Raw genomic sequence first — 132,156 nt, 5'->3', positions numbered from 1 at the left:
AAACAAATGTATTAGATTTCGGTGAGCCGAATATTGTTCATATTCTGGTTTAATTCTGTACATCATACACATAGAAGCTTTATCCCATCGTAGGTATCGTTATGATTTCAAACAGGATTGGTATCGTGTTAGCATCGTGCTAACATTGTTGTTTTTTTGTTTCTGTGAACTATTTAATGAACTTAGAGTAAGTACAACCGAGGTAAAAGTGTTTATTTAGTTATAACCAATAAAAGTTAATAGCTAATGACCTAGATGTCGAAGAATAATAATTTTATAAATAAAAGAAAAAGGTTAGATTTCATTAAAATTTTCTATTTAACTTAAAATAAATTTTTGATTGTAAAAAAAGGTATTTTATAAAAATTAAACAAATAAGTACTTATTATAATATTTTTTTTATAACTGTTAAAATAAAGTTTTATCATAAAAAATGACCCTTTTCCGCATTTTTTGTCTATTTTATAAAAGAATGAAAAAAAATGTATAAATGTTTTCTATATATTTATATAATATATAACACGGTAAGTCTCGTGCAAACGTACGCTAACATAATGCGGTACTGCAGACTTTGACCGGTAATCATACTTACAAATAGATGTTTACAATTTAATTTTTTTTGGTATTTTGATTTTACATTATATTGATAAGAGGTAGTTTTAAAACAATCTATTATCATATGAACAAGTGGCTCCTAATTTAAGTTAAATGTTAGCGAAACGCTAACATCAATACCAACGACGGGTTTATAGAGGAGGATGACATAATTACAAAACCTTAATTGTTTTATGTAGTTTAAAAAAATGGTAATAAAATCGCCTTACTCATAAGTATTGTCGCCTACATTCTTTACCAAATACTCCTTTGTTGTAGAAACTCCATTGTTTATGAACTGTACATCTAACGGTTGAGGTTCAATGACATCCGTTTCAACGTTTTCATGTTTAATTTTCAACATATTATACCGCTTCAAAACTCTATAATTGAAATTTAACATTAGTTGAATTTCTGTATCAAATATGCATGCATGGTTTAATAAGACGACTTAATTACACAATTTTAACTATTTATTTTAGTAACAAATAGAGTAATATAATATTATAAAAAAGCAGACAGCTAATGTCCTAAGTTTCCGAAGCATTGACCGAAAAATAAAAACCGACAAAATTTAAGTGGTATACTTTGTTTTTTTTAAGCATTTAAAACTAAATTTTAATTTACTTAAATTAGATGAATAACACAAAACTACAACTATGACTTGTAGGTAAGAAGTTAAGACGATACGATTTGCCATTTTGCAGACTAGATTAATTTAAAGTGGCGTTGATCCCGTATAACTCGACTCAACACAAACCGGTGTACAAAGCATAGTACCTATATTTTAGGATATATTAGATTTTATACTTCAATAGCTAAATAAGTGAAAGGTTTTTTTTTAATATTAATAAATAAATTAGATGTACATGATCAGTTTCCAACAGTTATAATATATTTTGGTTTTAAACAGTGTTTCATTCACTAGTTCGTCAGTTTCGTGTTTATTGTTGGGTACGTTATTATGCTCATCAACTCAGTAATTAACAAAGCCCAAATTATTATTTTCCTGTACGTTCAGACTTTTATCTATAAACAGATCAATAACTTTGCCTGTTTTGTAAGCATAAAAGGTCTATTAGCTAAAAGGAGAGTCAATATATATAAATACGCTTTAAATTTTTGATTTCTTTATAACTCACTATTATAAAATAAACAGTTTCATTTTTATAGAGATAAAAATAAAAATCACTGATGTATTATATATATAACTTATAAAATAGTATTTACCAAACAATTATTTTTAAAAGAGTATATATTTTATTGAAAAATTTGACTGATCGATAACAAGTTTTAAATAAAGTCTAATGTTTTATATAATATAAACCTTAATCATTTATAATACTTCAAAAAAAGCTAAGTATAGAACAAGGTAAAGATAAGTGGATTAAGTTACTCAAGAAAAGTTAATATTTCTCTTTACTTCTTATAGCGCCAAAGATAATTGTTTAAATAATACCATTAATACTATTTTGAAAATGAATTAGGACATCATTAATTACATTTATTGTTAAAATTACAGAGGACGACATAACAACAAAAGCTAAATAGTTTTATTAAGGATAAAAAAAATGGTTATAAAAATCGCCTTACTTATAAGTATTGTCGACTTCATTCTTTACCAAATACTCTTCTATTGTAGAAATTTCATTCTTTATGAACTGTACATCTAACGGTTTAGGTTCAAACGAATTTTCAAAAAAATGTTCTTTTGTTTCATCATTTTCTTCTTTAATTTTCAACATATTGTACAGCTTCCAAACTATATAATTGACATTTAACATTAGTTGACAGTTATATTTCTGTGCCATATATTCATTGAGGTTTAATAGGACGACTTAATTACATAATTTTAACTATTTTGTTTAGTCATAATAATGATATGATAAAGAAAAATTTAGTTTACATGGTTTGAAAAATAAAAATCCAACAAAGTTTTGAGTGGTATATTTTGTATTTTATAAACATTTAAAACTAAATTTTAATTCAATAAAATTAGACGAATGACGCAATGTTACAAGTATGACTTGTAGGTAAGAAGTTTTGACAATAAAGATTAAAGCTAGACGATAGCCCACTTGACCGAATAGATTAATTTAAAGTGGCGTTGATCCCATGTCATTCAACCAGATTCCAAGTAAATAATAAGTAATTAACAAACACACATAGATTATGATTCTATTTATTAACATTTATTTCCAAAATCAATGGAAACACGGCAATAATGTAAATAATATAGAAATACAAAGCTGTAGGTACTCACACACACAGAAGAACCGTAAACCGCTGCCCAGGGCAGCTACTAAAACCTTATAATAAATTATTAACAGGCAAGACAAAACTCGATTGTAACGCAAATCGAAACCAAATAACGAAACACGACCCAACACGTTAGGTATTTATCACAGAAATCGACAAAGATATTATGATTAAAATCTAAAGATTCTCACGAATCGGACCCGTAGCAACAATGCTGAAAACAAATTGTTACTATAGCGCTAAATCTAATTTAACTAGTAATAATTCACAGAAATTCAGTGTAGGTACAAAAGGAAATCTCAATTATTAACAAAAAGTCAAAACAAAACTTGAATTTAATGATAATTGTGATTTTAACGCAAACTGCGCAACAAAAGAAATTTTTCTAGACAGATTTGTGATAGTGTATGTGTGATAACGAGTGATTGCCACAGGTTGAGGTACACCATAGCGCGGAGGTAAACTGTCGCGCGTTTTAGGAGGCAAACTGTTCAAATTCTCAACTCCGGTTTAAAAGCTTGTTGTAAACTTACCTTCATCGACGTCCTATAAAATGTATCAATGCGTTTACCTAAGTCTATCGGTTTTGGAAACACCTTTCGCTGATTCTGTTAGAATACAAAGGCCCACGCTTGTAAAATTAATATTTAATACAATAATAACAAAAAAAAAATAGGTGTAAAAGAAAGCCAGTACAGTTGGCTTAGGACATAGTGGCGACGGTAAGATCACAGGTCTACGAGAATTATTAAATACAAATATCGATAAAAGCATTGCACCTATTGACAATTATGCTCTTTATCTGGAAACCTCGGTCAAAGCTAAGATTTCCTCTTTTTTTTTTGGAGTTTTTCCTTGATAGAAAAAAGTTTCACTGTAGATTTTTGAGTAAATTGTATATGTTATAGTTTCGTTCTAGATCTTCCTCCGGTCTAATTTTCAAACTTAAATCCCTAAAACTTTGCTTGAAAAAGAGAAAAAAAGAAGAAATGTCTATCTCTTTTAGTGGAAAGGGTTTATGATATGTTTTGGTTATGTCAGTATTTATCGGTATAGTAGGTACTATGTTTAAAGAATATTCTAAATTTGTGAATAAATATTAAGATGTTCTAGCTACACAACTATTAAAGTTTCATGTATTCATATTTTTATTTTGTGGCCTCACTATACACATAGTTTTGTACAACTTTGAACATTCCTTCTATCCCAAATTGCACATCATTTTAACTTTTGCAATTAGTATTTTGCTGAATTATATTTTTTACACTTGCAATAATTGGTAAATTAAGGGCACCTAAAAATGTCTGCATCAGGTCATGAATAATTTTACTATTTTATTTTTATATTTATTTAAACCATTTTGAAAACAATATATGGTTTTATTATTGTTATTACTTTTCCAAAAAATTGTATATATAGTTTCTTACACGAAAACACACTTTAAGTGTTATTCATTGAAATAAGAAGAAAACATATTATTTTGATGTGATGTTTTGTAGGCTTGTTCAAACAGTTACCTGATAGTCATACACCATTTGCACTAAATGGAATATACCTATAATATTTTTTTTTATTCTATCTAGAACGATTTTTTTCCAACGTGTGTAGAACTCTTCACCGCAGAGACCCAAATTTAGGTTTCCAATTGAAGTATTGGGTGCAAAAACACAATTATTTATCATTGTTTTTGGCGTTTTATTTTTCTCGGATTCGTATCGAAGTGAACAACATATGAGTAATAGCCCACACAAAAACACTTTTTTAAATCAATACACAGCCACAATAACAATTTTACAAACTTGGAATTTAGCTCACGATAACGTGTTGAAAAATAATATGAAATCAAAGTACTTTTCAAATTAAACTATGTAGGGTTAATTTTCGTACACTGAATTGTTCTTACATAAACTTTATTTAAGCCAACCCAATACCAATGTGATTGTGACCAGCCAGAATATGTTTTTCCACAACTCTCGCTCTCTCACTACATATACAATATATTATATATACCTGGACTCACTAGAAACCATGCTAATACATTGTAAAATAAAATTAAACGAAATAAAATTAGCTCGCGCCACACTGTGTCCTTAAATGAAACTCCCATTCCCCGATGCTCTCAAATAAAATATTTAGGCTTAATATTGAACAAGATCCTAACCGGTCACCACATTTAAAAGAAAAACGCAAAGCACTCAACTATCGACTAGATATGCTTCGACCTCTTTTACACTCAAAAATATCAATAACAAACAAGCCCCTTTTTTACACTACCCTTTTGAACCCAATATGAACTTATGATATTATTATCTGGTGATCAGCAAAACCTTCAAACACCAAAACAATTCGGACGACTTAAAAGAAACTAGCCCAGAAGCCAGAACTGGCTCATGAACTTCTAAAATTAATGTTTTTTTTTTTTAAATAGTATTTGGCGTCTCAACTTTGAGATTACTTATTCATGTTATTCACTGACTGTTTTGCATATTTTTATTTCTCTAAATAGTTAACTAATTTACTTTAGTTAAGTTTTTAATGGGCCAATGGAAATGGAGATGTTTCTATCGCTTGCTTACAAGCATTAAACGTTTAATTTTTAACTTGGCAAAAAAAATAATAACTTTTAGTTATTTCAGAAACTAGCACAGTTTATTAAGTGATTGATGAAAGAAGTATTTTTTTAGTATTCTTAAATAGTAACTGATAGGCCGAAAGGGTTTGATGAAGATCAAAACACACTTTATAAAATATAACAGGCGTAGCTAGTATTGAATTCAGAAAAGCGGTTTACAGCAGTTTTTTGGAGAAGTTCCTTAAATATAAAAAAACCAGTACTGTGAGGTCGGGGCATAGTGGGGATGGGGAGGTCACAGGTTTACAGGAATTTTTAAATCTGAAAGTGATACAATCACTTTTGAAAAAACGCTTCGATGCAAATCGGTAGTTAGTATTTTCAAGCCAGTACAGTCCAAACCAGCAAAGTTAGGAAATATTAAATTGAGGTGCTGTATTTACAAATAAGCATCAAAGCGTCAGTTTGAAAAAGATTTTATACAAGACGACTAGTACAGTAGAGTAAAGGCATAATGGAATCAAAGCATAGAGGGGACTGAGAGGTCACAGATCTACAGGAACCATTACAAATAAAAGTAATAAAATCACTTTTAAATAAACGTATTGATGCTTATTTTGTAAACACAACACCTCAATTTAATACTTTTTAACTTTGCTGGTTTACACTGTGTTGGCTTTTAAAATACAACTTGGAATTGTTATATTTTGGTTTTGTTGCTTTGATTTTTATGGACTACATTAATGTTATTAATGACTACAGCACAGAAAATAATAACCGGGTCCTACTAATTTTAAATCACTGCTTGAGGAAATACATATTTCCTAAACCAGTAAACATTTTGTTTGTAATTATTTGTTTATTATTTCAAGGTGGTTAATAAAAAGTGGTAGTATTATGTTATAGTAAGTACTAAACATATTTTTTTTTTGTAGCTAACATGCATAGCTTTTGTAAGTAGTATATGCGTTTTATCATGTTTTTTGTTTCGTTATATTTTATTCTTGAACTGCGTAGATAATAGTAATACGTTAAAAAAACATAAATACTAAAAAATACCTTAACATACGTGGGTTATTGTAAATTTTGTCAACTTCTATATTATTATGACCCGCAATAGCATTACAAGAAAAACATGACTAAACTTTTTATAGATAATATCTTTATTATGTTACTATCGAAAATTATAGGCTTTAAATGTTTAGATAATAGCGGATACACTAACTGACGTTTGAAATAATTAAATAGTTCCAATTACTGTGATCTTTAATGGATTATAATATAATTAATAGTACAAAATGTTTACTGACTCAAGGTCAAAGTTTTAACTAACAGACAATTACAAATATTTAAAAGTCCATGTAATGGATAGAACGAACTGTTAAAAGATTATTGTATAAAGCCACCTGACAACGAATTTCAAATAATCATATTTTATCTTCGCATACAATGTATGAATTTAGAAAATCCACTTGCACAATATTTTCTATTGAGTATAGTTAGTAAATAAGCAAAATTAATTATATGTTAACATTTGTGAATTTGTTGTAAAAAATAAATTAAAACAATTGACTCGACTTAACGCATCTCCATAGGCATTTTACAATAAAGAAATAAAACAAAATAAAGGAATCAGAAGTAAAAGCAAATAGTTTGAATAATTTTTCACTGAATAATAAAATACAACTTTACTTATTCAGTGAATATTATTTTTATTGGGAGAAAGGTATTTGTAATGAACATAATATATAATTGATAGGTAACAAATTGTGTCATTTGGAATATATTGTTATTAGAAAAATCTGAAGATGCAAACACAATTATGATAAACAAATAAAGATGAAAATTGTATAATAATCATCTAAATATACACAAAGTATGCAAAATTGTTTTCAGAATGTGAAACGGATCTTAGTGCATAATTATAAAATAGACTTATATTATTAAACATTATGTTAAAATAACACGGCAACATAAAAAATGTAATTATTTTGGCCATTTTGGCGTCTTAAATAATTAACTTAACATTACTCATAATATGTTATTCATTTTGATAGAACACTTAAATAAATAAGTTACTAAAAAAAAGGTATAGGTTGTTACTAAACTGTTCTAGAACTAAAGTATGTTCTAGAACCAAAGACAATATTTTTTTATTATTTTTATACGTTTTTTATTTGTAACAATAGTACACAAAATGTACTTTTTTGGCCAAACATTTTCACGAATAACGAACACATATACTGCATACAGAATAATAATACATTAATAATGAACAATGTACACTCCCTTCCCCAACCAAATGAGACAAATAATTTTGTGCAACACTTATCTTTGTATATAATAGGTAAGCAATTGTATTGTTTCTCTAGTATAGTATTCACTCTCCTTGGTGATTTACTTTTATTTGATTTTTTTAAACCGAAAATTTATATTTCAACAATATGAATGTTAAAAGCGTATTTCTGATAATAACAGCCGTGTTATGTATTACCATATCTATGTCTAAAGGTAGGTACATAAAAAATAATAAGTATACAAATGTAACAATAATGAGGTTATGTTAAAATAAAATGCTTTTCCATATGAGTAAAATATTTTTAGTATGACATCTGATGATTTTTTTAGAAAAATAAATTCATAACTATATATACTTATTAAGATATATATATATTATACAAATCTATTTTTAATAATCAAGTGTTAATGGAATATTTTAAAATAAAATTGTTCTTATTTATTCGATGGTCTGATTTCAATGACTGATATAACTTTTTTTTTTCGATTAAGTATAATAGCAGTTTTAAAATATTTCATTTATCTTTATAATAATATTTAAATAGACATTTGTTAACTCATATTAAATAGGAAATTGAAAACCACAAATTTAGGCATGTTCCTTTAACGTTACTAATGCTATGTAATATAAAATGTCAACAAAAAAAAATATTGTAAATTTATTTTGTACAGATCGTTTTTTTCTAAAAAAAAAAGTAATAATATTTTTTTTCAATATTTCAGGTGACGAGGGTCAAAGTAAGTTAATGGATAATATCAGTTTATGTGTTTTACAAATATACTATTAGTTTTAAAATTATTTTCGATAAAGCTTAAAATGTGTACAATGCATAAATTGTCGAAAATAAGAATACGTTTGATATTTTCATGAAACTATTGTATAATTTTGCTTATCCAGTTGTAATATTATTTAAAGAATATTACACGTGGCTATAATAAAATTAAATGGTTTTAGATTAAAATTAATATATATAATTTAGACAAGATGCACTAGGAAAATAAAAAAAATATTTAAGTAATTTTTTTTCGATTTTTCAGCCCCACCACTACCATTAACACCACTAACAGATGAAACACCACTAACAGATGAAACACCACTAACAGATGAAACACCACTAACAGATGAAACACCACTACCACCACCAGAACCTCCACTACCACCACAAACTGATCAAGGACCACAACCAGCGGATACAGGAACACCACCACCAGGACATGGACAAATACCACCACCATGACATAGAGGACAACACCTAATACCAATACCACCACTAACAATATAACCTAAACACCTGCTAAGTTTTTAAATAGTTTTGAAACGATTTTTTTACACAATATTTAAAAACATTTTTTTGTTTTATCTAAAAACTAACCTCTACTAACGACAGTTAAGTTTACAAACAAAACTGCAGTATCCAAGATCCGTGTCACATTCTGAAATTTCATATGCTTACTAATATTTGTATATTGTAAAATGTTCAACTTTGTCTATCAAAATTGTGTTTCAACCTTCAGATTTTTCTAATAACAATGTATTCCAAATAACATATTTTGTTACCTATCATATCTATTACATATACCTATCTACCAATAAAAATAATATTCACCGAATAAGTAAATTTGTATTTTATTGTCTTACCTATCCCAACAATTTGTTTTTACTTCTGCTTCCTTCTCTTATTTTGAATTCGTTATTATAAATTGTCTAAGATAATGTGGTAAATAGTGTCAATTGTTAAACTTTATAAGTTATAACAAATATAAATATACAATTTATAATTAATTTTGATTATTTACTGTTTATACTCATTATATTCTTGATTTAACCTTGCAATCTTTAAACGTCTGTAACTCCCAAACTAAGTTCATCCGGCAAAACAATTTTGCAGATTCGTGATCAGCATTAAAAGTACTATCGATTAAAAAAAAAAATTTTAAAAAAAGCGTAGCACGGTAAACTAGAATTACACCTTTTATTATTTGTGTTTCTGATCGTTTGAATTTGTGCCATATTTTTTTACAAAAATATAGCGAATACAACTTTTGTATAAAAACCAATAGCAATACTTAAAAAGGTTAGATGTGACGTATATGTTGTTTTATAGTTAACACATTTTTTTTATTGTGTTCATATTCCAATATTCAAATTTGTAATGTTAGCTTTTGTGTAAACAGTAGATTTATTTAAATTTAAAAGAATTCGAATGACTATTTGAATACCTTGTTTCACCCCTTACGACAAACAGATAAGAACGAAGGTGCTTAAGTTTCAATAATTACAATTTTTAGTACATATAGTAGATTACTACAACTTGTATTACAAAATGTAGCTAAAATTGTATAAACTATAAAGGTTGTTTTAAAATATTTGTCATTTGTGTACATCGCAGCAGTCGTTGTAAAATGTATTGTATTTAGTGCAAAAAAAAAAACGAAATATGAAAACAACTTGTTTCAGCTAAAGAGCAATACGAATTTGAAATTTAAGATACCAACAGATTTATCATTTGTTTGCATTACAACAGTCGTTGTAAATATATATTACGTTTTCCTAAATCGGAAATGTTTTATAATTATAATTTGTTACAAGGAGTTTTTGTAAAATTATTTATATTGTAAATTTTTTTATTTATTTTTTTTTATTTAAATATGGCTTCGACAACTAGGTCATTAGCCTTTAGTTTACATTTACATTTACATATTTTTAGTACAATATTGAATTTTACAGTTTATTTATTGTAAATTGCAATCCAATATTGTATTATTGTTTTTTTTATCTAAACCAAGCTGGTTTTGCCCAGCGGCTGTTGTAATATAAACAAATGGTAAGTTCCTATAGGTATCACAAACTTTGAACATTTTAAGAATCATCGTATTTTACAAAAACAATTTGTACGGTTTTATTTTATTTTATTTTTTTATCGAAAACGAGGTGTTTTTCTTAACATAAGAAAGAGAGTAATTTTTTGGGTATCCAATAGAAGAAATAATATCACGGAAAGTAGTAATATAATAGTAGCTGTTAACGAAAATTTTAATTTGTTTTATATAAATATCATATTTTAATTGTTTTATAAATTTAATGAGTCAATGTATACTTTGTTCTTGCAAAATAGAGACATTATGCATGCATCGGCAAGTCTGAACTTTATTTACTTATAATATTTTTTATTACTATTAAAATTGTAATTTTTTATTATATATTAGGTATAAATTAAAAGAGAACTGTAAAGGTAGGTATTGATTTTACAATACCTAGTAAATTTTTTTAAGCTTAGATGAGGATCTGCGAGGGATTTTCACTATCAAACATATCTAATAATTTATTAACTTTTTATATTGTTACTAACAAAGTTGTAAATAGTACTGCTATAATACATTTAAGTACGTTGTCGAATCCTTTTCGAATTTAGTAGTATAAATACATTTCTGAGTTGACCCCATTGTTCTGTTTTTTTATATCAAATATCCAGTTTTGTACTTTAACTTAACATTACATAAATATACTTATCTAAACAAATAATTAAATATCAATAAAAAGTGACTCTAATGGATTGACACAAACTGTTACACCTACATTATAGAATGTTAATTCTAAATTTTTTAAGTAAAATTAATTGATACTAATATGCTACCATTTTTTTTATGTAAGCCGTTAGGTATGTTGTATACTACTTTATCTACTGACTACTTAAGTTATTTTTTATTAAAATGTAATTAAACTCATTCAGTTGTTCAATTATTCTTTAGTATTTAATTATTGGTTTTAAAATTTCACATAGACATAAAGATTGTATTGTAAATTGTAAACTGCTATGATGATGATTATTATTTAATTTTCATTGAATCATTAAATTAATTCTATAGCTTTGTGTACGATGAACGTATAATCGATGTTTGATTAAATAATTATAATTTAGTTGAAGGATTGTACGTCGACACCCAACAAATTTGCGGATATGGCGACCTAATAGCGCCTTCCAACTTTGCTGATAGGCAACCTAATGGACCCTGGTATGGCACAGCATTAGGAAAATAACTGTGACATGATAATGAAAAAGGTCTTCGGTTAGGTTTAGTTAAATCCAGGCAAACTCGTGGCCGGTCACGTTTTGTATACATCAAGAAACTTTCTTATCAGTAACCATTAGTTTTGAATGAACGAAAATATTATTCTGTAGAAACAGCTCAAACAGCTTTATCATCGTTATTATTGTGTTCAGTAACTGTGTATTTATTTTCTAGCACTGGAACGTTCTCAAAACATATTGTAAGTCGTGCCATTTATTTGTCTAAAACTATCTATTGAAATAAGAAAAAACGTACTTTGTTGTTGTTTTAGAGTACTTGTTCAAACAGTCACCCGTTGTATACACAATCTCATAAAAAAAAATATGCATCCAAAAACCATAGCAACATTTAATTCGATTTTAACACTATAATCAGTGGCTACGTGCGATGGTCGGCCGCACCTCTTACAGAAATAACAAAATAGTAGAAATAATATAATTGATTTGATATTTTTTGTTAAGGAATACTTTGTTATTATTTTTCGTAGTATCTTTATCCTATAAATATAATATCATATTATCGACGGCGGCGGCCGTATAAACTATAATGTGCGATGTTGTTGATAAGCGTCTTCATTTTATCATAAAATACGTTTGCGTACGGACAACAGAGGAAAACGGTAACTATATTATTTAGTATTTTAATTTTAATTATAATTACTTAACTTATTATTAACGTTTAGTTTTTTTTATAAGTAGTATTTTACTATAATATAATACAAATTCCGTGCAAGTTATTTTATAGTTAAAATTTTAATTTCTTTCATTAGAAAAAAAAGTAGAAATAAACAATTTAGGTAGACCTGTACCAAGTTTACCCAATTTAACTAAAAAAGGACAAAATGAATACACTCGTCATTTTAATACTGGGCTTTATCAAAAGTTCAAATGTGGTAGTTTCACAACCACAAAGCCAATATTAACGTTATTTTGTTTCCCTTGTGTTAGTTTTGGAGTAAGACTGGTGTTAAAGATTTAATACATCTTTTAGCCAAAATAAATAAACATGACAATTCGTTTAAACATCTACAGAATGAGACAAATTTCAAAGTGTTGGGAACTATTGACAAAAGACATAAAGGTTTAATATTATTATTTTTCAACTTAAAAAAATATATATATATGCCTTGCAAAAACAGCTTGATGGATCAAACCTTTTGGTTTTGAGTTTTTTTTTAAAAAAGTTGAATTAAATGTAAAAAATAATGTTTAACGTGTTACAACTGACATTTTACCATTTTCGTCTACACATAGTATATGAAATTGTATAATTAGTACACTTTAAGTCTTTTACCTATGTCTAACAATAGAAATTTAAGAAAAGATGCTTATATCTTCTGAATGAAACGTTTTATGATGTTATCTTATGCCCTATCACTGTACTTCAGTGGTATTATATTTAAGGGTATTTTTTTAGGATCAAAGGGAAGGAGGTGATCATTTAAAACTTCTGAATCAATAAAGTACCTTTTTTTATTCTAATTTACTGTTTCTTTTTCCTTATCCACAAGTTGATTGTTTTGCACGAATTTAAATTAAACGGTACACTCAATAGGAATAGATATCACATTGAGAGTTGCTAGGGCTGGGTATTTATCACCGTTGTTGTTTGTAAATGATTTAGGACTTTTTTTTGGAAATTTGAAAGCGATTTCGGAACAACAATTATTACCAGCTGATTAGGTATATTATGTCCTGAATTGTCGTTTTTTACCTTGTACTGTACTTATTAACATTGATGAACGTTATATTCAAATAAATAAATACATTAAAATAACTGTATGTTTTAAACACATTTAATTTAGTTGAAAATTAACATTTTTCAGTTTTACAAAGTTTTTATTTCTTCAATCGTCTAAGCTCAGCGAGTTTTGCAGCTATTGCTTGCCTTATAAGACCTACGTAATCGTTTATTTTCTTTCCTAATGAACGACTAACAGCTGTTACAAGTCCCTCAAATTCATCTATTTCTATCATTTCTGAAACAAAAAAAACTCTATTAACTTAAAACGAAATATCAAGTTATATAAATTGTTAGCATACAAACAGCAGTCATACACTGCACAACTGACTAAAAAATGTTAAATGCGAGGAATTTTTACAACAACAATACCGTTTATAATATACGTCAACTCCATATAAAACGTTTCTAAAAAATTATTATTAAATGAAGTAAAATTAATGTTTACGGTTATATAGCACTGACTGGTCCGGTCTGGGACTAAAATATTGCGCTACCGCCGTCATCACATTAGCTCTAGTATTTGTTAAACTACCCACAAATTCCAAAAACTGATAAACTGTTATGGCATTTTGTTGGGTTGTATCAGTATGGTCAGCATTGATACAATCTAAAACCTCTCGAAAAGCGACACCTAGAGCCTGAAATTTAATTACACTAATATCATTACACATCGTTACTGGTTACATAAAAAACTGATAATACTATTTAAATTCGCTTAAACTAGAGACCAACATAAATCGAACAATCATTAACGTGATACAAGCCAGAGAACTGCATAATTCCAATAAATGTATAATTAGATAAATTCACGAAAAAAATAAAGTTTTTCCATTATTCAGTTAATCAAGATGAACTTTACTCTTTACCCGTGAACTAATTTTAATATTATACACAATTAAATTAGCTATTTACTTTAAAACAACATTTGTATGACTAAAACTCATTTATGATTGAGGTTTACGAACATGGGTCGGATAAAATTCCATATAAATATCGTTTTTTATTCGCCAACTAAAAAAAAATTGTATCTCCAAAATGAAACATATTATATTTTTTCAGAATTTAACCAATTGATTTAAATGAAATACATACTCAATAAAAATAATTGTTAAATTATAATTATCAAAAATCTAAATTAGGATTTAATGTCAAGTAGAAAAAATTAATTGGTAACTAAAAAAAAATAAATTATAAATAAAAGTATAATTTTTGTACATTAAGAAAAACGGAAAGCATCAATTTTTTTTACAAATAAAGACTAAAACGCGGAGTCACTTTCTGAAGTGTCTACCGAACCGATTTCAATAATTTTTTTATTGTTTTATAGTTTAACATCTTTTCTATGGGGGCTAAGAGACACGGATTTTTTATTTTTGTTTTCAACAAATATTTATGAGCATTTTTATTTTTACTTTCTTAACAATCTGCACGTTTACTGTGAATGCATTTATTAATGAGATAAATTCTAATAATATTTTTTCATTAGGTTATTATTTTGTGGTTTTAAGACGTATTTGTAAGTTAGTTAAAAAAATCAAAGTTTGCATTAATTTATTTATGTTTAATACGGAAAGTCGAAAGACTAAACCAATTATTATTAGGGTTTTTAACTGGCAATCTAAAAACCTTTAGAAACTATGATGAAGTAAAAAATAATTTAAGCGCCCATGCAGGCTGAAACAAGCGCCCACATAAGAGCAGCCAATACGGCCTGGTTACTTTTAATATCTAAATACACTTAAGCGATTTGACAATAGTGGAATACCATACATGTTAAACGTTTAATTTACTGTACGTAATTTAATACAAATGATCTACAAAATATGTATAAGTAATTGTTGGAAAAAACTATGTATACCTGTTTTTCCTGTGATGTTATCTTCACAACAGAGTTGACTGATTGAGTAAAAAATGTTAGACACAATACAATAAAAATCTTCATATTCATAATTATTGAATTAATATTTTTCCGTTTTCAATAAGGCTACAAACTTTATCTGAAATCTACTACACAATGATTCTTATGCTCAGTAACAGGCAGTTTTATAGTAAATAGTTGTGGGTCAAAAATGTTTTTAATATTTACATATGTCAAAGAAATTCACACTACAGTTCACTTCACAAAAAAATTCTACCGATAAGTGGACTATTTGTTTAACATGACATGACCGTGTTGTTGAATCAATAGAAAAACTCTAAGAACAACAAATTTTCTACACGTTTCTGAGGGACTATTTTTTAGTGTTATAAAGTTTGAATTGCAATTTAACGGAAAAGCCAAAATGAATATATGTAGGATAGAGTCTTTGAAATCAGTTGACAACTACTATATTTTTATTTGTGTAAACATTGGGGACAAAACCGCACAACGCACAAAAACTTGATTTTCTCATAATTTGATGGGATCAATGTATCTCAGTTTAAACATGGGCAACATTTTTTTTTTAAAGCCCTAATTTTTTAGTTTCGGATACGTCCAGTAAAACATCAAAATTCAATAAAATCGTATTTATTATCTGATAAACGCTATTCCTAATATATATAATTTGATTAATAGCAGATATCAATAAACAGGTTTGGGAAATAAGTTTTAGAATACGGCGTGTACTAAGTTATTTGTTTTACAACGATTTGTTATTTGGTTTCTTCAACGGTGCACAAATGTAATAATGATAAAAACTCATTGGCGTGTTCGCTATAATATTATATTCGAAGCGTTAACTTGACTCGCACAATAAACTAGAAAACCATAGGCAACTTGTTTTCTTCTTTATTTTTTTATCATGTCCCTTACGCCTGTAACACATGTGTTTTTTATCCATACAACGACTTGTTATTCGGGCTTTTTTCATCGGTGCAGAGTAAATAGCAATACTGTATTTTGTATCAATCTAACGGAAGGCATTTGTTTTGCGATGAGCTGTTTTTCATTTGTATGTTTACCACCGAGCGAAAATCTTAACGACTCAAGTGTTTGTATACCTACTTGTGTGCTCTTAAATCAAACCTCGACTACAAAATTTACAGTTTTTACAACTCTATATGTAGGTCAAAGCAAACCTAGGGATTATTTAAAAACAAATTATTCAACACAATTTTAAATAATTATTGTAAAAAGATTAAGATAATAATATAATTTTAACGAATATCCAAGTAGTAATTTCATACAAATATCTATTCAAACACATTTAAAATAGGTAAAATTATTTTAAAAAAGCCGTTTAAATTAATTTATACAAGTTAACTTAAAATAATTTGTATTATTATTGTTATTCGAATGTTGAAATTATAGCCAGATTTGTTTGCTTTATTCTTGTTTTATGTAAAATAATCGGATTTTAATATTGAAAAAATTGCAAATTTAATTGATTTAATTACAAGAAACTGAAATTTTTAAATGAAATCGGGCTTCTTGCATAACATAGTAAACTAACCAAAGAACTCGAATCTCTTTACAGAATTGAAATTGGACCATTCTATGTAGTCGAAATGGACGGGGACCCGTTAGGCGGATCGCACGTCAAATTAAAAAAAAAGAGAGAGTGAAGGGGAAATAATAAAAACAAATATATAAATTAACAACAAAACATGTTATCGCGATGGGATATATTAACCATGATGTAGATGTTCTACTTAATAATAGTATACCTGTTGTAATTTTGTAGAAATTTGTCCCTTTTTAAATCACTACACAAGTTATAGTCATTTTTGTTTTTTTTTACAAATAAAAATAATATTATACAAAATGTAAACAATTAGTCTTTATTTAAAAAGAAACCGTGATTTTTCAATTATAAAAGCCGTTAAGACGTATTGTATTTTGAAAAAAACGTTTTTAATAACATTTAAAGAGATTTAATGTTATAATATTATTTACTAATCATCACTTTCGGTTTTAATTTGTCTAAGGACAGTCCAAGGAAACAATTCGTTTCCATCTAATTCCTTATTATCCGTTAAATTATATAAAACGTGTGAAAATAATTTTTACAATATGTTCTCATATGTTCTGTTATATATTCCTCTAAGTACGGTTTTATTAAATTCCAATCTTCTGCATTGTCACCCATGTACGAGTAATAATTCCATATTGAAAGATTTCCTTCAGTCAATTCTTACTTGTAGCCTACCCATTTTATAGCATTATTGTACACCTCATCAATAATCTGAAAATTGAAAATCAACACAAAGTTTAATTCCATAAAATATCTGATTATAAAATTTAAACAGGCCATGACTGAAATAAATACGTGCTATTAATTAAGAATCATTAAACAATTTATATACATTTTTTTTTATAAATTTAATATAAATAAAAGTGTAAGTTTGATTTATGTATTATTATTTTTTGAGGGAAAGGAGGAATGTGAGTTTTTAATTTATGTATTTTCTGGCTAATAAAATAGAATATATTTTACTCGGATTTCAAAAAAAAATTAACCTAACAATTAGTTCTTTTTTTTTTAATGAATATAGAAAATGTTGTAATTTTAGTAGCTGGTATTCCGAGTATTAACATTATTGTATTGACTGATGTTGTAATCATGTTATAATAATGATATAGATAAGTATATACAAGAATATAAACATAATATCAATAAAACGTGTGTAACATAATATAGCATTCATATTTAAAATAAAAAATAATAACTATTATACATTTGTTAAAGACTTAAAATAAATATACTTTAGCTGTTGAAAAAAAATTATTATTAGGTATATGCTTTAATGTTTTAATTACCAAATAAAAAAATTACATAAAATTTAATATAGACATTATTTCATTGTTTTTTATAGTACACAAAATGTACCAAAGAGTGATAATAGAACTTAATATTTTATAGTATTAAACAAAGTAGTAAAATGTATAAATTTGTATGGTTAAACATTTATTATATTTAATGCATTTTACTTGAATGATTAAGTTACAATTCTAACTTTAATCTAATATTTCAGAAAAAATGTTTAAGAAAAAATATTCAAAACTTATTTTGATTATATTTATGACAATAATTATATTTGTGAGTCTTTAAGTTAAAATGATAATAGTTCACTAGATAAGAATGGCTATTTAGGGAAACTTTTTCCTTTATATTATAAGTGATTCGGAAAAATATTGAAAAAAACCTAATAGTTTTAAAATAATAGTATATATTACCGTAAAATCCTCCTGTTCGCCTTTCTGTTCAGGTTCAGTTTTCCATTCAGCTGCAGATAAATCTCTTGCTCTTGGCGGGTCCGTATTCGTACAGTTAACCGTATCATCCTTTTCCAGTTCGGCTTGAGTTTTCTCTTCGAGTTCAGCTGAACCTGATGCTTTAAGTGGGTCTGTATTCAGCTAACCACTATGATAAAAAACAGAAACTAAAGAGAGAACTTTAAAAACATTGTGTTAGTCTATAGTGTATCTGAAGTTAAACCGTGATACAAAACGAATGAATTTTACGGTCTTTGAATGCCGGTTTTACATAGAATTTAAAAAAAAAACCAAAATTCTACGAGTATCTAAGTATATAAAATACCTAGGATATCTACTGAATTTCTTAGACTTTACGTAATTATTTAAATTGTATATTTGCAGAAATATGTAAAGAAGTCCACGAGTATATTTGTTGTAAAAAAACCATACCAATGTTTTTAACGAAAAAGTGTATTTTTTTAAAATTTTACAGAAAATAGGTCAGATACTGTGTATTGCAACACATACTACATACATATATTTAACAAACTTTCATGCCATCAAATATCAAGACTATGAATCTCTGGGTTCCAATATTTTTTCTAAAACATGTAGCAGATTCTCAGTTATTTATAAATTGGGAAAACCCCGCCTAAACTTTTTTCCTGGGAACTTGGTCCTTTTTTCTGCTTGTCATAGCAGCATAGACTCCAGTCATTTTTATGGTGTTACACGGGGGTGGAGGAGGGAGGTCCGGTTTTCGCAGTCCTGAATGCCCGGTTGGGTTGGGTTTTGTTAGGAGGACTGGAAGTGACCTAAACAGGTAAGGTTGCGATTTTATGACTAACCATTAACCAATTAAATTACAGTTACTTAATATTCATTGTCTACCTTAATAATACAATCTGACTTATAAGGCGTTCAGGTATACATATACGGCTGTGTTTGCTGCAATAGCAGCATAGGTAAAAATTATTGACTCTACTGTGTTTGCTATAAAAGCAGTATGGGCAAGAGTCCGCATACACTGATTGGTAAGCACCAATTAAATGTTTTAACTATGAAAAAAAAATAGCAATTTAGTTTTTTCAGTATAAGAATAATCTATAATCGAATCCCATCAGAAATAGAGAAATAATAGAGAGGCCTGTTTCAATTGAGCGCACCTTTTCGGCTATTGTGTATATCTGGAATGGAATGTGTGTGTATGATGTCTTTGACGATGAGATTCAATATACGATCGTGCGTTGTTTAAATGAGCATAATATTTAAGATTAGTGTTATCTAATAATTATTAACAAACATGCGAATGCATAGTACATGAAAATGATACATATCACTAAACAATATGCAAAAAGGGTTCGAAAAGGGTTACATAATTATCATATATCATTTATAGATATTACAGGGCAACAAATGTGAAAAAATGTTAATTCTATTTTATAATATATAAACCACTTTATTAATAAAGCGACATAAAGCGATCTGCCCATTAACTCATGTTGCCAATACAATACAGCATACTAATCAATCAAATGACAAATTATTTGAAGACAAGAAAAAAAAATTACATAATAGTAATAAAACAATTAAATATTGATATTTTTAAGTTAAACAAATGAAAACACATTAGATCCTAGTAAACAATGAATCAACTGCTTAAATCACAAACATTAAAGTAAAAAGTAGATATAATATTATAGAAATATTAGTGTATAATTGGAAACAATAGCACACAACTTTTGTTTACAGTTATATTATTCCATTTTGTTGTTATGATTATCTTAATATTGTATTATAGGTCTCAAATATATATATTTTAATATTAATAAATATACAAATAGCAAAAGTATAATTTTTATAAAGTTTAAAAAATTTAAATGGTCATTTGAAAAAGTAGTTTTTCGTGCGAATTATGGCTGGTCATCAACAAATAAAATCAATAACCACTAAAAAATGATTTAGACTTGAGTGGGGTATTGTATTTACTCCATTTATATAATTTGACAGACCAGTCAATCTGTACAAGTGAGAGAAACCGCAAAAAATGTAAATAGTATCAATAACTATCCACTAATTATTATTTATAAGTCAAACCAAATTTTTAGGGTTTTTTTACTCATTATTAGGGAATTGTATTCTTGCCAATCCAACGTCAAGCGCATAATGTACGTATATCTGTTACTTTTTTTCATTACTGCTTTTACATTATTTTCAACTTCTACCATTATTTCGCTCGAACTTGTTTTTGTGTTTTTGCTAGGGCTTGTTAAAATATCTTAGAAAGGTTATTATAAAATAGCAATAAAAATATAACACTCTTAAAGAGGTATCTAAATGATTAAAAACGTGTCCCAGCCTTTACGTTATGCGATGTATTAATTATAACTATACAGGGTGATTTTTTTTTATCATGAACCACTCAATATTTCAAAGGGTATAATAAGAAATTAACATTTATTTTTTCATATTGTTTTTGTACAATGTGATCTCAGTTTTTCACAATTTTTTTTGTTCCCCTCCCCCTCCAAAATAAGTCTTTTTGATAGCAACTTTTAAAACTTAAACGGTAACGTATATATTTTATTAACTTTTTAAGTTGAGAATAATGTACTAAAAATGTTGACTGATCGGTAACCAGTTTCGGATAACTATTATTGAAGTTATTGAAGTTTCATGTTTGGGGCAGGAGGAAAGGTATTATTTTTATCTGCGCGCATTTCCCAACCGCAATTCCCCTCCGGTCCTAACTCTAAAACTCTTATTACTTTAAAAAATGTTTAGTACATTATTCTCAATTTAAAAAGATAATAAAATATATACGTTACCATTTAAGTTTCAAAAGTTGCTGTCAAAAAAAAAACTAAGTTGGGAGGGGGGTAAAAACAAAAAAAATTGAGATCACATTGTATAAAAACAAAATGAAAAAAAACATTTTAATTTCTTGTTAAACCCTATGAGATATCGAGTGGTTCATGATAAAAAAAATCACCCTGTATTAGTTTTTGGTTTAATAATGAAGTTTTTTTTTTTTTTTGTTTCTGTAGATCCGATAACTTTTTTCCTATGGGCCGATTTACTTGAGTAGCGCCTCTTTAGATCCAAAATCGTATGCAATTGGTATTTTGGTGGGTCAAAAGTAGAAAAAGTCAACTTCTCAAAACCGGGAAAATTTGACCGATTTCTTAGTGTAGCAACTCTATAGTTCAGAAATTGTACCCAGAAGGTACTTTATTGGGCCGAAAATTACAAAAATTAACCCCTTCCCATGCTAAACATACAGATATAGAATGGGACTATAACATATAAAATTTTCTTGAAAAATCTATGGTCAAACTTGTTTTTATCAAGGACAAACCAAAATAATAAAGTTGGAAATTACACTTTGACCGTAGTCAATTTCTAGATTGCTATGCGTGAGTGAATCAACAGTCAACGGGTAATGATAGTATTTTCATTTTATTGTTAATGACGGTATATAGTGGACTGACTATCAACCCTAATATCGTATCCACCCTAATACTGAAAATTAATTTTCAAGCACATAATTTTCATTAGGTACAATGCTTTAATCGATATTTGTATTTTTATCTGCGAACACCGGAAACCCCCCTTACTTACTACTACTCATTCTCTTACATATAATACTTTCATACTGTGCTTGGCTTGGACTGTATTGGTTTGACCCTACTGTCCACCAAATGGCGTTGAAGTACCTATTTATTTAACTGTGATTTAACCCGTGCCCCCCCCCTGTCCCCCCTATGCCTCGACCTAACTATACTGGCTTTTCTTTTCTAACGTCTACAGATTTCTTTATCCAGAGGCCCACATTTGGGTTTCCAATTGTATAATGTGTTAGGTTTTATTTTATACTCTGAATTGTCGTTGTGCTAGTGTATCGTAAAAAACGATAAAGTATGTATACAACACACGGTCGGTTATATTTGTTTGCGCCTATTTACCTTAAATTCGCATAACAGTTTTTTACAAAATAAAAATGAGTACCGCCATGCCCCGACCCCACTGTGCTGGCTTTTTACACTCAATATTGTAATTGCACATAGAAAAAATCAAACCGAACGACTCCTAGCTGACTTTGTCCTTGAAATTGTTTATGCTTTAATCGACGAAAAATACTTAAATATAAAAAAAAAAATGTTTACCATTATCTACCAAATCAAAACTTTTCGAACGCAATGATATATTATGACCTTGAGACACCTTGAGGCAACTGATAAAAAAAAACCAAAGCGACTGGAGTGTAATACAACTTTTGACTGGAAATACACTTTTAATAGTCCAAAATAATTAAAACAAAACACTGTAATCAGAATTATTATTTTTTTTTTTTTTATAAAATAACACTTATATGAGAATATTTACAATCTGTAACAAAATAAAATAAGCACATGTTTTGACAAAGATAAAAAAAAAACTAGACAGTGACATTTCTTGAGGGGAAATTCCTACAGTTTAACCTTTCTTTGTCTTTGAATTACTTAAGCAGGTTCCTTGGCCAATTTCGGAGGAGACCAAAATGTTCGGTAGAGACTATAGATCTAGTACGGAGGTTGTAAACAAGTTGGTTTGGATGACCATTGAGTTTAGAGTAGAACCTTGCATAGTAGATTATGGCAGTTTAGTGAACTGTTTTGGCGTTAATTACTTCGATTAATGCAAACGCTACTACTATTTATGTATTATAAAAATAAAAATAATAATAATCCGACTTATTAAAATACAACGGCTCTTTGAAATTATATTATAAACTTCAAAGTCCAATCAAATTCTATTTTACTAAAAACAAAAAATAGATTAACATAAATGTCTAAATTGAGAGTTGCTATAAGATGTTGCAAAATCACCCCTCCGTAAAATCTTCTTACCGAAGAGGGGAAAAATTGCAATGACCTTGAAATAACATTGTATTACAAAAAAAACCAAAAACAATTCAAGTAAATTGTTGAAAATCGTCAATAAGTCGGGATTGTCTTGAATCTCTTAAGACCTTGAATTTGTCGATTCGTATATTTCCATTTATATGTAAACAGTGGAAATTGGAACGCACATCGAACAACTCAAGTGTTTTTCTATGGTAAAAAAATTGTGTTTTCGAGTTAACGCTTACGCGAGAATTCGATAAATAATACTTCCATAGAAAACCGTACATATAAATCTTTATTTACTTTTGAACTCGGTGTAACTTTTGAAACACATGCGCCAATGTGCGAAATTATACAAAATCCTCACTTTCCAACAATTACCAAAATAATTTATACACCTATGCAATGGTCTTATCATTAATGACTTATTGGTTCGCATTGGCCTAAAACGAGACCCCTAATTTGTTGACAATTTTCCACCATCTCCTATGGTCACCACCGTTTTAAATATTTTCAAATGAAGTGGAACACAAAGCAATAGGCATTTTTAAAATTGATAAAACTTTTTTATTGGCCACTCAAACCGATTGTTTTCGTCATAGTTTAAAGATGGAATGAGTACGCTTTAGAATAATTACAATTTTGTACTAAATCTTTTTTGTAAATTTTTTGGGTTATCATATTTTACAATATTATAAAAATACTAAACATTAACCTTTTTTTAAAATTATTTTCCATAAGCCTATCAACTTTTAAAAACTTAAATAGCAACTTGTGTACCTATTTAATTTACTATTTAAACTCAGAATAATTTTCTGAATAGTATACCGGTCGATAACCAGTTTTAGCTAATTACTTTGGGAGTTATTAAACATTAAAATTTTAGGACGGGAGGAAGGGTGGAGTGATATATAATTTTTTCTGCTGGCACTACGCTTCTGTAATAATACTGAGCTTCAAAAAAAAAAAAAAAATAGAAAAGGTAAATGTTTAATAATAGTTTTATAATATTGTATAATAACACCAACTTAAGCGTCTCCAATTATTATAAAAGCAACTTTTTTTAAAAACAGTCGAATTAGTTCCAAATTTATATGGAATATTCTTTAAACATAGAATATCGACAAACATTAACAAACCAAAAAAATATCATAAACCCTTTTCCCTAGAAGGGATAGAAGTGTTTTCTTTATTTCACTTTTTCAAGCAAAGTTTTATAGATTTAAATCTGAAAATTAGACCAAAGGTAGATCTACTATGGAACTATAAGTTATAAAATGTTTTAAAAAATCTGTAGTCAAACTTTTTTTTATTAAGAAAATAACTCAAAAAAAATAAGGGAAAACTATACTTTTTCCGGTTGCTATGTGTAATTGAATCAACAGTCAACAGGCAATGAAAACATTTTCATTATACTGTTAATTAAAATATACGGGTAACTATGACAATAAATTTGTATAGATAAAAGATCAACTCTAATCGTACTTAATACTAAATATTTTTTAAGCACATAATTGTCATTACGCACTTATGTATAATACTTTCTCACTATGGTGATTTTACTGTACTTGGGTTTGACTGTACTGGTTAAAACCTATTATCCACAGATTCGCATCAAAGCGTTTATTTAAAAGGGATTTTATCACTTTCAGTTATAAAAATTCCTGTAGACCTCACTGTACTGGCTTTTTTATTATCAATAAGCTGAAAAATAATCATTATAATTTATTTCTTTGATAAATTTATAATAGATATAAAATTAATTGATCGCAATTAGTATATTTGCGGATAAAAACATCGTTGATAAACTAATTCCAATAAATATGTGATTCATATTAATCGTTATTAACCGCAATTTTGTACTTAAAAATTATACGTTCAGCTTGGTGAATTTACTCTGGAAGGATTTGCTCTGTAGCAGACCTATGACATTTTTTTAAAATTTCCTTTTTTTCTTTTATTTATATACCTACTGAATGTTATTCAATAATAACCTAACTTTAAATTTGATTTAAAATAAAATAGAGAAATCAATATTGTCTATGAGGTGACCCTTAATTTAACCCATTGATTATTGCCAGATAATGTTCTGAAACCCTGCATTGCACGCGCACATGCCAAGGTGTTCCTAATAAGACATTAAACAACAAAATCCGTTCATCGGTTTAGAATAGTGATCTGCAAGTGGAAAGAAGAATATCTAAAATTGACAAATTTGTTTAATTGTAAACATTTTTTATTTATTTTTATTCATTTAAATTCATATTTTGTATCTTTTTGACAAGCTTTTTCAAATTGTTATTTTTAAATGGTTTCAATGCACATTTTTGCCTTTACAATGTATTTATCGATGTTTAGTATTCCTACCATCAATGCGTTTATTTGAAATGTATTTTATTACTTTCAATGATCTTATAATATAATTTCTGGAAATCATGTTTTGTCTGTATCATAATATTTTTTCCCAACTGTATATAGCATACACCTAATAATTTATATTCAGCGCTCTGTGTTGGTTTTTTACACACGAGCACACCAAGTTTTCCAACAACATGTTTTTTTGGGTCACAAAAAACCGCTTTAGGCTTACAGGTGGAATCAATCATTTTTCGTAGCAACTAAACGGCGTAACGCCATATTAAGATGTACAGGGTGATCAATTTAACGCCTAACACTCAATATTTCTTAAGAAAATTGCAATTTTGTAGTTTTCTTTTTTAAAATAGATGTTGTTTATGTTATCTACAACATTATGAAATTACTAAATATTTAACTTTTTTGGGATTATCCTAAGGTCTATCGACTTTTGACACTTAAACCCTAAATAGAATCAACTATGTCGTCAGAAAGATTAAATAGCTTAGCCATATTAAGAATAGAGTAATCTATAACCAAAACAATTATTAATTACGATGATATTAAATCATTTCCTTCAAATCATTTTCGCAGAAAATAGTAGAAAAACTCAGAAAGAAGCTAATATTTTTTTAAAGTTTTAAATTTTTGAATACTTTTATGTTAATATTATTAAGTTTTTTCTGAATTGTTATAAATAATATTATATTGGCTATGTCTGAGTTATCTAAATATTAATATATGTATAAACTAAGAATATATATATATATATATATATATAGAAACTAAGAAGTCCTGCCTGATTCATAAACAACGCACAGTCTAAACTATAATAGCTATAGACGGGAAATGTTCAGGGTATGTTTGTATTATAGTCTTGGAGTGCAATAAGAAAGGATTCTGATTTCTGAATTATTTTTATTTTAAGGGGTTGAAATGAGCAAAAAATAAAATTTAAGTACCTAGCTGAATGTATTTTATATTTATGTAACTATGTACCTACTAGTTAAAAATTCAATTTATAAAATAATATATTTAGAGTGGTTTAAATCTCTCTAAGTATTTGTTCACATCTAAATGTTATTTTTAAATGTTCATTTTTTTATTTTTAATGAACTTCTCCAAAAAACTGCTGTAATCCGCATTTCTGAATTAAATACTAGCTACGCCTGTTATATTTTATAAAGTGTGTTTTGATCTTCATCAAACCCTCTAGGCCTAGGTATCAGTTACTATTTAAGAATACTAAAATAATACTTCTTTAACCAACCACTTAATACTGTGCTGGTTACTAAAATAACGAAAAAATATTATTTATATCGTGAAAATTTAAAATTAAATTTTTAATGTTTGTAAGCAAGCGATAGAAACATCTCCATTTCCATCGGCCCATTAAAATCTTAACTAAATTGAATTAACTAAAAAACTAAAACTGAACAAATCTTTTTAAAATTAATAATTTTTTTATTTTTGATAAAATATTTACTATACGTAAATTAGTTAGCTATTTATAAGAAAAAAAAGAATGCAAAACAGTCAATAAATAACATGAATAAGGAATCTCAAAGTTGAGACACCAAATAAGATAAAAAAACATTAATATTAGTAGTTCTTGAGCCAGTTCTGGGCCAGTTTCTTTTAAGTCGTCTTAGAGGCCGGAATGGAGTTAAACAATTTGATCATACCAAAAGGCCCTTTGCGATTATTTAGAGGCATATTAATTGTTTTGGTGTTTGAAGGTTTTGCTGATCACCAGATAATAATACCAATAGTTTATATTGGGTTCAAAAGGGTAGTGTAAAGGAGCTTGTTTTTTATTGGTATTTTTTAGTTTAGAAGAGGTCGAAGCATATCTAGTCTATAGTTGAGTGCTTTGCGTTGTTCTTTTAAATGTGGTGACCAGGTTAGGAGCTCGTTCAATATTAAGCCTAAATATTTTATTTGAGAGCATCGGGGAATGGGAGTTTCATTTAAAGACACAGTGTGACGCGAGCTGATTTTGTTTCGTTTAGTATTATTTTACAACTTTTAGCCAGGTTACTAGTGAGTCCAGGTATATATGTATATTATATTGTATATGTAGTGAGAGAGCGAGAGTTGTGGAAAAACATATTGTGGCTGGCCACAACCACATTGGTATTGGGTTGGCTTAAATAAGATTTATGTAAGAACAATTCAGAGTACGAAAATTAATCCTACATATTTTAATTTGAAAAGTACTTTGATTTCATATTGTTTTTCAACATGCTATCGTGAGCTAAATTCCAAGTTTGTAAAATTGTTATTGTGGTTGTGTATTGATTTAAAAATGTGTTTTTGTGTGGGCTATTACTCATATGTTATTCACTTCGATACGAATCCGACTATTCAGTCGCCATATTGCGATAAAAAATATGTACCTACCCACTTTTATAAAATAAAAATAATAAATATGTTATTTGTATAATTTTATGAGGGTTTTAATATTTACCGACTTTTTGTTCAATCTAAATATGCCGACTGACTTGAGTTTAACGAGTGGGGGGGTGTCAACCCACCCCCCCCCCTCCTAACTCCAGCCCTGCAGAGAGCAGTCAAGTCACCTAAATAAGATAGGTTCTCCAAGATATAAAATTGATTACTCGCACTCTCCTTAATTTAAAAACTGTGTAGCTTGTTAACTACTGAACCAATTTAGCTAGTTTTTACGCCTAAATTAAATTTAAAAAAAATAAACACGATCATCAAAAAAAAATTGGGGGTTACCATTTAAAATCCAAAGTTGATATAGTTTTAACGCATAAGGGATGGTGTTAAAATTTTAAAAAATATATAACATTTGTCCCAACTAATAATTACTATAAAAGTATAAAAAAAAAAAATATATCATCTAAGATATTGAGTGGTCCATAGTTAACCAATCAACCGGTACAACAAATAATTACATTTTCTCTTATGATGAAACCACTTATTTAACAACATAAAGACAAATCGTCATTAAAAAAAAAGACCTTGATTTGATAATTTAATTTAGTTTTGTTATAAAAAGGAAAATACATAGAATATAAAGAATATATAATAATCAAATATTGTGAGTAAAAATATTTAATTTATTATTATATAAAATATTATGTTATAAATATTTACTAACATTATTAAGTTTTTAGTGGTCATCATCGAATGAGGAAGGGCAGGAGAGGGTTGCTTAAACTGAGAGTGAAAAAGAGTAGTACAAAATAAAAATTAGACGTCAGAGATCATATAATATAATATAATAATATAGTAAGGTAATATTTAAATTGGCTACAGACACCCTGGAACAACAAAGTAGGTAGGTACCTAATGTAATATAAATATTGCTGAGAGGAATTCGACAGAGTTTGTGAAATAGAAATCACATTTCGGCGGGTAGGTTAGGTTAGGGCTGTGGGAAAAATTGACCTCGAAGGACAGCCGCCAGTCGAATTCCAAACCTTTTCTACAAGGAATCTTATTTGTCAACCGTTTATTTGGGTTGAGTATTCCAATTTCTGTTGAATCGTAGTACCCCCCCACCAATGCAGTTGGTATCCTAGTGGCCGGCAACAAGTGGCTGGTAGTCACGAGGATAAGGACATATGGGACGTGTCACTCGCCGGTCGCGTAGCAAACGTTAGTTTTTTTTTTACATTTACATGCGATTGTTCTATTATAATATATCAAACCGTATAAAACTAACGGGCACATTTTTTGTTCAGTTAATTTTTTTGTACACGCTTCATCAAGAAACACACAACGTTTAAATTTTCGACGTACGGTTACATTGCCGTTGCTTATAATTTCAAGTAAGATTTTGTCGTTTTTCATTTATACCGTTTTGGATAGGTTTGTTTTAGATGTAATTAATAATTTAAGGTTACACGTTAATGTACTACACAGTCCACTTTGATAAAAAATCTTTTATAGTTTATACAAAATTACATAAAAATATAATGCATAAAAATCACCGCTATGAAACGCGATTAATCAGATCACCGAAATAACGTCAAATGACGTAGGACCACCGACCAGCATATTGTATCAAATGTGGACACCCAAAAAGAATAACATTATAAGCAAACTATAATCAAGTTGATGAATGCCTAAACCGTCAGCCACTTAAGTAATGCAAAAGTAATTTTTATTTGTAATTATAATATTATATTATACTAATTTTACAAGTCGGTGAAAGTTGTTTCCATACCGAATAAAGACAAAGGTAAACGCATTATTACGCGTGATAGGATGTAGATGATGGTAAATTTACAATAACCTTTGAAACTGGAGTTGGAAATTTGATATGTTATTCTCATAAAAGGCGCGACAGTTTACCTCCATGCTGCGGTGTACCTCCACCTGTGCCAATCACTCGTTATCACACATACATACACTATCACAAATCTGTCTAGACAATTTTTGTGTGTTGTAAATAAAAGTTTTGTTTTTGTTAAGAATTGAGATTTCATTTTTACTCTCTCTCCTTTCTGTGAATTATAACTAGTCAAATTAGATTTAGCGACATAGTAACAGTTTGTTTTCATTGTTGTTGCTACGGATCCGATTCGTGAAAATATCTAGATTTCAATCATAATAACCTAGTCGAATTCTATGATAAATACCTAACGTATTACGTCGTGTTTCGTTATTGAGTTACAATTAAGGTTTGTCTTGCCTGTAATTCATTTATTATACATTTTAAGTAGCAGCCCTGAACAGCGGCTTACGGTTCTACGTTGTGTGAGTACCTACCGTTTTGTATATCTAATTTATTTACATTATTGCCGTGTTTTCTGTCTTTCATTGACTTGGAATACTGCTTGGGAATAAATAGAATGATAATCTATATGTGTTTGTTTATTACTTATTATTTACTCGGAGTTGAATCGAGTGATACGAGATTAACGACAATTTAAATGAACCTATTCGGTCAAATGGGCTATCGTCTAGCTTTAATCTTTATTGTCATAGCTTCTTACCTACAAGTCATAATTGTAGCTTTGCGTCATTCGTCTAATTTAAAAAAATTAAAATTTAGTTTTTAATATTTAAAAAATACCTACAAAATATACCACTCAAAACTTTGTTGGTTTTTTATTTTTCAAATTAAGTAAAATAAATTTTTCTTTATTATATCATTATTATTACTAAATAAAATAGTTAAAATTATGTAATTAAATAGTACTATTAATTCTCTTTGCGTGTATGGCACAGAAATACAACTAATACCAAACGTTAATTTTAGAGTTTGGAAACGTATAATATGTTGAAAATTAAACAAGAAAATGATGACACAGAAGAACACTCCTATGAAGGATCGTTTGAAGTCATTGAAACTAAACCGTTAGATGTGCAGTTCAAAAACAATGAAATTTCTACAGCTGAGGAGTATTTAGTAAAGAATGAAGTCGACAATACTTATGAGTAAGACGATTTTATTACCTTTTTTTTACTAAATAAAATATTTAGGTTTTTGTAATGTTGTCGTCCTTCGTAATTAAAAAGAAAATTAATTAGTGATGTCCTAATTTATTTTCAAAATACCTAGTAATAATAATATTGTTTAAACAATTATTTTTGACGTTATAAGAAGTAAAGCGAAGTATGAACTTTCCTTGAGTAACTTGATCCACTTATCTTTAACTTCTTCTATACTTAGTTTGTTTTTGAGCTATTATAAATTATTAGGGATTATATTATATAAAACATTAGACTTTATTTAAAACTTGTTATTGATCAGTCAAATTTTTCAGTAAAATATATATATTATTTTTAAATAATTATCTGGTAAATATTATTTTAAAAGTTACACATATAACACATAAGTGATTTATATATTTATCTCTATAAAAATGAAACTGTTTATGTTATATCAGTGAATTATAAAGAAATACAAAATTTAGTGTATTTAAAAAAAAATATATTTGTATATTTTTACTCCTCTTTTAGCTAATAGACCTTCTATGCTTACACAACAGACAAGTTTATTGATATTTTTATTACAGATAAAAGTCTGAACATACAAGGAAAAAAATAATTTAGGCTTTGTTAATTACTGAGTTGATGAGCATTATAATGTATCCAACAATTAGCACGAAACTGACAAATTAGTGAATGAAACACAGTTAAAACCAAAATATATTTAGTTCAGCTGTTGGAAACTGATCATGTGCATCAAAGTACTTTTTTAATATAAAAAAAAACCAATTACTTATTTAGTTATTAAATTATAAAATCTCATGTATCCTAAAAGATAGGTACTAAGCTTCGTACACCGGAGTCGATTTGAGTCTGGTGATACGGGATCAACGCCATATTAAATTAATCTAGTCGGCATAATGGTCTATCGTTTAGCTTTAATCTTTATCGTCTTAACTCCCTATCAACAAGTCATACTTGTCGTTTTGTGTTATTCATCTAATTAAAGTAATTTAAAATTTAGTTTGAAATGTTTAAAAGATACAAAATATACTACTGAAAACTTGGTTGCTTTTTCTTTATCAAATAATGAAAACTAAATTATTCTTAAGTTTTTTTTATAATATTTTAGATTTGGCAATTTAGTTCATTAGTTGTATTGTTTATTATATCATTATTATCACAATTTTTTGTTACAATATGAAATATTTAAAATGGCACAAAAATATAACTTAGTTAAATGTTAATTATAGAGTTTTGAAGCGGTATATTATGTTGAAAATTAAACAAGAAAAAGATGAAACAGATGAACACTCTTTTGAAAAATCGTTTGCAGTCATTGCACCTTAACCGTTAGATGTGCAGTTCACAAGGAATGAAATGTCTACAACAGAGGAGTATTTAGTAAAGAATGAAGTCGACAATACTTATGAGTAAGGCGATTTTAATTACTTTTTTTTTAATCCTAAATAAAATAATTAAACTTATGTAATTATGTCCTTTTCCTCTATAAACCCGTAGTTGATATCATTGTTAGTGTTCCGCTAACATTAAACTTATATTAGGGACCGCACTGGTTCATATAATAACAGGTTATTTTAAAACTACATCTTCATTCTTTCCCTTATCAATTTAATGTTTAATCATACCAAATTGTAAACATATACTTGTGGGTATGATGACCGATCAATGTCTGCAGTACCGCTCTATGTGAGCGTAAGTTCGCACGAGACTTACCTTGTTGTAAATATAAATATATAGAAAACATTCATACATTTTTTAAATTCTTTTATAAAATGGACTAAAAATACAAAAAGTGTCATTTTTTTGTTATAAAAACTATATTTTAACAGTTAAAAGAAAAAATAATATATTTAATACTTGAGGCTGTTTGATTTTTATAAAATACATTTTTTTACCATCGGATATTTATTTTAGGTTATATAGAAAATATGAAATATACTATAAGTAATCTAACTTTTTTATTTTATTTAAAAATTGATTATTCTTCGACTTCTAGGTCCTTAGCCATAAACTAACTTTAATTGGATATAACTAGATAAACACTTCTACTTCATATCTCCAAGGTGTGTCTTTATCATCTATTAAATTATTCAATGAGGTGGTGTATCTTTAAAGATACATGCTATTATAAATACTATTCATTAAAAAAAAAAGTTTAGGGTTTAAAGAACTCGGTCATTAAAATGTCTCAAGGTACTTTTTAAAATGTAAAAGTGGACTTAAAACAGTAGAATTTTCAAGTTTCAAATCTTGTGGCATTCGGACGTTTATTATCAGTATTCTAAAAAATGTAAAGATTACATTATATATTGTTAGATAAGTTTAAGCAACACAATCTAATAAAAATTGAGTTAATTGTAGATTAGTGTAGTTCATCTAAAATGAATAAAATTAGTTTTAAAAACGATGCTTGTTTGATGTATTGTCCATTTAACGTTAGTAATATTGATATTTGCTGTAAAACATTAAAATATATTGATCTTGCATAAATACATTTTGTTTCATACGTGTTGCAGTATTCATTTTCCGTGTAAAGCGACAGTACCACAAATAATATAAGAAAAACCAATTCTGAGGAAAATATACACAAAATACGTCGGTTCGACTGCAATATATGTCATAGGAAGTATTCAACCAAAAGTCATATAACCCGGCATATTGAGAAGTCGCATTCCAGCACTTCGACGGGAAAGAAAGCGCCTCAAAAAATAAAGTCAATCATCGAAACAGCAGAATCAAAGGGTATACTCGAAACAAAGTAGACCTACTTAATTGTGGTGTTTGTCTAAAAACATTTTCATCAAAATCAAGCCTGAGAACACATTGGCGTATTCATACGGACGAAAAGCCCTTTAAATGCGATGTCTGTGCAAAACATTTGGTGATCGGTCTACCCATAAATCTCATAAAAGGAGGCATACCGGCGAGAAACCATTTAAATGCGGTGTCTGTGAAAAAACATTCAGACTACAAAATAATCTCAAAACTCATGAAAGGACACATACTGGCGAAAAACCCTATAAATGCGATATCTGTGAAAAAAATTCAATCAACAATGTTATCTTAAGAAACATTCACACATACATACCTAATCTAACCAGATTTAATATCTTATAATTTTTTTGTAAGATTATATAATTTATATAGTTTTTATATTTATATTATTTAATTTTTTTATTCCATAATTTACACATGAAAAATAGTTGATAATATGGTTTTCATTGTTATTTTGTTTAAATATTACAATAGTCCTTTATAATTACTGTTGCAATTTTAAAGAAAAAAAGTTATTAAGGTATGTAAGTTTATATTTTTTAATTTCAAATTTGTACTTGGTTATATCCAATTAATCATAGTTATAAAAATTACGTTTTATATTATGTGGTAATAGTTTTTTTTTATAATTACTGTTTGTTTCAAAGAGAAACTATGTATAGTATACGAGTATTAATATTTAATTTAAAATATTTATTAATTTTGTCCGACTAATCATATTTATGGAAAGTGGAAACTATTTTTATATTTTTATTTTATTTTTTCATCTGTATGAATATTTTTTTGATTAATTTTGCCACTTTTATATTAATTACACGTTAAATAATAAGCATGTTATTATATTGTTTCTATTATTTATTAAAATACTAAATAGTTAAATATGTTTTTGCTTGGTTTAAAACAATAAAGTATTTTCACAATATTTCCAAAATATTCATTATAAATAACGTTATTATCTATATCCAATTTACTTTATTCAAAATATCAACGACATAATAACACGACAATCAAGAAAACAAATGGCTATTGGTTAACACCTCACTATCAAAAAAAAATATATTTGTATGAGAATAATTTTAATGATAATACTCTTAAGTCTGAAGTCATAAGTTATTTACTTAAATTTTTTTTTGATTGTCACAGTCATTTTATAGACAGACTATCGTCTATCAACCCCAATCGTATCCATCCTAACACTAAAATGTAAGTTATAAGCACATAATTGTCATTAGTTACATTGCTTTTATCGATATTTATATTTTTATATGTGAATACTGGACCTCGTCCCTATTTTATTTACTTACTTCTACTACTACATAGTACGTTTTTTTACTATTTTCATTGAAATTATTGAATTTATTTTTAATAATGTCTGATGATTTATTTGAACACTTTTTTTCTGTACCTACAATTTAAAAATTTTAGGATTTTTTTAGTAATTTTTAATAAAATTTTAAATAATAGTGCATTGATTAATAAAAAATGTATAAATCTTTAGCACAGAAAAACTTTCTGGTATCAACAATGAAAATTTGATTATTTTACAACAATTCTAAGACACTTGGATTTTTATTTGCGTAAAATTTGTAAGACGTGAACAAAATTAAATTTTTCTATAAAAACGACTATTGTTTTCTGTCAAAAAAACACCGACTCCTCATTGTTGTACCTATTAATAAAGTTATACACTATAGTTAGAATGCATTGCGAAAAATGTCCTACCGGAGTTGGGAATTTGATCTGTTTGTTTCCAAAATGGCGCGTTAGTTTACCTCCATCTGTGGAAATCACTCGTTATCACACAAACACACACACTATCACAAATCTGTTATCTGTCTAGAATATTAATTTAGCGTTGTCGTGCAATTTGCATTAAAATCAATATTATTATTGAATGCCATTTTTGTTGTTAAAACCTAGTTGCGATTTCTTTTTGCACTCTTCATTCTGTAAATTATAACTAGTTAAATTAGATTTAGCGCCATAGTAACAATTTGTTTTCATTATTGTTACTACGGGTACTATTCGTGAAAAATCTCTAGATTTCAATCATAATAACTTAGTCGAATTCTATGATAAATACCTAACGTATTGCGACGTGTTTAGTTTTTGAGTTACAATTGAGTATTGTCTTGCCTGTAATTCATTTATTATACATTTTAAGTAGCAGCCCTGGACAGCAGTTTACGGTTCTACGTTGTGTAAGTACCCACTGTTTTGTACTTCTAACTTATTTACATTATTGCTGTGTTTTCTGTCTTTCATTGACTTAGAATACTGCTTGGGAATAAACAGAATCATAATTTATAGTTTATTTATTAATTATTATTTACTCGGAGTTGAATCGAGTGATACGAGACTTTTAAATTATCTAATCGACAAAATGGTCTAGCTTTAATCTTTATCGTTTTATCTTCTTACCAACAAGTCATACTTGTAGTCTTGTATTATTTATCTAATTTAAGTAAATTACAATTTTGTTTTAAATGTTAAAAAAAACAAAATATACTACTCAAAACTTTGTCGGTTTTTTATTATTCAAATAATGTAATTAGTTTCATGCATAGCATATTAATCACTGTGACCATTAAACGACGATGTCAAACAATTTCATCTGCTTATTTATTATTTTTAAATATCAAACATGATTTTTTTTCCCTCAAAAAGCATTTGAGATACACTTATTTAAAATTAGGCTACTTAATGTGTTAGATTATAAACTTTTTATTTTCCCTTGTCTTTTTAATAAAAAATAATTTGTATTTTGTATCTTATATGTGTTTTAGATAAGCTAGTTTTACAATTAGTTAACAATCAAACACAGAAAAGCTACATTTATAATCTATATTGTAATACAAGCAAAACAATTATGGAAGTTATTATGCACGAACACTTTGAAAAAATTTACCAATTCTATGAGTAAGTATGAGTGTAATTGTACTAGTATTATTTATTACCAATTAATGTTTGTATTTTTATTGTGCCTTTTTAAATAATATAGCAGAGTACATTCCAGGGGTGTACCATACTTTTCGTGAGCCACTCAATATCTCTTAGAGATTAATATGAAATTTAATTAAAATTTTTTTATTGTTTATAATTGGGGATGGACCAATACTCAATGTTCCGATATATGTTGCCGATAAAAAACTGATTCCCAATATATTTAAAAATTAAAAATCTTTTGCAATATCAACCGATATCAAAACAAAACCGATTTCCGACAAAACTAATATTTCATATAACCTACCACTGATTATTATGGTCTTAATATCGGTTTCCAAAAAAAACCGGTACCAATAAAACCGATACAAGTAATTTCGACTAGGTTCCGGTTCTAGTATAGGCCTACCCCTAGTTTTTATACAATATGATCAAAATATTTTTAATTATTTTTGTTTTTACCTACCTCCCGACCTAGTTTTTTTTTTTAGCTCCTTTCTAAATTTAAATAGTAACGCATACATTTCATTAACTTTTTTAATTGAGAATAATGTACTAAACATTTTGACTGGTCGATAACCAGTTTCGGATAACTATTTTTCAAGTTATAAGAGTTTAGAAGTTAGGATGGGAGGGGTAATGAGGTTAGGAAATGCTCGCAGATAAAATTAATACTTCACCCACCTTTCCTCATGCCCTGAACTTGAAACTTCAATAATTTCAAAAATGGTTTTTTAAAACTGGTTATCGACTGGTCAACATTTTTAATACATTATTCTCAATTTAAAAATGTAATTCTTTAAAAAGAAAAGTTTTTATTCCATTATTTGTATTGCATATTTTGATATTGCTTGTCAGAAAAGGTTTTTTAATATTTAATCATTTATCTGGATGAGTTTCGGATTTATTAACGTCAACAGGCCGGCAATTTGGACTCTTTGCAGAGTCCATTTTCAGGACGATAATGGTCTCCACTGGGCAGCTGCCGTGACCATACCTCGGCCTATAACTCTTGACGTGGATCTATCCAAAACTTATCCAAATGAAATATCAATCCACTAAAACTTAAGTGCATTTAAAACTTTTAGTTATTTATAACTAATTTATTTTTAACTACTATTAAAAATAAATACATTAATACGGATACATTTTTTCTAGGGAAAAAGAGTTTTGTGATGTAACCTTGGTTACAGATGAAGGCTTAAAAATAGAAGCACACAGAAATATATTGGCTTCTGCGAGTAATGTATTTTATACGATGTTCAGCGGTCAGTTCAGAGAAAGAAACGAAAACGAGATTCTTATAAGAGAAATAGATTCTGAAATTTTAGAATTGGTGGTCAAATTTGCATATACTTGTAAACTGGATATTGAAGAAAACAATTGTGAAGTACGAAATATGCAATATGATATACAATTTATAAAATATTACACTATTTTTATTTACTTGTTATTATATTTTGTAGAAACTGTTGATGACTGCTAATATGTATGGTCTAAATCATATAAAAGAGTTATGTTTTAAATATATTAAAGAAAATATAAATCCTACAAATTGTGTGAGTTTAATGAAAACTTCCAAATTTATATCAGATGAAAAGATTTACAATTTTTGCTGGGCATATTTTTTAAACAATTTCACGTGAGTATTCAGTTCCAAAATACGATCGCAACATTTTTTTAAATAATAAACAAATAAAACAAAGATTTTTTTTAGTTCAATTGTGAATTCGGATCAAGCATTAGAAACACTTTATGACTTTGAGTTTGATGATGTTGTCGAGTTTATTGCACGTGATGATTTAGTAATTGATTCTGAGGAAAAGGTAAAATTATTGTGACTTAAGAAGAAATAAAACAATTATTTTAATTTTGGTTCTATTACAGTTATTTAATAATATTTATTTTAGATATTTGATTTTATCATTGGTTGGATACGCTATAACACAGATGAACGTAATGACTTGTTACCGGATCTTATGCAATATTTATGTTTGGCTTTAATTTCAAAAGAAGGACTACTAAGGATTTATGATGAACCATTAGTGAAAAATAATTATGATGGTAAGTACATATTGTTGATATTCCAAACGGGGCAGAATTCAATCTAAATTGTGCCATTTATTTATATGTACCATAGCGCCTATAGGTGAAATATAGTATTAATGTATCTTTTAATAAATATTATTATTGTTTTAACTTTTTTAGTTACGAAAAGCATGTTAGAAACTATCATTACTTACGACAGCTCAAAACCATCTTATACTCTAGGAAGAAGTACTCAAATTGAACCAAACGTATGTAGACATTTTAAAACAAGATTACAAGCATGTACTAGTTGTGCCTATATCACCTGACATTTGTATATATGTGTATTCAGATTATTTTTGCAATTACCGGCGATTCAAACAGTGGCGGTTCCTCTGTAAAGTATATGGATATTAGCAACGTTAATGACTTAAATTGGAAATCAAGCGATCATTTATTTTTTTTGCCTCCCCGTAAAGGCTCAAACATGGTACTCTCTGAAAATGGGATAATACTTGCTATTGGTGGTTTAAACGAGTCTCATGGTGATGTAAATATTGTAGACGAGCTTGATCTTAATTCAATATCAAAACAATGGGTTTCTACAAGGCCATTGAACCGACCACGAATACATTTTGCTGTTTGTACTCACAAGCAATACATATATGTCGTATGTTTTAATTCGATTGTCGTTGTAAATATATATTACGTTTTCCTAAATCGGAAATGTTTTATAATTATAATTTGTTACAAGGAGTTTTTGTAAAATTATTTATATTGTAAATTTTTTTTAATTTTTTTATTTAAATATGGCTTCGTCAACTAGGTCATTAGCCTTTAGTTTACATTTACATTTACATTTTTTTAGTACAATATTGAATTTTACAGTTTATTTATTGTAAATTGTAATCCAATATTGTATTATTGTTTTTTTTATCTAAACCAAGCTGGTTTTGCCCAGCGACTGTTGTAATATAAACAAATGGTAAGTTCCTATAGGTATCACAAACTTTGAATATTTTAAGAATCATCGTATTTTACAAAAACAATTTGTACGGTTTTATTTTATTTTATTTTTTTATCGAAAACGAGGTGTTTTTCTTAACATAAGAAGGAGAGTAATTTTTTGGGTATCCAATAGAAGAAATAATATCACGGAAAGTAGTAATATAATAGTAGCTGTTAACGAAAATTTTAATTTGTTTTATTTAAATATCATATTTTAATTGTTTTATAAATTTAATGAATCAATGTATACTTTGTTCTTGCAAAATAGAGACATTATGCATGCATCGGCAAGTCTGAACTTTATTTACTTATAATATTTTTTATTACTATTAAAATTGTAATTTTTTATTATATATTAGGTATAAATTAAAAGAGAACTGTAAAGGTAGGTATTGATTTTACAATACCTAGTAAAATTTTTTAAGCTTAGATGCGGATCTGCGAGGGATTTTCACTCTCAAACATATCTAATAATTTATTAACTTTTTATATTGTTACTAACAAAGTTGTAAATAGTACTGCTATAATACATTTAAGTACGTTGTCGAATCCTTTTCGAATTTAGTAGTATAAATACATTTCTGAGTTGACCCCATTGTTCTGTTTTTTTATATCAAATATCCAGTTTTGTACTTTAACTTAACATTACATAAATATACTTATCTAAACAAATAATTAAATATCAATAAAAAGTGACTCTAATGGATTGACACAAACTGTTACACCTACATTATAGAATGTTAATTCTAAATTTTGTAAGTAAAATTGATTGATACTAATATGCTACCATTTTTTTTATGTTAGCCGTTAGGGATATTGTATACTACTTTATCTACTGACTACTTAAGTTATTTTTTATTAAAATGTAATTAAACTCATTCAGTTGTTCAATTATTCTTTAGTATTTAATTATTGGTTTTAAAATTTCACATAGACATAAAGATTGTATTGTAAATTGTAAACTGCTATGATGATGATTATTATTTAATTTTCATTGAATCATTAAATTAATTCTATAGCTTTGTGTACGATGAACGTATAATCGATGTTTGATTAAATAATTATAATTTAGTTGAAGGATTGTACGTCGACACCCAACAAATTTGCGGATATGGCGACCTAATAGCGCCTTCCAACTTTGCTGATAGGCAACCTAATGGACCCTGGTATGGCACAGCATTAGGAAAATAACTGTGACATGATAATGAAAAAGGCTTCGGTTAGGTTTAGTTAAATCCAGGCAAACTCGTGGCCGGTCACGTTTTGTATACATCAAGAAACTTTCTTATCAGTAACCATTAGTTTTGAATGAACGAAAATATTATTCTGTAGAAACAGCTCAATTAGCTTTATCATCGTTATTATTGTGTTCAGTAACTGTGTATTTATTTTCTAGCACTGGAACGTTCTCAAAACATATTGTAAGTCGTGCCATTTATTTGTCTAAAACTATCTATTAAAATAAGAAAAAACGTACTTTGTTGTTGTTTGAGAGTACTTGTTCAAACAGTCACCCGTTGTATACACAATCTCATAAAAAAAAATATGCATCCAAAAACCATAGCAACATTTAATTCGATTTTAACACTATAATCAGTGGCTACGTGCGATGGTCGGCCGCACCTCTTACAGAAATAACAAAATAGTAGAAATAATATAGTTGATTTGATATTTTTTGTTAAGGAAAACTTTGTTATTATTTTTCGTAGTATCTTTATCCTATAAATATAATATCATATTATCGACGGCGGCGGCCGTATAAACTATAATGTGCGATGTTGTTGATAAGCGTCTTCATTTTATCATAAAATACGTTTGCGTACGGACAACAGAGGAAAACTGTGACTATATTATTTAGTATTTTAATTTTAATTATAGTTAATAAACGTATTACTCACGTTTAGTTTTTTGTTATAAGTAGTATTTTACTATAATATAATACGAATTCCGTGCAAAATATTTTATAATTAAAATTTTAATTTCTTTCTTAAGAAAAAAAAGTAGAAATAAAAAATTTAGCTAGACCCGTACCAAGTTTACCCAATTTAACTAAAAAAGGACAAAATGAATACACTCGTCATTTTAATACTGGGCTTTATCAAAAGTTCAAATGTGGTGGTTTCACAACCACAAAGCCATTATTAACGTTATTTTGTTTCCCTCGTGTTAGCTGTTTTGGAGTAAGACTGGTGTAAAAGATTTAATACTCTTAAATAATAATAATAATCTTTTAGCCAAAATAAATAAACATGAAAATTCGCTTAAACATCTACAGAATAAGGCAAATTTCAAAGTGTTGGGAACTATTGACATAAGACATAAAGGTTTAATATTATTTTTTTCAACTTAAAAAAAAACATGCCTTGCAAAAACAGCTTGATGGATCAAACCTTTTGATTTTGAGTTTTTAATTGAAAAAGTTGATTTAAATGTAAAAATAATGTTTAACATGTTACAACAACAGACATTGTACCATTTTTGTCTACACATAGTATATGAAATTTCATAATTAGTACACCTTAAGTCTTTTACCTATGTCTAACAAGAAAAATTTAAGAAAAGATGCTTATATCAACTGGATGAAACGTTTTATGATGTTATCCTAGGCTATCACTGTACTTCAGTGGTATTATATTTAAGGGTATTTTTTAGGTTCAAAGGGAAAGAGGTGATCATTTAAAACTTGTGAATCAATAAAGTACCTTTTTTTATTCTAATTTACTGTTTCTTTTTCCTTATCCACAAGTTGATTGTTTTGCACGAATTTAAATTAAACGGTACACTCAATAGGAATAGATATCACATTGAGAGTTGCTAGGGCTGGGTATTTATCACCGTTGTTGTTTGTAAATGATTTAGGACTTTTTTTTGGAAATTTGAAAGCGATTTCGGAACAACAATTATTACCAGCTGATTAGGTATATTATGTCCTGAATTGTCGTTTTTTACCTTGTACTGTACTTATTAACATTGATGAACGTTATATTCAAATAAATAAATACATTAAAATAACTGTATGTTTTAAACACATTTAATTTAGTTGAAAATTAACATTTTTCAGTTTTACAAAGTTTTTATTTCTTCTATCGTCTAAGCTCAGCGAGTTTTGCAGCTATTGCTTGCCTTATAAGACCTACGTAATCGTTTATTTTCTTTCCTAATGAACGACTAACAGCTGTTACAAGTCCCTCAAATTCATCTATTTCTATCATTTCTGAAACAAAAAAAACTCTATTAACTTAAAACGAAATATCAAGTTATATAAATTGTTAGCATACAAACAGCAGTCATACACTGCACAACTGACTAAAAAATGTTAAATGCTAGGAATTTTTACAACAACAATACCGTTTATAATATACGTCAACTCCATATAAAACGTTTCTTAAAAATTATTATTAAATGAAGTAAAATTAATGTTTACGGTTATATGGCACTGACTCGTCCGGTCTGGGACCAAAATATTGCGCTACCGCCACCATCACATTATTTCTAGTATTTGTTAATCTACCCACAAATTCCAAAAACTGATGAACTGTTATGGCATTTTGTTGGGTTGTATTAGTATGGTCAGCATTGATACATTCTAAAACCTCTCGAAAAGCGACACCTAGAGCCTGAAATTTAATTACACTAATTTCATTACACATCGTTACTGGTTACATAAAAAACTGATAATACTATTTAAATTCGTTTAAACTAGAGACCAACATAAATCGAACAATCATTAACGTGATCCAAGCCAGAGAACTGCATAATTTCAATAAATATATAATGAAATAAATTCACGAAAAAAATAAAGTTTTTCCATTATTCAGTTAATCAAGAAGAACTTTACTCTTTACCCGTGAGCTAATTTTAATATTATACACAATTAAATTAGCTATTTACTTTAAAACAACATTTGTATGACTAAAACTCATTTATGATTGAGGTTTACGAACATGGGTCGGATAAAATTCCATATAAATATCGTTTTTTATTCGCCAACTAAAAAAAAATTGTATCTCCAAAATGAAACATATTATATTTTTTCAGAATTTAACCAATTGATTTAAATGAAATACATACTCAATAAAAATAATTGTTAAATTATAATTATCAAAAATCTAAATTAGGATTTAATGTCAAGTAGAAAAAATTAATTGGTAACTAAAAAAAAATAAATTATAAATAAAAGTATAATTTTTGTACATTAAGAAAAACGGAAAGCATCAATTTTTTTTACAAATAAAGACTAAAACGCGGAGTCACTTTCTGAAGTGTCTACCGAACCGATTTCAATAATTTTTTTATAGTTTTATAGTTTAACATCTTTTCTATGGCGGCTAAGAGACACGGATTTTTTGTTTGTGTTTTCAACAAATATTTATGAGCATTTTTATTTTTACTTTCTTAACAATCTGCACGTTTACTGTGAATGCATTTATTAATGAGATAAATTCTAATAATATTTTTTCATTAGGTTATTATTTTGTGGTTTTAAGACGTATTTGTAAGTTAGTTAAAAAAATCAAAGTTTGCATTAATTTATTTATGTTTAATACGGAAAGTCGAAAGACTAAACCAATTATTATTAGGGTTTTTAACTGGCAATCTAAAAACCTTTAGAAACTATGATGAAGTAAAAAATAATTTAAGCGCCCATACAGGCTGAAACAAGCGCCCACATAAGAGCAGCCAATACGGCCTGGTTACTTTTAATATCTAAATACACTTAAGCGATTTGACAATAGTGGAATACCATACATGTTAAACGTTTAATTTACTGTACGTAATTTAATACAAATGATCTACAAAATATGTATAAGTAATTGTTGGAAAAAACTATGTATACCTGTTTTTCCTGTGATGTTATCTCCACAACAGAGTTGACTGATTGAGTAAAAAATGTTAGACACAATACAATAAAAAACTTCATATTCATAATTATTGAATTAATATTTTTTCGTTTTCAATAAGGCTACAAACTTTATCTGAAATCTACTACACAATGATTCTTATGCTCAGTAACAGGCAGTTTTATAGTAAATAGTTGTGGGTCAAAAATGTTTTTAATATTTACATATGTCAAAGAAATTCACACTACAGTTCACTTCACAAAAAAATTCTACCGATAAGTTGACTATTTGTTTAACATGACATGACCGTGTTGTTGAATCAATAGAAAACTCTAAGAACAACAAATTTTCTACACGTTTCTGAGGGACTATTTTTTAGTGTTATAAAGTTTGAATTGCAATTTAACGGAAAAGCCAAAATGAATATATGTAGGATAGAGTCTTTGAAATCAGTTGACAACTACTATATTTTTATTTGTGTAAACATTGGGGACAAAACCGCACAACGCACAAAAACTTGATTTTCTCATAATTTTATGGGATCAATGTATCTCAGTTTAAACATGGGCAACATTTTTTTTTAAAAGCCCTAATTTTTTAGTTTCGGATACGTCCAGTAAAACATCAAAATTCAATAAAATCGTATTTATTATCTGATAAACGCTATTCCTAATATATATAATTTGATTAATAGCAGATATCAATAAACAGGTTTGGGAAATAAGTTTTAGAATACGGCGTGTACTAAGTTATTTGTTTTACAACGATTTGTTATTTGGTTTCTTCAACGGTGCACAAATGTAATAATGATAAAAACTCATTGGCGTGTTCGCTATAATATTATATTCGAAGCGTTAACTTGACTCGCACAATAAACTAGAAAACCATAGGCAACTTGTTTTCTTCTTTATTTTTTTATCATGTCCCTTACGCCTGTAACACATGTGTTTTTTATCCATACAACGACTTGTTATTCGGGCTTTTTTCATCGGTGCAGAGTAAATAGCAATACTGTATTTTGTATCAATCTAACGGAAGGCATTTGTTTTGCGATGAGCTGTTTTTCATTTGTATGTTTACCACCGAGCGAAAATCTTAACGACTCAAGTGTTTGTATACCTACTTGTGTGCTCTTAAATCAAACCTCGACTACAAAATTTACAGTTTTTACAACTCTATATGTAGGTCAAAGCAAACCTAGGGATTATTTAAAAACAAATTATTCAACACAATTTTAAATAATTATTGTAAAAAGATTAAGATAATAATATAATTTTAACGAATATCCAAGTAGTAATTTCATACAAATATCTATTCAAACACATTTAAAATAGGTAAAATTATTTTAAAAAAGCCGTTTAAATTAATTTATACAAGTTAACTTAAAATAATTTGTATTATTATTGTTATTCGAATGTTGAAATTATAGCCAGATTTGTTTGCTTTATTCTTGTTTTATGTAAAATAATCGGATTTTAATATTGAAAAAATTGCAAATTTAATTGATTTAATTACAAGAAACTGAAATTTTTAAATGAAATCGGGCTTCTTGCATAACATAGTAAACTAACCAAAGAACTCGAATCTCTTTACAGAATTGAAATTGGACCATTCTATGTAGTCGAAATGGACGGGGACCCGTTAGGCGGATCGCACGTCAAATTAAAAAAAAAGAGAGAGTGAAGGGGAAATAATAAAAACAAATATATAAACTAACAACAAAACATGTTATCGCGATGGGATATATTAACCATGATGTAGATGTTCTACTTAATAATAGTATACCTGTTGTAATTTTGTAGAAATTTGTCCCTTTTTAAATCACTACACAAGTTATAGTCATTTTTGTTTTTTTTTACAAATAAAAATAATATTATACAAAATGTAAACAATTAGTCTTTATTTAAAAAGAAACCGTGATTTTTCAATTATAAAAGCCGTTAAGACGTATTGTATTTTGAAAAAAACGTTTTTAATAACATTTAAAGAGATTTAATGTTATAATATTATTTACTAATCATCACTTTCGGTTTTAATTTGTCGAAGGACAGTCCAAGGAAACAATTCGTTTCCATCTAATTCCTTATTATCCGTTAAATTATATAAAACGTGTGAAAATAATTTTTACAATATGTTCTCATATGTTCTGTTATATATTCCTCTAAGTACGGTTTTATTAAATTCCAATCTTCTGCATTGTCACCCATGTACGAGTAATAGTTCCATATTGAAAGATTTCCTTCAGTCAATTCTTACTTGTAGCCTACCCATTTTATAGCATTATTGTACACCTCATCAATAATCTGAAAATTGAAAATCAACACAAAGTTTAATTCCATAAAATATCTGATTATAAAATTTAAACAGGCCATGACTGAAATAAATACGTGCTATTAATTAAGAATCATTAAACAATTTATATACATTTTTTTTTATAAATTTAATATAAATAAAAGTGTAAGTTTGATTTATGTATTATTATTTTTTGGGGGAAAGGAGGAATGTGAGTTTTTAATTTATGTATTTTCTGGCTAATAAAATAGAATATATTTTACTCGGATTTCAAAAAAAAATTAACCTAACAATTAGTTCTTTTTTTTTTAATGAATATAGAAAATGTTGTAATTTTAGTAGCTGGTATTCCGAGTATTAACATTATTGTATTGACTGATGTTGTAATCATGTTATAATAATGATATAGATAAGTATATACAAGAATATAAACATAATATCAATAAAACGTGTGTAACATAATATAGCATTCATATTTAAAATAAAAAATAATAACTATTATACATTTGTTAAAGACTTAAATTAAATATACTTTAGCTGTTGAAAAAAAATTATTATTAGGTATATGCTTTAATGTTTTAATTACCAAATAAAAAAATTACATAAAATTTAATATAGACATTATTTCATTGTTTTTTATAGAACACAAAATGTACCAAAGAGTGATAATAGAACTTAATATTTTATAGTATTAAACAAAGTAGTAAAATGTATAAATTTGTATGGTTAAACATTTATTATATTTAATGCATTTTACTTGAATGATTAAGTTACAATTCTAACTTTAATCTAATATTTCAGAAAAAATGTTTAAGAAAAAATATTCAAAACTTATTTTGATTATATTTATGACAATAATTATATTTGTGAGTCTTTAAGTTAAAATGATAATAGTTCACTAGATAAGAATGGCTATTTAGGGAAACTTTTTCCTTTATATTATAAGTGATTCGGAAAAATATTGAAAAAAACCTAATAGTTTTAAAATAATAGTATATATTACCGTAAAATCCTCCTGTTCGCCTTTCTGTTCAGGTTCAGTTTTCCATTCAGCTGCAGATAAATCTCTTGCTCTTGGCGGGTCCGTATTCGTACAGTTAACCGTATCATCCTTTTCCAGTTCGGCTTGAGTTTTCTCTTCGAGTTCAGCTGAACCTGATGCTTTAAGTGGGTCTGTATTCAGCTAACCACTATGATAAAAAACAGAAACTAAAGAGAGAACTTTAAAAACATTGTGTTAGTCTATAGTGTATCTGAAGTTAAACCGTGATACAAAACGAATGAATTTTACGGTCTTTGAATGCCGGTTTTACATAGAATTTAAAAAAAAAAACCAAAATTCTACGAGTATCTAAGTATATAAAATACCTAGGATATCTACTGAATTTCTTAGACTTTACGTAATTATTTAAATTGTATATTTGCAGAAATATGTAAAGAAGTCCACGAGTATATTTGTTGTAAAAAAACCATACCAATGTTTTTAACGAAAAAGTGTATTTTTTTAAATTTTTACAGAAAATAGGTCAGATACTGTGTATTGCAACACATACTACATACATATATTTAACAAACTTTCATGCCATCAAATATCAAGACTATGAATCTCTGGGTTCCAATATTTTTTCTAGAACATGTAGCAGATTCTCAGTTATTTATAAATTGGGAAAACCCCGCCTAAACTTTTTTCCTGGGAACTTGGTCCTTTTTTCTGCTTGTCATAGCAGCATAGACTCCAGTCATTTTTATGGTTTTACACGGGGGTGGAGGAGGGAGGTCCGGTTTTCGCAGTCCTGAATGCCCGTTTAGGTTGGGTTTTGTTAGGAAGTGACCTAAACAGGTAAGGTTGCGATTTTATGACTAACCATTAACCAATTAAATTACATTTACTTAATATTCATTGTCTACCTTAATAATACAATCTGACTTATAAGGCGTTCAGGTATACATATACGGCTGTGTTTGCTGCAATAGCAGCATAGGTAAAAATTATTGACTCTACTGTGTTTGCTATAAAAGCAGTATGGGCAAGAGTCCGCATACACTGATTGGTAAGCACCAATTAAATGTTTTAACTAAGAAAAAAAAATAGCAATTTAGTTTTTTCAGTATAAGAATAATCTATAATCGAATCCCATCAGAAATAGAGAAATAATAGAGAGGCCTGTTTCAATTGAGCGCACCTTTTCGGCTATTGTGTATATCTGGAATGGAATGTGTGTGTATGATGTCTTTGACGATGAGATTCAATATACGATCGTGCGTTGTTTAAATGAGCATAATATTTAAGATTAGTGTTATCTAATAATTATTAACAAACATGCGAATGCATAGTACATGAAAATGATACATGTCACTAAACAATATGCAAAAAGGGTTCGAAAAGGGTTACATAATTATCATATATCATTTATAGATATTACAGGGCAACAAATGTGAAAAAATGTTAATTCTATTTTATAATATATAAACCACTTTATTAATAAAGCGACATAAAGCGATCTGCCCATTAACTCATGTTGCCAATACAATACAGCATACTAATCAATCAAATGACAAATTATTTGAAGACAAGAAAAAAAAATTACATAATAGTAATAAAACAATTAAATATTGATATTTTTAAGTTAAACAAATGAAAACACATTAGATCCTAGTAAACAATGAATCAACTGCTTAAATCACAAACATTAAAGTAAAAAGTAGATATAATATTATAGAAATATTAGTGTATAATTGGAAACAATAGCACACAACTTTTGTTTACAGTTATATTATTCCATTTTGTTGTTATGATTATCTTAATATTGTATTATAGGTCTCAAATATATATATTTTAATATTAATAAATATACAAATAGCAAAAGTATAATTTTTATAAAGTTTAAAAAATTTAAATGGTCATTTGAAAAAGTAGTTTTTCGTGCGAATTATGGCTGGTCATCAACAAATAAAATCAATAACCACTAAAAAATGATTTAGACTTGAGTGGGGTATTGTATTTACTCCATTTATATAATTTGACAGACCAGTCAATCTGTACAAGTGAGAGAAACCGCAAAAAATGTAAATAGTATCAATAACTATCCACTAATTATTATTTATAAGTCAAACCAAATTTTTAGGGTTTTTTTACTCATTATTAGGGAATTGTATTCTTGCCAATCCAACGTCAAGCGCATAATGTACGTATATCTGTTACTTTTTTTCATTACTGCTTTTACATTATTTTCAACTTCTACCATTATTTCGCTCGAACTTGTTTTTGTGTTTTTGCTAGGGCTTGTTAAAATATTTTAGAAAGGTTATTATAAAATAGCAATAAAAATATAACACTCTTAAAGAGGTATCTAAATGATTAAAAACGTGTCCCAGCCTTTACGTTATGCGATGTATTAATTATAATTATACAGGGTGATTTTTTTTTATCATGAACCACTCAATATTTCAAAGGGTATAATAAGAAATTAACATTTATTTTTTCATATTGTTTTTGTACAATGTGATCTCAGTTTTTAACAATTTTTTTTGTTCCCCTCCCCCTCCAAAATAAGTCTTTTTGATAGCAACTTTTAAAACTTAAACGGTAACGTTTATATTTTATTAACTTTTTAAGTTGAGAATAATGTACTAAAAATGTTGACTGATCGGTAACCAGTTTCGGATAACTATTATTGAAGTTATTGAAGTTTCATGTTTGGGGCAGGAGGAAAGGTAGTATATTTTTATCTGCGCGCATTTCCCAACCGCAATTCCCCTCCGGTCCTAACTCTAAAACTCTTATTACTTTAAAAAATGTTTAGTACATTATTCTCAATTTAAAAAGATAATAAAATATATACGTTACCATTTAAGTTTCAAAAGTTGCTGTAAAAAAAAAACTAAGTTGGGAGGGGGGTAAAAACAAAAAAAATTGAGATCACATTGTATAAAAACAAAATGAAAAAAAACATTTTAATTTCTTATTAAACCCTATGAGATATCGAGTGGTTCATGATAAAAAAAATCACCCTGTATTAGTTTTGGTTTATTAATGAAGTTTTTTTTTTTTTTTTGTTTCTGTAGACCCGATAACTTTTTCCTATGGGCCGATTTACTTGAGTAGCACCTCTTTAGATCCAAAATCGTATGCGATTGGTATTTTGGTGGGTCAAAAGTAGAAAAAGTCAACTTCTCAAAACCGGGAAAATTTGACCGATTTCTTAGTGTAGCAACTCTATAGATCAGAAATTGTACCCAGAAGGTACTTTATTGGGCCGAAAATTACAAAAATTAACCCCTTTCCATGCTAAACATACAGATATAGAATGGGACTATAACATATAAAATTGTCTTGAAAAATCTATGGTCAAACCAAAATAATAAAGTTGGAAATTACACTTTGACCGTAGTCAATTTCTAGATTGCTATGCGTGAGTGAATCAACAGTCAACGGGTAATGATAGTATTTTCATTTTATTGTTAATGACGGTATATAGTGGACTGACTATCAACCCTAATATCGTATCCACCCTAATACTGAAAATTAATTTTCAAGCACATAATTGTCATTAGGTACAATGCTTTAATCGATATTTGTATTTTTATCTGCGAACACCGGAAACCCCCCTTACTTACTACTACTCATTCTCTTACATATAATACTTTCATACTGTCGGCTTGGCTGTGGGACCCTACTGTCACTGGCGTGGTCCTATTTATTTAACTGTGATTTAACCCGTGCCCCCCCCGTCCCCCCTATGCCTCGACCTAACTATACTGGCTTTTCTTTTCTAATGTCTACAGATTTCTTTATCCAGAGGCCCACATTTGGGTTTCCAATTGTATAATGTGTTAGGTTTTATTTTATACTCTGAATTGTCGTTGTGCTAGTGTATCGTAAAAAACGATAAAGTATGTATACAGCACACGGTCGGTTATATTTGTTTGCGTCTATTTACCTTGAATTCGCATAACAGTTTTTTACAAAATAAAAATGAGTACCGCCATGCCCCGACCCCACTGTGCTGGCTTTTTACACTCAATATTGTAATTGCACATAGAAAAAGTCAAACCGAACGACTCCTAGCTGACTTTGTCCTTGAAATTGTTTATGCTTTTATCGACGAAAAATACTTAAATATAAAAAAAAAATGTTTACCATTATCTACCAAATCAAAACTTTTCGAACGCAATGATATATTATGACCTTGAGACACCCGCAACTGATAAAAAAACCAAAGCGACTGGAGTGTAATACAAATTTTGACTGGAAATCAACTTTTAATAGTCCAAAATAATTAAAACAAAACACTGTAATCAGAATTATTATTTTTTTTTTTTTATAAAATAACACTTATATGAGAATATTTACAATCTGTAACAAAATAAAATAAGCACATGTTTTGACAAAGATAAAAAAAAAACTAGACAGTGACATTTCTTGAGGGGAAATTCCTACAGTTTAACCTTTCTTTGTCTTTGAATTACTTAAGCAGATTCCTTGGCCAATTTCGGCGGAGACCAAAACGTTCGGTAGAGACTAGAGATCTAGTAGGGAGGTTGTAAACAAGTTGGTTTGGATGACCATTGAGTTTAGAGTAGAACCTTGCATAGTAGATTATGGCAGTTTAGTGAACTGTTTTGGCGTTAATTACTTCGATTAATGCAAACGCTACTATTATTTATGTATTATAAAAATACAAATAATAATAATCCGACTTATTAAAATACTACGGCTCTTTGAAATTATATTATAAACTTCAAAGTCCAATCAAATTCTATTTTACTAAAAACAAAAAATAGATTAACATAAATGTCTAAATTGAGAGCTGCTATAAGATGTTGGAAAATCGTCAATAAGTCGGGTTTGTCTTGAATTTGTCGATTCGTATATTTCCATTTATGTAAACAGTGGAAATGGGAACGCACATCGAACAACTCAAGTGTTTTTCTATGGTAAAAAAATTGTGTTTTCGAGTTAACGCTTACGCGAGAATTCGATAAATAATACTTCCATAGAAAACCGTACATATAAATCTTTATTTACTTTTGAACTCGGTGTAACTTTTGAAACACATGCGCCAATGTGCGAAATTATACAAAATCCTATATACTTTCTAACAATTACCAAAATAATTTATACACCTATGCAATGGTTTCATCATTAATGACTTATTGGTTCGCATTGGCCTAAAACGAGACCCCTAATTTGTTGACAATTTTCCACCATCTCCTATGGTCACCACCGTTTTAAATATTTTCAAATGGAGTGGAACACAAAGCAATAGGCATTTTTAAAATTGATAAAACTTTTTTAATGGCCACTCAAACCGATTGTTTTCGTCATAGTTTAAAGATGGAATGAGTACGCTTTAGAATAATTACAATTTTGTACTATATCTTTTTTGTAAAATTTTTGGGTTATCATATTTTACAATATTATAAAAATACTAAACATCAACCTTTTTTTAAAATTATTTTCCATAAGCCTATCAACTTTTAAAAACTTAAATAGCAACTTGTGTACCTATTTAATTTACCTGTTTAAACTCAGAATAATTTTCTGAATAGTATACCGGTCGATAACCAGTTTTAGCTAATTACTTTGGGAGTTATTAAACATTAAAATTTTAGGACGGGAGGAAGGGTGGAGTGATATATAATTTTTTCTGCTGGCACTACGCTTCTGTAATAATACTGAGCTTCAAAAAAAAAAAAAAAAATAGAAAAGGTAAATGTTTAATAATAGTTTTATCATCATCATCATCATGTAGCTTAACGGGCCATGAAGGCCCAAACGCTGCCATCATGAGATGGTTTCTTGACGAATTCGCTTCCGGGACGGGTCGTCAATCCGTCGCCGGAGAGGGGGATGGCGGTTCCTTTTTACCGGACGATTGCTCGCCCAGCAAACGGAGCGCCTGTGACCGAGAGTCGAACCGGCGACAGTGAGCGCTAACACACTGCCGCCTTACCCACTCGGCCACTCCTCCTAAAATAATAATTTTATAATATTGTATAATAACACCAACTTAAGCGTCTCCAATTATTATAAAAGCAACTTTTTTTAAAAACAGTCGAATTAGTTCCAAATTTATATGGAATATTCTTTAAACATAGAATATCGACAAACATTAACAAACCAAAAAAATATCATAAACCCTTTTCCCTAGAAGGGATAGAAGTGTTTTCTTTATTTCACTTTTTCAAGCAAAGTTTTAGAGATTTAAATCTGAAAATTAGACCAAAGGTAGATCTACTATGGAACTATAAGTTATAAAATGTTTTAAAAAATCTGTAGTCAAACTTTTTTTTATTAAGAAAATAACTCAAAAAAAAATAAGGGAAAACTATACTTTTTCCGGTTGCTATGTGTAATTGAATCAACAGTCAACAGGCAATGAAAACATTTTCATTATATTGTTAATACGGGCAACTATGACAATAAATTTGTATAGATATGTGTATAGAATTTGTATAGAAGATCAACCCTAATCGTATCCACCCTAATACTAAAATATTTTTTTAAGCACATAATTGTCATCACGCACTTATGTATAATACTTTCTCACTATGCTGGTTTTTACTGTACTTGGGTTTGACTGTACTGGTTAAAACCTATTATCCACAGATTCGCATCAAAGCGTTTATTTAAAAGGGATTTTATCACTTTCAGTTATAATAATTCCTGTAGACCTCACTGTACTGGCTTTTTTTATTATTACTTATAATCTGATAAATAATCATAATAATTTATTTCTTAGGTAAATTTATAATAGATATAAAATTAATTGCCATCAATTCATATATTTTCGGATAAAAACATCGTTGATAAACTAATTCCAATAAATATGTGATTCATAATAATCGTTATTAACCGCAATTTTGTACTTAAAAATTATACGTTCAGCTTGGTGAATTTACTCTGGAAGGATTTGCTCTGTAGCAGACCTATGACATTTTTTTTAAATTTCCTTTTTTTCTTTTATTTGTATACCTACTGAATGTTATTCAATAATAACCTAACTTTAAATTTGATTTAAAATAAAACAGAGAAATCAATATTGTCTATGAGGTGTATGTCGCCTTGCGACCCCTAATTTAACTCATTGATTATTGCCAGATAATGTTCTGAAACCCTGCATTGCACGCGCACATGCCAAGGTGTTCCTAATAAGACATTAAACAACAAAATCCGTTCATCGGTTTAGAATAGTGATCTGCAAGTGGAAAGAAGAATATCTAAAATTGACAAATTTGTTTAATTGTAAACATTTTTTATTTATTTTTATTCATTTAAATTCATATTTTGTATCTTTTTGACAAGCTTTTTCAAATTGTTATTTTTAAATGGTTTCAATGCACATTTTTGCCTTTACAATGTATTTATCGATATTTAGTATTCCTACCATCAATGCGTTTATTTGAAATGTATTTTATTACTTTCAATGATCTTATAATATAATTTCTGGAAATCATGTTTTCTCTGTATCATAATATTTTTTCCCAACTGTATATAGCGTACACCTAATAATTTATATTCAGCGCTCTGTGTTGGTTTTTTACACACGAGCACACCAAGTTTTCCAATAACATGTTTTTTTGGGTCACAAAAAACCGCTTTAGGCTTACAGGTGGAATGAATCATTTTTTGTAGCAACTAAACGGCGTAACGCCATATTAAGATGTACAGGGTGATCAATTTAACGCCTAACACTCAATATTTCTTAAGAAAATTGCAATTTTGCAGTCTTCTCTTTTTAAAATAGATGTTGTTTATGTTATCTACAACATTATGAAATTACTAAATATTTAACTTTTTGGGGATTATCCTAAGGTCTATCGACTTTTAACACTTAAACCCTAAATAGAATCAACTATGTCGTCAGAAAGATTAAATAGTTTAGCCATATTAAGAATAAAGTAATCAATAATCAAAACAATTATTAATTACGGTGATATTAAATAATTTCCTTCAAATCATTTTCGCAGAGAATTTGAGAAAAAGCCAGATAGAAGCTAATATTTTTTTAAAGTTTTAAATTTTTGAATACTTTTATGTTAATATTATTAAGTTTTTTCTGAATTGTTATAAATAATATTATATTGGCTATGTCTGAGTTATCTAAATATTAATATATGTATAAACTAAGAATATATATATATATATATATAGAAACTAAGAAGTCCTGCCTGATTCATAATCAACGCACAGTCTAAACTATAATAGCTATAGACTGGAAATGTTCAGGGTATGTTTGTATTATAGTCTTGGAGTGCAATAAGAAAGGATTCTGATTTCTGAATTATTTTTATTTTAAGGGGTTGAAATGAGCAAAAAATAAAATTTAAGTACCTAGCTGAATGTATTTTATATTTATGTAACTATGTACCTACTAGTTAAAAATTCAATTTCTAAAATAATATATTTAGAGTGGTTTAAATCTCTCTAAGTATTTGTTCACATCTAAATGTTATTTTTTAAATGTTCATTTTTTTATTTTTAATGAACTTCTCCAAAAAACTGCTGTAATCCGCATTTCTGAATTAAATACTAGCTACGCCTGTTATATTTTATAAAGTGTGTTTTGATCTTCATCAAACCCTCTAGGCCTAGGTATCAGTTACTATTTAAGAATACTAAAATAATACTTCTTTAACCAACCACTTAATACTGTGCTGGTTACTAAAATTACGAAAAAATATTATTTATATCGTGAAAATTTAAAATTAAATTTTTAATGTTTGTAAGCAAGCGATAGAAACATCTCCATTTCCATCGGCCCATTAAAATCTTAACTAAATTGAATTAACTAAAAAACTAAAACTGAACAAATCTTTTTAAAATTAATAATTTTTTTATTTTTGATAAAATATTTACTATACGTAAATTAGTTAGCTATTTATAAGAAAAAAAAGAATGCAAAACAGTCAATGAATAACATGAATAAGGAATCTCAAAGTTGAGACACCAAATAAGATTAAAAAAACATTAATTTTAGTAGTTCTTGAGCCAGTTTTGGGCCAGTTTCTTTTAAGTCGTCTTAGAGGCCGGAATGGAGTGAACCAATTGATCATACCAAAAGGCCCTTTGCGATTATTTAGAGGCATATTAATTGTTTTGGTGTTTGAAGGTTTTGCTGATCACCAGATAATAATACCATAAGTTCATATTGGGTTCAAAAGGGTAGTGTAAAGGAGCTTGTTTTTTATTGGTATTTTTTAGTTTAGAAGAGGTCGAAGCATATCTAGTCGATAGTTGAGTGCTTTGCGTTGTTCTTTTAAATGTGGTGACCAGGTTAGGAGCTCGTTCAATATTAAGCCTAAATATTTTATTTGAGAGCATCGGGGAATGGGAGTTTCATTTAAAGACACAGTGTGGCGCGAGCTGATTTTGTTTCGTTTAGTATTATTTTACAACTTTTAGCCAGGTTACTAGTGAGTCCAGGTATATATGTATATTATATTGTACATGTAGTGAGAGAGCGAGAGTTGTGGAAAAACATAATCTGGCTGGCCACAACCACATTGGTATTGGGTTGGCTTAAATAAGATTTATGTAAGAACAATTTAGAGTACGAAAATTAATCCTACATTTTTAATTTGAAAAGTACTTTGATTTCATATTGTTTTTCAACATGCTATCGTGAGCTAAATTCCAAGTTTGTAAAATTGTTATTGTGGTTGTGTATTGATTTAAAAAAGTGTTTTTGTGTGGGCTATTACTCATATGTTATTCACTTCGATACGAATCCGAGAAAAATAAAACGCCAAAAACAATGATAAATAATTCTGTTTTTACACCCAATATTTCAATTGGAAACCTAAATTTGGGCCTCTGCGGTGAAGAGTTCTACACACGTTGGAAAAAAATCGTTCTAGATAGAATAAAAAAAAAATATTATAGGTATATTACATTTAGTGCAAATGGTGTATGACTGTTTGAACAAGCCTACAAAACATCACATCGAAATATTATGTTTTCTTCTTATTTCAATGTGAACATCGTTTGATACATACACCACAGTTATTACAAACAAATAATAATACTTCTGCTAAAATCGGCGATAACCGAAAATGTATTTTTTTTTATACTAAAAACAAAAATTATATTTTCGTATGGCCGACTATTCAGTCGCCATATTGCGATAAAAAATATGTACCTACCCACTTTTATAAAATAAAAATAATAAATATGTTATTTGTATAATTTTATGAGGGTTTTAATATTTACCGGCTTTTTGTTCAATCTAAATATGCCGACTGACTTGAGTTTAACGAGTGGGGGGGTGTCAACCCCCCCCCCCCCTAACTCCAGCCCTGCAGAGAGCAGTCAAGTCACCTAAATAAGATAGCGTCTCCAAGATATTAAATTGATTACTCGCACTCTCCTTAATTAAAAAACTGTGTAGCTTGTTAACTACTGAATCAATTAAGTTAGTTTTTACGCCTAAAATTAAATTTAAAAAAAATAAACACGATCATCAAAAAAAAATTGGAGGTTACCATTTAAAATCCAAAGTTGATATAGTTTTAACGCATAAGGGATGGTGTTAAAATTTTTAAAAATATATAACATTTGTCCCAACTAATAATTACTATAAAAGTATAAAAAAATATATCGTTTAAGATATTGAGTGGTCCATAGTTAACCAATCAACCGGTACAACAAATAATTACATTTTCTCTTATAATGAAACCACGTATTTAACAACATAAAGACAAATCGTCATTTAGAAAAAAGACCTTGATTTGATAATTTAATTTAGTTAAGTCGCCGGTCGCGTAGCAAACGTTAGTTTTTTTTTTACATTTACATGCGATTGTTCTATTATAATATATCAAACCGTATAAAACTAACGGGCACATTTTTTGTTCAGTTAATTTTTTTGTACACGCTTCATCAAGAAACACACAACGTTTGAATTTTCGACGTACGGTTACATTGCCGTTGCTTATAATTTCAAGTAAGATTTTGTCGTTTTTCATTTATACCGTTTTGGATAGGTTTGTTTTAGATATAATTAATAATTTAAGGTTACACGTTAATGTACTACACAGTCCAATTTGGTAAAAAATCTTTTATAGTTTATACAAAATTACATAAAAATATAATGCATAAAAAACACCGCTATTAAACGCGATTAGTAAGATCACCGAAATAACGTCAAATGACGTAGGACCACCGACCAGCATATTGTATCAAATGTGGACACCCAAAAAGAATAACATTATAAGCAAACTATAATCAAGTTGATGAATGCCTAAACCGTCAGCCACTTAAGTAATGCAAAAGTAATTTTTATTTGTAATTATAATATTATATTATACTAATTTTACAAGTCGGCGAATGGTGTTTCCATACCGAATAAAGACAAAGGTAAACGCATTAATTCACGTGATAGAATGTAGATGATAGTAAATTTACAATAACCTTTGAAACTGGAGTTGGAAATTTGATATGTTATTCTCATAAAAGGCGCGACTGTTTACCTCCATGCTGCGGTGTACCTCCACCTGTGCCAATCACTCGTTATCACACATACATACACTATCAAAAATCTGTCTAGACAATTTCTGCATGTGGTAAATAAAAGTTTTGTTTTTGTTAAGAATTGAGATTTCATTTTTACTCTCTCTCCTTTCTTTGAATTATAACTAGTCAAATTAGATTTAGCGACATAGTAACAGTTTGTTTTCATTGTTGTTGCTACGGATCCGATTCGTGAAAATATCTAGATTTCAATCATAATAACCTAGTCGAATTCTATGATAAATACCTAACGTATTACGTCGTGTTTCGTTATTGAGTTACAATTAAGTTTTGTCTTGCCTGTAATTCATTTATTATACATTTTAAGTAGCAGCCCTGAACAGCGGCTTACGGTTCTACGTTGTGTGAGTACCTACCGTTTTGTATATCTAATTTATTTACATTATTGCCGTGTTTTCTGTCTTTCATTGACTTGGAATACTGCTTGGGAATAAATAGAATGATAATCTATATGTGTTTGTTTATTACTTATTATTTACTCGGAGTTGAATCGAGTGATACGAGATTAACGACAATTTAAATTAATCTATTCGGTCAAATGGGCTATCGTCTAGCTTTAATCTTTATTGTCATAGCTTCTTACCTACAAGTCATAATTGTAGCTTTGCGTCATTCGTCTAATTTAAAAAAATTAAAATTTAGTTTTTAATATTTAAAAAATACCTACAAAATATACCACTCAAAACTGTTGGTTGTTTATTTTTCAAATTAAGTAAAATAAATTTTTCTTTATTATATCATTATTATTACTAAATAAAATAGTTAAAATTATGTAATTAAATAGTACTATTAATTCTCTTTGCGTATATGGCACAGAAATACAACTAATACCAAACGTTAATTTTAGAGTTTGGAAACGATATAATATGTTGAAAATTAAACAAGAAAATGATGACACAGAAGAACACTCCTATGAAGGATCGTTTGAAGTCATTGAAACTAAACCGTTAGATGTGCAGTTCAAAAACAATGAAATTTCTACAGCTGAGGAGTATTTAGTAAAGAATGAAGTCGACAATACTTATGAGTAAGACGATTTTATTACCTTTTTTTTACTAAATAAAATATTTAGGTTTTTGTAATGTTGTCGTCCTTCGTAATTAAAAAGAAAATTAATTAGTGATGTCCTAATTTATTTTCAAAATACCTAGTAATAATAATATTGTTTAAACAATTATTTTTGACGTTATAAGAAGTAAAGCGAAGTATGAACTTTCCTTGAGTAACTTGATCCACTTATCTTTAACTTCTTCTATACTTAGTTTGTTTTTGAGCTATTATAAATTATTAGGGTTTATATTATATAAAACATTAGACTTTATTTAAAACTTGTTATTGATCAGTTAAATTTTTCAGTAAAATATATATACTATTTTAAAATAATTATCTGGTAAATATTATTTTAAAAGTTACACATATAACACATAAGTGATTTATATATTTATCTCTATAAAAATGAAACTGTTTATGTTATATCAGTGAATTATAAAGAAATACAAAATTTAGTGTATTTAAAAAAATATATATTTGTATATTTTTACTCCTCTTTTAGCTAATAGACCTTCTATGCTTACACAACAGACAAGTTTATTGATCTTTTTATTATAGATAAAAGTCTGAACATACAAGGAAAATAATAATTTAGGCTTTGTTAATTACTGAGTTGATGAGCATTATAATGTATCCAACAATAAGCACGAAACTGACGAATTAGTGAATGAAACACAGTTTAAAACCAAAATATATTTAGTTCAGCTGTTGGAAACTGATCATGTGCATCAAAGTACTTTATTAATATAAAAAAAAACCAATTACTTATTTAGTTATTAAATTATAAAATCTCATGTATCCTAAAAGATAGGTACTAAGCTTCGTACACCGGAGTCGATTTGAGCCTGGTGATACGGGATCAACGCCATATTAAATTAATCTAGTCGGCATAATGGTCTATCGTTTAGCTTTAATCTTTATCATCTTAACTCCCTATCAACAAGTCATACTTGTCGTTTTGTGTTATTCATCTAATTAAAGTAATTTAAAATTTAGTTTGAAATGTTTAAAAGATACAAAATATACTACTGAAAACTTGGTTGCTTTTTCTTTATCAAATAATGAAAACTAAATTATTCTTAATTTTTTTTTATGATATTTTAGATTTGGCAATTTAGTTCATTAGTTGTATTGTTTATTATATCATTATTATCACAATTTTTTGTTACAATATGAAATATTTAAAATGGCACAAAAATATAACTTAGTTAAATGTTAATTATAGAGTTTTGAAGCGGTATATTATGTTGAAAATTAAACAAGAAAAAGATGAAACAGATGAACACTCTTTTGAAAAATCGTTTGCAGTCATTGCACCTTAACCGTTAGATGTGCAGTTCACAAGGAATGAAATGTCTACAACAGAGGAGTATTTAGTAAAGAATGAAGTCGACAATACTTATGAGTAAGGCGATTTTAATTACTTTTTTTTAAATCTTAAATAAAATAATTAAACTTATGTAATTATGTCATTTTCCTCTATAAACCCGTAGTTGATATCATTGTTAGTGTTCCGCTAACATTAAACTTATATTAGGGACCGCACTGGTTCATATAATAACAGGTTATTTTAAAACTACATCTTCATTCTTTCCCTTATCAATTTAATGTTTAATCATACCAAATTGTAAACATATACTTGTGGGTATGATGACCGATCAATGTCTGCAGTACCGCTCTATGTGAGCGTAAGTTCTCACGAGACTTACCTTGTTATAAATATAAATATATAGGAATCATTCATACATTTTTTAAATTCTTTAATAAAATGGTTTAAAAATACAAAAAGTGACATTTTTTTGTAATAAAAACTATATTTTAACAGTTAAAAGAAAAAATAATATGTTTAATACTGGAGGCTGTTTGATTTTTAAAAAATACATTTTTTTACCATCGGAAATGTCTCAAGGTACTTTTTAAAATGTAAAATTGGACTTAAAACAGAGTAGAATTTTCAAGTTTCAAATCTTGTGGCATTCGGACGTTTATTATCAGTATTCTAAAAAATGTAAAGGTTACATTATATATTGTTGGATAAGTTTAAGCAACACAATCTAATAAAAATTGAGTTAATAGTAGATTTGTGTAGTTCATCTAAAATTATTAAAATTAGTTTTAAAAATGATGCTTGTTTGATGTATTGTCCATTTAACGTTATATTAATATTTGCTGTAAAACATTAAAATATATTGATCTTGGATAAATACATTTTGTTTCATACGTGTTGCAGTATTCATTTTCCGTGTAAAGCGACAGTACCACAAATAATATAAGAAAAACCAATTCTGAGGAAAATATACACAAAATACGTCGGTTCGACTGCAATATATGTCATAGGAAGTATTCAACCAAAAGTCATATAACCCGGCATATTGAGAAGTCGCATTCCAGCACTTCGACGGGAAAGAAAGCGCCTCAAAAAATAAAGTCAATCATCGAAACAGCAGAATCAAAGGGTATACTCGAATCAAAGTAGACCTACTTAATTGTGGTGTTTGTCTAAAAACATTTTCATCAAAATCAAGCCTGAGAACACATTGGGGTATTCATACTGGCGAAAAACCCTATAAATGCGATATCTGTGAAAAAAATTCAATCAACAATGTTATCTTAAGAAACATTCACACATACATACCTAATCTAACCGGATTTAATATCTTATAATTCTTTTGTAGGATTATATAATTTATATAGTTTTTATATTTATATTATTTAATTTTTTTATTCCATAATTTACACATGAAAAATAGTTGATAATATGGTTTTCATTGTTATTTTGTTTAAATATTACAATAGTCCTTTATAATTACTGTTGCGATTTTAAAGAAAAAAAGTTATTAAGGTATGTAAGTTTATATTTTTTAATTTCAAATTTGTACTTGGTTATATCCAATTAATCATAGTTATAAAAATTACGTTTTATATTATTTGGTAATAGTTTTTTTTATAATTACTGTTTGTTTCAAAGAGAAACTATGTATAGTATACGAGTATTAATATTTAATTTAAAATATTTATTAATATTGTCCGACTAATCATATTTATGGAAAGTGGAAACTATTTTTATATTTTTATTTTATTTTTTCATCTGTATGAATATTTTTTTGATTAATTTTGCCACTTTTATATTAATTACACGTTAAATAATAAGCATGTTATTATATTGTTTCTATTATTTATTAAAATACTAAATAGTTAAATATGTTTTCGCTTGGTTTAAAACAATAAAGTATTTTCACAATATTTCCAAAATATTCATTATGAATAACGTTATTATCTATATCCAATTTACTTTATTCAAAATATTATAAATATACAATTTTTTTTAAATTTTTAAGTAGGCACTGCTAAGTGAATCGTCTCATGCAAAAAAGGCCTTGATCCTTAACTTTAAACTTTTGAAACGTTTCAAAATGCATCAACATATAAGGGATTCATCAAAGTTAATAGATATTAAACAGTTAAATTACATTCTGTGAAACAATATTATTATTTTCAAATGCAGTCCAGATTATTAGCATTAGTGGACTTAGACCCTTCTTACAAAAATCAATAATTTTGTGTCTAATTTGTTAGTAATGGACTAAAGCCGTTTAAACATGAATCAATGCGTCTAAGTATAAAGTGATAACGAACCTGTAATAACCACGTTGTTGATAAAATGTTGACATAGGTTCTTTTTGCATAAAGCGATTCAAGTAACAAAATTAGATAAATTCTTAACTGAATTAAGTTTAAACCCACTCGTGGTATTCTATTTTAATATTGAAGCTAATTGTACACGGTCTTAGCTGTAATACACTTATTTTGTGTCTTATCAACAATACAAACGGTTTTGTGTAGCATAATATAATATGCAAAATGCAAGATGATAAATCGTTGTGGACGCTATTTACAGTTATTACTGTAATGCCTAGTAAAACTGCATATAGTATTCTTTCATGATTTTTATATGGTCAGTTTTGTATACATTCGATCCATCGATTTATTAACCAACTATACATAAGTTAATTAAACTTTTAAATAATTTAAATTAAATATCACTAAAAGCTTGCTTTTATTTTTGTGTTGAAATTACGTTATTTCGCTATAGTTACAACATTGTTTTACTCATCATTATAAAATGTAAACGTTCTTATCAAGAAAAATTAATAATTAATGTTTGTGAATAATTTTAGACAAACTCATTGTTGAAGATACGACAATCAAGAAAACAAATGGCTATTGGTTAAAACCTCACTATCAAAAAAAAATATATTTGTATGAGAATAATTTTAATGATAATACTCTTAAGTCTGAAGTCATAAGATATTTACTTAAATTTTTTTTTGATTGTCACAGTCATTTTATAGACAGACTATCGTCTATCAACCCCAATCGTATCCATCCTAACACTAAAATGTAAGTTATAAGCACATAATTGTCATTAGTTACAATGCTTTTATCGATATTTATATTTTTATATGTGAATACTGGACCTCGTCCCTATTTTATTTACTTACTTCTACTACTACATAGTACGTTTTTTTACTATTTTTATTGAAATTATTGAATTTATTTTTAATAATGTCTGATGATTTATTTGAACACTTTTTTTCTGTGCCTACAATTTAAAAATTTTAGGATTTTTTTAATATTTTTTAATAAAATTTTAAATAATAGTGCATTGATTAATAAAAAATGTATAAATCTTTAGCACAGAAAAACTTTCTGGTATCAACTATGAAAATTTGATTATTTTACAACAATTCTAAGACACTTGGATTTTGATTTGCGTAAAATTTGTATGACGTGAACAAAATTAAATTTTTCTATAAAAACGACTATTGTATTCTGTCAAAAAAACACCGATTCCTCATTGTTGTACCTATTAATATAGTTATACACTATAGTTAGAATACATTGCGAAAAATGTCCTACCGGAGTTGGGAATTTGATCTGTTTGTTTCCAAAATGGCGCGTTAGTTTACCTCCATCTGTGGAAATCACTCGTTATCACACAAACACACACACTATCACAAATCTGTTATCTGTCTAGAATATTAATTTAGCGTTGTCGTGCAATTTGCATTAAAATCAATATTATTATTGAATGCCATTTTTGTTGTTGTTAAAACCTAGTTGCTATTTCTTTTTGCACTCTTCATTCTGTAAATTATAACTAGTTAAATTAGATTTAGCGCCATAGTAACAATTTGTTTTCATTATTGTTACTACGGGTACGATTCGTGAAAAATCTCTAGATTTCAATCATAATAACTTAGTCGAATTCTATGATAAATACCTAACGTATTGCGACGTGTTTAGTTTTTGAGTTACAATTGAGTATTGTCTTGCCTGTAATTCATTTATTATACATTTTAAGTAGCAGCCCTGGACAGCAGTTTACGGTTCTACGTTGTGTAAGTACCCACTGTTTTGTACTTCTAACTTATTTACACTATTGCTGTGTTTTCTGTCTTTCATTGACTTAGAATACTGCTTGGGAATAAACAGAATCATAATTTATAGTTTATTTATTAATTATTATTTACTCGGAGTTGAATCGAGTGATACGAGACTTTTAAATTATCTAATCGACAAAATGGTCTAGCTTTAATCTTTATCGTGTTATCTTCTTACCAACAAGTCATACTTGTAGTTTTGTATTATTTATCTAATTTAAGTAAATTACAATTTTGTTTTAAATGTTAAAAAAATCAAAATATACCACTCAAAACTTTGTCGGTTTTTTATTATTCAAATAATGTAATTAGTTTCATGCATAGCATATTAATCACTGTGACCATTAAACGACAATGTCAAACAATTTCATCAGCTTATTTATTATTTTTAAATAACAAACATGATATTTTTTCCCTCAAAAAGCATTTGAGATACACTTATTTAAAATTAGGCTACTTAATGTGTTTGATTATAAACTTTTTATTTTCCCTTGTCTTTTTAATAAAAAATAATTTGTATTTTGTATCTTATATGTGTTTTAGATAAGCTAGTTTTACAATTAGTTAACAATCAAACACAGAAAAGCTACATTTATAATCTATATTGTAATACAAGCAAAACAATTATGGAAGTTATTATGCACGAACACTTTGAAAAAATTTACCAATTCTATGAGTAAGTATGAGTGTAATTGTACAAGTATTATTTATTACCGATTAATGTTTGTATTTTTATTGTGCCTTTTTAAATAATATAGCAGAGTACATTCCAGGGGTGTACCATACTTTTCGTGAGCCACTCAATATCTCTTAGAGATTAATATGAAATTTAATTTAAATTTTTTTATTGTTTATAATTGGGGATGGACCAATACTCGATGTTCCGATATATGTTGCCGATAAAAAACCGATTCCCAATATATTTAAAAATTAAAAATCTTTTGCAATATCAACCGATATCAAAACAAAACCGATTTCCGACAAAACTAATATTTCATATAACCTACCACTGATTATTATGGTATTAATATCGGTTTCCAAAAATAACCGATACAAGTAATTTCGACTAGGTTCCGGTTCTAGTTTTTATACAATATGATCAAAATATTTTTAATTATTTTTGTTTTTACCTACCTCCCGACCTAGTTTTTTTTTTTAGCTCCTTTTTAAATTTAAATAGTAACGCATACATTTCATTAACTTTTTTAATTGAGAATAATGTACTAAACATTTCGACTGGTCGATAACCAGTTGCGGATAACTATTTTTCAAGTTATAAGAGTTTAGAAGTTAGGATGGGAGGGGTAATGAGGTTAGGAAATGCTCGCAGATAAAATTAATACTTCACCCACCTTTCCTCATGCCCTGAACTTGAAACTTCAATAATTTCAAAAATGGTTTTTTAAAACTGGTTATCGACTGGTCAACATTTTTAATACATTATTCTCAATTTAAAAATGTAATTCTTTAAAAAGAAAAGTTTTTATTCCATTATTTGTATTGCATATTTTGATATTGCTTGTCAGAAAAGGTTTTTTAATATTTTATCATTTATCTGGATGAGTTTCGGATATATTAACGTCAATAGGCCGGCAATTTGGACTCTTTGCAGAGTCCATTTTCAGGACGATAATGGTCTCCACTGGTCAGCTGCCGTGACCATACCTCGGCCTATAACTCTTGACGTGGATCTATCCAAAACTTATCCAAATGAAATATCAATCCACTAAAACTTAAGTGCATTTAAAACTTTTAGTTATTTATAACTAATTTATTTTTAACTACTATTAAAAATAAATACATTAATACGGATACATTTTTTCTAGGGAAAAAGAGTTTTGTGATGTAACCTTGGTTACAGATGAAGGCTTAAAAATAGAAGCACACAGAAATATATTGGCTTCTGCGAGTAATGTATTTTATACGATGTTCAGCGGTCAGTTCAGAGAAAGAAACGAAAATGAGATTCTTATAAGAGAAATAGATTCTGAAATTTTAGAATTGGTGGTCAAATTTGCATATACTTGTAAACTGGATATTGAAGAAAACAATTGTGAAGTACGAAATATGCAATATGATATACAATTTATAAAATATTACACTATTTTTATTTACTTGTTATTATATTTTGTAGAAACTGTTGATGACTGCTAATATGTATGGTCTAAATCATATGAAAGAGTTATGTTTTAAATATATTAAAGAAAATATAAATCCTACAAATTGTGTGAGTTTAATGAAAACTTCCAAATTTATATCAGATGAAAAGATTTACAATTTTTGCTGGGCATATTTTTTAAACAATTTCACGTGAGTATTCAGTTCCAAAATACGATTGCAACATTTTTTTAAATAATAAACTAATAAAACAAAGATTTTTTTAGTACAATTGTGAATTCGGATCAAGCATTAGAAACACTTTATGACTTTGAGTTTGATGATGTTGTCGAGTTTATTGCACGTGATGATTTAGTAATTGATTCTGAGGAAAAGGTAAAATTATTGTGACTTAAGAAAAAATAAAACAATTATTTTAATTTTGGTTCTATTACAGTTATTTAATAATATTTATTTTAGATATTTGATTTTATCATTGGTTGGATACGCTATAACACAGATGAACGTAATGACTTGTTACCGGATCTTATGCAATATTTATGTTTGGCTTTAATTTCAAAAGAAGGACTACTAAGGATTTATGATGAACCATTAGTGAAAAATAATTATGATGGTAAGTACATATTGTTGATATTCCAAACAGGACAGAATTCAATCTAAATTGTGCCATTTATTTATATGTACCATAGCGCCTATAGGTGAAATATAGTATTAATGTATCTTTTAATAAATATTATTATTGTTTTAACTTTTTTAGTTACGAAAAGCATGTTAGAAACTATCATTACTTACGACAGCTCAAAACCATCTTATACTCTAGGAAGAAGTACTCAAATTGAACCAAACGTATGTAGACATTTTAAAACAAGATTACAAGCATGTACTAGTTGTGCCTATATCACCTGACATTTGTATATATGTGTATTCAGATTATTTTTGCAATTACCGGCGATTCAAACAGTGGCGGTTCCTCTGTAAAGTATATGGATATTAGCAACGTTAATGACTTAAATTGGAAATCAAGCGATCATTTATTTTTTTTGCCTCCCCGTAAAGGCTCAAACATGGTACTCTCTGAAAATGGGATAATACTTGCTATTGGTGGTTTAAACGAGTCTCATGGTGATGTAAATATTGTAGACGAGCTTGATCTTAATTCAATATCAAAACAATGGGTTTCTACAAGGCCATTGAACCGACCACGAATACATTTTGCTGTTTGTACTCACAAGCAATACATATATGTCGTATGTTTTAATTCGATTGTAGTTAACATAACGAATACACATAATTTACGAGAAAATGTTATTTTATATTTTTATTAAGGTTGGAGGCCGATGTTTATCAAGTAGAAATAATATGAATTCTGTAGAATACTATGATATAAATTCAAAAGTATGGACAGAAATTATTAAACCAATGCCCACTGCTCGAGCCTTATGCAGTGCTGCAGTATTTAATAATAAATTATATGTTGTAAGTAAACACAATTTAACCATAAATACCATGCCCAACTACTAAACAAGTTTCTAATTATATTTTTATTACAAAATAATTATACAACTTTGATTGAACAAGCTATAATGGTTTGTAAGCATTTTAATCAAGTTTTATTGTTTTGTGTAGTTTGGCGGACGTGATAGTAATGGTTCTCTTGCAACTGTAGAGTACTATGATTTCGAAAAGATACGCTGGAAACGACTCGATCCTATGCCGATATTTAATTATAACATGGGTGTGTCAAGAAAAAATAAAGTCCTTTATCTCATTGGTGGTGCCTATGCACCTCAACAAATTTTTAAATTCGATTTACAACATTTCAAATGGGATGAAATGCCTGACATGAACACTGTCATGAATCCCATGAATTGTCATGGATGTTGCTCAAGTCTGTATACATTTAATCTAGTATATAACACTTTATTTTTACTCATAAATATTATAAAATGCAGGTGTTAGTATCATGAAAAACGATTTATTCGTGTTTGGGAATAATGAAGGAAAACTTCATTGTGAAAGATACGACAAAGGAAAAAATCAATGGCAATTGGTCGACAGGGTAGAAGAGCGATCATCCCCAACTGGTCATATCATTACTTTCAATGATATTACTCTTAAATCCTATGGTATTCAATTGTAATACTTTTTTTTTTTAAATACCTTTTTGTGAATTCATCAATTTAGTCTCAAAATTATTTATACATTTTGTTGTTGATTTTTTTTGTATTTGTTAATACTTTGGAAGGACTTCATTGTAAAATATGTTACACAAAGATTACATAGCACCTGGTTGTCAGAGCAGAAGAGACTTCAAACGTTTTTGTTATAATATTGTTTTAGTATAATGGTATTCACTTATAATATTACTTTTTAATAATTAAATTCAATTTGTTATTATACCTTTAATACATTCATTAGAACTATATACTCGTATATAAAAGTAATGTTTTTTTTTGTGTGTTTATTGTCTATTTGGAAAATATAAATTAAAGCCAAGAATAAGCTTAAAATAATCAAATTGGCGTAAATCTGTAATGGGAGAAATAATTCTAGAATAAGATTATTAGACAAAATTATAAATAAATGTATAATTTTTATTTGAGGACTTGCCGTGATAGATCTATATGGAAAGCTTAAAATGTATCTGTTTTACAATTATATTAGTGGCTTTTTTGGAGGGTCGGCGCACTCGAGTAGGAGTTTTATCATTAAGATTTGTTTTTATACTGGTTTAATAGAATGAAATAACCAGTTGTTTATAATATCATATTGATAGTTGTCGCAATAATAATATAAAGCACTAGATTGTGCGCAAAATGCTAACATAACTGTAAGGTACACCCACTTATTATTTTTTACCTTGTTATTTTACCATCAACCATATCAAAGCAGTTTCTACACATTTGGAGACTTTTAAACTGGTTAATAACTGACAGTAAAAGTTATTCTCACAATAGCTATAATGTAACACTACTAAACCAATTTACATTTACTCGAAAAAAATACGCCATGGCGCATATCAAGGTTAAAGTTTGAAAATTATTACCGGCAATGATTTTAAAACAGGTGTTTAACCACAGAATTTGAAGATCGTAAATTTAATAAAAGGTATGTAAATGTGTACATAAGTATAATAACTAAAAATATATAAAGTTAATCAAACAGTATCAGCATCGACTGTTGCGTTACACATTTATACCTTCAAAAATAATTATGAAATGAATATATACGAGGGTGTCCCTTAGTTTGTCCTAAGCTGTTAGCTAGTGAGTAAGAAAAGGCCATAAAAGTTTCACTGATCCAACTCAATATTTACCCGTACCTTTTATGACGGTGAAGTTTCCTATTTAAATACACGCAGAATTATTGAAACTTTTGTTCGATATTTTCGAAAGATAAAAATAAATCTTTAAAATATCGGACCAACTTAAGAGGACGTCGCAGGTAAAGTGTTACGTATACAACTCCCGAGAGATCGCGTTATTCTCCGTCTCGGCGCGGCGGCGGCGGTTCATTCAGCTACTGTTCATTAACATTTATATAACAATGGACAGAGTAGAAAATACAATACCCATCATAGTTTGAATCATTCTGATAACTTAATTACTTTTTTTTAGCGTATAAACAATTTTCTCAGATATCAGAATAAACTTGGGTACCTCGTATAGCGTACTTACTTATTAACATTTATATTGGAGCATACTTATTTTGCATTTCTGTTACAATAAAATATGTGTTTCCAAATTTGCTTAGCCTATATTGGCCATGGTCGCATTGAATATTTTTAATTTTTTTTTTATTTTTTACTGTTTTTTTTATAGTATTATAGGTCACCAAACAAAATCATTAAAAATCAGTATTTTATGTAAAACATTTCAGCTCTCTGATAATTCATTTAGAAATCAAAAATTAATAATTGAAAACATGTTTATAAAAATTCATCAATAGAATAATAATTGTACAATGGTACGAGTATCCGTTATAAACTTTAAGTGCTGGACGGGTCATATATAATATTCTATGATTTATTTCATTAAATAATAATTATATATAAATCTAATACTATTTAATAAAAAAACAAAGTGTACATATGTAAATTTTGTATTATAATTTTTATCTATAAAACACAACACAATAGGAAAAATAAAAATGTGGCTTCTCTGTGCAACAAAAATACAGTATTTCCCAAGTAAAGTCATATTTCTACAATATTTACAAATAATATAATTAGGTAAACTTAGATTATCTGTTGTTAGCCCGAAAATTATGGTGGTCACCGCCGACATTATTGCGGAGTTTAGCTTTGTTATAAAAAAAAAAATAGAATACGAAGAATATATCACAATTGAAATATATTATGAGTAAAACTCTTTAATTTATAAATTGTAATTATATAGAAAAATAAATTATAGTATAAATGAAGAGTTAATTTGTCAAACGTTCCAAGTGCTAAAGTATAAAAATTGAACTTTTTCGGTTTTTCGGAGAGGTATTTGAATATTTTTCCGATTTTTTTTACAGTGTGCAATAACCCCCCTCCCTCCCCCCGTTCCCTAAACCATTTTTTAAATCACAATTTTTACAAATTATAATTTACTACAATTGCTACCTTTTTCATACAAGCGACTTAGCGACTGGCTTCTTCAGCTAATTCTCTATAAAATAGTATCGCTGCGCAAGTAAAATATAATATTTGTTTGTTATTGAGAATTGATTGTTAAAAATTGGATTATCTGTTTTTACTTCAGGTAATAATATAATTGCGGTGTCACCGTTGACGTTATCGCTGTCGCCGCGCTACGGCAGTCGGCCCAAAACCGGTTTTCCGAACGTATAAAGATATGTAGTAAATTGGCCGCTAGGCGCGCCAGCTCTCGACGTAATAATTATTATAAAAATTCAAAAAACATCCCTTCGCACTTCAAATAGTACTCGTACGCTTTTGGTGGTAGAAAATTGTTTATAGTACCATATGAAAGATCAGAACTTTTTCTATGTGCCTATAGAGAGTTTTTTTCGATAACTTTATTTACAATGGTTTTATGAACGTTTGAAAAAATTCTTATTGAAATAACTATAAGTAAACAATTTTTTTTTTGGAAATATGGCTCTATACACACATAGTAGACATTCCAGGCTTTCTTTAGGTATCCTTAGATTTATTCTACGATTAATAGTTTCTGAGTACTATTTGAAGTCCGAAGCGGTGTTTTAGTACTCGAAATATTTGACTGCGACGTCCTCTTAAGTCATTTGTGTATGACACGTACGTTCAACGAAAAATTCAATTATTATTTTTTTTAAAACTTGCATGGATGTATTAATGTAAATTTTTGTAGTCAAAATGTACATTTTTTCATATTTCACTCTTTTAACAAATCAAAATAGCAAAAAATGTTTCGTTGTAGCATTAGTTGTAGCACCTAAGGCTTAAGTACTGAAAAGGCAGTACTGTGGAACTAGTATATAGAGGCGGTGGAGGTCTCAGGTCTATATTGTAATTATTCCTTTTTTTTTAGATTTTTCTTAATAACTAAAACGCGTTTGAGTAACGCGTGCAAATAATAAATATACACTACATTTCTTTTGGTCTTAAATTTTAAACTTTTATAACTTAAAAAATAATTATTTAATACTACTTGTCGACCAGCCAACATGTTTAGTAAATTGTTCTCAATTTAAAATGTTAATAAATTAATGTATACGTTACCATTTAATTTTCAAAAGTTGAAAGTACCCTACCAAAACGATACAAATTTCAATATTGTTTAATTTTGTATAATAACATTAAAATAAATGTCTCAAAAAAAAAAAAATCACAAAATACAATTTTGTAGTTATTTTTAAAGAAATCCAGTGTCGTACGCTAAATGGATCACCCTGTACTATGAAATATTGGAAAGTGTATATTTTCATGGCTATAATTATAAATTATATAAAATATCGGTACATTTTTTTCAATTTTGAATTGTAAGCATATTTCTTTACAACGCCATGGTAATAAGTAGGACGTAGGTAATTTGACCTTATAACAATAAGCCTAGACGTACTTGTCTTCCAAGTGGATGATAAAAAAAATGTTTAATCGTTTTACAACTAAAAAGTGTCTGCATTTAACCGATTTTAGGTGTTGAAATATATACCTTTTTTTGGGGGGGGGGGGGGTTGTTACAAATACTTTTATTACAGCACAAAGAAAATATGTAAGGCTTAAGTAATTATAATCTAACAACAATAAGTCTAGAAGATACGTATGATCCAAGTGGTCGATAAAAGAATTTCAATCGTTTCACAACATGTTTTATTTCCTACTCATTGGCACATACATAATATCTACGTTATTTTTTTGTTCATTGCAGTGGTTTGTAATCAAATCGTTAGAAGTACCACTTCGTTGTTAATTCGTAGATTAGATTTAGTCCAGGTGTTTTAAACAACTACCTCAAAATATATAACCGTTATTTTTATTTCTTATTAAGTCCGAATAAGTAATACAAATCATGTTATACCTACATAGTACTCAACGCAGGTTTCACTAGCTGTGCATAACAAAATGTTTGATTTTTACAAAATAATGCACATTCATTTAATTTCATTTCAATGCTAATTATACATAATCTAAAACGATGACCAGACCTAAATTATTATATAACCCCGAATTAATTGATTTGACGGCTTATCGGATTGGTTAGGATAAAGTAAATGTGTAAAATTAAAATCTTAATCAATCTCAGCAAGTAGCTAACCGTGCCTATTTAACCCATTACCAAATTATAATATATTATTTTACAAATTATGAATAATAACAAAATTATTATTAGAGCTGGAGATAAAACAAACGGTCAAACCTCGTTGGTTTACCATTTTTTTTTTTTAAAGACATTACTAGCTTGTATTACATCGTTAATTGCTGTTTAATTGCAATTAGTCACTAAAATAAAAATATTGAATAAACAGCTGGGAAATAACCTGACCTAACCGTAATTTCGTTATAACGTATTTGCTCACTCGGTATATAATATAGGCCTAGTTAGGCCACCGATTTCTTTGTTTTCGTCGATATTTGTATTAATACCATTTTTTCCCCTCGTTTACATTAACGACGCAATATTCGATAGAAGATAAAACACATGTTGTAAATCGTGTCAACATTTATTTATTTCGCAACGCTTTTTTTCGTCGAGAAATGTCTATTGTTTCCAGCTCTATATTCTTCCTTCGTCTCCACTATCCGGTTATATTATTATTATCCTTGGCCATAAGGGAGAAAAAATTACAACGCCCTTAAAATATCGTTTTATGATAGAAACCAAAAATGATTTTTACATATGGTTGTTTTTTCACAATTTTAGGAAATCCTAACAACTCTGTACAAGTCGACGTTTTATAACGCAAGCTCAATATAGGTATTTAAATAATGTTTACTTTTATTTGTTGAACGTGTAAAAATATTTCATATAAACGATGTGTACATTTTCAACGAATGTCACGAGTGTTTTTCTAAAACGAAAATATTTGCGTTTTCGGCAAGTCAAGAATTCGATATTATACAAAATCCCGTCTTTTTAACATGAGTAAAATATGGACAAGATTGTGAGTTCATAAAAACGTTATAAAAATAAAAACAAACTTTGTATTGGTAGTGTTTGATATTTCTTTTGGGTTTGAGAGGAGTAAAATGATAAAAACAATTCCCGCTTCGGCGGTGTAGTACTTTGAAGCGAGCTTAGGTTAGGTTTAAAAAATACTTGTTGTGCTCATACCGTCTAAGAACTATGATGAAACCATATTTTATTTCGAGTGCCCGATTCTATAAAAAGAAAATTGTATAAATGGCCATGAAAAAATATTTAAGATGGCGCGATTTATTTTTAAAACAAGACGGTTATCAGAATTCCACGGGGTTATGAACACTAAAACAATCGAAAGTATTAACAATTAAATTAATAACCTACTCAAAACGGAGGCTAATTTCTAAGTAACTAGTGGACCGAATCGATATTATACCTAAATCCGCTTTTGGTTCTTATAGTCAGTATTATGTAGTATGTTCTACTATAAAATATTTAAATATTATAGTCTTCTTCTTCTTTTTTCTCATTGGGTTTATTAGGCCCTTAGGAACACCCCGTCTCACAACGAAGCCTCTTTGCTTCTCTGTCCAACGCTAAGTTTCTCCAATTAGAACCACCTAGAACCCAACTATTCAACATATTTTGTTATGACATCTTCCTAGCTTATTCTTGGATAATTTCTCTACAGAGTTCTGTTTTAATAGATCACTGAGTGTAACTTTTTTAACAATAGCCGAAGTAGCTATACATTTGTATGGAATATTCTTTAAATAACGTATTAGTTACCTTGGACAACTAAACAAATATCATAAGTCCATTCCCCTAAAAGGGGAGAAACTTTTAGGAACAAAATCGCTTGGCTTCTCATACCTAATGTTGCCAAAAGACAATTGGACATGTGCGCTTTCTAAACTCAGCGGTACAACTAGTGTATAGTTTTATTTGTATTTTTTGTTTTTATTTGTACCTAATTGTGTTCATATCAAATATGCCCGAGAGGCCACAGATAAGTTTAAACGTGAAGAGAGTCTTATGATTATTATTTTACTGTTTGTTTTATAGGTATAGAAGGTTGGAGTGCGAAACGATTTACAGCTTACTAAGAATAAAATATAATGCCGAAGAAATAACTATAAATGGCGATAGATGTAGGGGATGAAAACAATTTTATTTTTAAAAATGATACGAATAATATGTTCTGTATAATGAATAATGTAAAATGTATTAGGTATATGTATAAATCTGCACAAAAGCAACAAATGTGATGATAATCGTAAGTAAAAACGGTTTATTATTAAATAAGTTATAAATGTAATATTAAATAGGTTATTAGTGCTATATGAAAATATTATTACAATCAAATAAAAATAGTATATTACATTTTTAGAAGATACACCATTGGTTCGTGGTCTAAGTTATATTCACAACACTCCTGGAATTGAGCTATTCTTCATTAATTCTTTTTCTATAGTAAATATTATTTCTTTACTTCCATCTTTCAGGGTACAAGTATAATTATGGGCGTCAATCGAAAGTTCTTGTATGCATGGATTTGGAAATTGTGTACTCATGTACAACCCTGTCAAACGACACAACCGTGATAAGAAAACATGCAGAGGTGATCTATCTGAAAAAATAATTTTATTTTTTTAATTTGCTTGTAATAACTTACTAGTTAATACTCTGTAACGCTTTATTATAAATTCCAACTCTAAAACAATCTTTAAAAGCTATTTACTATGAAAAAAATAGTAATTACTTTGGTCTTCAACAACTTTAGGATTATCATTTCCTGTAACAAATACATCAAATCATTATGCAGTTAATAAAACCCGGTGTATTTATTTCATAGAACTTAACAGTTACTCATACAACTCCATATTAAAACTTACCTACACGCCGTCTGATTTTACTTTCTAGAGATGTTCCATTACCTCTTCTCTTTTCTGCAAGGGTTGCCAAATTTGATCCTACCAAATCTACGAAAATATTTATTATATGGCTGTGTAGAGAAGAAATAATAAAAAATATTTTAATTTTAAGTTTTATTATATTAAATATAATATTTTATATATATATATATATATTGTTTTTTTGCTTCTTCTTCTTTGATGTACTTTATGTAATTTGGAATTTGTCAACTTATCACAAACCTCCGAATAAAAACGAGTTTTCTGAAAACGACTTAAAAGTGTTCATACTACACGCGACCGACGCATTGTACTAAATAACCGATAAAATGACCTAACGTCTGAATTTTAGCAGTAGCGAAAAGTATAAACATGTTATGATGCGATACGATGTGATGTTAGGTTAGGATAGGTTGGCAACAATGATACATCTTATCACTTTTCAGATAGACAGCTGTTTTACAAGGCTTAGTTTTAACGCTTATCGATTGAAGCCAAAATTAGTTCACTTTTCTGACACCAAAAGGCGCTACTAGGGGGCCTGCATGCTCCACACAGTACCTATGTATAGCTTAATAATTAACTCTTAAATCGACTTTTATAGTTTTTCATTAGAACTACAAAAATGTTTAATTATCAGTATTCAAAGTTTTATATTTACTTTTTGTATCTCTTATTTCTAGTTCCGTCATAAACTGATTATACATGGGTCCTAAAATCAAAACAAAATATGTTTTAATGTACATTCATATTATTTATTATTGAAACCAAAGTATTATGTTGGTATTTGTCGATGATTTCTACTTTTCTTCATGGTGCAGGACACATCTATTTTATTTGTTAAAAAAAAAGTCATGACAAAATAATAAAATATGCATGGTGTCCGTATTGTACAGTCATGCCATTTGTAATACAAGAAAGTATATATTGTTAGTAGTCATCACTTAGTAGGATAATTGTTAAAAATTGAAAATAGTTGTATCCTTGTTATAATGCAGTGAATTATTTCCAAAATTATTTCTATTAGATACTTTATAAAAAAATATATATACACTATCGTCTATAAAAATATATGAATGGTTCGAAATCTATTCAACTCCACAGTAATATTTACCTAATTTACGTTTGAATATATTTTTCAAAGCTGTTTTAACAAGACTTCTTCTCTGGTCTGCAAGGTCTTTCAAATCTAAGCTTCCAAAATCTGTGAAAATATTTAAATGACGGGTTTGCGAAAAAATAATAAAAAATAAAAAATATGTTAGTTGGTCGTGTTACAAAATTGCATTACATTTGAAATGGTTGTGATATAATTATATTTGTTTGTACAACCAGTCATACCCAACGAATGTATTCTTTCTATACTTGAAATCCCAAAGAACTTATTATACATTAACATTGTAGTCAAATTTAGGTTGATGTAGAGCGAAAATATTCATCGTATATGCCTCCCTAATTTTACCTCTAAAACAAGCTTTAAGGCTATTTACAATTATCAATAAATTCGTAATTACTTTGGCCGAAAGCAGCTATGGCACGATCGATTTCTAAAACAAATACAATAATCAACAATAAAATCATTAAAAAAATAATAAAACCTTGTAAATTTTATGTTTTATATATAATGGTCACTCTAAAACTGAGATAAATGAGACCAATTAATTAATGAAAAATATGGTTGTATAAATGTTAATTTATTTCTAACAGCTACGTTTGAACGGTTTATATCATTCTTCGAATAATCATCGTAAACTTAAGCATAAACCTACTAATATAAGACCACAAATATATCTAATTATCATTTTTTTAAATGTTATGTTTACTTAATGTACTATGTATGTCAAACTGCATCATATCCTGGTAAAACACGCACCCTAAAATTTAAAATAAAATATATATTAATGTACCTACATATTTTATATAATAATATGTTTCATTGGTATTCGTCAATAGGCACGTATTATAGGTTATTCTCAAAGAATTTAAAAACAATAATTATTCGTTAAGTATATTTTATAAATAAATGTGGTTACTTGTAAAAGGGTGTTGGCCTTCCATGCCTGAAATTAAAAAAAAAATATTTTGTTTATAATAATTATCAAACAATTTCGCGTAAACACTGTTATAACGTGCATTGGAAATTATTACCCGGTATATGTTTTAAAAGGCAAAATTTGTCTGAAATTAACATTACATGAATTAATGATATTGCATTTCTATTATTATCACAGAAAGACAAGCGTATAAGTAATTCGGAAGAAATGAGCTTAACCGGATGGAAATCGTTTTAAAAATTACATAGAAATGAAATATTAGAAGAATTTTAATAAAATTTAACGAAAACTTTTACCCGGTGAAGCGATCATCATATTCATTTCGGCTGAAATCGACATTATGTAAATTAATGATATTAGATTTGATTTGCTATCATCAATTATTACATTATATATATTTATAAATTGGAAGATAAAGGTCAAAGTAGAAACACATATATTAAATAGACTAGGATAACTTAATGAAAATATAATGGCTGTATAATTCAAGTAGATTGGTTGACTAAGCATACATTAGTTTTTTTTCAAAAAGATTCTATTTTGATTTCGGAAAAAAATCGAATATTTATTACGCATAAAGATAAATTTAAACTACAATTTTATAAAAAAATTTCTACTTTTATCATTTTATTTTTTAACTTTAATATTGTTGTAATTATGCTACCGAAACTCTCGTAATATTTTTCATCGTTAACCATATTTTCAATTACATGCTCCAATCCATCTAGAATAGTAGACAAAGGTTTAAAATATTGAAATAAAATTAAAGTTGGTAAGTACTATATAAATTGTATAATTAACAGAATATTATTGAACCATGTTTAGTACGTAGGTAGCTATTAAACCTAAGCTACTTTAAATACAATGTTCTGTACACTGGTTCTACATACCTAGTGTACTTATTAAACTAATTATAGAAACTGTACATTTTAATTAACAAAGATCATGACAATTGTGTACACATAACAAAACACTTTTATATTGCCTTATCAATTGTAAATATGCATATCTTACTTGTTCTAGAATTATTTCCTACAATAAAATCATTCTTATTATACGCAAGCTGGATCATTTCATCTGTAATACATAATTAAAAAAAAATGTATTAACACATCGAATTCAAGAACCTAATAAACTTTTTTTTATCAAACAAAATATATTACTAACTTGCAAGAAAAACTTCCCTCTTACAGCTTGCTGCAAAAAAAAGTATTGAATTTATTTTTAAATTTATAACTGTATTAAGTTGGAAATTGTGAAAAAAAATAATTACCTTCATTTGCCGTTGCTTTAACAAGTACAAATAATGTTAAAAAACAGAAAAATTGCATTGTTATCTGCAATCAATAATAAAAATAAAATAAATTTATATTAGTCACAGTTGCCTTCGGTGCTACCAAGATGAGAAGGTATTGGTTATGCGTGACCGTTGTTTATGCGGTACATATAAATAGGTTTATTATATAGTTTACTTTTGTATATACATTTTTCTACAAGACCACAATATTTCCTGGTCCGTGGTCTACTATAAAATTACTTTATTTGTCAAACATTTTATTGAGTTTACCCTAATTAAGATTTACAAATATAAAAATAGTTCTCTGTTAACTATTTAAATACTATTGTAAAAATGTTAGGTTACACTATTCAAAATACAAACTAGAGATAGGTATTAACTAAATATACATAATTTTTAAAAAAGTAACTAAACAAATTTAAAAATAATTTTAAAAAGTAAAACAGTTAAGAGCAATATAAAAATCGTGGTGAGTTTTAATTAATTAAAAAAAATCTGAAACATATATACTAGAACAAAAGTTATTTAATTTGTCAGTTCTTTGTGGCACACCCTGTACACAAAAATCTAAACTTACAAAAATATATTTTAAAAAATATTTCCTCTGCCCTAATTCAAAAAATCAATATTTAGCAAAATGATTTATATATTTCATCTTAACTATAAGTTTCAATACCTACTATGTATAAATTAAAAATCTATATTAGAATTGTCTTGAAAATGTGGATTGTGTAAAACGCAATAATTGTATCAGTTTTAGTAAAAAATATTATAAGAAACCCGTTCGCTCAACACCGTTGTAAGACCCGATAACCAAATAACTATCATTAAAAAAAAACTTATTACTTACTGTTTTTACACTATACATTTTGGTTCAATAAGATAAATAATTATAATTTTTAGAGTTTGATAGAAATACTTTCTAAAATAATTGTTGAGCTGATAGGATTTCTTAGACAATAATCGACTTGATCCGCTTTTGAAACTAAATGTTCGTTTTGCGACTTATAGATGGGCTTTTCGACAGAAAAATCAGAATTTAATAGGTTTTTGCAGTGTGACTATGTTGATTTATTTACAAAGCTGGTTGATTTTTTTTTTTTTTTTATATGATTTTTAACAATAAATTCCGAACAATTTCGCCTTATAGAACCAAATACACAAAGAGATTTATTACACATTATATTTATGTGTTGGTTAAAAGATTGAGTTAGCTTCTTACCTACAAGTCATATTTGTAGTTTTGTTTTTTCTGGGTTGCACTGTATTTACAACTCACTAAGTATATGGTATGTAAATAAACTAAAACAAAAAACAACAGCTATCCACCAATATATTATAAATTTGGTAATATTTGGATAAGTTTGGTGACTATGTACACATTTTAGAAGGATTTTCTCCCTTGAATGAATGTAATCGCTTAGTTTAGTGTATGGAAATTATTATTTTTTATTTGAACGAATAATGTTATTATATGAAGATTTAATAACATTTATCGATGGCTATATTGTTTTTGTTTTTAAGTGAATGTAAAGCAAATAAATATATATTGTTATTTTATTTCACATTAGTATATATGCAGTTTTTTTCTGGGTTACCGGTTGAACACACCGCACACCACACTTACAGGCAGCTGGTAAAATCCTATGCTCCCCGCACCATTGTAGCCGGCCGGGTTAAAAATACATCATTGACCTAGTAACCAGCAGATGCCACAAGCCGTTAATAACGTTCATCGTTCGCTATTTTAGAAGGATTTTCTCATCTCTTGAGTAAAATGTGTAATCGCAAAGTATCTTCTATGAAGATTTAATAACATTCGTCGTTCGCTATATTGTGTTTGTGCGATTTAAAAAAAAAAAATATACAAATATATTGTTATTCCATTTCACATAAGTTAAAATAAATTGTTTTTTTAGGTTACACTGTGCTTACAACTGTATATTTGGGTCGAAAACATTACTTTAAGTGTATAGCATGTAAAAAAATTAAACGAACAACCACTATCTACCAATATTTTCTATTTCTAAAATTATGTTGTTTTTATCATTTGCACCAAATGAAAGTACCCCGAGTCGATTCGAATTTCACTGTTCACCCAACTTTGGCATTGAAGACTTACTTCTGGTTTAACAAAGTGTTTGAAAAATAAACAACCATTATGCATTTCAAAAGTGCTGTTATTCTTTTGTGCAATGTACTTCGCGACCTTGACACAGGTTAGCATAAAACATATAATAACAAATATAATATACTAAAAATATTTTACTTTTTAGCCGACGGAATGTTGGACGTTGCGGAGTTATTCAAGTTGACGTTTAAGGAGCGTGTAACTATTCATTAACGCTAAAGAGGTTTTTATACGTTTTTGCTGAATTATATTAAATTTGTTCTAAACGAATTTTCGTTGGGAGTGCTTCAATTATGGGTTATAAGTTTTAAATTTGATATTGTATGATTAAACTATGCTCCGCCCAAACTGTACCGTTTTTTTTACTTATAGGTAGTATTTTACAGTTTATTATATTTTTTTTTTAGATATTTATGAATAGGATTTCTTAGGTGTAACATTAAACTGAGTTTCTCTTTCAGATGTATAATTAAACGAAAAACTTCCCTCGTCGCAGTCTACTATTGGATAGTGGTATGCCTACTAAAATATGATCCATACAAATTCCCTCCACTCGATTCGCAATGTTATAGCGAGTACACTGTATTATGCTCTACACGTTTAAACGGTTTTTGGGTTTAGCCTGTATGTACTGATAACGCAAATGGACGCTATCTATGAAACCCACAAATTCCTCTTGGAGCCGTTTCTGGATGCCAACACCACGTCGAAATTGTTGAGTGATGTATATGATTCGTTTAACACCGCGATTGCCACCTATTCCTTGGCGATGAAGCAATTCATAGGCAAGGTTTGCACTGTTCAGTTCACGCCGAACAAAAAAAACTTAAAATATCTGTACGAACATTTGAAACCCACATTCGAACGAGAAATCAGTCTGTGGGAATTCCTGTCCTCTGAACTCGACACTACGGCTAAGGAGGACAACATAAAAAATTTCTACCACGACTTCGGTTTCCGGTGCGATCCTAACACGCGCAAGACAATTAAGGTTTCCGCCGAATCACCATAATTGACGGTATGCATACCTCTAGATTCATTACAGTTGTTATTGAGTGACCGGAGAGACCTTGAATACTACGTTTACGACTGTCTGTTATTTTTTTTAATAATAATATTGAAACACTAACGAATGCGAAATAATAACTGTTTTTATTTGAAAATAAATCGATTTGGGTAAACAATTCTGTAGTGTTTTAATTTATAAATGTTTAAAGTTAACCTATATTTTTTGTATAAGTGTAGTGCAACTATGCACATTTTTAACGAATACAGGATCGAGTGTTGCTAGCTATCCAAACACTTCAAGGCAAAATCAACAACTGACTGTAATAAATTACATCATTCAACATCAGACGAAATACCGTTAATAACATACATCGGTCGGTAGTAGACAATCAAATTATAACACATATTATATTCCGTTTTGAAGTCAAGTATTAACACAATAATTATTACATATTATCGCGTTAAGCGAAATTCAATAAAACCAAAGTTTATATTATATCGCAGCTGTGCTACTAAAATATGCCTCGTATTAAGACGTTTTTGATTCATTTACAACGCGTTGGTTGAACGAATACATCATTTTAAATAGTATGTATGATAAAAAAAACACCGATTAAATGAGATTAATCAGATCACCAAAATAATGTCGAACGACGGGTTGCTACAACTTTTACCAATATCCACTTTTTCCAGTAAATATTTTTCCTGTAGAAAAATGGCGATTGGAAAAAGTGGATGTATGACAAACTATAAGAAAGAAATGTTTACTCGAAAAAATTATTATTTTTACTCTATGACATTATTTCCTACAACGAGTATGCCTATAGAAAAAAAAAAGACATTGGTAAGTACCTGTTTTTTCAAGTAACAATTTATTCCAACTGGTATAACTAAATACTGTAAAAACTGACTGTTAGTATTTTAAATTTATTATTTATTCAGGTCCACATTTTCCAACAAACATATTTTTATCTTAACATAGTCATGTTAATTGATAGAATATGATTAATTTAATTACCATAGATTAATTGTTATTATTGGTTGTACTAGGTACCTGTACGAGCTGCAATTTTATTTTATTAAGCTGTTTCAAATGGAAAATTACTAGATAGTATTATTTAGAGCATATTTAGAGATAACTTGCTTCTTGATAAACAACCAGGCACAAAACATTTTGAGGCGTTCTTAGACATATTACTAGACATATTATTATATTCACATCTGGTGAAACCAGTTGACATTGACTATATAATAAAAAAAATTCAATTTAACAATTTTTAGCCGTTAGATAAAACTACTCTTCTGTATTGGAATCTATAATGTAAGAGTGACTAAAGAATTAAATGGTTCATTATATGGTTATATATCAACGAAAAACAAGTGAATGCTCTCAGTTTGTTAGTTGTACATTCACTGATTACATACTTAACATACTACAATACATTTAAATGACAATTACACTTAAGCCTTTACACATTAAAGGACTTGATTCCAAACCGAGTTGAACAAAAGTAAAAAAGAAAGCAGAGTTCAAGCATTATGTTATCTTTGTAAATTGGTCACAAATATAAAATAGGTTCTCTCTATATAAATGTATTGTTATAATAACCCATATATCGTTGTTAACAATATAATGAAATATTTCCATTATCTATTTACTCACTTACACATAGCAACCTGGAAATTGACTACGGTAAAAGTGTAATTTTCCCCCTTTTTGTGGTGGGGTTTTCCATAATATAAAATAAGTTTGATCACAGCTATTTTTGTAGAAAATTGTATACGTTATAGTTTCATTCTAGATAATATACCTTCGGTCTAATCCCTAAAACTTTGCTTCAAAAAGTGAAATAAAGAAAAAAATTCTATCTTTTCTGGAAACTGTTTAAATTTCACAAAAATTTGGAATTAATTTGACTTGTTAGTTGTTAAAGCTCAAAATTGCGCCAAACAAGTTTTAAAAACATTCAGCCTTTTTCCCAGGAGGAGGGAGGGTTGTTGAAATTTCGGGGTTTTCCGTGTGTAATTTTGTTGGTAAAACTTTTTACACTAAAAATGCTAAGGTTATAATAAATCGAAAATATTTTCGAAAAGCATACATTTTCGGCACTTGTACACACATGAGAATGTTTTAGTTATTTTTTTTTTTTGCCATCCTTTAATGTTTATAAATTTTAAGCAGAAAAAATACATCGATCGAACGACAAAAACAATACATAAAATTGTCGATGTTCGAATTACAAATTTTTTTTTTTTTGTCCTCATCTTAGTGTTACATTTTACGTCGAAAATTCAAAGGTCATAGCAAATAGTCAAAACTTGAAAATTTTATCTAATCGGATATACTATTTGCATACGATTCGCGCACATAAATATTTTATTTATTTACAACTACTGCCTTTAATAGTCCGTAAAACAAATAGTAGCCTAAACTTAAGTATGGCTATCGATTTTCCCATACAAATCCATAGGTGTAATAATTAAAGGAGGGAGGGCCCATCTCTAGAATACCCTCCCTAGTAGCTCAAAGACTACATAAAAAATGTAAAGTATTTTCTATAAATTTCAAAGTTAATTTAAAAAAAAACGTTTTACTAAAGGGTTTTCGTATGTCACAAAAAAGGGTTATGATACAAATAGATATTTTGAAGTTAAAATAATACATTGACGATCTTGATTGAACATGTATTGGGAACAGCATGCTTACTTATTAGACATTGAAGAAAATACTCTTAAGTCAGAATGTATGTACCCAAAAACTGTTGTAAAATTTATAAGTTTGATTCCAGTGAATATGTTTTGACCCATCTTGAGGAGGTTGAAGTGGCCTGTGTGTTGGACATTTTAGGCCAACTCAGGATGGTTAGATATGAATTATGTAAACATATTTGACTAAATCGGCCACTTTTCTAGGTTAATGTAGAAATCGACTAATGATATTTCATTTAAAATTGTGTTTAAGTCTTATTTTATTTGCTCAACTTTGTCTTTTTGAAGTAAATGAATCAGTTATTCAACAATCGACTTCCATAATAACATGAATTCCTGCATTCAATCCCATTAATGTAATCGTTGAGCAATTGATTTATTTATTGTATTTTTAAACGGGTTAATACCAAATTACAAATAAGAGAAGAATAGGAACATAAATATAGAATTTACACAAAAATAAAAGTATACAGATTAACATAATAGCTGACAAATACAATGGATTTCAATAACACAAAATAATAGATAAAGATAAACAATATTTACACAATTGGTTTATTTAAATAATTAACAAAAGTTTCTAACGAATTTTTAACATATAAATCAATATAATTTTATTTACTAGTCGCATTTTGCGATTTAAAGGGGCATCACGACAATAGTTTAAGAAAGGTCAACAGTCTTCCTCGTGTCATCTATTATTTCACTAACATTTTTTCTATTTTTCTATAATATAATATAATATTTTATTAGATGCCAAACTACCTATTTCAAAATTATTTCGTGAATTAATAATTTTAGTACCATAACACATGTTTTTTGCCATATACATTAGCTTATTCAATAAATCACTATACTTTATAAACTACTTTATTACATATTACAATGAATTGTTGCATTTTCGTTTTATTAAAAATTGTCCTCCTAGTTCTGATTAAATTAAGCCACGTCGTGTAATCCATGGATTTAGTTTACTTTTTTGCTTATTACTTAAATTGTTGCACATTTTACTTTTTATATGATAATAAGAGTAAACAATTTCAATATTGTTTAAAAATATTATACTTTACTCTAGTACGTTCTATACTAGAGTACGGTTCAGTAATTTTGAACCCATATCAAGGTGGTTTAGTAAATAAAATAGAGCGTGTGTAAAATAGGTTCTTGCGAGTACATGCATTTAAAACAAACAAAATTGGTTAACTCTTGACAACTAATGAGTCAATATGGTACTGTCTTACTTGAAAAAAGAAGGAAATTACATGATGCATCTTGGTTGTTTAAATTACTGAATTCGTAAATTGAGTACCCTGACTTACTTACAATTAGAAAAATATCTTTAAACGTTTAATAATAATTTAGTTTACATGATTTAAAAAATAAAAAACCAACCAAGTTTTCAGTGATAAATTTTGGTTTTTTTAAACATTTAAAACTAAATTTTAACTTACTTAAATTAGATGAATTACACAAAACTAAAAGTATTACTTGTAGGTAAGAAGCTAACACGAAAATGATTAAAGCTAAATGTTAGAATATTTTGCTGACTAGATTAATTTAAAGTGGTACTGATCCTGTATCATTCAACCGAACTCCGAGTAAATAATAAGTTATAAATAAACACATATAGATTATGATTCTATTTATTCACAAGCAGTATTCTAAGTCAATGGAAGCCAGAAAACACGGTGAAAATGTGAATAAATTAGAAATACAAAATAGTAGGTACTCACACAACGTAGAACCGTAAGCCGCTGTCAAGGGCTGCTACTAAAAATGTATAATAAATGATTAACAAATAAAATGTATTAATGCGTTTACCTAAGTCTATCGGTTTTAGAAACACCTATTTTGTTAGAATACAAAGGGTAAAACGCAAGTAAAATTAATATTTAATACAATAATAACAAAAAAAAATAGATGTTAAGAAAGCCAGTACAGTTGGCTTAAGATCACAGGTCTACGAGAATTATTAAATACAAATATCGATAAAAGCATTGCACCTAATGACAATTATGCTCATTATCTGGAAACCTGGAAATTGACCACGGCCAAAGCTAAGATTTCCTCTTTTTTTGGAGCTTTTCCTTAATAGAAAAAAGTTTCACTGCAGATTTTTGAGAAAATTGTATATGTTATAGTTTCGTTCTAGATATTTCTCCGGTCTAATTTTCAGACCTAAGTCCCTAAAACTTTGCTTGAAAATGTGAAAAAAGAAGAAATGTCTATCTCTTTTAGTGGAAAGGGTTTATGATATGTTTTGGTTTTGTCAATATTTATCGGTATAGTAGGTACTATGTTTAAAGAATATTCCAAATTTGTGAATAAATATTAAGATGTTCTAGCTACACAACTATTAAAGTTTTATGTATTCATATTTTTATTTTGTGGCCTCACTATACATATATTTTTGTACAACTTTGAACATTCCTTCTACCTCAAATTGCATATCATTTTAACTTTTGCAATTAGAATTTTGCTGAATTATATTTTTTACACTTGCAATAATTGGTAAATTAAGGGCACCTAAAAGGTCATGAATAATTTTACTATATTATTTTTATATTCATTTAAACACTTTTTAAAACAATATATGGTTTTATTATTGTTATTACTTTTCCAAAAAATTATATATTTAGTTTCTTATACGAAAACACAGTTTAAGTGTTATTCATTGAAATAAGAAGAAAACATATTATTTTTATGTGATGTTTTGTAGGATTGTTCAAACAGTTACCTGATAGTCATAGGTTGACCATTTTCACTAAATAAGAATTTTATCCAAAACAAAAACAATGTTGTTAGCATTGACCTAGATATACTATTTTAAGTATCTAAAATTTAAACAAAAATCATTAATAATTTCTATTATTAACGATAGTCCTTCAGCCTATTTCTTAAATTGCTAATAACAACATAGATATTTATACAAAACTTGGTTTTTTACTGGATATATCTATAATATTTTTTTTTATTCTATCTAGAACGATTTTTTCTCAACGTTTGCAGAACTCTTCAACCAGAGGCCCAACTTTGGGTTTCCAAATGATTTATTGTGTGTTAAAACACAATTATTTATCATTGTTTTTGGCGTTTTCTCGGGTTCGTATCGAAGTGAACAACATATGAATAATAGCCCACACAAAAACACTTTTTTAAATCAATACACAGCCACAATAACAACTTTACAAACTTGGAATTTAGCTCACGATAACGTGTTGAAAAATAGTATGAAATCAAAGTACTTTTCAAATTAAACTATGAAGGATTAATTTTCGTACACTGAATTGTTCTTACATAAATTTTATTTAAGCCAACCCAATACCAATGTGATTGTGACCAGCCAGAATATGTTTTTCCACAACTCTCGCTCTCTCACTACATATACAATATAATATATATACCTGGACTCACTAGAAACTCGCTCTTCACCTGGTCACCACATTTAAAAGAACAACACAAAGCACTCAACTATCGACTAGATATGCTTCGACCTCTGTTAAACTCAAAAATACCAATAAAAAACATGCTCCATCTTTACACTACCCTTTTGAACCCAATATAAACTATTGGTATTATTATCTGGTGATCAGCAAAACCTTCAAACACCAAAACAATTAATATGCCTCTAAATAATCGCATAGGGCCTTTTGGTATGATCAAATTGTTTCACTCCATTCCGGCCTCTAAGACGACTTAAAAGAAACTGGCCCAGAACTGGCTCAAGAACTACTAAAATTAATGGTTTTGTTATCTTATTTGGTGTCTCAACTTTGAGATTCCTTATTTATGTTATTCACTGACAGTTTTACATTCTTTATATTTAAATAAATTCTTTATAAGGTTAAACTATTTAATCTTTCTGATGACATAGTTGATTATATTTAGGCTTTAAGTGTCAAAAGTCGATAGACCTTAGGGTAATCCCAAAAAAGTTAAATGTTTGGTAATTTCATAATGTTGTAGAATAACATTTTTTTTTTAACTAAAAAATCGCAATTTGCTTTAGAAATATTAAGTGTTAAATTGATCACCCTGTACATCTTAAAATGGCGTTTCACGCTTAGTTTCTACGAAATATTATTGATTCCACCAATAAGCGTAAAGCGGTTTTTTTGTGTCCCAAAAAAACATGTTATTGAAAACTTATGTACACATTAGACTTAGGTGTGCTCGTATCTAAAAAACCGACATGAAGCGCTGAATGTATAGTATTAGGTGAATGCCAAATAGCAAATCGCTGTAAAACAAATAACTTAGTACACGCCGTATTCTAAAACTTATTTCCTAAACCTGTTATTTTGATATCTGCTATAAATCAAATTATATATTAGGAATAGCGTTTATCGGATAATAAATACGATTTTATTGAATTTTGATGTTTTACTGGACGTATCCAAAACTAAAACAACAGGGCGTTTAAAAAAAATGTTGCCCATAAGATACATTGTTCTCATCAAATTATGAGAAAATCAAGTTTTTGTACATTGTGCGGTTTTGTTCCCAATGTTTACACAAATAAAAATGTAGTAGTTGTCAACTGATTTCAAAGACTCTACCTATATATATTCATTTTGGCTTTTCCGTTAAACTGCAATTCAAACTTTATAACACAAAAAAAATAGTCCCGAAAAAACGTTTAGAAAATTGTTGTTCTAAAAGTTTTCTATTGAATCAACAACACAGTCATGTCATGTTAAACAAATAGTCCACTCTTTGGTGGAATTTTTTTGCGAAGTGAACTGTAGTGTGAATTTCTTTGACATTTGTAAATACAGTAAAAACATGGTTGAGCTAAAACCTTTTACCATAAAACTGCCGGTTATTGAGCATAAGAATCATTGTGTAGTAGATTTCAGATAAAGTTTTTAGCCTTATTGGAAACGAAAAAAATATTAATATAATAATTATGAATATGAAGATTTTCATTTTATTGTGTCTAACATTTTTTACTCCATTAGTCAACTCTATCACAGAACAGGAAAAAGTGGTATGTATAGTTTTTTCCAACAATTACTTGTACATATTTTGTAAATCATTTGTATTAAATTACGTACAATAAACTAAACGTTTAAACATGTATGGCATTCCACTATTGTTAAATCCTATTTTAATTTCTCAATTTTTTAGTATTCACTTCCTTGTCTTTTAAAGTAAATGAAATAATTATTCAAAAATTTACATCCACAGTAACCTGGAAAAAAAGCGGATAGGCTCAAATATTTTTACAGAATTAAAATCCTATCACCCGAAGTAGGCGTAATAATGTCAGGTCTTTATGTCTAAATTGGTTTCATGTACTAACAAAATTATTTTATGTCGTAAAAAAAATTGTATACTTCAAAAGTAATACTATGAAGTTCATACAAATTACAAATGAACCTGGCGACAAATTGATATGGTCGAAATTTATTCACAGTCTACAGGAATTGTTAATAATAAGAGTTATTTCCCATAAATAAAATGACAATATTTGACAAGCATTGATCTAATAGCCATTTTTCATATGCCTACTAATTTCAAGATGAACATATGTTATAATTTTCTAATTATAATACTTCTAAAGTTATTTTTCTCCGAGTTATGACGAAAATTTGATAAAAAATTACTTTTGTCTTTTTCCGGCGTATCTATCGGACGAATTTGAGGTTTTTTTTTTATACGAAGCTTACTATTTTTTCTGTGGGGGCTAAAAAGCCGATTTTTTATTTTGCGATTAAAAAAATAAAAATAAAAATGCTCATAAATATTTTTTGAAAAAAAAAATTAAAAATCTGTCTCTTTGCTCCCATAGAGAAGATGTTAAACTATAAAACAATAAAAAAATTATTGAAATCGGTTCGGTAGACACTTCAGAAAGTGCCTCCGCGTTTTAGTTTTTATTTGTAAAAAAAATTGATGCTTTCCGTTTTTCTTAATGAACAAAAATTATACTTTTATTTATAATTTTTTTTTTTTTTAGTTACCTAAGTAATTTTTTCTACTTAACATTAAATCCTAATTTAGATTATTGATAATTATAATTTAACAATTATTTTTATTGCGTATGTATTTCATTTAAATCAATTGGTTAAATTCTGAAAAAATATATTTGTTTCATTTTGGAGATACAATTTTTTTTTAGTTGGCGAATAAAAAACGATATTTATATGGAATTTCATCCGAACCATGTTCGTAAACCTCAATCATAAACGAGTTTTAGTCATACAAATGTTGTTTTAAAGTAAATAGCTAATTTAATTGTGTATAATATTAAAATTAGTTCACGGGTAAAGAGTAAAGTTCATCTTGATTAATTGAATAATGGAAAAACTTTATTTTTTTCGTGAATTTATTTCATTATACATTTATTGAAATTATGCGGTTCTCTGGCTTGTATCACATTAATGATTGGTCGATTTATGTTGATCTATAGTTAAAACAAATTAAAATTGTATTATCAGTTTTTATGTAACCAGTAACGATGTGTAATGATATTAGTGTAATTAAATTTCAGTCCCTAAACTGCGTTTTTAAAGAGATTTTAAAAGATATCAATCCTGACCACACTTATACAGTCCAAGAGAGTGGCATAACACTAAGAGAGTTTCTTTATTATGTGGGTGAACTGACAGGTATCAGAGATGTTGCGGTAGTTGCGGCAGGGCAACATTTAGGTCCCAGACCGGGCAGAATAGTGCCATATAATGGTAAACATTAATTTTACTTCGTTTAATAATAATTTTTAAGAAACGTTTTATATGGAGTTGACGTAAAATAGAAATGGTATTGTTGTTGTAAAAAGTCCTCGCATTTAACATTTTTTAGTCAGTTGTGCGGTGTATAACTGCTGTTTGTATTCTAACAATTTATATAAATTTATCTATCGTTTGTAAGCTAATGAAAGTTTTTTTTTCAGAACTTATAGGAATAGATGACTTTTATGAGTTAATAACAATTATCTGTCAAAAACTTTATCCATCAATAAAATATGTAGATGTATTCGTACGTGTTGTAATGATTGCAATAGCCCAAAGAAAAACTTCAGAATAATGAAATAAGATTCATTTAAATCTTTGTTAAATTGTGAAATGTTAATTTTCAACTTTATTAAATGCGTTTAAAACATACTACTATTTTTGTTTATAATATACTTATTTATTTGAATATAACGTTCACCAATGGTAATAAGTACAGTACAAGTTAAAAAACGACAATTTAGGACATAATATACCTAATTGGCTGGTAATAATTGTTGTTCAGGGCTCGCTTTCAAATCTCCAAAAAAATTCTAAATCTTTTACAAACAACAACGGTGATAAATACCCAGCCCTAGCAACTCCAATGTGATATCTATTCCTATTGAGTGTACCGTTCAGTGGACCAGTCAGTGCCATATAACCGTAAACATTAATTTTACTTCATTTAATAATAATTTTTAAGAAACGTTTTATATGGAGTTGACGTATATTATAAACGGTATTGTTGTTGTAAAAATTCCTCGCATTTAACATTTTTTAGTCAGTTGTGCAGTGTATGACTGCTGTTTGTATGCTAACAATTTATATAACTTGATATTTCGTTTTAAGTTAATAGAGTTTTTTTTGTTTCAGAAATGATAGAAATAGATGAATTTGAGGGACTTGTAACAGCTGTTAGTCGTTCATTAGGAAAGAAAATAAACGATTACGTAGGTCTTATAAGGCAAGCAATAGCTGCAAAACTCGCTGAGCTTAGACGATAGAAGAATCAAAATCTTCGTTAAACTGACAAATGTTAATTTTCAACTAAATTAAATGTGTTTAAAACATACAATTATTTTAATGTATTTATTTATTTGAATATAACGTTCATCAATGTATAAATAAGTGCAGTACAAGGTAAAAAACGACAATTTAGGACATAATATACCTAATCAGCTGGTAATAATTGTTGTTCCGAAATCGCTTTCAAATTTCCAAAAAAAATTCTAAATCATTTACAAACAACAACGGTGATAAATACCCAGCCCTAGCAACTCTCAATGTGATATCTATTCCTATTGAGTGTACCGTTTAATTTAAATTCGTGCAAAACAATCAACTTGTGGATAAGGAAAAAGAAACAGTAAATTAGAATAAAAAAAGGTACTTTATTGATTCACAAGTTTTAAATGATCACCTCCTTCCCTTTGATCCTAAAAAAATACCCTTAAATAGAATACCACTGAAGTACAGTGATAGGGCATAAGATAACATCATAAAACGTTTCATTCAGAAGATATAAGCATCTTTTCTTAAATTTCTATTGTTAGACATAGGTAAAAGACTTAAACGGTACTAATTATACAATTTCATATACTATGTGTAGACGAAAATGGTAAAATGTCAGTTGTAACATGTTAAACATTATTTTTTACATTTAATTCAACTTTTTTAAATAAAAACTCAAAACCAAAAGGTTTTATCCATCAAGCTGTTTTTGCAAGGCATATATATATTTTTTTAAGTTGAAAAATAATAATATTAAACCTTTATGTCTTTTGTCAATAGTTCCCAACACTTTGAAATTTGTCTCATTCTGTAGATGTTCAAACGAATTTTCATGTTTATTTATTTTGGCTAAAAGATGTATTAAATCTTTTACACCAGTCTTACTCCAAAACTAACACAAGGGAAACAAAATAACGTTAATAATGGCTTTGTGGTTGTGAAACTACCACATTTGAACTTTTGATAAAGCCCAGTATTAAAATGACGAGTGTATTCATTTTGTCCTTTTTTAGTTAAATAGGGTAAACTTGGTACGGGTCTAGCTAAATTTTTTATTTCTACTTTTTTTTCTTAAGAAAGAAATTAAAATTTTAATTATAAAATATTTTGCACGGAATTCGTATTATATTATAGTAAAATACTACTTATAACAAAAAACTAAACGTCAGTAATACGTTAAGTAATTATAATTAAAATTAAAATACTAAATAATATAGTCACCGTTTTCCTCTGTTGTCCGTACGCAATCGTATTTCATGATAAAATGAAGACACTTATCAACAACATCACACATTATAGTTTATACGGCCGCCGCCGTCGATAATATGATCTTATATGTATAGGATAAATATACTACGAAAAATAATAACAAAGTATTCCTTAACAAAAAATATCAAATCAATTATATTATTTCTACTATTTCGTTATTTCTGTAAGAGATGCGGCCGACCATCGCACGTAGCCACTGATTATAGTGTTAAAATCGAATTAAACGTTGCTATGGTTTTTGGATGCATATTTTTTTTTTATGAGATTGTGTATACAACGGGTGACTGTTTGAACAAGTACACTAAAACAACAACAAAGTACGTTTTTTCTTATTTCAATTGATAGTTATAGACAAATAAATGGCACGACTTACAATATGTTTTGAGAACGTTCCAGTGCTAGAAAATAAATACACAGTTACCTACTGAACACAATAATAACGATGATAAAGCTGTTCGAGCTGCTTCTACAGAATAATATTTTCGTTCATTCAAAACTAATTGTAATTGATAAGAAAGCATCTTGGTGTATATAAGACGTGACCGTCCACGAATATCCCTTGACTTAACTAAACTCAATTTCCTCATTCCCGTGTATAAATTGATTCCTTTATCCGAAGACCTTTCTCGTTACCGTGTCAGTTATTTTCCTAATACTGTGCTACACTAGGGTCCATTAGGTTGCCTATCAGCAAAGTTGGAAGGCGCTATTAAGAGTGTTTTAGGCCGCCATATCCGCAAATTCTTTGGGTGTCGACATACTATCCTTCAACTAAATTATACTTATTTAAGCAAACATCGAATATACGCTTATCGTACACAAGGCTATAGAATTAATTTAATGATTCAATGAGAATTAAATAATAATAATCATCATAGTAGTGGTGATACATTAGCTTACAATGTACAATACAATCTTTATGTCTATGTGAAATTTTAAAACCAATTAAATACTAAAGAATAATTGAACAATTGCATGAGTTTAATTAAATTTTAATAAAAAATAACTTAAGTAGGTACATACATACTATATAACATATAAAAACCGATAGTATATTAATATCAATTAATTTTGTTTACAATATTTCGAATCAACATTCTATAATATAGGTATTACAGTTTGTGTCAATCCATTAGAATCACGTTTTATTGATATTTAATTATTTGTTTAGACAAGTACATTTATGTAAAATATAATAAAAAAACAGAACAATGGGGCCAACTCAGAAATGTATTAACACTACTAAATTCGAAAAGGGTTGGACAACGTACTTAAATATATTATAGCAGTACTAATTACAACTTTGTTAGTAATAAAATAATAAAATGTTAATAAATTATTAGATATGTCTTAGAGTGAAAATCCCTCGCAGATCCGCATCCAAGCTTAAAAAAATTTACTAGGTATTGCAAAATCAATACCTACCTTCACAGTTCTCTTTTAAGTTATACCTTATATGTAATAAAAAATCACAATGTTTGGTAATAATAAAAAAATATTGTATAAATAAATAAAGTTCAAACTTGCCGATGCATGATAATGTATTTATTTTGCAACAACGAAGTATACATTGATTCATTATTATAAAAAAATTTTAATTTGATATTTAAATAAAACAAATGAAAAATTCCGAAATCAGGTATTATTATACTACTACTTTCCGTGATATTATTTCTTCTATGGGATACCCAACAAATCACTCTATGTCTCCTTAGCGATATCGACCCACAGATCTCTCTCTACTATCAGTTCATTTCTTTATAGGCCTATGTGCTTGATTTTTTTATTTTTACATCTATTTCTAATCTGCACGTAGGTGTTTGGAGCAAGTTGACGGTAAATATCGAAACTGCAATTGAGTTGCAACTGTTGCTGTCGACTTCACTGCAGTTGGGTAAAATTTAAAATACAGGTTTGTCATTAGTAAACCAATCCAAGAACCAGCTTTGGTAGGGACGATTTTTCTCTCGAATATTTTCAATTACCTCTCCTAAACAGTAACGCAACATAAACGTTGTTCAGATATAAATGTTTTCTGTCCTGTAAAATTGCTGTTTTGAGATACTGTACGCTGTTCTCGTGTGGTGAGTTTTCAAAAAAATTCTGATATACTTTTTTTTTTTTTTGTCAACGACCGAGCACATAACCAATGCATTTCGGGAACAACAATATAGAGCAGATGAGCTGTTATACACTGTCTCGCCAGAGAATGGTACTGCGCTGAATCCAAACTGTGTCTCTCCTGTCTACGCAGGCGCATACAAGAGCAACGTGATTTTGTTTCTGCACAGTTCTCCCGTAAGACTAAGTATAATTGTATGATTATAGTTGTTTGCAATATCCAAACTTTAATAATTTAAATAAATAACGACAATTGTATAGCTTTTCCTCCAGCTTAATTCTCAAAATGCCAATAACTACATAAATATTTGTCCAAAATATGATACCCGTTTTTTACCAAATAATTAATCAAAAAACAGGCATAATATATACAGGATGGCCCACAAAGATTTGACGAATTAAGTAACTTTTGTTCTGGTGAATATTTTTGAGATTTTTTTTTTTTAATAATTTTTACTCATTTGTGCTATAAGCACCGTGGTTTTTATTGCACTACCTGTTTTACTTTTTTAATAGTTTTTTACATTTTTTTTTCAAGATAGCCGTTTTATTCAAAATAATTTTTAAAAAAGAATTGGTGAAACAAATTTATATTTTTATTCATCCGTTCAAAAGTTATATTCATTTGAAAGTGAGGATGACTCGTGGCGAGTGGTGGAGTGCGGTAGAGTAAACCGCGCAGATAACTTGTTATCACAAATAACGTGATATACACTATCACAAATCTGCTTAGAAAATGTCAGCGTTGTCGTTTGGTTGCATTAAAATCACAATAATTATTTACCTATTATTATTAAATTCAAGTCTGGTTTTCGTTAATATTTGAGATTTCTTTTTTACTCTCTCCTTTCTGTGAACTAGTTAAATTATACTTAGCGTCATAGTAACAGTTTGTATTCATTATTGTTGCTACGGATCCGATTCGTGAGATTCGCTAGATTTTAATCACGATAACTTAGTTTAATTCTATGATAAATATTGTGTCGTGTTTCGATAATATTTTCTTTCAATTTGCGTTACAATTGAGTTTCAACTTGCCGTTAATCATTTTTCTAAATTTGTCAACGTTCTGAGTTCCGGGTTCTACGTTGTGTGAGTACCTATTGTTTTGTATTTTTAATTTATTTACGCTATTGCCCAGTTTTCTGTCTTCCATTTACCAAAAATATTGCTTGTGAATAAATAAAATAATAATTTATTGGTTTTTGTTATTACTTGTTATTTACTCGGTCGAGCGATACGGGTTTAACGCCACTTTAAATGTATCTAGTTGGCAAAATGGTCTAACGTCTTGCTTTAATCTTTATTAGTATTACTATTGTTTTTATTACTATACTCACCAAAATTGGGCTCATAACAGTTATTTTACGATTAATACAAGCAAAAGGACTAGAAACTAAGTTACAAATAAGAAAGGTACAAATTACATATTAATAAGATATTTCAACCTAGTTAAATCACCATAAAAATATCAAAACTTTTTATTGAATTACCTGTAACTAACATTCTATTGATCGGAAAGAATAAACTGTAGTTTTGCCGGTATGTAGCTGAGTAAAACGTTTGTGACAAACGGGTATTTATTTGAGGGACGTTTAAAGGTATTTGTTTAAGTAAGTCAGAGCACTCAATTTATGAATTCAACCAAATTTAAACTAAAACAACCAAGATGCATCATGTAAAATTTCCTTCTTTTTTCAAGTGTCTCAAGTACCATAATGACTCATTAGTTATTCAAGAGTTTACCAATTTTGTTTGGTTTAAATGCATGTACTCGCAAAAACCTATTTTCCACGCATTCTATTTTATTTGATTATCTACCTTGATATGGGTTCCAAATTACTGAACCGTATTCCAGTATAAAACGTACTAGAGTAAAGTTAAATATTTTAATACAATCAGATTCTTAAATTCCGAACAATTGCGCCTTATAAAACCCAATAAACAAAGAGATTTATTACACATTATATTTATGTGTTGGTTAAAAGATTGTGTTAGCTTCTTACCTACAAGTCATATTTTAGTTTTGTATTATTCAACTAATTTAAGTAAATTAAAATTTAGTTTTAAATGTTTAAAAAAAACAATAGTATACCACTCAAAACTTTTTATTTTTCAAATAATGTAAACTTAATTATTCTTTATTATATCATTATTATTAAAACCTATATTTGTTACTAAACAAAATAGTTAAAATTATGTAATTAAGTCGTCTTATTAAACCTCAATAAAAATATATGTCACAGAAATATAACTGTCAACTAATGTTACATGTCAATTATAGAGTTTGGAAGCTGTATAATATGTTGAAAATTAAAGAAGAAAATGATAAAACTGAAGAACATTCTTTTGAAAATTCGTTTGAAGTCATTGAACCTAAACCGTTAGATGTACAGTTCATAAAGAATGAAATTTCTACAATAGAGGAGTATTTGGTAAAGAATGAAGTCGACAATACTTATAAGTAAGGCGATTTTTATAACCATTTTTTTTTATCCTTAATAAACTATTTAGCTTTTGTTATTATGTCGTCCTCTGTAATTTAAATAAAAAATGTAATTAATGATGTCCTAATTCATTTTCAAAATAGTATTAATGGTAATATTTAAACAATTATCTTTGACGTTATAAGAAGTAAAGAGAAATAATAACTTTTTTTGAGTAACTTAATCCACTTATCTTTACCTTATTCTATACTTAGCTTTTTTTGAGGTATTATAAATGATTAAGGTTTATATTATATAAGACATTAGACTTTATTTAAAACTTGTTATCGATCAGTCAAATTTTTCAATAAAATATATACTCTTTTAAAAATAATTGTTTGGTAAATACTATTTTATAAGTTATATATATATAATACATCAGTGATTTTTATCTCTATAAAAATGAAACTGTTTATTTTATAATAATCATAAAGAAATCCAAAATTTAAAGCGTATTTATATATATTGACTCTCCTTTTAGCTAATAGACCTTTTATGCTTACAAAACAGGCAAAGTTATTGATTTATTTATAGATAAAAGTCTGAACATACAGGTAAATAAAAATTTGGGCTTTGTAAGTTACTGAGTTGATGAGCATAATAACGTACCCAACAATAAACATGAAACTGACGAATTAGTGAATGAAACACAGTTTGAAACCAAAATATATGAATTCAGCTGTTGGAAACTGATCATGTACATCTAATTTATTTATTAATATTAAAAAAAAACCTATCACTTATTTAGCTATTGAAGTATAAAATCTCATGTGTCCTAAAAGATAGGTACTATGCTTCGTACACCGGAGTCCAGTGATACGGGATGAACGCCACTTTAAATTAATCTAGTCGGCAAAATGGTCTATCGTCTACCTTTAATCTTTATGGTGTTAACTTTTTACCTACAAGTCATTCTTGTAGTTTTGTGTTATTCATCTAATTTAAGTAAATTAAAATTAAGTTTTAATGTTTAAAAAAAACAAAGTATACCACTTAAATTTGGTCGGTTTTTATTTTTCGGTCAATGTAAACTTAATTATTCTTTATTTATTTGTATTTTATTCAAGCTTGGGAAATTTAGGACATTAGCTGTTTGTATTATATTATTATTATTACAAATATTTGTTACAAAACAAAATAGTTAAAATTGTGTAATTAAGTCTCTTCCTATTAAATTTCTATGGCACAGAAATACAACTAACATTAAATGTCCATTATAGAGTTTTCAAGCGGTATAATGTGTTGAAAATTAAACATGAAAACAATGAAACAGAAGAACACTCCTTTGAAAATACGTTTGAAGCCATTGAACCCAAACCGTTAGATGTGCAGTTCAAAAAAAATGAAATTTCTACAACAGGGGAGTATTTGGTAAAGAATGAAGTCGTCAATACTTATGAGTAAGGCTATTTTTATAACCATTTTTTTTCCCTTAAATAAAATTATTAATCTTTTGTTATTATGTCGTCTTCCTCTTTAAACCCGTCGTTGGTATCAATGTTAGCGTTTCGCTGACATTTAACTTATATTAGGAACCACTTTTTCATATAATAAAAGATTGTTTTAAAACTACATCTACTTCTTATCAATATAATGTTAAATCAAAATATAAAAAAAAATAAAATTGTAAACATATAATTGTAAGTATGATTACCGGTCAAAGTCTACAGTACCGCATTATGTAAGCGTATGTTTGCACAAGACTTACCGTGTTATATATTATATAAATATATAGAAAATATTTATACATTTTTTTTTATTCTATTATAAAATAGACAAAAAATGCGAACAAGGTTCATTTTTTATTATAAAAACTTTATATTAACAGTTTAAAAAATATATATTATAATAAGTACTGGAGTTTGTTTAATTTTTATAAAATACCTTTTTTTTACAATCAAAAATTATGTTAAGTTAAATACAAAATTTTATTAAAATCTTACCATTTTCTTTTATTTATAAAATGATTATTCTTCGACATTTAGGTCATTAGCCATTAACTAACATTTATTGAATATAACTAGATAAACACTTTTACCTCAGTTGCACTACTCTAAGTTTATTAAATAGTTCACAAAAACAAAAAAAAACAATGACAGCATGATGCCAACACGATACCAATCAGGTTTGAAATCATAACGATACCTATGATGGGATAAAGATTTTATGTGTATAACATACAGAAATAAATTAGAATATGAACAATATTCGGCTCACCAAAATCTAATACATTTCTTTATATTGGTTTTACATAAAACTTTGATAATCTAATCGTTTTATCCTCCTTTTAGCTAATACACCTTCTGTCTTCTATGCACACACAACAAACCAATTTAGTGGTCTATTTTTAGATAAAATCTTGCACAAAAAGTAATTTAATATTTTGGGTTATATTAATTACAGAGTTGATGAGCGTTATAACATATCCAACATTAAACATGAAACTGACGAATTGGTGGACGAATCACAGCCAGACATAATTTGCAACGTGTGTTTACAATCGTTTACTTCTGAAAGGAATATGAACCGTCATATAACATCATCACACGATGGCATTTCTAATACCGAGGTGTATTTGATAAAGAAAGAAATCGGAAATACTTATGGGTAAGATATTTTAAATGTTGCAAAAAAAAATGTTATTTGTTTTGAGTTAATAGTAGATCTTTGTATTTGATCTAAAATTAATAAAATGAATTCTTAAAAACTATGCGTGTTTGATGCGTTGTACATTTAACATAGGTAATATTAATACTTGCTGTATAACATCAAAATATATTGACTTTAGATAAATTTATTTTGTTTTTTACGTGTTTTAGTATTCATTTCCCGTGTAAAGCGACCGATACTTCAAATGATACAAAAACCATAGATTCTGAGGAAAATGTATACAAAATACGTCGGTTCGATTGCTATATATGTCAAAGAAGATTTAAAACCAAAAGTAATATAATCCGGCATATTGCGAAGTCCCATTCCACTACTTCCGTGGAAAAGAAAGCGCCTCAAAAAAATAAAGTCGATCATCGAAACAGCAGAATAAAAGGGTTTACTCGAAACAATGGTGGCCTATTTAATTGTGGCATTTGTTCAAAAATGTTATCATCAAAATCAAACCTGAGAAAACATTGGCGCATTCATACGGACGAGAAACCCTTTAAATGCAATGTCTGTGCAAAAACATTTGGTCACCAAACTTACCTCAAAACTCATAAAAGGATACATACCGGCGAGAAACCTTTTAAATGCGATGTCTGTGAAAAAACATTCGGTCAACAATCCACCCTCAAAACTCATGAAAGGATACACACCAGAGAGAAACCCTTTAAATGTAATATCTGTGAAAAAACATTTGGTCAACAGTCTACCCTCAAAACTCATGAAAGGATACATACCGGCGAGAAACCCTTTAAATGCCATGTCTGTGAGAAAACATTTAGTCAACAATCTGATCTCAAAAAACATGCACGTATACATACCGGGGAGAAACCCTTTAGATGCGATGTCTGTGAGAAAACATTTGGTCACCGGTCTACCCTCAAAATTCATGATAGGATACATACCAGAGAGAAACCCTTTCAATGCGATGTCTGTGAAAAAACATTTGGTCACCAGTCTTCCCTCAAAACTCACAAAAGGATACATACCGGCGAGAAACCATTTAAATGCGATGTCTGTGAAAAATGTTTTAATACACAATCTCATCTCAAAACTCATAAACATACATATTGGTGAGGTACGATATAAATGCTTGGTCTGAGAAAAATCGTTTGGTCGCCAAGATAATCTCAAAAGGCATCAAGCAAAAGCACACGACTAAAGCCTTTACATACCTCATATACCTTTCGTGACTATTTGGCAGTTTTAAAATAGTTTTGGTAACAATTTTTTATTATTTTGCTTTTCTATTTGACTTATAACAGACTAAATACATCTTTTAGTTCCATAATTTACACATGAAAAATAGTAGATAATATTGTTACTATTGTTATTTTGTTAAAATATTATAATAGTCTTTTATACTTACTGTTGTGGTTTTAAAGATAACTTATCATTAAGGTATATAAGTTTATATTTCTTAATTGGATTTTTATTTAAAACATGTATTTATTTATATCCAACTAATCATGGTATGCAAATAACGTTTTATTTTTAATTATTTGTTTCCACTGTATTTGGAAACAATAAAGAAGTATTAAGTTTATTTATTTAAAAATTGATTTTTAATTTAAAATATTTATTCATTTTTATCCGACTAATCAGGTTTATGAAAACTATTTTTAATTTTGTGTTTTCATCTGCATGAATATTTTTTAAATAAATTTTGCCACTTTTATATTAATTATGTTATTATATTGTTTCTATTATTTATTAAAATACTAAATAGTAAATTTGTTTTCGCTTGATTTAAAACAATAAAGTATTATGAATTTTCATAATGTTTTCAAAATATTCATTATCAATAACGTTGTTATCTATTTGCAATTTACTTTATTCAAAATACTATAGGTATACAATTTATTTTTATTTTTTAAGTAGGCACTACTAAGTAACAAAATTAGCTAAATCCCTAACTGAACAAAGTAAAAATTATGTACATAATACTCTGAAATCATAAGATATTCACAAAAAAACATTTTTTATTTATACCGATACCAATAAATGTCATTCGGGAAAGTCGGAAAATTATACCTACTTCAATATTTATATTTATTATTAAATAATAAGTAAAAATAATTATTTTCAATATATTTAAATAGGAATATTATGTTAATTTCTAATACTTCCTTTACAAATAGTATTGTTTTCTAACCAAACCAGCATCGGCCAATCGAGATTTTAATAAATTATTAAGTGTAGATAATATACAAAGTAAATAAAATATATTCTTACTAGTCTCATATTTTTCAGTAATTTAGGAAATATCGGGGTCCTTATTAAAATTTTTAAGTATGAAACAAGCTTTAGCCTTTGCCCCCCATCCCGAAAATGACACTACATTGCGATACTAAAGTAGCGCAATAACTAAGCAACAAGATTATTGTTTATTCGTCCAGAACATATAATTAAGACTATTCTATCATCATAAATCGCAAGGAGAATATACATCACAATCCAGGCGCCAGCAGGCTTGTGTTTTATCATTTTCGCCCTTTTTAATTAGACTGTAACTTCTTTTAATAAATCTAGCGGTTTGTTCTCAAGAAAACACATAATGTTTGAAAGTAATTACAGTAGTGTCTATAATTTAAAATAAATCTTAAAATTATTAGTACTATCAATGATAATTATTGTTTTGTTAATCATAAATCGCAGTTACCGTATTTTGATCACAGGCTCCAACTAACACTTTGGAAATCATCAAGCTATTTTATTTGGTTTTAAGAATATTTCATCGAAAAAACTGAAATAGATACGATACCGTGTGTTTTAAATAAGTCTTTTTTTTTTTATAAATAAACTTTTCAAATAATGACTATAATATTGGAAATTTATAAGACTTATGTAAATGGATAAATTATAATATGAGTATAATAAACAATTCGCTTAAGCGTTGAAGTGTTCTACAACGATAGTAAAAATAAATAGTTGGATTAGACTAGATAATAAAATACAAATTTACTTATTCGGTGAATATTATACATATATTTTATTGGTGTATGTAATAGACATAATATAATTTATATGATAGGTAACAGAATATGTTATTTAGAGTACATTATTATTAGAAAAATCTGAAGGTTGAAACATAATAATTATGATAAACAAAAAAGGAAACATTTTACAATATACACGTATTAGTAAGCATATGTATTTTTAAAATGTGATACCGACCTTGGATACTGCAGCTTTGTTGTTATTGAGCTAAAAAAAAATTAAATTATAGTGTAAAAAAATGATTTATTTATAAGCTTACACATGGATTATTAACAATCTTATGCATAAGACATTTTTTATACAAATTTTCAACTTTTTGAAAATATGTCCATTTTAAATAAAATCATAGGATTTACTTTGTTGTGATTATCCATTGTTTTAATTTCGAAATGATTGTGATTTTAAAAAATCAGACTATTATGTATAAAATAATCGTTTATAAAAAAATGTTAAGTATAATAGTCTAACATTCTCAGCATAATTGAAAATAATTTTAAAACAGCTAGTATGCTTGCAAAGCACAAAAACTGATATTATCTTCCAATTCACAATCATTTGAAAAACAAATAATAAAAAAACCAGTACAGTGGGGTCGGGGTATAGTGGGGACGGAGCATAGTTGAGTCGGGGCATAGTGGGGACGGGGAGATCACAGGTTTACAGGAATTTTTAAATCTGAAAGTGATAAAATCACTTTCGAAAAAACGCTTCGATGCAAATCGGTAGTTAGTATTTTCAAGCCAGTACAGTCCATACCAAGTAAAGCAGTAAAGTAAGAAAGTTTTAAATTAAGGTTCTGTATTTACAAATGAGCATCAAAGCGTTTATTTGAAAGTGATTTTATTCAATTTTATCACTTTCATTTATAATAATTCCTGTAGACCCGTGACCTCTCCGTTTCCTCATTGCTATGATTACATTATGCCTATACTCTACTGTACTAGTCATCTCGGATAAAACTATATTCACCATATAATATGTTACGCACAAAATAATATTATATATAAATCATTTATACTAATTGTAATATTACAAAAATCTCTACACTATCTCTACAAAGTCTATACATGTTAAGCCTATAATTTTCGATAGTAATATAATATTGATATTGTCTACAAAAAGTTTAGTCTTTTTTGTCTTGTAAATCTATTGTGGTTTATCGTAATATACAAGTTGACACCATATTTTACACTAGTCTACGTATGTAAAGGTGTATATTATACCAAAGTATGTAAATATGTATATTATACCAAAGTATTATTATGTACTCAATTGTCAAGAACAAATAAAGAAACAAAAACACACGGTACCGCCTAGACTACCTACAAAAGCTATGCATGTGAGCACCAAGAAATAATATGTTTTAAAATTGTATTACAATTGACCTAATTTTAAAGGAATAACATATCGTGATATCGTGTGGGCTTTTTTTTATCTGTATACACTGTAACTTAAAAACTCGTACGGTTTTTTTTTTTGTTTTTTCAAATTTCGTCTGTGAAGAAGTAAATTTTTTCAACTTTTACCTCCTCAAAGTACCACTAGATAAAATTTGTGATTTATAGAGTTGCTATTCGAAGGAATTGGTCCAGTATTAAAAAAGTTACAGTGTATACAGATAAAAAAAAAGCCCACATCAGAGTAAAACCAATACCTTCTCGCTTTGCATCGGAGCTAAAACAGTTAGTAGTAGTAGTAAAAAAACAGTTTTACAGACTCTATTTGGCTTGTTAAGGCTTTGTGTGAGTTAGCTATATCATTAATAGACCTGTATTAACTGATCAGTACCAACCGACATTTTGGCTTTCCGTACTGTCAATCTACTACATTAGCGGCGACTGTTTGAGTTTACATTATAGTACATAAAAGAAAGATTTTATGATATATTGGGCCAGGTAAAATTAAGTACAACGATTATTCTTGTAATATTGAAGTATATATATTTTCAAAACATATTATATAGTAGGTACACAATACATAATATCAAATATTACGTAATACACTACTATTTTTAGTCATCATCGTCAGTACCCCGTCTATCTTCGACAAAATCCGTTGCATCTTCGACAGAACCTGATCCAGCTTCGACAATAGCCTCATCTACAGTATCTTAAATTTAGGTTTACTTTAAGTTTTCCGTTTTTAAGGAGTTTTGTATAGGCAATATTTACAAAAAAAAAAGGTTTCAAGGTATTGTTTATGATTTAAAAAAATGTTCCTACGAGTATAAAAGCCATTTCAGTTAACATGTTATATTGTAAAAATAAACAAAACTAACCGGTTCAGGGGGGGTTTATTTGTTCGGCGAAGACACAGAAAATGCACAACATCAGTTTAAACGGATAAATGTTATCAACAAAAATGGACTGTAACTAAATCTATTTAACTAATCGTATTTCCACTCAGATAATAAAATAAACAATTTCGGATTCTACATATTTTTGCATCTGAAAGGCAAATTTGTTCAAAGTATATAAATTGGATTGTGTTGTATTGGAAAGCGACATTACGTTGAAAATGATTTTCACAAAATGTTGTGTACTCTTTGTAATTATTTTCATGATCCAACACGAGCCGCTGTTGTGCGAAGATGTCGAACAGGTCGAGCATGGGAAACTAGTAACACAGTGGAAGCAAGTGAGTTCATTTAAAAGTGGCTATAAGACCGAAGAGTTGGGACCCGATTTCTCTAGTTTATCCAACGAACAGCTAAGGGAAAACATATCTCTCAGATTCGACCTGCTTGAATGCGGTCATCAAATTGCGGATTCCAATTGTATTCGCCTTCGCTCGTGGATTCGGACACTTGGAATGCGTTGAATCAAACGATGAATTGTTGTGTAAAGTTTCCCAAAAACGGTGGAAAAAGCAACTACGGTTATTGGTGAAATTCAACTGCACTATAAAGATACTCTTGAATTCGATTTATATCAATCTTACATAAAGTTTATCAATGACTATAGCGTTCGCATTTCCACGTTTTTGAAAAACTGCAGTACGAAAACATGTTGAAATGTTGATTTTTAACTGCACAATTGCATTGGAAATCATTTTTAAAATTTTTCTTTTTCAATCATTTACACCTATTTTGGTTATACTTTATTCGTTAATGTAAAACGTTCAAAACATGTATCTTTATTTCAATTTCAATTTAAATCATACTGTACTTGTAAAAAAAATATTATAATTGTAATAATAAAATATGTTTTGATTTGATGAATCGTGTGAATGTTATTTCTTACATAAAATATTATTATGTATTTATCAATACAATAATAATTGTACCCTTAGTGGTAGACGAAATGTAACCTTGTCTTTTTTTTCCACTTTTTTAAGAGCTTAAAGCAGATTAACGACGGGGCTATAACATAATAGACAATTTTCCCAAAAATCCGAAGTCAAATTCATTTATACTTGTATTACTGTCCAGCGCACACTGAATGTAGACATCTACAATAATTTTTTTTTTTTTTTTTTGGGGGGGGGGGTTCTAATTTAAAATCGAAACAGCTTTTAAATAAATTTAACAAACAATTTGTTGGTTCAAATTTATCCGTTTACAAGCGTCGTTGTCAACACTAAGTTTCGTGTTTACATTTATAACAAACAAAAGTATTTTTGACTTTATTATAGTCTTGGTATAATTCTTTCTTCGCTATATTAATTGTTTAGATATTCTTCGATTTTTAGTTCTTGGACTGAACTCGAAACTATAACTGTATCTTCAACAATGTCAAACGCAATTGGAGCTGTAGACCACAAAATGAAGGACCAGGAGCCATTGAGAGAGGCGAGACAACAGTTGGATTGGCTTGTAGAAAACTTAAGCGTCGCATTGGGCATACAACCCAACAAAAACTTTAACAGGCAACAGCTTGTTAACGTTGTCGTTGGGTTAAAGGCCCAATGCGACGAAGCCAGGTATGTTCTGCAAAGCAATCGAGCCATAGATGATGTGCTTCAAGAACGAGACCAAATAAAAGACCAATTAAAAACACTAGAATCGAATTTGGCCCATGTCAAGAACGGCAACAAAAAACTTGTGGACAAAAATCAAAGTCTTAAAATGACACTGGTGACTATCAAGCGCAAACACAATGGTAAATATTAAAATAAAAAAAACTGTAAAAATTTAATTTTAAACAATTTTTTTTTCTGCTTCAAGTACAAGGCCAGCTAAAAATGAAAAGACTGCGCATGAAAAATGCTAAAGTCCAGAAAAAAAACGCAATGCTGAATAAAGAACTGCAGGTGGTCAAGGCCGGTTTAACTGGCATCGTTGCAAAACCTGCACAATGCCAATCAATCATGACCGACCACAGTGTACTTGCACTTAAACTTGAACGCGACATTGCGAACATGGTCAAGGACGGTAAGTACAATATATTCGACAAGGTTTATCAGGGAGGATTTGGAAATAAACCGTATTTCATTATTAGTATTTTTTTTTTTTTTTGTATTAGATATGGCCAAAGAAGAAGAGATCGCTGAGCTTAAAGCCAACTTGAGAGCTAAGTCTCACGTGGTTAGAGCCGTTCAAGCTATATCCGAACACCACTTAGGCAAAGCAGCCGGTCGGATAGAAGAATTGCAACTAGCCCGAACGAGTAAGTACAATAATTTCCAAAATTTGTCTAATACAACACACACCATTAATTTTGTAGCTTATTATAAAATTGTCGTTATAATAAAAGTGTTTAATATATTAAAATGCTAAGTAAATAGAAATTCGCACAACAACATTGGAGGTTTTCGTCGAATAGTAGATAGGTATGTTTAAGCTACAGTTTTTATGCCTATAATATTTAAAACAAAATTATTATAATATTAATTAATTTTAATGTAATAGCGAGCGGTTGTTTATAAGAGTTTGAAAAAGGTAAACAAAAGAGTTGTTTTAATACATTATGTTTATGTCAGTTTAAAAGTCTTTGGAAAGATTTGGATAATAAACCGTATTTCATTATTAGTATTTTTTTTTTGTATTAGATATGGCCAAAGAAGAGGAGATGGCCGAGCTTAAAGCCAACTTGAGAGCCAAGTCTCACGTGGTCAGAGCCGTTCTGACTATATCCGAACACCACTTAGTCAAAGTAACCGGTCGGATAGAAGAATTGGAAGCTAAACTAGCCATCGTAGAGCGAGTAAGTACAATATTTTCCAAAATTTGTCTAATAACACACACCATTAATTTTGTAGCTTAATATTTTTGCTAATCATGTTGCGGTATTATATACCTAAGATTTTATAATAATTACTATTTGTGGCCAATTTGTAACCCAATTAAATTAATTTCGAACTTCTGAAACAGGCGATGGAATTAGCTTTTCCAAGCCGTCAGTGAAAGAACGCCCAGAAGCATTGCCGTTTGCCAAATTTCATCATCTAAGGCTCCGGCGTCTCCACGTCTAGTTCATGCTGCACGAGTGGTGTTTGCTCAATTCTTTTTTTGGTTTTCTCTCTTTATTTTCTCTTTATTTTGGTTTGCTCTCTTCGGATGATGCTGTTGAAGTATTTTGTGGAGTAAGTAAGTAAAAATCATAATTGTAATTAAAAAACGTCTTGTTGACTTGATTTTTTCATTTTTTGTACAATAGAAACTTAAATTTTTGGGAAAAAGTTTTGAAAATTTACTACAAGGTTACTACACAAATACAGTTCTGTAAGTAATTAAAAAAAAAAAAAAATCATAATATCTTTATGTTTTGTTCTGATTAACAGGTGAAACTGTTTTCACAGTTTAAATGGAACAACTTGCGTGATTCCTAAACGGATCTGCTAAAAAATACCAAAATTGACCTTAAACGTTTCACAAACCCGTATCTGATGATACCATTGTTGACCCCTTGCAGCCACTCAACTAGTCTAATCTACAAGCAAGCACCAACCCAATAAATCCAGTGAAACTCTTACCATATCTGGGAAATCAGTCGACCAGGGATTTGTATGAAAACGCAGCATTGTACATTACACAGCCAAACAGCATGCAGTAAAAAAATTAGGTTTAATATTATAATTAATTCTTATAAACAATATTACTTAATTGTGTTCAAACATCATTCTTGCATTATTTACTTAAATTACAAAAATATATTATGCTCTTATTGTTTCTATTTACACATATTGTTTTATATTGTAAATAAAAATTGTTTATAGAAAGTTTATTGAGTTTATGATTATTTTTTCTTATTAATGCATGATATTAAATCTATCTATTAGTATCAATTATTATTATACATGTAACACATGCAACAAACACAAACACACGTTTTCTAGACATTAATAATAATAAAATAAACACAAATAGGAATTGTCATCAATGGGTGACTGCTTTCGTCAAGCTGTTCTTTTTCATATTTCTCTTAGCTTATACTCTTATTGCGTCTAGAGGTAGGTACAGATTGTCTATATAAAAATGGGAGGGAAAAACATATAATTTATAACTACCTATATACCGACCCAACATTTTTATAGGTATTTTCATTTAAAATGTCTTCTTGAAGTTGTTTTTTTTTTAACAATTTATCATAAACCCTATTTAATATGTTTGCACAGTAAATTACTAAAATATGTAAATAACTCTAAAGACCTTAATACTGGGGAATCAATAGAAATGTTGAAAAATAGAAACAACTTGTTAAACTGGGACTTAAATCCATTACAAAACATTTTATTAAAATTTATAAAACGTGTTGACGATGAGTCAAAATCAGTTAAGACCCTCACAGAGGGTTTTGCATGACATGAGAACTATAAATGACAACGATTAAGATGAATTGCGATTTATATCTATGGAAGAAGAAGAATTCGAAGAAAAACCGTCACTCTTTCACTGTGACCTACCCTTGTAAGAGTTTTTAAATGGCCTAAATTTCCCCAGACTGTAACTCTGATATGTGCGATAAATAAAAATATATTTAAAGAAAAACAATTTTCTATTATATAAGGTGTAGTATAATGTTTTACTACACTAAAAAAAAGGCACGAAGAATCGGTTTTTTTTTTTTTATTAAAATATCGTAATACATTATATTCAACAGATAAAAGTGTTTTTTATTATTATTGCTCGTGTTTGTGCAGTAAAATGTAACGTGTCTTTCTTTGACAAAACTAAGTAAATATTATTTTGGCAACAACTTTTACAAAGCTGACTGTTCTTGAGAGCGTATGAAACATTCGTGTAGTAGATTTGATAGAGTTAAGTGTCATATGAGAATTAGTAGCATTTATTATTACCGCAAAAATGAATATAAATATCATTATTCTGATGTGTTTGACATATTACATTCTGGCGGCGAATTCAATGGATTCTTCGAAAGAGGTAATTATAATTTATTCAATTGTTTAACGCTATTATTACTAAAGCTAAGTAATTTTCAAGAAATATGTATGTTTTAATTTTCTGATAATCAGTGTTATACCGTTTTTTATTTAAGTAAATTGATAGGTTGAGTTTTAACAGTGGAATCTCAGTCTTTTGTCGAATTTCGGATTAATAATAATAATTTTTCTGTACTGAAAAAAAACGCATAAGCTGCATCCAACTTCCAACTATAAAGTGCCCAAAATGTGTTTGAAGGTTTTTTGAAAATATTCAAATCAGTAATTTAATAGAAATAATTATAAACAAATTGTCAAATGATGCGCTCAGGAGCCAAACTGATGAACTCCATAAAATGAACATTTTCAGGATAGGCAGTTAAAGTTATTTGAAACAATGTATGTACTTAGTGCGCCAAGTACAATTGTCAATGTATACTTAGCGCACTGTAGCGGTGAAAAATTCAACTATGGAGTTATTTATCTTGGCCACTGAAAATTATACACTTTTTTAATCCAACCATACTATTATTCGCAATTTGAAAAAAGTGGTGTTAATCGGTTAGGCTGCAATAATCAACAATGCGACATGCGTTGGAGGACAGAAAATGTCCACCTGATATTAATGTGCCACCTTATCTTAATCGCTGCACGGAAGACTCGTGGCCAGTTGGTATAAAAACTCCTATTGCACGTGCCGAGAATAGGAGTAATTTCACACAGTATAAATGCAGACGGATTCCAGGAGTAAACGCAGCAATTTTGTTCACTTTTAAGAATACACATGTCCCTGATGTTATGAAAATCACACCTCCAGGAATTATAATATTTTTCAATGAACTGTATCAATTACCTGAAAAAATTGTTAGTACTACTGACCGATTTCCCCCTGTATTTTAGTTTTAATCTTCAATTATTCAGAATGTATACAAAATACTTGTCGAAATTAAATAAACCGTTTTCAACAGTTTTATTAATTAAAACAAGTCAATTATTACACAAAAATCTTGAAAACCACAATTTCAATTTAAAAATAAAAGAAAATAGATGTTATCATTTTGAATGAAAGTTTTGTTAATTACCTAAACATATCTCAATATTATTTACTGATTTTTAATCGTTACATAATTCCAGTACTATCCGAACTTCCAGAAAGTCTTATCCGGTTTTTGTTTGAGGTAAAAAAAGTAAAAAAAATCTTAAGAGATTTTAAAGTAAAATGATATTATAGGAGGCCTCAGCACTCAAAAGTTAAAACGGGTTTACTTTTTTGTGTACTTGGCGATTGTATACGTTAAAATTTCAAAAAAAGATAGTAATTTTGGTTTTGTGTCTAAACTCAGTTTACTTACACGGAATGAACAAGTCTTGTTTGTAAATTTAATTTCAATGATCATTTTTAAGAAAATCACTTATTAAAGGATTTTGTACCAAAAAGCCAGGCAAAATTTTGACTACTTAAGATTAGTAACTTTGGCACCTTTTCTAGGTTATTTAGGAAACAGATTTTTTAATTTCAGGCATCATCGTTCGGTTTGGCTATTTCTAAATGCAATAATAGCAAGTATAAAAAACTTGTGCCATTAATTTGAAAGTGATTTTATCCGAGAGGACTAGTACAGTATAGGCATAATGTAATCAAAGCAATTTAAAACTTTCTTGCTTTGCTGGTTTATACTGTGCTTGGTTTGGACTGCACTGGCTTGAAAATACTAACTACCGATTTGCATCGAAGCGTTTTTTTGCATCGAAGTGATTTTATCACTTTCTGATTTAAAAATTCCTGTAAACCTGTGACCTCCCCGTCCCCACTATGCCCCGACTCAACTATGCTCCGTCCCCACTATGCCCCGACCCCACTGTACTGGTTTTTTTTTTTTTTGCAAAAACGTAGTGGACCAAATAACACATATACAATGTCTTGTTATATTTTGATGGAATTGTTGACGATTCATGTTTCAATCGTTTGTACTCCATAGTTTAAATTATAATCGCTTATTCTCAATAAAATTAATACTTATGTATTATATACTTCCATTAGAGCAATCTCACACAAACTATTTATACTTCATAGATTATATTATTTCGAAGCTATATCATACTTCTATTTTACTAGATTGACAATGTACAAAATAAAATGCAACTAAAAAAACCTTTTCATAGATCCTTAAAATGTAAGGGGTGAGATAGTGAAACGGGTAGGTTCCCTAAACGGGTCCCATTTAAATACATTAGAAAATCGCCGTTTTACTACCCCATCCTGTATATTAATTTCTTGTTATTTTCTAAAGAAAAATTGATTTTCCTACATTTAAATTGAAATAAATCGTATTCTGGTACTGTGATGGAGAAAACAATACATTTTACCTACATATATTACTAGCGGTCGGCTGTTAACTGTTATTTAACAATAACCTTTTATGGAGATTTTAATAATAGTATAGCAGCAGTATGATGTTAAATGGTAACGAGATTTGATCTAGTCATAAAATAAAGTACTATCATTCATGACTTTTAAATACTATTAAAATATATCTTAACTTGAACACAGTAATAAAATAATGAAATATTTTATACAAAATTAGAGCTACAAAATTATAAACTAAAAAATTAAAACTAGCACGAAGCAGATGTATGTACATATTTATGATAATTTATATATTGTATTTGTTAAGGGAGGTAAAGTTTCATTGAGTAGGTGCGAAAGCCCAAAACGTTAAAATTAATATTATGATCTTCTAAACAACTAATTCTAACATTTTTAATAAATATTGCCGATTTATATCAAAAGTATTAAAACTAAATTTGAAAAAAAATCTTTCCTTATTATTATTATAATAATCATAATTATATTATACTTAAATTAGTAGCCAACTGTTTCAATATGACCATACATTATTATAGACAGACGATCGACCCTAATCGTATCCACCATAATACTAAAAATTAATTTTTTAAACACATAATTGTCATTAGGTATAATGCTTTTGTCGATATTTGTATTTTTATCTATCAAAACTGAACCTCCCTTACTTACTACTATTTCTACTACTTATTACTACTACTCACTTACGTATAATACTTACATACTGTGCTGGTTTGAACCTACCATACAACAGATCTGCATAGAAGCATTTATTTAAAAGTGATTTTATCACTTTCAGTTAAAACAATTCCTGTAGACCCGTGATCTCCTCGTCCCCACTATGCCCCGTCCCTACTGTACTGTCTTTTTACTACCATAGTAGTCGGTGATTATTAGTGTTACTAATCATCGCTGTTGGAAATAATTAGTTTATTCATGACTTCTGTTAGGATGAAAATGAAGAGATTAATTCAGAATTTTATAATCATCTAGACAGGACTAACATTTTAGTGACAAAGGGTCTGAGTTGATGAAGAGATGAATATTCGTGTGTGTAAAGTGGCTGTTGGTTTACTAAATAAAGAAGGTCTCTCAAGATTGAATGGTCTAATGCCATAAAGGCATCAACGAACTCAATGACTAATCGTAGAAAGGGCAGGCACAGTGTAGCCGCCACTCTAGTTTTCAAATCTGCAGTGGGAACAATATCATAAAAACTTTACTACATATCCGAGGCGCCTGTCCGATGGAAGGAAGTAAGACCGTGGGCTCATTCTGGACTGGACAATTCGTTAGAAAACGAATGACCAACATCAAGATAATGCAGTGGATGGGTTTTTTTTTATTTTTAAATACCAAATGTATCAAAAATAAAATAAAAATTCATATTACCTATACAAATTTTAACCTGGTATGTAAAAATTTACCCTACGTCGGAGCAAGTTGTTTTATTTTGACTTAGTAACTAACACATTTATTGTGTTTTTAAAATGTTGTATTTATTTATTTTTATTTTTAAAGGTATATAATATTTTTTTCTTTAAAATGTTCTAACATTCGTACAGAAAATAATTTAGAAATAATTATAAATATCAAAATTGTAACAGTTGTAATTTTAACGTTATTTGGAAATGAGTAGATAAATTTCCATAAATATTAGGGCAGAGCTTCAGTAGGGTGAATCAAACTTTTAGCTGGTCAAAAACGGTATGGTAATGTAACCAATAAACCATGATTGTTAGTTTACACTTATCTAACGAGGATAAATACATCACAATATATTATAACAATTATTGAGTACCCAGTAGATAGAAGCAGGTAACGTTCATTTAGATAACTAAACTGCTTTAAGTACGTGTTGTACTTAATAGTGTTTGCATATTGAAAAGTTGCACAAAATGTAAGAAAGCGGTGTTTATTTGAAAAGCAAAATTGGTTTTGGAGTCATACAAAACATTTAGAAATATTGTACTTTGAAAAATTTTTTCAAAAACATTTTAAGAGATTTTTAACATTATTAAAAACATATTAACATAGTAATTATTATTATTATATTAATCGGCTAAAAAGTTTTCTTAGTCATCGCCGGTTCCATATTAAAATTTATTGAAGAAGTGTGTAGAAAGATGGAAGTGGCCTTACTGTCGCTTTTTTATTACCTAAATTAAAAAATAAAAACAATTTTAAATATCATTTTACTATAATATAACACGAATACACTTCAGATGTTGAAAAAAAAATTATTATAACTTAGTAACCAAAATATAAATTATTATTGTTATATTTTTTACAATTTTAACTTTATTTTATAAAAACAATATCAAAACATTTTTTTAACAAAAAATATTAAAAACTTTTCTTAATTATGTTTTGATTATAAATATTTATGACGAGAACTTTATTTTTAAGTCTTTAACCATAATAATAAGAGTTTCCTAAATTGGAATGGCTATTTATGAAAACTTTAACGTTAATATTACAAAGAATTTAGTAAAATAATGACATAAACCTAATAAATTTAAAATAATAATATAAATTACCTGAGGCCCAGCGCAAATTTCCAGTTCGGGTTCAGTTTTCTATTAAGGTGATGATGAATCAGGAACTTCATTCTTAATCTTCCAATCTCTTATTACTTGTATCATATTATTCTTATCTTCGTTAAGCTAAAAAAATAATAGTTTCCTAGATAATAATGGCTATTTAGGAAAACTCTACCCTTTAAATTATAAATATTTCAGCAAAATATTGACAAAAACAGAACAGATATAAATTAATGTTATAAATTACCTGAGATTTAGTTTCTTTCAGTTCATCTTTCATTTGTTGCAGTATATCTTTAGCTGTCTGTGTAGGTGGAGCTGAGACAGGAACTTCATTTGTTGTTATTCCGGGCTCTAAGTCTTTAAGCTAAAACAATAATTTTGTCCTAGATAAAAATGATTATTTAGGAAAATATCAACATTTATGTTATATAATAGCATAAATTAGCTACGTCGTCTGACTCCTCTTTCAGTTGTTCTTCAGTTTTCAGTTCTGCTGGAGCTAAATCAGAATCTTCAATCTGTGTGTTGATAGGTAGTAATTGCCTTGTTATCGCCGACGTTATCCTATCTTCAACCATTTTTTCTACGGGTACATTTTTTATCTTGCAAATGTGTTCAAAAAGTTCCCCATATCGTTTCAGATTTAAAAACTCTTAAACAAAAAAATTAAAATGTTGATTATATATATATACTCGTATGTTATGTTATTATATGGGCATGTGGTGCAGTGGTTAACACAGTTGAAGAAACAATTTATTTTATCTGAAGATGTATATTTCTTTACAATGATGTATTTTTATTTATTTAAATTCGTGGCCAAACTACTGAGTGCATTTTTTCCTCCATTTGAGTTTTTTACTCCTTTCGGACGTTAATTGTTAAACACTTTTGAAACTCGTACACTGTTTGATAACATCGAAAGCTTAATAATTTGTGTTGTTAAAAAAAACTACAAAAGAAACTTAGATATTTTATTTTATTTAAATGCGAACGAGAATACTTCCTTTAAACCTACCACTTTACAGTTTCGCTTTAAAGATAAAAAAGTATTATGTAATAATATATAACGTATATTATAGTTAATGTTTACCGTAATACTTAATGTCGTTTTCTGGATGAGCTTCGAAGAAACCTTTAAAAATAGGTTCAAATTCCTTTAGTTCACTTATATATCTAAGAAAATATTCCTTTGTAATGTCTTCAGCTTCTTCGACATTGGCACGTTCGATCCACTCATAACAATCATTGAACAAATTTTGTAAGTATGAATATATCTCAGCTACCTCAGCTTTACTTTTTTTTTCAGTTGGAGTTGAAACAGGTGCTTCATCTGTTTGTTTTTGGCTATCTACAAATAAAAACAATAGTTACTTATTATTATTAACCCGCTTGTTAAAAGTTTTACTGTTTTACTTGTTAAATACTTTTTGCGTTGACAACGACACACTGACATTTTTTTGAGCACAGAAAGTACACGAATTCCAAAACATAAAATATTCATCTCAAAGCAAAAGTGCATTTATGTCTAATATTTTCATAAAATATATTTTTAGTTATCTGCTTAATCAAATAAAATGATATTTCAACCAAAACCCAGGTCTGTTTTAGATAACAAATTTGTTGATTATTTTGTAATTTGTAACATAATTAAGTAAAATTTGTTTAAAATATTTTTTTGAAGGAATTAATTAATTAATTTTTTTTAACCATCAACTAAATTATATTTAATTACCTTCGTTTTTTTTTGCACGTACGTTGCAACAACTGAAAGGTAAACGTTCAAATTTCAATACGTATTTTACACACAAAATCTCTAGGCTTGATTACATTTTTTACATACATTTTGAACCAGAAATAATGTTCAAAAAATTACTTACTTACTTAATAATGAACGAAACATACTTCTTTTGGGCTAAACAAATATTTAAGTAAAACATTTATTATATTGAATGGCTTTAACTCAGATGATTATGTTACGATTCTATCTTTAGTCTATTATACTATTATAAAAACAATTTTTTACCGTACAAAATTAAAAACTTGTTTTGATTATTAATATTTATGACAAGAATTTTACTTTGCTTGTATTTAAGCTAAAATAATAATAATGATAGTTTCCCATATGAGAATGGCTATTTAAACAAATTTTAAACTTTATATTATAAATAATTCAAAAAAATATTGACAAAAACTAATAATTTTAAGTTAACAGTATAATTACTTTATCATTAGACTCAGAATTCTTATTTTTTGAGAGATTTGGCTCCTGGTTTTTTGGCCCTAGTCATCAACAAATAAAAATAACTACTAGTTAGTGTTATTATGAGTCAAAATAACATTCTTTGAGTTTTTAACTTGTAAATACCTGGTTGTAATTTTGCCAATTCCCTCGCCAAATAAATAATTTAAACTACTTACTACCTTACTTCGGAGGAACCCGCAAAAAAAAAATTTGTAGTTTTACAACATTTAACTTTAACTTGCTATCATTTAGCGAAAAATGGTCGGATCGAGTATTTATTAGGCATTCCTTTGTTCGCAAATTTAGTTAAAACACTAGTTAAAATTTTCTATTTTTTTTTTTTAAATGTTTGTACATACTTTTTGCGCCGACAAAGTCACACTGACTTCACCATTTTTTTTAGCATAGAAAATACACGAATTCCAAAAAACAAAACATTAATCTCGAAGTAAAACTGCATTTAAGTCTAATATTTTAGTAAAATATTTTTTATTTATTTCCATAATCAAATAAAATATTATTTCAATCGTATAAAAATGTATTTTATTTCAAATGTTTTTTAATATTTAATGAAAAATTCTTCTTCTTATTTAGTTTATTGCTATATTTATATAATTGTATATTCATCGTAATTTTATCGGTTTTAATTTTATGTATTTGGCCTATATTAATCATACTTTATTTATCAGCATTAATATTATTATTTTTATATGTTGGGCCTATGTGTGTTAATATGCCTATGGAAATTTGGACAGAACATGTTTAAAATAAATATAATATTAAATAGTTAAGTATTTATATTTCTGAAAGTTTTGGACATAGATACAATTCAGACGAAGCCAAAAAATGTTTTTGAATACGTTAATATTTTGAAGAATTTATATTTGTGAATAGATTGGACATAGCTAGAATATTTTTGTATTAAATTAATATAAGTATTGAAGTTTGTGAACAATTTGGGCATTTTGAAATTTGCGTAATAATAAATCTAAAGATATTTTTAAAAGCTTTATGTCTTAATATTTATTAAGAACATTTTCGAGGAGATACCGACCATTTTTTATGAGTTTTATATAGGTAATATTTAACAAAAACGTAGTTTTAATAAATTTCGACCATGTCAATTGATTTACCGGTTCATTTATATAAGCTTCATGGTATTATTTTTAATTTTAATAATTTTGTCTATAAGTAAGAGCCATTTTAGTTAATATAATGGTACATTTTTTGTCCATCGCACAAGCTAAACCAGTGATCCGATAAGTAATCTGAAAACAGATTTGAATTTGTCATGAAGTTTACTTGAGATCGGTCAGCGTACTTTTTTGATATCTTATTCCTACTACGCATAAAACACGTTTGAACATTTTATACAATTTCAAATTTAAAAATAAAATTTAGCAATGGTTAAAATTAAAAATTGAAATAAATACTCTAACCGATCTTAAGTAAACTACATGAAAAATTCATACTTTTTTTTTTAATTGCTTATCGGATCACTGGTTCGGCCTGTGCGATGAACAAAAAATGATGTGTTTTGGCTGAGAAAAACGGTCGGTAAATAATTATTTTTTTATAATTTTTTGTATATTATATAAAAAATTTTTGTGGAGCTTCGCTATGGCAGAGCCAAAAATGTTTTTATTTGTTATGAAAAAAAAAAATAATGCCTTGTAATTTTATAAGTTAAAATATTGTGATAAAATGTTCGAGGAGCTTCGCAATGGCACAGCCAAATATGATTTTTGTTTTTAACACATTTTAAATACTAGCTATATGATGAGAGGTTTTACAATGAGAAATACATTTTTTGGTTACTTTTGGGTACTTATTTGACAGACAAATCGCGGCAATGCAACTGTTTCGAGGGCTGCGAAGATTAAAGGTCTTTGAAATTATATTGTTGTGATATGGTTTGACCACTACAATTTTCGAAAAGTTGCGGGTTGATCTCTGTGGCAATGTGACTGATCAAAGGTCACGACAGAGTTACGAATTTTGGCTACGGCAATGTGGCTGGCTGGGCTGGCTTTAAGAAAAAATGTTGTAACACTAAATCTGGTTGATGTGCTTTAGGATTTCTATTGCGGCGATGTGGTTTCAAAGACCACGACAGTATTGATAATGTTTTAGGTACAATGGATAATAGCAGTACAGTCGAATTTATTAAATATATATAATTTATAATGAAAAAATTTTAAAAAAGATAAGTAAAAATTAGATAATGATTTTTGCTAAGTTTTGTTTGTTATATTTTCAAAAATAATAAAATATCGTAAGTGTTAAGTATTTAAACAATTTACTAAGTAAAAGCTTGGTTGGGCGCTATTTGTAATAATATAATTTAAAAGAGAAAAAGATAATATTATTTTTTGTATGGCTTTCTTTTTTGAATAATAGATGAAATCGGCAGTGTTTTTCGTTTATTATTATTTTATTAATTTTAAATTTTAATTATAATGTTACTTGAATAGAGATAATTTTTTTATATTTGCTGATTTTAATATATTACAGTTTTTCCGAAAAAAATATTAATGTTAAAATTTGTTTAACCATTAACCAAATTATATTTAATTACCATCGTCCGGCGATCCAGCACCGCCAGTACTCCTGAAAAGTAAACGTTCATTTTACAATGTATAGTTTACACAAAAAATAGGCTAGGTTAGATTACATTTTTTTTTTTTACAAATTTAAACTAGAAATAATATTTAAAAAAATACTTACGAAGCATACGCTACTAGACTAAGTAAAAGAATAATCTTGATGTTCAACATATTTAATATCATACAGGTAAAATATTCAACTGTTATAAGATACTGCTTAACTCGACTGTAATATCATAGTGAGTGCAACTACAGAATTCTTAGACAAAATGTAGTTATTGTTCTACAGTTTATTGACTAAGTCACTTCTAGTTTTTTTTAGGTTTGCTTACACAAATGTGTTATGTTTTTATTGGAACGAAGTTCCTTATGGCGGGTTGGTGAGGGGACCTAGCCGAGAAAATATGTAACGCGTTATGAAAACTTTATGTGGTGCGGTCGAACGTGATCGGTTCCCAGGAGTGAGTGGTACCTGGTTCAAATCCGGCTACCCTCTCAACAATTTTTGCATTTTTTTACAACTTAGTTTTTCAACTTTTATGGTAATTTATATTGCAAGAAGTCTAAAAACTTATAAAATATTTATATTTTATTACTACAGAATACATTTTTACCCTTAAAAGTACTTAATAACACCTACATTGCATTCGGTTTTTCGTCATTTATTTATACTTCTCGTACTGATGATTGAATAACAATTTTTTTTTTGTATAATTGCACTATTTTAGAATTCAACCTGTAAACGTTAATGATTAATTATACCAAACCTGCATACGAAAGGGACTTCGTTCCAAACGTGTGTCCCTCGACACGAACCAGTATTTTCTACTGCGCTATCTTTGATTATTTTCAAAACGAAATATTTCAAACTTATACTAAAAAACACTGTAAAATAAACAGAAAACGTTACAAAGCCATTTAGACACATTATTATTATTTTTTAAATTTAAGTTTTGTCTTATCGATTTATAACCTATGGAGTTCTACACGAAGAAAGCGATTTAGCTGCTTAGCTGATAATAATAAAATAAAATAAATTGTATAAACAATAATCGCCAAGAATCTCCTCTGATTTTTCCCTGTAACGGACCTACTCGTCTAGCTGGCTAGACTAGGCAAAGTGGCCAATTTACACTGTTTTTAATAAAAGTTTGAAGTATTTCATTTTGTACATAATCAAATGATATAGCGCGGTAAAAATTAAAAAATAGCACATTTGTGTATACAAACCTAACAAAAAAATTAAAATGACTTTGTCAAAAAAATGGAGAATAATACCAACATTTAGTCTTATTAATTCTGTAGTTGCACCCAGTATGATATTACAGTCGAGTTGAACAGTATATTATAACCATTAAGTATTTTACCTGTATGATATTAAATATGATGAATATCAAGATTATTCTTTTACTTAGTCTAGTAGCGTATGCATCGTAAGTACATTTTAAAACATTATTTCTGGTTCAAAATTTGTAAAAAAAAAAATGTGATCAAACCTAGAATTTTTTTTTTGTGTAATCTATAAATTGTAAATTAAACGTTTACACTCCAGGTGTTCCGGTTATGGATCAGACGATGGTAGTAAATTTAAATTTGGTTAATGATTAAAAAAAATTTAACACTTATTTATTTTTTCGAAAACACATTTAAAATAAATTAAATTTAAATATGTTACAAAAAAATTCAACACCTTTAACTGTTTGTTACCTAAAACAGACTTTGTTTTAATTGAAATAACATTTTATTTGATTATAAATATAAATAAAATTATATTTTATTAAAATATTAGACATAAATACAATTTTACTTCCAGATGAATTTTTTTTTTTTTTGAATTTGTGTACATTTTGCGCTAAAACAGGTGGTGAAGTCAGTGCAAAAAGTATGTACACAAATTTAAAAAAAAATGTTATATTTATCTGGCATTTATACTAAATTTGCCGAAAACTTGATCGGACTTTTTTTGCTGGTTTCGTGGGTGAAAAAGCCGACTTTTTCGATTTTGGACCTACCAATTGACAATTTGCATACTATTTTGGATCTATAGAGCTGCTACTCGTGTAAATCGGTCCAGGGGTCATGTTAAAACACACATCATTTTAAACCCACTACCCTCTCAGCTCTGCATCGAAGCTTAAAAGTAACTGTTATGTATACATTATTTATTTCATGTCCGTTTGGCCAATTCAAAATTACCTAATATAACCAGTGAAAAAAGTAGATTTAACAGTTAGTAGTTATGTGGGTTTTAATGTAGTTTAAACTATTTATTTGGTGTCGGAATTGGCAAATTTACAATCACTTTTTAATGAGTAAAAAACTCATAGTTGTTTTATTATTAACAATAATTAGTAGTTATTGCTTCTATTTGTTGATGACCAGTACCAAATAAACAGAACCTAAGATACCACAGGCTAAAGAAATCTGAGTCCGATGTTAAGGTAATTTGTACAATTATTTTAAACCTATTAGATTTTTGTTAATATTTTGCTGAGTTATTTCTAATATAAAGTTTGAATTTTTTTTAAATAGCCATTCTTATCTAGGAAACTACTATTATTTTTATTTTAGCTTGAAGACTTACAAATAAAATTGTTTTCGTAAATATTTATAATCTGTTTTGATTTTAAAATTGTTTGTTAAAAAAAATGTTTTTATATTCTACATTAAAGTTAGAATCGTTACTTAATCATTTAAGTTAAATTCATTGAATATAATAAATGTTTCATTTAAATATTTGTTTAGCCCAAAAGAAGTATGTTTCGTTCATTATTAAGTAGGTAAGTAATTTTTTGAACATTATTTCTGGTTCAAAATGTATGTAAAAAATGTAATCAAGCCTAGAGTTTTTGTAAGTAAAATATATATTAAAATTTGAACGTTTGCCCTTCAGGTTGGGTGCCCGGCGCTCTGCAAAATTATACGAAGGTAATTAAATATAATTTAGTTGATGATTAAAAAAAATGAATTAATTAATTCCTTCAAAAAAATACTTAAAATAAATTTTATTTAATCATATTACAAATTACAAAATAATCAACAAATTTGTTATCTAAAACAGACCTGGGTTTTGGTTGAAATATCATTTTATTTGATTAAGCAGATAACTAAAAATATATTTTATGAAAATATTAGACATAAATGCACTTTTACTATGAGATGAATATTTTATGTTTTGGAATTCGTGTACTTTCTGTGCTCAAAAAAATGTCAGTGTGTCGTTGTCAACGCAAAAAGTATTTACAATATAATTAAAAAAGAAAAGTTTAACTGGCATTTGAACTAAATTTCCGGATAGGGGCATGCCATACTATATTCTAAAAAAGACAACGTGTTCACATTACATGAAAGTCTTTTTCTGTATATAACTATGATAAGTTTAATTTTTTTTTTTTGTGAAAAATCAAAGTATTTAGCACAGTAGAAATAAAACTATATTAACACATCGAATCCTAACAAAGTATATCTGTTTCGAAAATACTGTAAACTTATAATATATTACTAGTGTAACCATCGAACTAACACTACAAAAAAAAAACAAATTCAAACGAAATGAGTGGAAATGATGATTAATAGGAGTAATTTACAAAGTAACAGATATGTATATATTATTAATTGGCGACCGATTAGTAAATGTACAAATCGCTTATTAATGAGTAAAAACTTTTAACAAGCGGGTTAGCCTCATAATAATAAGTAACTATTGTTTTTATTTGTAGATAGCCAAAAACAAACAGATGAAGCACCTGTTTCAACTCCAACTGAAAAAAATAGTAAAGCTGAGGTAGCTGAGATATATTCATATTTACAAAATTCGTTCAATGATTGTTATGAGTGGATCAAACGTGCCAATGTCGAAGAAGCTGAAGACATTAAAAAGGAATATTTTCTTAGATATATGGGTGAACTAAAGGAATTTGAACCTATTTTTAAAGGTTTCTTCGAAGCTCATCCAGAAAACGACATTAAGTATTACGGTAAACATTAACTATAATATACGTTATATATTATTACATAATACTTTTTTATCTTTAAAGCGAAACTGTAAAGTGGTTGGTTTAAAGGAAGTATTCTCGTTCGCATTTAAATAAATTAAAATATCTAAGTTTCTTTTGTAGTTTTTTTTTTTAACAACACAAATTATTAAGCTTTCGATGTTATCAAACAGTGTATGAGTTTCAAAAGTGTTTAACAATTAACGTCCGAAAGGAGTAAAAAACTCAAATGGAGGAAAAAATGCACTCAGTAGTTTGGCCACGAATTTAAACAAATAAAAATACATCATTGTAAAGAAATATACATCTTCAGATAAAATAAATTGTTTCTTCAACTGTGTTAACCACTGCACCACATGCCCATATAATAACATAACATACGAGTATATATATATAATCAACATTTTAATTTTTTTGTTTAAGAGTTTTTAAATCTGAAACGATATGGGGAACTTTTTGAATACATTTGCAAGATAAAAAATGTACCCGTAGAAAAAATGGTTGAAGATAGGATAACGTCGGCGATAACAAGGCAATTACTACCTATCAACACACAGATTGAAGATTCTGATTTAGCTCCAGCAGAACTGAAAACTGAAGAACAACTGAAAATTGAGGCTGGATCTCAGGTAATTTATACTAGTATTTTATAATTATTAAGTTTTTGTCAATATTTTTCTGAATTATTTATAAAGTTAAGGTTAAAGTTTACCTAAATAGCCATTAATATCTAGGAAACTATTATTATTTTAGCCTACGAACATAGATCCTCTAGAAGTATACTCAATGGTCCAGGATATTGTGCTTACTGGTTTGCCTTGGGAAAATTACAATAAAGCTCAGGTAATTCATACTATTATTTTAAAACCATTAGGTTTTTGTCAATATTTTGCTGAATTATTTATAATATAAAGGTTAAAGTTTTCCTAAATAGCAATTCTTATCTGGGAAACTATAATTTGTTTAGCTTAAAGACTTACGCCACGTGGATAGATTAGTTAGTTATTATTCAGCATCAACTGGACAGAAAAGGGACGACAAAATGGAAATTGACAATGAACCTCAGGTAATTTATACCATTATTTTTAAACTGTTAGGTTTTTGTCAATATTTTATAATATAAGGTTTAAAGTTTACCTAAACAGTCATTCTCATCTAGGAATTATTATTTTATGTTAAATACTTACAAATAAAGTTCTTGACACAAATATTTATTACCAAAACAATATTAAGAAAAGTTATAAATATTGTTTGTTAAAAAAGTGTTTTCATGTGGTTATTATAAATTAAAATTAAAATTGCTTATTAATTAGCACGTAAGTTATCCGTATATATACATTTATGCGAATTAATATTTTATAATTGGAGTTTTTATGTAATTTATCTATGTGTTAAATAAACAAATTTCAGACTAAAGAAGATTTAAAAATAAAAGAGTCGTTCAATGATTGCGTTCGGTGGATCGATCGTGCCAATGTCAAAGTATCTAAAGAAATTAAAAGGGAATATTTTCTTATATATATGGGTGAACTAAAAGAAGTTACAGAGCTTTGTAAAGGTTTTTTCAAAACTTACCCAGAAAAAAAATTTAATGATTATGGTAAATATGAACTATAGCGTTTATACGTTATATATTATTTCATAATATTTTCTTATGTCTAAAGCGAATTTGTTGAGTAGTTGGTTTTAAAGAAATATTCTCATTCCCATTTAAATAATACCTAAGTATCATTTTTTTTTTTTTAACAACAGAAATTATTAAGCAAATAATAGTATAATTTGGGTACAATAAGTAAGTACCCAAATATTTTAGTCAACAATTAAAATTTTTAAGTCGGCATCTACATTTTAACACCCCCCCCCCCCTTGGATATTTCTTAGCGCGGGCCCTACTTACGTTGCATTGTATATATTCAGCTATAATACATTTTTTCATCGACCACTGAGGTGACCACTGCATTACATCATGCCCCAATAATATTATGTATTTGTTATATTTAAGTTGAAAATTTGTATTTTTGTTTTGTTTTAGAGTCTTTAAATCGAAAACGGTATGGGGAACTCTTCAGATACTTCTGCAAAAAAAAAAATGTGTCCATAGAAAAAATGGTTAAAGATAGGAAAATGTCGGGGATAACAAGGGGATTACCATCTTTATACACACTATATGACCCGAAATGACAAAGAAGACTTTTATCTAATTAATATAATAATAATTTTTTAACATTGTTTTTAGTAATGTTAAAAATCTCTTGAAATATTTTTAAAATACTATACTTTTAAACGACTTGTATGACTCCGTACATTAAATTTTCTTTTCAAATAAACACCGATTTCTCACACTTTGTGTAATATTTTTTATTTTTTTTTATAAGAAATACGACAAAACGACGATAATTTTATTTTTAATTAAAAAAGGAACAACTAAAAATTGAAAAGTTGCTCAAACTTTTCAATAGGTAAGCGTTATTAAATACAACACGTACTTGAAGCAATTTAGTTATTTAAATGAACGTTACCTGCTTCTATCTACTCAGTTCCTACTTGTAATTGTTATAATATATTGTGATATATTTATCATCGTCAGATAAATGTTGACTAGTAATTATGGTTACATTATGTTACCGATTTTTATTTTCATTTTAATCAGTTAAAAGTTGGATTCCTCACACAGTTCTGCCTCAATTTCCATATGAGAGTAATCTACTCGTTTCCAAATCACGATATAATTACAACTGTTACAATTTTTTTTTTATTCATAAATTATTTTCTGAAATGCTAGTGCATTTTATAGAGAAACTTTTTGGATACCTTTAAAAATAAAAATAAATAATTACAAAATTTTAATCACAAAAAAAAATGTGTTAATTACCACGTCAAAACGTAACAACTTGCCTTGATGTAGGGTAGATTGTTATAATATGAATTTGTATTTTATTTTTGATGCATTTGGTATTATAAAAATAAATAATAATAAGTAGTTTTTTATAATAATGCATTCTAATAATGACAGTCTTTTTATAATATTACAATATTATAAACAAACATCCTTTTAAAAAGACATTAAATAAAACCTAATTTTCACCAAACCTCTGAGCCAGGGTAGCCAAGACAAGAGTTAACATGGTGAGATGGGGATACCACAAAGGACCGGACACATATGAATGCGGTGAGAGACAACCCGATGAACACCTACTCCACCAGGATGCACAGCTGACGACTTGGCGCTTGCCAACGAAAATGCTATAACAGTAGTCACCTATTGGCTAGGGCAAAACATTTAAAATCCTTTATTATTTTTCAAACGCTGTTTATATTTTACTTATTTTTTTTAATGTGTTTTTAGGAGAATTTAGTGGCCTTGTCTGCCCCAGAATAAAGATATTTTTAAGTTTCTATTGTGGTAGCACTGTGCTGACAAGATGATTTTATCAAGTCGGTTATTGTGCCCACAGATATATATAATAAACTAGATTGCTAACTAACGATAAGAATTGAAGCCGATGGTCCGCCATTCTGGTGGGATTTATGTGTGTTATCAATGCATATTCTTTATATCTATATATATATATATATCTATATATATCTGTGATTGTTATAAACATATATTATTCTCACGTGATAATTCCCACCAAGATGGCGGAAAGTGGTGGCTTCAATTTGTTCTATTGATGGCATGTACAGTTAGAAATCTAGTTTATTATATGTATATATATATCTCTGATAGTGTCAAATATGTTATTGTCATACCGATTATACCTTATCAAAATCGAAGAGAAATTACATAACTATTTTTTTTTTATGATTTAACATATTAACGTAAAATATTCTTGATATATATTTATTGGATAGTATTGTTTTATTTTCTATAAGTAAGAATAGAGTAAGAATCCTACTTTAAGCTGTTTAAAATTAAACCCAACCGGTATCATAATGTAACCAATAATACCATGATTAGTAGTTCGATGATTAGTTGACACTTATCTGACGGTGATAAATATATCACAATATATTATAACAATTACCGAGTAGATAGAAGCAGGTAACGTATCTAAGAATTTACTCTTTAAAAAGTATTAACATTCATACTGAAAATAATTTAGAAATATTTAAAAATACCAAAATTGTTATAACTAATCTTACTATCCTTCATACTTAATTCAAATGAGCCACTTAGTTTTATTATGATTTGGAAATGAGAAGAAATATTCCTTAAGTTTCGAGGCACGTCTACAGTAGGAAGAATAAAACTTTTAGCTGGTCAAAAATTAAAAATCGTAATAATTTATATTAACCAAGATTATTAGTTGACACTTATCTGATAATTAGAAATATATCACAATACATTATAACAATTATTAAATACTGAGCAGATAGAAGCAGGTAACGTTCATTTAGATAACTAAATTTCTTCAAGTAACGTGTTGTACTTAATAATACTTAGATGCCTATTGAAAAGTTGCTCAGAGTTGTTCCTTATTAAATTAAAAATAAAATTATCGTCATTTTGTCGTAATTGTTATAAAGAAAAAAAATATATTGCACAAAATGTGAAAAATTAGTGTTTATTTTAAAAGAAAAAGTGATTATTGAGTCATTATACAAGTCGCTTACAAATATTGTATTTTGAAACATTTAAAAAAAAAAAATTTAAGATAGTTTTTACACTATTAAAAAAAAATTAAACATATTATTATTGTATTAATTG

At 28.1% G+C, this 132,156-nt stretch overlaps 4 protein-coding genes and 2 long non-coding RNA genes across 34 annotated transcripts; 3 read left to right on the top strand and 3 right to left on the bottom strand.

The window, feature by feature from the left end:
* Positions 1-443: 443 nt before the first annotated feature.
* LOC126845257 (uncharacterized) lies at positions 444-3,211 on the bottom strand. The gene is made up of 3 exons (XR_007686747.1): positions 2,858-3,211; positions 2,188-2,356; positions 444-977 (listed from the first exon to the last, which is right to left on the bottom strand). It is a non-coding gene; the product is annotated as an uncharacterized LOC126845257 (long non-coding RNA).
* An 8,671-nt stretch (positions 3,212-11,882) lies between these two features.
* Positions 11,883-70,893, top strand: LOC126845259 (kelch-like protein 5). 16 transcript variants are annotated; one of them, XM_050583887.1, is made up of 14 exons: positions 11,883-11,993; positions 12,066-12,413; positions 60,663-60,842; positions 62,091-62,270; positions 66,853-66,985; positions 68,136-68,367; positions 68,444-68,619; positions 68,694-68,802; positions 68,887-69,040; positions 69,185-69,273; positions 69,357-69,674; positions 69,754-69,903; positions 70,054-70,315; positions 70,380-70,893. In XM_050583887.1, the coding sequence occupies exons 4-14, from the start codon at positions 62,249-62,251 to the stop codon at positions 70,565-70,567; spliced, it is 1,833 nt and encodes a 610-aa protein (XP_050439844.1). In that variant the 5' UTR covers positions 11,883-11,993; positions 12,066-12,413; positions 60,663-60,842; positions 62,091-62,248; the 3' UTR covers positions 70,568-70,893. The 16 variants fall into 16 exon arrangements, with proteins under 16 accessions (XP_050439844.1, XP_050439849.1, XP_050439848.1 ...); XM_050583892.1 differs by lacking the exons at positions 11,883-11,993; positions 12,066-12,413; positions 60,663-60,842 and adding exons at positions 30,372-30,691; positions 31,197-31,375; positions 32,623-32,764 and having other exon boundaries at positions 62,236-62,270; XM_050583891.1 differs by lacking the exons at positions 11,883-11,993; positions 12,066-12,413; positions 62,091-62,270 and adding exons at positions 30,372-30,691; positions 31,197-31,375; positions 32,623-32,764 and having other exon boundaries at positions 60,808-60,842.
* Positions 36,363-104,829, top strand: LOC126845261 (zinc finger protein 665-like). The gene is made up of 5 exons (XM_050583898.1): positions 36,363-36,369; positions 100,515-100,694; positions 101,937-102,116; positions 103,120-103,323; positions 103,536-104,829. The coding sequence occupies exons 2-5, from the start codon at positions 100,534-100,536 to the stop codon at positions 104,449-104,451; spliced, it is 1,461 nt and encodes a 486-aa protein (XP_050439855.1). The 5' UTR covers positions 36,363-36,369; positions 100,515-100,533; the 3' UTR covers positions 104,452-104,829.
* LOC126845263 (uncharacterized) lies at positions 71,373-78,011 on the top strand. Its single transcript, XR_007686749.1, has 3 exons — positions 71,373-71,535; positions 77,064-77,274; positions 77,504-78,011. It is a non-coding gene; the product is annotated as an uncharacterized LOC126845263 (long non-coding RNA).
* LOC126845262 (uncharacterized) lies at positions 77,267-84,682 on the bottom strand. 12 transcript variants are annotated; one of them, XM_050583904.1, is made up of 16 exons: positions 83,532-83,858; positions 82,485-82,564; positions 81,239-81,302; positions 81,133-81,162; positions 80,980-81,042; positions 80,630-80,689; positions 80,262-80,291; positions 80,060-80,089; positions 79,945-79,971; positions 79,735-79,785; positions 79,426-79,458; positions 79,026-79,115; positions 78,573-78,623; positions 77,894-77,980; positions 77,761-77,793; positions 77,267-77,628 (listed from the first exon to the last, which is right to left on the bottom strand). In XM_050583904.1, the coding sequence occupies exons 3-16, from the start codon at positions 81,294-81,296 to the stop codon at positions 77,423-77,425; spliced, it is 849 nt and encodes a 282-aa protein (XP_050439861.1). In that variant the 5' UTR covers positions 81,297-81,302; positions 82,485-82,564; positions 83,532-83,858; the 3' UTR covers positions 77,267-77,422. The 12 variants fall into 12 exon arrangements, 11 of the variants coding, with proteins under 11 accessions (XP_050439861.1, XP_050439860.1, XP_050439862.1 ...); XM_050583903.1 differs by lacking the exons at positions 82,485-82,564; positions 83,532-83,858 and adding an exon at positions 84,422-84,682; XM_050583905.1 differs by lacking the exon at positions 82,485-82,564.
* A 12,951-nt stretch (positions 104,830-117,780) lies between the features above and the next one.
* On the bottom strand, positions 117,781-123,697 carry LOC126845258 (uncharacterized). Of its 3 annotated transcripts, XM_050583879.1 has the most exons (10): positions 123,575-123,697; positions 123,426-123,457; positions 120,827-120,885; positions 120,483-120,517; positions 120,338-120,369; positions 119,696-119,953; positions 119,055-119,257; positions 118,850-118,969; positions 118,600-118,725; positions 117,781-118,218 (listed from the first exon to the last, which is right to left on the bottom strand). In XM_050583879.1, exons 1-9 carry the CDS (start codon positions 123,634-123,636, stop codon positions 118,642-118,644), a joined length of 885 nt encoding a protein of 294 aa, XP_050439836.1. In that variant the 5' UTR covers positions 123,637-123,697; the 3' UTR covers positions 117,781-118,218; positions 118,600-118,641. The 3 variants fall into 3 exon arrangements, with proteins under 3 accessions (XP_050439836.1, XP_050439837.1, XP_050439838.1); XM_050583880.1 differs by lacking the exon at positions 120,827-120,885 and having other exon boundaries at positions 120,487-120,517; XM_050583881.1 differs by lacking the exons at positions 120,338-120,369; positions 120,483-120,517; positions 120,827-120,885.
* Positions 123,698-132,156: the final 8,459 nt, after the last annotated feature.

This window comes from Adelges cooleyi, unplaced genomic scaffold (genome assembly GCF_023614345.1).
Source record: "Adelges cooleyi isolate 19-005CV unplaced genomic scaffold, UGA_ACOO_1.1 ACOO_flye_CR_arks_rails_tigmint_CR_PRNA_728, whole genome shotgun sequence".
Classification (NCBI taxonomy): Eukaryota; Metazoa; Arthropoda; class Insecta; order Hemiptera; family Adelgidae; genus Adelges; species Adelges cooleyi.
Note: the sequence above shows the minus strand (reverse complement) of the source record. Positions and strands in the feature narration are given on the sequence as shown.

Coding starts and splice junctions, on each gene's coding strand:
- LOC126845262 (XM_050583899.1), bottom strand. CDS start 83,429: ATGCATAATGGTTGTTTATTTTTCAAACACTTTGTTAAACCAGAA. Junction 81,163..81,238: donor TAAAGCAACGGCAAATGAAG/GTAATTATTTTT, acceptor TTTTTTTTGCAG/CAAGCTGTAAGAGGGAAGTT. Junction 79,786..79,944: donor AGGCCAACACCCTTTTACAA/GTAACCACATTT, acceptor TTTAAATTTTAG/GGTGCGTGTTTTACCAGGAT.
- LOC126845261 (XM_050583898.1), top strand. CDS start 100,534: ATGTTGAAAATTAAAGAAGAAAATGATAAAACTGAAGAACATTCTTTT. Junction 102,117..103,119: donor GAAGTCGTCAATACTTATGA/GTAAGGCTATTT, acceptor TATTAATTACAG/AGTTGATGAGCGTTATAACA. Junction 103,324..103,535: donor GAAATCGGAAATACTTATGG/GTAAGATATTTT, acceptor TACGTGTTTTAG/TATTCATTTCCCGTGTAAAG.
- LOC126845259 (XM_050583887.1), top strand. CDS start 62,249: ATGAAGTCGACAATACTTATGA. Junction 62,271..66,852: donor GAAGTCGACAATACTTATGA/GTAAGGCGATTT, acceptor TATGTGTTTTAG/ATAAGCTAGTTTTACAATTA. Junction 70,316..70,379: donor TTGTCATGGATGTTGCTCAA/GTCTGTATACAT, acceptor TATAAAATGCAG/GTGTTAGTATCATGAAAAAC.
- LOC126845258 (XM_050583879.1), bottom strand. CDS start 123,636: ATGATATTAAATATGTTGAACATCAAGATTATTCTTTTACTTAGTCTA. Junction 119,954..120,337: donor ACGTGCAAAAAAAAACGAAG/GTAATTAAATAT, acceptor TTTTATTTGTAG/ATAGCCAAAAACAAACAGAT. Junction 118,970..119,054: donor TGAAAGAGGAGTCAGACGAC/GTAGCTAATTTA, acceptor TTATTGTTTTAG/CTTAAAGACTTAGAGCCCGG.